The sequence below is a fragment of the Podarcis gaigeae genome (genome assembly GCF_964106915.1).
Source record: "Podarcis gaigeae genome assembly, chromosome: 8".
Taxonomy (NCBI): domain Eukaryota; kingdom Metazoa; phylum Chordata; class Lepidosauria; order Squamata; family Lacertidae; genus Podarcis; species Podarcis gaigeae.
Window position 1 is genome coordinate 32,415,693 of NC_139684.1, and position 144,179 is coordinate 32,559,871.

The 144,179-nt window shown below is 42.5% G+C and overlaps 2 protein-coding genes across 4 annotated transcripts in view; both read right to left on the reverse strand.

The window, feature by feature from the left end:
• Positions 1-24,421: 24,421 nt before the first annotated feature.
• NETO2 (neuropilin and tolloid like 2) lies at positions 24,422-62,990 on the reverse strand. 2 transcript variants are annotated; one of them, XM_083750514.1, is made up of 9 exons: positions 62,083-62,990; positions 42,903-42,959; positions 41,134-41,274; positions 34,465-34,713; positions 33,632-33,655; positions 33,389-33,516; positions 31,147-31,375; positions 29,828-29,941; positions 24,422-27,470 (listed from the first exon to the last, which is right to left on the reverse strand). In XM_083750514.1, the coding sequence occupies exons 1-9, from the start codon at positions 62,114-62,116 to the stop codon at positions 26,890-26,892; spliced, it is 1,557 nt and encodes a 518-aa protein (XP_083606640.1). In that variant the 5' UTR covers positions 62,117-62,990; the 3' UTR covers positions 24,422-26,889. The 2 variants fall into 2 exon arrangements, with proteins under 2 accessions (XP_083606640.1, XP_083606639.1); XM_083750513.1 differs by having other exon boundaries at positions 33,611-33,655; positions 62,083-62,988.
• A 9,634-nt stretch (positions 62,991-72,624) lies between these two features.
• ITFG1 (integrin alpha FG-GAP repeat containing 1) overlaps positions 72,625-144,179 on the reverse strand; it is a 114,894-nt gene continuing 43,339 nt past the window's right edge. Inside the window, exons 9-18 of one of the 2 annotated variants that reach the window (XR_014567093.1) lie at positions 140,756-140,850; positions 137,134-137,300; positions 116,972-117,122; positions 113,674-113,782; positions 107,642-107,685; positions 104,602-104,680; positions 85,886-86,010; positions 84,627-84,709; positions 76,742-77,589; positions 72,625-76,369 (exon numbers count right to left, since the gene is read on the reverse strand). Coding sequence is in view for 1 of the 2 variants with exons in the window: in XM_083750510.1 (XP_083606636.1) it covers positions 73,744-73,803; positions 77,472-77,589; positions 84,627-84,709; positions 85,886-86,010; positions 104,602-104,680; positions 107,642-107,685; positions 113,674-113,782; positions 116,972-117,122; positions 137,134-137,300; positions 140,756-140,850 (1,031 nt within the window). In the remaining variant the exon portion in view is untranslated. The remainder of the gene's footprint in view (positions 76,370-76,741; positions 77,590-84,626; positions 84,710-85,885; positions 86,011-104,601; positions 104,681-107,641; positions 107,686-113,673; positions 113,783-116,971; positions 117,123-137,133; positions 137,301-140,755; positions 140,851-144,179) is intronic. The other variant, XM_083750510.1, reaches the window with a different exon arrangement.

The following is a 144,179-nucleotide window of genomic DNA, read 5'->3' on the forward strand; positions in this document are numbered from 1 at the left end:
GCAGGTGAGGCCCCTTTAAGAGAAGAGATAGATCCAGTGGCAGATCAGGGTGAGGATTTCCCTGTGGTCGAGACTACTGTGTGACTCTCCAGCCTAAGCTTAACAGGGAGCTATCCAGGGTGCTACCCACCTGCACTTTGCTTTACTGGTTCCACAAACTTGTCCTCTCTCTCTTTTTGTTATTGTTGACATCTTCTCTTTGGAATCTCAACTCTTCCTTGTTTGACTCTACCTGCCTTCCTTTCCCAGAACCTGAACTCATGCCTGGTCTCTCTTCCTACCTCCATGCTTGTATCAAAGCAACGGACCATCTGCATTGGCCAAAAGTTCATTTGCGTTTTCCTTTCTTTGAACTGACTGACAATATGGACTTGATTGACATTTGGAGGACAAAGAACCCCCTAGGAAGAGAAGGAACATTCTTTTCTGAAGCCCAACTGACATGGACAAGAATCGACCAAATATGGATAACTAGAGGTCTGGCACCTAAGATAAGAAAAGCAGAAATCTGCCCAAAGAACTGTTCCAACCATAATGCCGTAAAGATGGATATGAGACTTACTCCAACCGGCTCCTTTAGATGGAAGATGAATGACAATTTGTTTAGAGATCAGGAGATTACCAAAAAGGCCCAAAAAGCTTTAAAGGACTATTTTGAGATAAATTTGAACACTACGGTGGAAAAAAGAGTTATCTGGGACGCAAGTAAAGCGGTTATGAGGGGGTTTCTGATACAACAGAACACTATAAAGAGCACAAAATGAGAAAAAAGACAAGATTTTGGAGAAAATTAAAGAATGTGAGAAGAAGTTAAGATCGAGACCGAAGTCACAGGAGATTTTGAGAGAAATTAAACTTTATCAAGCACAATAATCCAAATTGATAAATCAGGAAGTGGAGTGGAAAGTTAAGTTAATGAAACAAAGATCATTTGAATCGGCAAACAAATGTGGAAAACTGTTAGCATGGCAGTTTAAAAAGAGACAAAAATTAAATACAGTTACAAATCTAGAGATTGAAGGAAGAAATATTCAGAATCCTGTGGAGATCAGAAAGTGCTTCCAGAGATACTTCAAACAATTATATACCCAAGGGCCACAAAACGAGGTTGAGATAGAACAATTTTTGATAAGGAATGGATTACCAAAGTTGTCTCAATAAAATAGGACAATCCTGAATTATAAAATAACACAACAAGAGATTGAAGAAGCCATTCAGAATATGCAATTGGGCAAATCTCCAGGGCCAGATGGGCTTACCTCCAAATATTATAAGGCATTGAAAGATTATTTGATACATCCATTAATGGAGGTTTGCAATGAAATTATGGAGGGGAAGAAGGCACCGGAATCGTGGAAAGAAGCTTTCATCACATTGATACGTAAATTAGAAACTGAAAAGACACAACTTAAGAACTACCGTCCCATCTCCCTCCTAAATGTGGATTATAAAATATTTGCAGACATTTTAGCAAGTAGATTTTAAAAAGTTTTAAACGAAGTGATCCATAAGGATCAGGCAGGCTTTCTCCCAGGTAGACATTTGTTTGCTAACACAAGGAACATTATCGATATTTTGGAACTTTTGCAAACAAATATTAATACAAAAGCAGTGTTGATATTTGTAGATGCAGAGAAGGCCTTTGACAATATTTCATGGAAGTTCATGAAGAAAAACCTGGAAGGGATGGGAGTGGGACGGGGATTTTAAAATGGGATAGATGCAATCTACTCAGAACAAAAGGCTAAATTGATAGTTAACAATGTGGTGACGGAAGAGTTTAAAATTGAAAAAGGAACACGACAAGGTTGCCCTATCTCTCCTTTGTTATTCATTTCGGTCCTGGAGGTGCTCTTGAATATGATTAGAGGGGACCGGTTGGTGGAAGGAATTCAGGTCGGAGCGAAACAGTATAAACTTAAAGCTTTTGCAGATGACCTGGTTTTGACTTTACAGGAGCCAGAATCTAGTACGAAAAGGGTATTACAATTGATTCATGAGTTTGGTCGGGTGGCGGGATTTAAACTAAACCAGCAAAAAACTAAGGTATTGGAAAAAAATTTGACACCTTCAGAATCAGAAAGGTTTCAGAAAGAGACAGAGTTAAATGTGGTTAAAAAAGTAAGATACCTAGGGGTAAACATAACAGCCAAGAATCTGAGTTTATTTAAGGATAACTATGAAAAGTGTTGGTCAGAAATTAAAAGGGATTTAGAAGGTTGGTCAAGATTGAAACTTTCCTTGTTGGGCCGAATTGCTGCTATAAAGATGAATGTATTGCCAAAAATGCTGTTTCTGTTCCAGACTCTACAGATTGTGGATAAAGTGGAGTGTTTTGGGAGGTGGCAAAGAGATATTTCCAAATTTGTCTGGCAGGGCAAAAAGCCCAGAATTAAGTTTAAGATATTAACTGATGCTAAAGAAAGAGGGGGGTTTGCCCTGCCAGACTTAAGGTTGTATTATGAATCAGCAGCTTTTTGCTGGTTGAAAGATTGGCTGCTTCTTGAAAACACTGATGTTTTGGATCTGGAAGGTTTTAACAATGCTTATGGATGGCATGCATATTTGTGGTATGACAAGGTTAAAAGTCATAAGGCTTTCAAGAACCATATTGTTAGGAAAGCAGTGTTTAATGTCTGGACAAAATATAAAGACTTATTAGAAAACAAGACCCCAAGGTGGTTATCACCAATGGAAGCCAAGGCTCGGAAAAGACTCAATATGGAGGCCATATGGCCAAAATATTGGGAAATATTAGAAAAAGATGGAGATAATTGGAGGCTGCAGAGTTTGGAGAAATTAAAAGATAAAGTGCGAGATTGGCTACATTATGCTCAGATTAAAGAGGTTTTTAATTTGGATAAAAAGATAGGATTCCAGGTGGAAAAATCGAAGTTGGAAACAGAATTGTTAAAACCTAAGACTAAGGTACTCTCAAGGATGTACAACTTGCTGTTAAAATGGAATACACAAGATGAAACGGTTAAATCAGCTATGATAAAATGGGCACAGGACATTGGGTATAATATCATGTTTGCTGACTGGGAAAGGTTATGGACCACCGGTATGAAGTTCACGGCATGTAATGCCTTGAAAGAAAATATTATGAAAATGATATATAGGTGGTACATGACTCCAGTCAAGCTTGCAAAAATATATCATCTGTCTGACAATAAATGTTGGAAATGTAAAGAAACTGAAGGAACATTCTTTCACCTCTGGTGGACTTGCCCTAGGGTTAAGGCTTGAAAAAGGTATTTAAGTATACCTTCCCTAAGAAACCAGAGGCCTTCCTTTTGGGCATTGTTGGCCAGAGGGTGTTAAAGAAGGACCGAACATTCTTTATGTATGCAACAACAGCAGCAAGGATACTTGTCGCCAAACATTGGAAAACCCAAGACTTGCCCACACTGGAAGAATGGCAGATGCAACTGATAGACTATATGGAACTAGCAGAAATGACTGGCAGAATCCGAGACCTGGGAGAGGAAGCAGTGGAAGAGGATTGGAAGAAATTTAAGGACTATTTACAAAAATATTGCAAATTGTATGAGTGTTAAGAAGGATGCAAGATTGAAAATAACATGGCACCACTAAGCTAGTTGAAAAGAGTATGAGGACAAGTGAAATTTAAGAAAAGATAAATTTTAGATAAATTTTATGTCTAAATTAAGTATTTAAGTTTTAGATAAAAGTATCTAAAGTTAGGGACACAATATTGGAAAATTACAAAATAAGAATTGAAACAAGGTGATAAATTGCTGGTTAAAGTTTTATAAATCAGGAACGCAGGAACGAGAGATGTGAGGAAGTCCAAAAAGCGAAGAAAATATGGTTATTATCTAATTGATTCTGTTGTGGTATGCTTTTTGTATAAGGTGTAAGTGTTTTTTCTTTTTTCTTTTTTGTTCTTTTTTTTCTTTATTGTATTAATAAAATCTTTAATAAATATTTTTTTTTAAAAAAAGTTCATTTGCGTTTTCACCATCTTCAAAGGGGCATGGCTATAGGGCCCATCACAAAGAGCCCTTTTAGGAGATGCCACCACATCACAGCTCTGCAATGAACCATTGCTACAGTTTTTTTCTGCTCCATAAAAGGCAAAGAAATTAAAACGTTTCGGAACGACACCAGGTCCGTGACAGCTCGCCAGTGGCTCAGAACCGTCGTGGCTAATTTGTTTGAGAGCTGAGTCGTGATCCAAAATTGGCTTAATCAATATGGCAAACGGTGACCCCTCCCTCCCCCATCTTAATGCTTTGTAAAAAGGATTAGCAGTATCTCAAAGCTGAGACCGGGGCTCAGGGGACGGAAAATGATGATGCTCGGGTTGCAAATTAGTCAGCCTCTATCCTTTTATCACATCAGTTTGACATGCCCTCCACTTGTATTGACTACACAGCTACTACAATGCTGCTTCCCCTCACTGCCTGCCCCCCCCCCCAATATTTCAGTTGCTGAGAATACCAAAGCATAGCCTCCAAATGCATGTAGCCAGTTGCCTGAATACTTTTTGGATCCCACACCAGTTCTTCAAAACCTTGTTAAGTATACATTGAGCTCAGAATTAAGGGAAATTACAGTGGTACCTCAGGTTAAGTACTTAATTCATTCCGGAGGTCTGTTCTTAACCTGAAACTGTTCTTAACCTGAAGTACCACTTTAGCTAATGGGGCCTCCCACTGTCGCTGCACCGCCGGAGCCCAATTTCTGTTCTTATCCTGAAGCAAAGTTCTTAACCTGAAGCACTATTTTTGGGTTAGCGGAGTGTGTAACCTGAAGTGTATGTAACCTTTTTTTTATATACTATTTTTTATTAGTTTTATGAAATACAGAAAAAAGAATAAAGAGCATATTATAAAAGTAGAGAAAGAAAGTTACAAATTTTCTTGTTCTTTTTTCCAAATCTACTGGACTTCCCCGCGTCCTCCCAACCCTGCATTCTCTGTGATACATAACATCAGCAATTTGTTAACTTGTTTCAATACTTGTTGTATCTTTCATTTTATCATGTTACCCAATTTCAAATATATTATAACCCAAATCATGTACGTTTTCATTTTAACACAATAAAGTTGTTTCATTATTCTATCTCTGACTTCTTGTACCTTAATTTCCATTTCTTTAGTTTAACATTACTGAAGCCAGAATTTCCTAAAAGGTGCGTTTTTTAACATTCATACAACTTATAATGTTTTTCCAAATAGTCCTTAAATTTTTTCCAGTCCTCCTCGATTGTTTCTTCTCCCAAGTCTCGGATTCTGCCAGTCATTTCGGCCAGTTCCATGTAGTCCATCAACTGCATTTGCCATTCCTCCAGTGTGGGTAAATCTTGTGACTTTCAATATTTTGCAATCAAAATCCTTGCTGCTGTGGTGGCGTACATAAAAAAAGTTCTATCCTTCTTAAACACCCTCTGGTCCACCATGCCCAAGAGGAAGGCCTCTGGTTTCTTAGGTAAGGTAAATCTAAGTACCTTTTTTAGTTCATTATGAATCATTTCCCAAAAGGCCTTCACCTTCGGGCAGGTCCACCAGAGGTGAAAGAATGTCCCTTCCGCCTCCTTACATTTCCAACATTTATTATCAGACAGGTGATATATCTTAGCAAGCTTGACTGGGGTCATGTACCACCGGTATATCATTTTCATAATGTTTTCCTTCAAGGCACTACATGCCGTAAATTTCATTCCGGTGTTCCATAACCTTTCCCAGTCTTCAAACATAATGTTATGCCCCAAGTCCTGCGCCCACTTTATCATTGCGGATTTGACTGTCTCATCCTGAGTATTCCATTTAAGCAGCAGGTTATACATTCTCGAAAGTAGTTTACTTTTTGGTTCTAACAATTCTGTCTCTAGTTTCGATTTTTCCACCTGGAATCCAACCTTCTTATCTACTTTAAAGACCTCTTGAATTTGTGCATAATGCAACCAATCTCGCACCTTGTTTTTTAGTTTTTCCAAGCTCTGCAACCTCCAATTGTCTCCAATCTTTTCAATAATTTCCCCATATTTAGGCCAATTGGCTTCCATATTAGGTCTCTTACGTGCCTTGGCCTCCACCGGTGAGAGCCACCTCGGAGTCTTACTCTCCAATAAGTCTTTATATTTTGTCCAGACCATTAAAATTGCTCTCCTGACAATGTGGTTTTTAAACAGTTTGTGCACTTTAACCTTGTCATACCACAAATATGCATGCCACCCAAAAGCATTGTCAAACCCTTCCAGATCTAGGACATCAGTGTTTTCCAGTAAGATCCAATCTTTCAACCAGCAGAAGGCTGCGGATTCATAATATAACCTCAAGTCTGGCAGGGCAAATCCCCCTCTTTCTTTCGCATCAGTTAATATCTTAAACTTTATTCGGGGCTTTTTGCCCTGCCAAACAAACTTAGAGATATCCTTCTGCCACCTTCCAAAACATTCCACCTTGTCCACGATCTGTAGGGTCTGAAACAAAAATAACATTTTTGGCAATACGTTCATCTTTATAGCTGCTATTCGGCCCAACAAGGAAAGTTTCAATCTTGACCACGTTTCCAAATCTCTTTTGATTTCTGACCAACATTTCTCGTAGTTGTCTTTAAACAGATTCAAATTTTTGGAGGTCAGATACACCCCTAGGTATTTTACTTTTTTAACCACATTTAATTCTGTTTCTTTCACGAACTCATCTGTTTCTGTAGTTGTCAAATTTTTTGCTAAAACCTTAGTTTTTTGCTTGTTCAACTTAAATCCCGCCACCCGACCAAAATCCGAAATTAATTCTAACACTCTTTTAGTACTAGAGACAGGCTCCTGCAATGTTAGTACCAGGTCATCTGCAAATGCTTTCAATTTATATTGTTTCACTCCGACCTCAATTCCCTGTACCAACCGGTCCTTTCTAATCATATTCAATAGCACCTCCAGAACTGAAATAAACAATAGGGGGGATAGGGGGCACCCCTGCCGTGTCCCTTTTTCAATTTTAAACTCCTCTGTCACCACATTGTTTACTATCAATTTCGCTTTTTGTTCTGAATATATTGCTTCTATTCCATTTTCAAACCCCCGCCCCACTCCCATCCCTTCCAAATTTTTCTTCATAAACATCCAGGAAATGTTGTCAAAGGCTTTCTCCGCATCAATAAAGATTAGCACCGCTCTAGTGTTAAGCTTTGTTTGTAAAAGTTCCAAGATATCAATAATGTTTCTTGTGTTGCCAAACAAATGCCTACCAGGGAGAAAGCCAGCCTGGTCCTTATGGATCACTTCATTAAGCACTTTTTTAAACCTACTTGCCAAAATGTCTGCAAAAATTTTGTAATCCACATTTAGGAGTGAGATGGGGCGGTAGTTCTTAAGCTGGGTCTTTTCAGTTTCTAGTTTGGGTATCAATGTGATGAAGGCTTATTTCCACGTTTCCGGTGCCTTCCTCCCCTCCATAATCTGGTTACAAACCTCCAACAAAGGTTGTATCAAATAGTCCTTCAGAACCTTATAGTATTTGGAGGTAAGTCCATCAGGGCCTGGAGATTTGCCTAATTGGAGGTTCTGAATGGCGCTTTCAATTTCTTGCTGTGTGATATTACTATTCAGGATTGTTCTCATTTCCTGAGGTATTTTCTGTAATCCATTGGTTTTAAGAAATTGGTCCACCTCCGAATCTTTCTGTGGCCCTTGTGAATAAAGTTCTTTGAAATATCTCTGGAAGCACTTTCTAATTTCCTCGGGTTTCTGAACCATTCTCCCTTCAATCTCTAGATTTGTAACTGTATTAAGTTTTTGTCTCTTTTTCAACTGCCATGCTAGCAGTTTCCCACACTTATTTGCTGATTCAAAAGATCTTTGTTTCATTTGTTTAATTCTCCATTCCACCTCTTGATTTATCAATTTCAAATATTGTGCTTGGAAAAATTTCACTTCTCTCAGCACTTCCTTCGACTTGGGCCTAGATCTTAATTTTTTTTCTCCATCTCTTATTTTTTCCAATATCTTCTCCTTCTTTTCATTCCAGAGCTTTTTCTTGATTGTGTTTTGTTGTATTAGAAACCCTCTCATGACTGCTTTACTTGCGTCCCAGATTATTCTTTTTTCCACATTAGTATTTAAATTTATCTCAAAATAATCCTTTAAAGTTTTTTGGGCCTTCTTAACAATCTTCTCGTCCCTTAATAAGGTGTCATTCATTTTCCATCTGAAGGATCCGGTTGTATTTAGTCTCAATTCCATTTTCAAAGCATTATGGTCGGAGCAGGTTTTTGGGCAGATTTCCACCTTTCTAGTCTTGGGTGCCAGTCCTCTAGTTATCCATATTTGGTCGATTCGTGTCCATGTCAGATGAGCTTCAGAAAAGAAAGTCCCTTCTTTTTCTAGGGGGTTCTTAACCCTCCATATGTCAATTAAGTCCACATTGTCAGTCATTTCAAAAAAAGTTTTAGGTAGTCTGCCATCTTTCGTTATGTTAGCACTTTGCGACTTATCCATATTTACAGACACAACCCCATTCATATCACCCATCATGATGATGTTGTTGTAGTCTAGGTAATCCAGCATAATCTCATGCAGCTTCTTGAAAAATTCCGATTTTCCTTCATTTGGGGCGTATATTCCTAATATCAGAAATTTTTCTCCTTGTGTCTGAATTTCAATCGCCAAAATTCTGCCGTGTTCATCTTTAAATAAGAATTTCGGTGACAGGCTCTCCTTTGCATATATCACCACTCCTCTTTTCTTCACTTTGTCCGAAGAGATAAATTCTTGGCCTAGTCTTTTATTAATTAGCACTTTTCTGTGGAGCCTTGTCACATGCGTTTCTTGCAGGCAAATAATGTCCAATTGTTCTTTTTTCAAAATATGAAATACTTTTCTTCTTTTTTCCGGAGAGTTTCCGCCATTTATATTCCAACTAAGAAGCTGCAGCGACATCCTGGTCTAATTGGTGGGTCTACAGTGGGGTGTCTAGGTTTCCCTCCGATCCCGGAGGTGGTAATGCTGGTCCAGATCCAGACGGTGTAGGCTTTGGAGATGGTCCCGGTGATGGTGGAGGCCAAGAAGCTGCAGCTCCTTTCTGGAGGTCCTCCTCGTGGTCGTGTAGGAACTTCTGATGGTCCTCCGGTGTTTTAATTCTTACTTTCCTTCCTTTGTAGGTAAATGATAGTCCTTGCGGAAACTCCCACCTATAAGGGATTGTGTTGTATCTCAACAGTTTGGTCAAATCTGTATAAGTAGTCCTAAGATCCAAAAGGTGTTTAGGTATATCTCTGTAAATTTCAGCCTTTTTACCTTCTATCTCCAAAGATTTTTTGAAATGTAGGCCTAGTATCTTATCTCTTTCCTCTCTCGATCTCAGAATAACCAAACAGTCTCTGGACTTGTCCTTCTTTATCAGTTTTCCCAGTCTAAAGGCAGTCACAATTTTAAAGTCCTTATCTTCCTCAATCCCCCAGAATTTGGAGAACAAAAGTGTTAAAAATCCCTGTAGATTTCCTTCCTCCAGTTCTGGGATAGCCCTTAATCTGAGATTATTTTCCTTACTTTTCAATTCAACCAATGACAGGTAGGCTTGTTGTTCCCCTACCTGTCTTTTCAGAGGCCTTACTTCCCCCCTAATCTCATCAACCTTTTTGTTCGCCTGTTCTGCTTTTTGACTAGCTTCCACAGCAAGTTTATAATTTTCAGTCGTAGCCCCTTGCAATTTTTCAATTGCCTGAGTATGATGAGAAACTTGCTCAGATAATTTACTAATAGAGGATGTAGCTTGGTCAATTTTTGATGATAGATTGTCCACTTTTTGGTTTAAAATTGCCAGTTGTTCCAAGATTTGTTTCAGGACTATTTCAGATCCTCCAGTTGCCATATCTTCTGCAGCAGGCTCTTCAATTTCCACCTCCTGTGCTGTCAGCACAGTTGGGACGGATGATCTTCGTTGATGAGATAGGGTTGTTTGAACAAGTTGCCCTGGTTTCTTTTCTTTTTCTTTAGCTTTAGCTGCTCTTGTTCTCCCTGTGCCGCTCATTCCACACCTGCCTCTGTTCAAGGTCAAATTTTCTTTTGTTTCATAAGTTAGACAAGTCCAGAGTGTAAACAATTTAACCACAGAGAATCACAATAAAGTACAGTTCCCAGGCCTCTATGTCTCCACAATCCTCTAGGTGGGGGTATTTCAAAGTTTCAAGGAAGGAGAGAACTCTTGTCCGCCATTGAAGTTCTTATATTCCCTATGTTAAGTCTTTAGTAGTTCCAGAGCACAAAAGGAAGTTTCCCCAGGCTTTCTTTTTCTTGAAGAAAGGCCACAAGGTGTCAAGAAAGGTCCCAGCAACAATGTTTAAACGTTAGTGTCTCAGTCTATGTATCAGTTTAAACTCCAATAACAGTATAAGCAGTTTGACAGTTCTCTTTTGCACACTGACAGCCTGATAGCTGGGTTGTCCCTTTTAACTTCACATAGCTCAAAATTAGGAAGAAGGTCCCAAAAATAAGATCCACAAATTTTGCAAAGATTTCCTGCTTGTCTTTTCACTACAAAGTCTGTCAAATACACCCTCGTTTTACTTTTACAGTCCCTTTTAAGCGCTTCAGCGCTCTTCTGAGCAGTTGCTTTAATCTGGTTAGCAGGATCGGGAGACGGACTTCCTGTTACTCGCCTCCCGTTTTCAGCCGAATTTCAACCAAATTCCCACGTTTTTCTGATGTTTAACTCCCCTTACTCAAGGGTATGTAGCAGCCAATTTTGATGTTTTCAAGAAGAAAGGTCGGCGCTCATCAGCAGCAGCAGCGCGGTTTTGCGTCCACGAAAAGAGCGATGAACTCACAGCGCCGCTCCCCCTTTCGCGTTCCGGAGCCCCTTACGGAGCTCCTTCTTCGTTTCCGGGGGGGCTTTGGGCACCCGCCGAGTCCCACGGCCGCAGGCTCACTCTGCCTGCGGTTTTTCTTAATGGGTCTCCGCTTTGCCGTAGCGGACGACCCTTTTTCGCGGAGCCCCTCTTCACTGAGTAAAGAGGACCGCCATTGCTGTTTTGCGCCGCCTCCGGAAGCCCCCTGAAGTGTATGTAACCTGAAGCGTATGTAACCCAAGGTACCACTGTACAGCGGCTGGGAGACAGATAGGAAAGTACCTTCTACTGAGTCAGACCATTGGTCTATTTGGCTCAGCAATGTCTACACTGACTTGCAGTGACTTTCCAGGGTTTTAGACCAGGAGGTTCACCCAGCCCTTCTTGAAGATGCCAGGGATTGAATCTGGGACCTACTGCATACAAAGCAGGTGCTTCAGCCATGCGATGAAGCCTTCCAGTTGTGCTGCTGCAGATGCACAGTGGCGTTGCTTCTCTGCATTGGCAGCAGGACATCTGGATGCCTTCATCTGCCCCAGCTCCAACAATACATGTATCTACTGTCAGGAGCTCAGCCTACACTTGAGTAGGACCCTGACAGAGACACATGCCCAACTGGCATGTTCTCTCCCTCCTGGTCAATCGTTCGGGAGCTTCAAAAGCTTTCTTCAGCCCAAACATCACAGCAACCGATGCCAACCAACACTGGCACACTTAGAGATCCGCAGAGTTTGCACAGTTGCATAACAGACCTCAGCAACTCAGCATTTTGGCTAATCTACTTTATTGACATAAACACACACGGAGCACTGCAACATGGCTCCCTCTCTCTCTAGCATCAGACAGCAAAGAGAAAAAGAACAAAGGACAATAGCCCCACTTCACGGAACACAGTAACACTAGCATCCTGTCTTCATCACTTCCCACTTTGTGGAGTCAAAGTATATACCGTCATGTGATAGACAACAATCCCATGACTGCAGTCATGGAGCAGGAATTCTAACATCTACAGCCACAGCAGGCACCGCAACCTTCCTACTGCTTGACCTCGCCCCCAAAGGCACATCCCTCCATTGTCTCCTGAGAAAGACAGATGTCAACAACAATACCACCCTTCCCACCTAGATGCCCATCTGCTCAGCTACTAGTACATGTTCTCTGTGCGTTTTCCCCAACTCTTTGTGAGGCTGCCACAAAGCAGCAGCCACAGAATATCCCTCAAGGAGGAAGGACATAAGAACCTGAGAAGAGCTTGCTGGATCAGGCCAGCGGCCCATCTAGTCCAGCATCGTGTTCTCACAGTGGCCAGCCAGATGCCTGTGGGAAGTAGGCGAGCAAGACGTGAGTACCGCCCCCTCTTGCAATTTCCCACAACTGAGATTCAGAAGCATTACTGTGGAGGCAGAGCAAAGCCATCATGGTTAGCAGACATTGGTAGCCTTGTCCTCTGTGACTCTGTCTTTGAAAGCCATCTTCGTTTGGTGGCCATCACTGCCTCTTGAAGAAGTTCTTTCTTTTGTCTGTCCTTCCTGGGCTCCGATACTCACGCGCACCTCTCTCTCTCTCTCTCTCTCTCTCTCTCTCTCTCTCTCTCTCTCTGAGTGTATGCATACACACATGCACACACACAATCCCCACTAGCACAGTTAATAGCATTAGTGGCAATGGTGGCAATGGGAGCTTTCCCCCTCTAACACTAATTATTGCTGCCGCAGAAATCCTTGTGTTCATTCCACAAATGGGCTTCTGCTCATCCTGGGGTTGCCCACCTTTAAGCATTCAAACTGCAGCGGGATCAGTCATCAAAATCTGCCCTTTTAATTCAGCCGGCTGATCCACTTCCTAATGATTTCCCTGCAAGAAAGTTGGTTTCAATTACTCAAGAGCTATTTCCCCTTCGCCACGATTTTAATTTCCTTAATGTTCCCCGTAATCATATTATGGCTTACAAAGGTAATGGTATTAGACAGGCTGGTTTTGTGTGTGAATGTAACGATATAATTAAGACCGTATGTCCTTAATAATTGAATCTTTCGGGAAGGCAGACGTCTCAAACGTTTCCAATGGGCCGGCAAGTAGTGCCAGGCCTCTGTGACTTCTCCACCTAAGGATGTTGACTTCTAGAAGGGACATATGGAGGGGGATATTTATTTTTTATTTTTTAAAGCCATTTGCTACTTTCTTACTTTTTTGAATGCTTTTGAATTATGGTGCTGGGGGAGACTCTTGAGAGTCCCATGAACTGCAAGAAGATCAAACCTATCCATTCTTAAGGAAATCAGCCCTGAGTGCTCACTGGAAGGACAGATCCTGAAGCTGAGACTCCAATACTTTGGCCACCTCATGAGAAGAGAAGACTCCCTGGAAAAGACCCTGATGTTGGGAAAGATGGAGGGCACAAGGAGAAGGGGACGACAGAGGACGAGATGGTTGGACAGTGTTCTTGAAGCTACCAACATGAGTTTGACCAAACTGTGGTAGGCAGTGGAAGACAGGAGTGCCTGGCATGCTCTGGTCCATGGGGTCACGAAGAGTTGGACACGACTAAACGACTAAACAACAACACTTTCATTTATTATCTGTGAAATTTGTTTCACACTTTTTGAAGCATCTCTCAGCAGTCATAAAACATCGTTTGCTAAGGGTGCTGAGACCCCTATCCACTCACACAGAGTGGTTTAACTATGAATCCTGCTAAACAACAAATCCAAAAAATGGTAGCTCTGTGAAGGGAACAGGGTGCTGGTGAGGGTGTGTGTCCTATCAAGTCTTGGCACCTTTAACAAACTACAGTTCCCACGATGCTTTGGGGCGGAGTGTTCCAAACTTTCCATGTCGATGACACACCTTTTAGACATGCAACATGGTAATACAGTTTAATAGCAAACCGGAGGTTAAACAAACTCCTTTCCAGCCCTGGGAGGAGCACAGGGAGCGTTCACGTGACACACCTACACACCACAGCCAACACACTAATATGTCGTGACACACAGTTTGGAAATCTCTACTTCGGGGTGAAAGCTATGACTGTTAAAGTGGTATAATATGGTTTTAAATGTATGGTGCAGAGTGAGCCTTAATGCAGGTTTCTTTCTCTTCAAAGTCCTGGTGCCCAAATACTTAGAATCATAGAACTCTAGAGTTGGAAGGGACCCTGAGGGTCATCTAGTCCAACCCCCTGCAATGCAGGAATCTCAACTAAGTCATAAATGATAGATTGCCATCCAACCTTAACTCTGACTGAAGCACATTAGTCTGGCCAAATGTCTTATTATAGGATAGGTTTGCAAGGGCCCCCTCCCTCAGTCACAGACCTTCCGACCTGCTGCTCACTCTATGCCACTTCCAGAGTAAATATATTTTCCCATCCTGTCCACTGCTCATTCTGTCGCATCTCTGAGTTAAGAAGAAGAAGAGTTTGGATTTAATATCCCGCTTTATCACTACCTGAAGGAGTCTCAAAGCGGCCAACATTCTCCTTTCCCTTCCTCCCCCACAACAAACACTCTGTGAGGTGAGTGGGGCTGAGAGACTTCAAAGAAGTGTGACTGGCCCAAGGTCACCCAGCAGCTGCATGTGGAGGAGCGGGGAAGCGAACCTGGTTCACCAGATTACAAGTCCACTGCTCTTAACCACTACACCACACTACATCAACAATGCAGCCTGCGTCTCCATCTCTTCTGCCCTTCCTTCTTTTTCTCCTCTCCTTTCTATTCTTTTCCACCTATGAGAAAAAGGAAGTGAAATTGGTTTCCATTTCTCTAATTTTCTGCTGAAGTGTCCATCAAAGCAGGGCTTTCCTTTCAAAGTTTCAAAAGATCGCCTCGTGTCAGTTTCCTAAAAAATTGGACGAGGACATGATCCATAGGGAAGGGGTGTGGGTGGGTCACTTCCTTTGAGATGCGGGCTGTGTGTATTTGCCTTCAAATCCTCCAGTCCCTTTTCATATTGCTGTTCTTTGGCACTTAGAGCACTCTGGCACACTGCTCTTGTTGACGAGTAAACCCCATGTCTCCGATTCCCAAATTTTGAACCCGTACCCATGTAAGAAATCCATTTGAAAGCCTTCTAAAATCTTTATCCCACTTGCTATCTGTCTTTGATTTGAATTGATATCATGTATAATGTTGTTGTTTCAAACTGTTTTTAAATATTTGCCATTGCTTTTTTAAAAATGCAGATATGCAAATTGTTCTTATATATGTAACTGCTATATGTGCACGTGTGTTATAAAATTGTAAATCACTTCAAGGATTCACCTTGTGGGAAGTGATTCAAAAGAAAAAATCATAGTGCATTTGAGTGTACATGTTGAATTTTTGAAAATTCAATAAAATATAATTATACAGTATCTTAAAAAAGGAAATGTCTTCCCGCACAGGCGACTTCATAGCAGTGCTAAAGACCTCTTGCTTTCTGTAGCTTTGAAAGCAAACCAGTTGACTACCACCAGTTGACAACCAGGAAGCAATATACGTAGCAGAGAGGCAGAGCACACAAAAAAAGTCCCAAGTCTTTAACAGTTTGTGACCAGTTTATTTGCGAGATCGCCTTGCCCCATATTTGCATACTTGACTGCTCCAATCTGCAGAACTGACAGTGCTACATGTTGTTCCACAAAATACTTGTTTTGAATTTGAAAGAAATCTCATCTTTCGGTGCATCTTTGGAACTCCCCGCCTATTGACCTCAGGCAGACAGCTTCACTGTACTATTTTTGGTCTCTGCAAGTTGTGTAGAATGCTTCAATCTGTTTTTAGCTTATTGTTGATTTTAATTAATTTTTAAAGGTTTTAAACAATTGCTTTTAACAGACCATTGCATTGTTTTATTCTTTTTGTTAACTTTGTGGTTGGTTCTCCCCTCCTTAAAAAAAATAAAGTCAAGCAAGTGGTATATAAACTTTATGAAATAAATAAAAACAAAACAAATATATACAGCTCCGGTGATATATAGCTCTTTTGGGCTGAAACACAGGCCTGAGCAGTTCTGAAAATGAACTAACAGCGGTGAAGATATTCCAGGGGAACATTGCAGAGTTGAATAATTTTGGCACAAACAGCTCCACTGGATCCAGCCCTCTTGCACTGCATCCTGGGTAATTTCATGTCTGGGGCTGAGGCTGTGCAGAAACAGCAGCCCCTTAGGACTCTGTCTGTCTACAGCTGTTCAGGAAATGCAATAAATAGCCAGCCGAGCTGCCTGTATAGCATCCTGGCATCAAAATGAAACAACTCAGGATTTGCAGTGTGCCTCTTTTCACCCCTCCAGAGATCTTAGGGTTGGTGTCACTGCTTTTATCCCACATCACCACACTGCAACACTCTCTTTTGTAGATTTTGTTTGCTTTGATGAAATTCCCAACTGTCTGGAGCTTGTGCGTTGTTTGCTAATACTTAGGAACGGGCTGCCTTTGCTCCTTTATTCTTGCCGCAATCCATGCTGTTATACTGACATTTTCATCAAAGCCTCTCTGATTTTCTCCAAACCGGTGGCTGATGGTTCCACCCACCCAGAGACTCTGTATCTTTCTCATTTGGAAACAGATGATGCATGCTTACCTTTCCAGGATATACTGCTGCTGTTGTATTACATTACTGCCTTTTTAAAAGGACACAGGGATGCGGGTGGCGCTGTGGTCTAAACCAGTGTTTCCCAACCTTGTGCCTCCAGATGTTTTTGGCCTACAACTCCCATCATCCCTAGCTAGCAAGACCAGTGGTCAGGGATGATGGGAGTTGTAGGCCAAAAACATCTGGAGGCACAAGGTTGGGAAACACTAGGGCTTGCCGATCAGAAGGTCAGCGGTTCGAATCCCCATGATGGGGTGAGCTCACGTTGCTCGGTCCCAGCTCCTGTCAACCTAGCAGTTCGAATGCACGTCAAAGTGCAAGTGGCGGGAAGGTAAATGGAGTTTCTGTGCGCTGCTCTGGTTTTGCTAGAAGTGGCTTAGTCATGTTGGCCACATGAGCCGAAAGCTGTCTGCAGACAAACGTTGGCTCCCTCGGCCAGTAGAGCAAGATGAGCACCACAACCCCAGAGTCCTTTGCGACTGGACTTAACTGTCAGGGATCCCTTTACCTTTACCTTTTACCCCTCCCCTGCACCCAAGCCCATTTCATCAAACCGTTACAGAGGATATTGTCCCTTATATTACTCAAGGTCAGCTTTAGAAAAAAACCTCGGGGAAAATATTTGTTGGAATTTATCTGTGGGGAGAATTTTGCCACTCTCAGGGCACTACCTGCCCTATGCATTTAAAACTCTGTGATACAGCTTTAACACAGGAACTGCTTCCCCCAAAGAATCCTGGGAACTGTAGTTTGTTAAAGGTGCTGAGAGTTGCTAGGAGACACCAATCTCCCCTTCCCGAACTACAATTTTCCAGAGTGGTTTAACAAGCAATCCCTCCTCCCAGGGATCTCTGGGAACTGTAGCTCTGTGAGCAGTGCTTTTAAACCCAAATAAGGTTAAAAGTGTGGCACTTACTATAACAACTTCATGGTGAGTAAGGTAAAGGTAACCTTTAGGTGACCATTAGGTCCAGTCGCAGATGACTCTGGGGTTGTGGCGCTCATCTCGCTTTACTGGCCGAGGGAGCCAGTGTGCAGCTTCTGAATCATGTGGCCAGCATGACTAAGCCGCTTCTGGCGAACCAGAGCAGCACATGGAAATACGGTCGTGGGGATTCGAACCGCCAACCTTCTGATCAGCAAGCCCTTGACTCTGTGGTTTAGCCCACAGCGCCACCTGCGTCCCTTCATGGTGAGTACCAGCACCTTAAAAAAAGCAAAAAGCACTGTCTGTGAGGGGATTAGGGCTTCCCTAACAACTCCCAGCACACTTAACAAACTACAGTTCCCAGGATTCTTTGGGAGGGAAACCATGACTATTTAAAAACAGTGTGATATTATTTTAAATGTAGGGTGCGAATGGGTACCTAGTCGGTTAATGTGCTTTTTGCTTTTTGGTAAGGAAAACTATGTTATTTTGTGAGTTTCTTTCATTATACTGGCAGCCAGAAAATTTAAAGCTAAATTTACAGCTCGAGTCTGCATCTTCTTTCTTCTTTGTTATGGCTTACAGCTAAGGAAATAAAATTATTACCTACCTACTGTTGTATTATTTTGTTGTCTTTTTGAAAGCACACATTCCCATCCCCTGCTTTAACTCCAGGCTACCTTTTCTTTTCTTTTCTTTTTTACAGCATCTCTTAGGCTGTGAGCAAAGACACCAGCAGCTTCCCAGCCTTTTCCCCACCCTTCAGAAAACAGGTGAGGTAACATATTATATCTCTCTCTCACCCCCCCCCCCACTTCACTGCAGGTCTAACAGTAAGTTTGCGTGTGTCATCTGGCCTTATTTACATTACATCTGTTCCTTTACATTACATTTCTTTACATTTACACCTGTTACAGGTGCCACCTAAAACTCTTTCTGCATTTGCAAGAAATCCATAGTTTAGTGTGGCAGCCCCCACACTTTGGAACTCCCTGCCTATTGATATCAGGCAGGCAGCTTCCCAGCACTCTTTTCAGCACCTGCTAAAAACATGCTTTGTTTGTTTTGTCTACCTAGATGTGTATGAGAATGTTGAGATGTAGGCTTTCGGTTTAGCTTTGCTTTTAATTACTCTTCCAACTTTTTAAATGGCTTGTTTTTTATTGATAATTTTGCTGTTTTATTCTTTCTGTAAACTGCTTTGAGCATTCCCCCCCCCCATTAAAATGTATATAAATTTTATGAAATAATAAAAATAAAAAAGGCATTATATTAACACCTATCCTTTCCCCTAAGCCTTAAGGAGCTCAAGGTGGCAGAGAAGCGTGGGAGGCAGGAAGTGGCCCAAAGTCACCCAGTGAGCATCATTGCCAAGTCAGGATTTGAACCCTGGTCTCCCAGGTCCTAGTCCAACACTCCAGCCACTGCACCACACTGCCTGCCTTCTGCTCTAGATATTCAAGGCAGCTCTTATCAGCATCACAGCATAACAACAGTTCTCAGTGGCGTAGCGTGGGGGGTGCAGGGGGGGCCGGCCACACCGTGCTCAACATCTGGGGGTTAGGGTTAGGGGGCGCAAATCCACGGGTTAGGGGGCGCAAATCCATGAGTTAGGGGGCGCAAATTACTTGCCTTGCCCCGGGTGCTGACAACCCACGCTACGCCACTGGCAGTTCTTTTAGAACATACACTTTGGGCATGTCTGCTTTGGAATTATACTCCAGAGATGTCGAGTCAACATGCCTCTCTGCTGGGCTTGCAGAAAGTGTTTTGACACACATTTAATTTCCACAGGCTTCTGGTAGGGCTAGTTCAAACGTTGGATTATATCTGCTTTTGACAATGAGACTATTTATAGATCTGACAGTTCTTCCTTTTTCTTGTATGCATTTTTTTAAGAAAAACAAACACTTCCTTTTGAATATCTTCCTACACTACAGAGAAGCCTCTACAATACACTGATGCTTTTGAGCATGGCAGGAATAAAACATTCAAATAGATGCATTTATTTCTGGTAGCTCCTGTGATGTATGGGGAGGGCTGTTCAGTTAAGTTTGCAAAAAAAAAAAAATGCTCAGGATGGAAGAAGAGTTTGGATTTGTTATCTTGCTTTATCACTACCCGAAGGAGTCTCAAAACGGCTAATGTTCTCCTTTCCCTTCCTCCCCCACAACAAACACTCTGTGAGGTGAGTGAGGCTGAGAGACTTCAGAGAAGTGTGACTGGCCCAAGGTCACCCAGCAGCTGCATGTGGAGGAGCGGAGACGCGAACCCGGTTCCCCAGATTACGAGACTACCACTCTTAACCACTACACCACACTGGCTGGCAAAGATATTTGACATCAGCCACTAAAAGCAGCTTCAATGACTCACAGAGGGCTTCCTTGAGGAAATCAATGAATATGTCCAACCTCAGCGAGGTCGACTCGGTAATCAATGCACTTGCTGACCTTGGCATGGTGTTGTCCTTCAAGGGAAATGTGTTAGGTGGGTCTAATTGGTTTGGCAACCTTAGAGCATGGGCTGGCAAGAGACATTCTATATGACACAAGGAAGGATGTGCTACCCACCTCTCCAATCAGCCTAGGAAACAATGCTAAGACTTAGGGCTCGTCCAAACCTGCTGTTTACCACTGAATCAATTTTTTTCAGACTGTGGATTGAGGTTTGTTTTGATTCGGTGGCAAACAGCAGTTTTCCCAGGGGAAAGTGTTGGGGTGTGTGGGTGAGCCCTAAGGTAGACGGGGAAAGGAAACGTAAAAACGCTTCAAACTCGTATAAGAAAATAAGAGTGTTCAGGTTAAAAGTGGGGAGCTGAGTGTCAGAGATATAAGCTTTGGAAGGTGCCCATGAGTTGTAGTTGATGCAGCACAATTATCAGACTAATGCAGTTTCCTAACTGGTACAGATGATCCTAGCTCAACAGTCTCTATAACATTTCACTGGTACAGAATATTTGAACTGGGCTACCTGCAACAAAGGCTGAGCTTTTTAACGTCAGCACCCCACCAATTATTCTCAGAGCTGGCCTATATTCCCCTTGGAGGCTTCTAAAGGCAGTTCGCAGACAGAAAGGAAATAGCTAAAAATAGCCCTGGTGGGTTTTGATTTCTCCATTATGTACAAATAATGTCTCTTCTCTTTGTTCTATTGGATTTCTTGGCTTTTTCTGCCACAGCAGCAAAGGCACACACAGGATTATCAAATTCTGCAAGATTATTACAAAAAAAACCAACAACCCACCCCTGTGCGCAATTACTATAGCCTCATCTGCTATAAAGAAAAAAGAGGTGTAAGAGGCTAAGGCTGTGATCCTTTGCTCTTACCTGAGAGTTGGTCCTCTTAAGTGGGACTTACTTCTGAGTAAAAAATTATGGTCTTGTACTCTTTGAGATCTAGCAATGTTCTTTTCAGCTTTTGTATGTGTGATGTGCCAGAATATTTTAAGTAATTTTTAGTGCCCATCACAGTGTGTTGCTTTAATCACAATTGAATAAAGAAATTACCAGCTTCTAATAGTTTCAAAATGAGTGAAAACTGACCATAACTGGCTTTTTAATATCTGTTTGTGAAAGTGAAAAAAGAAAATTGAAGCTTTTTGCTTAAACCAGAACATGTTGATACATCAGACATCATAAACATGTCAGGTGTGATATGGCCATATCAAAAAGGATAGTTTCTGACTGCTATAATTTAGTCACAGCCTGTTTCACCATCTAAACTGGTATGAGCTCCAAATTGTGTTACTGTCAATCTCCGGAATATGGACCTTGTGACTGAAGTTTCAGAGTCAGCTGTAGCCATGAGCGCTGCATGATTCATGAACAAGGTGATTATTCAACATTTACAACACCAGGACTTTCAAAAATGGCAAATGCCTCAGCCCATGCGCTGATGTCTGGTCTCTGTGGGTGTGATTAGGGAGAAGTGTGTTCTATCTGCATGTTTTGTGCTGTATTGTGGACAAAGCATTTGCAGAGGCTTGCTTAGAAAGTTACAGAGCAAAGTAATTAGTGTTGCTCGCTTGGCCAAAACTCACAGACTCCGAATGAGGCAAATAAAAACTTGGATCAGATGGTGGATTGCAATGAGGCACAATTTAAGAGCAGATGACTTTCAGGAGATTGGAAAGAGCCATCGGGCAATAAGTATAAAGGAAAACTGTTCCTATTGAGGCACTCTTGAGAGAGAACTTAAATAGCTCAACATACATTTGAGTTCTCTTAATAAAATTAATTCTACAGCCAGGGATTGAGTTTCTGATGAATCTCTTTCCAAGGCAGAGCAATGGGGGGTGGGGAGTGTCCTGGAAACTAACCAAAGGGGATCCTTTCAAAATTTATACAAAATAGCTTCGGCTATTGCATATTGAGATGATTATTTCTATGCATTGTGAAACCAAAGCACAATCCTGACACCACTCATTGAGATGTCCAAAGAAACCAAGAACTCATATAAGCCGAGATAAGAGTTTTGCATTATGAGCACATAATACCAGGTAACTATACGAATAAAAAGAATAAAAAACAAGATAACGAACGTGGGGACGGTCTCCATCTCTTAATGACACGCATGTTGACATTCTGTTAGTGAATAGGGTAGACAGCCTTTCCTCTGGGAGCTAATCTGTTAGGGGCAGTAGTGGGAAGATTCGTGGATAAGGCTAGTACACACTATAGCTTTGCTCTACCTCCACTGTTGGAGAAAGTATACATCTGAATGCTGGTTGCTGGGACCACACATGCAGAGAGTCCTATCATGTTCATGTCTTGCTTTTGAGCATCCCATAGACATTTGGCTGGCCACTGTGAGATGAGAATGCTAGATGGTTAGCCATTGGCTTGATCCAGCAGGTGGGTCAAAGGAGAAAATGGGGAGGGGCCATAGCTCAGCAGCACACCATCTGCTTTGTGTGTAAAAGGTCCTGGCCTCTCCAGATAGGACTGGGAGAAAGCCCTGTAGGAAACCCCAGAGAGCTGCTGCCAGCCAGTGCAGACAGCACTGAGCTAGCTGAATCAATACAAAGCAGCTTACTATTCTGGATAACACTAGAGTGATAAATATTGCCCTCCTTCAGTTTTCACCACGGCTGCCTCAAATTCTAGGAAGATCTGCTCAGAAGTAAAATAAAGTAAAAGTTATTTCTGAGTAGTCCTACAGAAGACTGAGTACAAGACCAATACATTTGGGAAAGCAAATGGAAGTAATTATTTTAGGACTTTAGGTGACACACAGAGTGTGTGTGACAGAGAACTATCATCCCGCCCCCCTCAAGACAGCTAGGTTAAAAACTTATTTTCTCCTACCAGAAAACAACAACAAAGTATCACTTGTTTTTCTCAAATAAAACAGCACCTTCCAGTTATTCTGGAGCTGCGTAGGAAGAAGGAAACACACAGGAGGGAAGGAACTCTGATGGGATGGGAAAGGGGTGCAGCTTCAGGAGGCATCAGGCACCCCAGTTTCACACCTGTGCTATAGTGCTTAAAAATAATGCAGTTTGAGACAGCAACATTCTTTCTCTGAAATATCCAAACACCCCACATCCCTCTTATAGCTTAAAAGGACTCCTGAAAATGCCACACATTTAAATGAAAATGTGGCCAATATTTTCAGGTCTTTGCTTTCTCTCCTCATGGTCCAGTCTTGTGGAATCATAAAGGCTTGTGGCAATGAAGCCGTTACGTTCTGCATCCTGGACAACAGCTAAATGCTGGAAAAAGGAGAAGCTGGATTTCAAAATTTTCATGATTTTAATACCTGAAGTAAATGGAAAACAGATTTAGCTGATGCAGCATTTGTGATCAGCTGGGTCTGAACAGTGACTGCGTTAGGAAAATAATGGAGAAAAGGGAATTGTGACTACGTGGTTCATCCAACCAGACGAGATTAAAAAAAGAGAAGTAGTAATCCACTTTTGAATTGCTTGTCATACATTGGGATGATTCAACGTTTGCTTTCATTGTTCCGCAACATGACAAAACATTTCTGCATCTCTTGTACCAATAATGTGTGGGCACCAAGTGAAATATATTGCTTGAAGAGAACACAACACAGTTTCTCTTAAGACTGTTGGAGGTTCCTGGAGATTACATTTTATACCAACTGCTTCCACTCAGTTACCTAAGCTGCCCTCTTTTTGAATGTTTCCCTTTACTAACCATGCAAACTAAGTCAGCTAAGATGGATCTGCACTCTTCTAAATGGTCTTGTGGTTAGACTGAAAGCTTCAACTTGCTCACAGCAAGCAAGCAAACTTCCAGGGAACAGACAACTCTCCTTTCTATTAGGCGACTGAAATCCAGTTGTGGGTTGAGAGAACTACTGCAGAAACCAGGAAGACCTTTCACACAGGTAGGCCGAAATCACAGATTATAAGGTCAACGTGATTAATAAAATAGGCTTGGCACTTGATAAATTCAGCTTGGCCAACCCTATGTCACTGAGGAAGTATTTTACTCCTTGTAATGCTTGTTTTTTCTGATTGCAATCCTCTCACAAGCTGCTAAATAGTCCAGGAGTTGGAAAAAGACAAGGTTTTTTGGGGGGAGGTGCATCGGGAGAGGTAGGGCACACCTGCTTTTAAGAACAAGATTGTTGGGAGATTGTTTACAGATGACCATGGCATGTCTACTTTGGCTCAGTTGATTGCAAAAGTAGCACTATTTAAAAATCCCACTGTTTAAAAATCTTGTACCCAGCAAGATATCAGAGCCCGAAAGTTGAAGTCACTTTGGGATTATTTTGCACTAAAGAATATGACCGAAATAGTGTGTGCTTATTGCATTGAATGCTGAAGGTACTACCCTTGCTTGTGTGAAAAACCCTTGCTGTACATCTTTGTGCAATCGTTTTTGAATGATGCTATTTTTAGGACTGTATTGTTCCACACAGTAACCATGACCAAGTTTTTTCCTAGAAGAACAAAACTAATTATTTGGTCATTCTTGTTTTGGGGAAAACAGCAATAGCTGAATGCCCTAAACTAAAGACTTGAGTTGTTACGCTTTACCTTTACAAAATCCCAGTAGTCTTAAAACATAAGTACTTGAATTGCAAGTATCTTACAGTTACACAGCAGCCTGCAAGTGAGTACAACGAATAATTTGTAACTTTCCTTTATCATACATTTTTTTTAAAATACAGGGTATTGCCCATTGGCTCAGAGTTGCAAGGTCACATTTAGTGAAAAACAGATATGTAAACAAAGAAAGCTTAAGAAACCTGTGGATTTATAAAAGGCTAGATGGTAAAGAAACCAGGTGTTCTTCACAAGTAGCAACACTGCAGTTCATAGCTGTTAACATGCACACTGATAAACAGTTTGCTGTACAGGTGCTTGAGTGACAGACATAGGTCATACAGTGTCGAGTTATATCAAAGTCTAAGAAAAGTTGGAGAGTTCCATTTATAAACCATTTGATCATAAAAATATGGAAGCCATACCTGTAGAGTTAAGAATATATTACAAAAATGTGAAGTGATACTTCTTTCTTCAGCCTGACCTGCAAACAGACCTTGGCCTAAAGTCAAGGAGCACAACTTACAATATTCCATGACAGGACAAGGCAGGACAAAGACACTAGAGAAGTGGGATTTGTGGCTCCTAGTGCAGCCCCTGACCAAGCCACATTCTTCAAAGAACCTTCTTTCTAATGGATAGAGAGAACACCTTGTGTCTAGAGCAGCAGTAACAAACTTGTGGCCCTCCAGATGTTGTTGGACTAGAATGCCTATCTTCCCTGACCATCAACCGTGCTGGTTGGGGCTGATGGGAACTGAAGTCCAACATCATCTCAGGTTCTTTTCTGAGAGGCAACAAGTAGAGAGAACAGATGTTTTGCATTACAATTTCTATAGATTAGCATATGGCATAGGAGCCAACTCCTAGGGGCTGAGGTCCCTTTGGCCCGCCCAATAAAATATTTTTGGGGGGTCACCCCCCAAAAAAGTTGATGGGTGTTGCCATTCAAATGGTGTGCATGCACTGTATCATGTGATCATGTGGGGTTGGGCTTACCTGCTTCCCCCCCAATATTTTATTCATGTTGGCATCTGGGCTTTGATGGCTTGGGCTGACTAGTAACCAATGCTACTTGTGGGGAAAGAGCTCAATGAATGGTAACCAATTGCAGGTTAACACTTTTTGCCTTTGAAGATGGCCAGGGAAGCCTGAGTACTGTATTCTGGCACTGGAGAACCTTCCAACAACAAGGGTACCAAGATTCCTGCAGAGGAAAGCCTCATAAAGGCATTTGAATCTAACTTGTAAGTAGGCATTCCACACAATATGTAATGAATTTAAATAGTGTTCATGTAATACACACATCATAAAAAAGTTGGCCTAGGGCTTGGCTCAGCTCTGCCATACAGAGTAATCTCAATTCTTGCAACACGGGGGGGGGGGGGGGAGAATGTATTTCTCAACAACCTGCATCACCAAAAGAAAGCAAAAGCTGTTTATTCCACCAACGACATGTTTTAGGACACCAACATTGCTGCAAATCTTTTGAAAGACACGGGCCAATATTCTTTCACAGTTAAGTACCTGCAACAATAATGTTTGCACCATGTTAATATGGCAGAAATTGCCTTTCAGCAGTTTTCGAAATCCCTGATGTATTGCTGCAAGAAGATAATACAAGTCATGGTCTAAACGTTGTTAACACATTTTTTTGATAACCATCAAACAAGTGTTGTGGTGATGTCTTACCTGTGATTAGCACAAAGTGCTATCAGTGTATGATAGGATGTTAACACAACTAGAGATTTGGTGTGATGCTGAAATTACCAATGGATTTTGTCTGCCAAAGACAAAAAACTTGATTTTCCTAAAGGAACTGAGTTCAAAGATAAAATTAAAACGCTTTTAAAAGGCAAGAAACCCATTTCATTCATTTCCCCCACAGAACTTGGAGGTCCTGAATATTTGTGCTGGTATGCTGTCCTTAAAATCTTGTCCCATTGTCACCAGAAGCAGCCGCCAGTATACCATTTATTTGCTGGCATAGAAAGCCTTAGGACTGGGCTTTAAGGAGTCAGTAATTAAAAAGGCAGCGATATAAAAATTAGACAAGATGAACCAGATGGAATGCAGTGTAACTCATTTGAGTCTTAATTGGCACTTAACACAATAACTCTAGCTACAATTTGACAAATATGATAACTGCTTTTGATGTTAAGCTATATGGTGTTGTACCCACTTATTTTTTATTATTACTGGAGTAATTAAGCTTTTGACTTGAAGACCAAGAACCTGCAGGAATGAAGCAAGGGAGGGAGTATACACTGATTTATATCTTTGTGTTTGTGTGTGTGAAGCCTCATGCAAAACCTGTTATTCTGTTCTCCAAGCAGATGGGCAGTTCACAAGGAAAAAATGATTTATGAAGAGTTTTCTTTCAGGGGGAAAAAAAACAACAACCCTAAAATAAATGAGCTAAAAAAAAAGAAGGAAAAAAGAATGAATACACATGTCTCCATTGAATTCCATATGGTACATTTTTGTACATTCACATACATTATATTTATATAATATTTACACACACCCATTTCACCTTCAAAAGCAGATTAGAAGTCCATTGATAATGAGCCTTGTGCAGCGTCCTCTCGACCCCTCACGTAGATTTCGCAAGGGATCTCTTCCATCACCCTGTCCTCTATCACCTGCTCTGGACACTCGTGAGCCTGTTTGAAGGTATAGCTACTTTTTTTGAAAGTGCTATTGAAGGTCTTCATTGGCTGAGGTTGTGCAAAATCGTTGCGGAAAGGAAGTTCCATGGAACTGAGGTTGGTCCTGCTTTGCTTTACAGTTGCAGCTTGGGAGCCACAGTGGTGGTCATGGATGCACCTCGAAGCTGTTGAGGAGCGTCTCATTTTCTGGTAGTTCTCAAGTTCTTCAGACAGGTCGGCCAAGTCGGCGGAGATCTCTTTGTCTCTCAGGGAGAAGAGTTCGTAATGAGGTGGGTCAAAAACCTCCTGGAAACCAGTTTTGTTGAACGTGGTTTTGCATGCCATCACCTTCTTGCGGGGCTGCTTGACCTGCACCAGGATCGAGATGATGAGAAGGACCAAGACGATTCCTGAAGTAATACCAATTATTGTCCCATGGGTTTTGGTGATTTGCTCAAACAGCCCTGTTTTTTTCTTTTCTAAAAAAAAGAAAAGAAAAATGGAACGAAGCAGCAACAAGCAATATTAAGACTGTCATATGACAATATTAAGTCCGTCACCCAACAGAGAGGGAGAAAACCCTGCACTCTGCTTTTTTTTAAAAAAATATCCAGCTTTTGCTGCTGAACTGTTTTACATGTTTTATCTGCTATCTTTCCCCCTGTTTCCTCAAGGTTGAACCGGTGTGGAGCAGCGTAATCTTCACCCAGGAATTCTAAAACTTAAGTTCTTTGTGCAGTTTCTACCAGCTCCAACTTCTTCACTTCTTTTATTTACATAGGAGCTGCTTATGTGGGAGATTATGGTCGCAAGCAGGGCAACTAACTATGAGGGCAATGCTACATAAGAATACATGCAGGGCCTTCTGGATCAGGCCATGGGTCCATATTGGCCAGTATCCTGTTCTTGCAGTGGACAAGCAGGTGTCTGTGGGAATCCAACAAAAATGGTTGGAGTATGTCAGTTTGCATTTCTTGGTGCAGAAAGTATTGATCTGAGCTTTCCAATTATAATTAATTCAAGAGGGTTCTGGAAGCTTCTCTGTGTGAAAGAAACAAGCAGAAGGTTCATGATGTTTAGGTTATACCTTCCGAGAAGCTGAGTACAGCTGACTTAAACTGGTTCTGTTCTCTCTTTCAGGCAAGGTCATGCTGACTATAAAAGTAGGACCAGAAGGAGCCTGGGTTTCACTTTCTCTTTCTATCTCTTTTCCTTCTGGTGTGGTGTTCTGTATATAGTGTTAAGGTTTAGACTTATTGTAAGTTCTTGTAAGTGTAAGTTAAGTCTGCTGCAACTGGATTTCTTAAGGACGGTGCCAATCCTGATTGTATTGGATTTGCAACCATTATGCTCATTTGCCTTCAGTAGCAGTAAAGCTCTGCTGGATGAAATATTAATTGCCTCTGGTCTATTTTTTGGGGGGAATCCTGCAACGTGTTTAAGTTGTTATTCTGCTAACTATACATTGGAATCTACTCTGGATCAATATTGAGTAGAATTTCATGACAGAGTACAAGAGCACTCCCCCCCCCCCCATGATTTCCTGGCATTCAGAAACATTGCTGCCTTTAACCCTGGAAACAGAAAATAGCCATCATGGCTAGTAGCCACAGACAGCCCTCTCCTCCTTTTATCTTTGTTTTGATGACTGGAGGGTTGGGGGAAGAGACGGGCCACAACCTGAAGCGCTAAAAGTTAACATCACGTGACAAAAACCATAAAGTGATGTGAGCACTTCATATGAAAGCACACAAGATGGCACTAGCGGATTGCAGTAATTTTATATATCTAGCTACTTAAAGAGAGAAAGGGGTGGAAAAGCAAGCTTTAGAAGAAAAGGTCATTCTTCTGTATGGCGAGAGGCACGAGCATGAATAAAATAAGATATTCAGAAGGGGTATAGTGACATTATTATCTCTTGGGTATTAAAAAGAAAAGTCCATTCACATCTACAGACAAAATATGAATAGTAATTTATTTCAGCCCAGAGGATGGTGTTTGGCTCCAGCCACGCAACAAATGCTAGAACAGATTTCTGAACTGAAAGGACACAGGCAAGATATACAGAAGCATCATAATTGTTGCCTAGAGAATTGTTGGCAAAAAGGCCATCCCAACGAGGTTTGATTCATGCTAGCAAGCTGGAGGTTCGTTAGGAAAAAAGATTGTTGTAAATGATCCAGAGTTGGTCTGCGGCTGATTTATTTTTGTTAAGCTATAAAACAGGAAACCGAGTCACCGTGAGCAGAGAGATATAGTGTTGCACAGTAAGTGCATCTGTATGGTTTACTAACTCAAATGAAGGTGCTTCAAGGTGAAGAAACAAATCACAATTGATACCGAGCTAGAAAATGCAGCTTAATACATAAATAATCCAGGACTGCACTTCAAGTTTAATGTGCACTTTGCCTTATAAAGTTTAGGTAGGCAGATCTTCATTAGGGAGAATAATTCTATTAAATTTTAATTTTTTTGCTTATACAGTGGTACCTTGGTTTAAGAACAGCTTAGTTTATGAACAACTTGGATTAAGAACGCTGCAAACCCAGAAGTAGGTGTTTGTGAACTTTGCCTTGGAAGGAGAACCTGTTTTGCTTCCTGTTGAGTGTGTTCCACTTGTAAATTGAATCCCCCGCTGCTATGGGAAAGCACGCCTTGGTTTAAAAACACTTTGGTTTAAGAATGGACTTGCGGAACAGACTAAGTTCATAAGCCAAGGTACCACCGTAGTATTTTGGTCTCAGAACCTGACCGTGACTCATTTGAGAGATGGGGGGAATCAGAAGGCACAAGCCAGGCAGCAGCCCAGTTGCCCCTCATAGCAACACACACTCACCTTTGCAGTGGTTTTCATCCCATGGGTATGCACAGTTTTGAATGCCGTTGCAGACTAAAGAATTATTGATGCACATGTTGCTATGGCAAAAGTATGTGCTGCCTGAGCAGGGGGCTGTGAAGGAAGGGGGAAAGAGTTATGAGTTACCCAAAGTTCAGAGTGATAGATAGATAGTCACTTCCAGTGCTTTTCTTCTAGGAAAAATGTGCCAGTACTCTCCATGATCTTGTTACATTAAGTGCCACACTTTTAACCAGTGCGGGGGGGAAAAGGTACCCTTGAGTACCCCCAACCCCCCAACAAAATAAAACACTGGTAGCTTCATAACTGGACTTAGAATTTAAGGAAGAAAGAAGTCTTCTGCATGCTACAAAGTGGCACATTCATAACAATCCCACAGCTGTGACTACTAAAGTACAGCATCAATCATACACAAGCACACAGAGTATGTATTCAAAGCAGCATATCAGCGCTATTCTACCCTCTCACCCCGGCAATGACCTTTGGGTGGCATTTATTTTGAGGGTTATTTTGTTGCAAATACAAGTGTTCTAGCATTTTTCTTTACTGTGCTTTCCCCAGCCTAGTCAGTGGTTGAAAATGGCCCATGCTTTTAGTTATGAGTCATATTCTCTAAATTATAACACTTTTTGTCTTGTTGTTTATTGAGGCTTAAAGTGTAAAGCTGAATATTAAGGTCAACAACCAATTAGGTATCACATTAATGCAATTTAAAGTTAATTACACTTCTTGCTATTTCCAGCTGTTCTTAACTATGAGACTTAGTTTAAGGAAGGCAGTGACTCCAAAGTTTCCAGGAGACTGCACTGAAGACTAGATTTAGATCAAAGCGGTCAATGATTTCAGATAGACTTCCAGTTTCAAAATGCCCAATCTGTTAAAGAAGAAACCCTGTTTCCTTCTATACTCTAAAAGCCACATTAATTATTCATCCTGCAGTTCTGCCACAAATAAAGGAACAGGACTTTACCAAACAGAGAGGTCAACCGCCCCGCTCTAAAGGGAGAACACAACACTGTAGAAGTGTAGCTGTTCTATAGCAAGGCAAAGCTTGCAAACGACATCTGAATCTTGCAATCGCCTTCTCTTAAAAGATTCCAGCTGATGAGCCTTACATGATATTTTATATGGTTTGGAGTCACCCACTAATATATAGCAAAAGTAGTGTCCGTAAGCAGTCGTTGTCAATTCCGTACATTCATGGAGTAAATAGCAAACAGCTCTGAGTTTAAAGTTCTAAACAATATTTTGCCATAGTTCCTAAAAGGATGCATTACAGTGCAGGGGTCCAGACTTACGGTCCACGAATGATGTGAAGAGCATTCTGAACCTGCTCAATCTACTGCCTTCGTCGGCCCACATTCGTACCACCCCAATTCCGGTCTGCAGCATCACATCGTTAGCCACCGTGCTGCAAAACTTTGCTTTCAGGTTTTCAATAGAACTGCTCCCATCATACACAGCCACAAAGTTTCTTTTGCATTCATTTGAATGTTCCATCTGGTAGTCTAGAAACCTCAAATATATCTGTTGGGAAGGGGCAGGGGAAAGCTTTTAAAAGAAGTAATAATAATAATAAAAAAACTACAAGCCAAATATATAAACATTATTTTCGATTTTAAAAGTTTACACATTCCGTTTAGATGAAAAGCGCAAACAGCTTGTAAATATATTTTAGGCATATATAAATATAAACTTGCAATTTCCAGCTATACTCCTTACCCCGCCATTCTCATAATAAGCCTGATTTTATTAAAAAACAGTGACTAACAGCCATTCCGTGCTTAAATAAACGTGGTACTTTTGCAGACAAACAGAATAAATATATTTTCCTCAAACAATTCATGCCATTAGCTCACCTAGTCACATCTGCATTTACATGCATACCTGTCAATGGTACTGTCTGGTTATTAGATGGATATTTATTTCCAGATGGAATTTTAGCCGTAAAGTGCTAAAACACATGGTCCCAAACCTTAGCAAGATAAGCCCAGTAGCATTTTGAATCCTGACAAACTTAGAGCTTGATACACCATAAATAATCCAATCAAAGCACTGCGAGTTAGGAAGATAATTCAATTTAATAAGCGCAGAACTGAAGATATGCATTCCAGCAATATTCAACGAAATTTATAAATAAGCATCAGATATTTCAAATATAGATGAATTGGGAGGGATATAATTTGATTTCTTACTCTTGGAATACAAGCTGCGATGTCGTTATCTTACAGTGCTTTAAGATTCACAAATCAATGTGAACAGCAAGTATATTGTTTATATTCCCTTATGCACTACTCTTAAATAGTTTTTTTTTTTAAAAAAAAACAAAACAGAGCAAAACAAAAGCACCAGAGAACGTTTATGGATGTGTGTGTATGCTGTTGTCATGGTCCTACCTAGTTCTGGGTATCTAAATTGTGGGAAAACTTATGCACAGCATCAAGCCCTTTTCAAATTAATCTGCAAGTTTAACCACAGATTGGGTGGAGATGTTATTGAATGTTAACCAAGAAAATAATTTCCCATCATAGGCTTGTGTAGAGAAGATGCATTGTGGTGTCAAATAGAAAAGATGCCAAGAATTGAATAAGTATATTGAAGCTAGACTGGTTACAGTTTTCTTTAACCTGACATAACACAACAAAGCATGCAATTTGGTAAATGTGAAGACTATTTTGTTGCACCCTCAAATAGTCAACAATCTGCAGTATTAAAATATAGATCTGAATCAGAAAACAAATTAAAACTATAGCAGAACCACCCTGGCCCAACCAGATTCCATGAGATTTTGAGAGTTATGTAGTTTAGGAGCTACCTAGCAAAGCTTATTAAGTTTGGATAGAAATGTTCGGTTACGAAATGTAACAGTGGTGTCCATTAAAGCACTGATGAATAGTTTCCAATATGTTGCACAGCATAGTATTTTAAACTGAGTAAGTTGTCTTGTAAGCATGGCCCAGGGCTAGGCCCAGGGTGTTTTGCTGCCCTAGGCAAAACTGAAAATGCCCCCCATTGGCATGCATGGTAGCCTGGGGAGTAAAAAGAGGTAGGCAGCAGTGGTTGTGGGTAGATCTACCACCTGAGGTGACTGCCTCATCCCACCTTATGGGTCTGCTGGCCTTGGCCTGGCCCCATAGCAAAGGGATTTTTCTGATAAAAGAATAACGATTTCCATGCATTTGGACCAACACCTATGTTAAATATAAAGAATAGTAACGCCGAAGAGGAAAAATAAATCAGACATTGGAGCCGAGTTGGAAGAAACCATATTCAAATATTTATATCCATCTTTTGACCCCCACAACCAATAATGGCTGGTTTCTAAACAGCAGAACGGTGCAGATTGGGTCTGAAAAAGTAACACTTTTTTGTGCACCAGAAGCAGTCTGTGAAACCAACATCTGTCTTCGTTTCTCATTACCACCAACAGGTAATTAATTTAAATGAACGAGACGCAATATGCAAACCATTACTAATGGCCATTCCCAGTTACTAATGACCTGAGAGCTCATTACACAGTGAATGATTTGGAGGGCCCACCTTGGCATTTGGAGTGGCCTTGATGGTCCATATGCAGTCAACAGCCTGCCCAGGCTTTGTTTTCTCTTCTTGTTCCACCTGACTGGAGCGCACAATCCCATCAGCCCCCGAGAGCTCAAACTGGCAATCTAAAGCGAGGCAGACACAATGTGCTGTCAAATTAAAGGTAAGAGAAATTTAAAAATGTAATATGCAAAAGAGATTAGTACTGCAATACTAGACCTGGGATGGGATTTAAAATACCTCCTAGGTATGTGAAGTCAGGATCTGTAATGAAGAAGAAAAAACATGATGATTGGCCTGGGAGAGCTGAAGGTTTAAACAGAAAGAAGGACCTTCTAGATGCCAAAATAATAATAATAATAATAATAATAATAATAATAATAATAATAATAATAATATAGTACACTAGGATACTGAACTGAGGGGAGACAGGTTCCTTATCACTCAGTTACATATGTACCTTACATTTCAAGCTCTATAATATGACTCCAAACAGTCATGGCTTCCCCCAAAGCATTCTGGGAGCTGTCATTTGTAAAGGGTGCCGAGAGTTGTTAGGAGGCACCTATTCCCCTCCCAGACCTACAATTCACAGAGTGGTTTAACCACCAGTCCCTCTTCCCAGGGAACTCTGGGAATTGTAGCTTTGAAAGGAGAATGAACATGCACACAACTCTAATCATATCTGCATGGTGTGTGGATTTATATATAAAATGCCAGTTTCCACATGTGTATGTGGAGTGAGTGAATGAACAAGAGAGAGAAGCCAATTTCCCTATTTAAGGATGATTTTAAGTTTCAAGGCCTACAAGACACCCTGTCATTCACAATCTTGGTTTGAAATCTCTGCTTCTGACATTTGAAACTGGATAGCTGCGTTTACCCTCCTACAGTCATGAGCACAAGAACATTAAAGAGAAAGTTCTGTTCCATGATTTTTATATGCAGCCTTCAACAATAACCAATTCTGAGCAAAATATATTGGGTTAATATTGATTTACCCAACTAAATTCAACACCAGTTGGGCAGAATCTCTAACAGGCAAAGAAAGAAACAGCATATATTTTTTTTACCTGGTATAAACGAATATTTTGCTTTAAATCCCTGTCCTTCTAGTTCTTCATCTGAGGTAAACTTTATCCACATAAATCTCCCTGTTGACCTAATTAGAGTAGGGCTTTTTAGACCACAGTAGCGATCAATGAGTGGGGAGAAACCAAAAGGTCCATCTCGAACTTCGAGGTGATCAAATCGACATTCAAATGAAGGCTCTATGTAGTATGGTTCATCAAAGGTTAGCTCTATTCTTTGCCGTGGGGCAGCTGTGACAGAGTAAAAACAATCTAGATCAATATAACTTTCAGCAACAATGAATTAAAACAATTTCCAGAAAGACGTGAAGTTTTGTATTTCTCAGCATAGGTGTGGGGTTAATTGGTATTGCAGTCCTAGCATGAATATAAATATAGATCTTCACAAATAGAATTTAAGATGCCTACACATAAATTAAGTCTGACTGACTTCAATGGTTTTAGCTAGTTGGGCACAGGATTGCAGCCTAAACATTATCCAGAACATGCACACAAATGACACATGTGTTAGAGGCAAATGAGCGCCATGAGTTGGTTGCCTCTAGATTTGATGCTTTCGTTCTGGAATTTGTCCCATGCTGAAATTCTTAAAAAGAAAAAAACACAAAGCAACTTTCTGAAAAAACACCTCTTTGGACATTTTTAACCTATTTTACATGAATAATTCACAAGGCTGCAAAAAACACACACACCCAGAACAAAACCTCATCAGTTTATGTAACAAAGTAACTGAGCCAGCAATAAACAGAAATAAACCTAATAGCTAGGATATTACTCTGATTAAAGCACTTGGTTTATATTGCAGGTTCATGCCAGCCTGAAATTCAAGATTTCTTCCAAAATACTGACTCATTCAAGTGTCAGTTTCAATATGAGATTGCAATGTTCAGCAAGGTGGAGGATGTAAACATCTCCGGAAGAAAAAGCTGAATGCAAGAATGCACAGTTAGATAGGCTGTACCATTTCATTCGGTCGACTGGCATGCTATATTCATTACATACCTGTAAATACACCATCGTGGAACCCAGGGTGGTACATGCAGAGTTTTCCCAGACACTTTCCCATCTAGGGTCAGACCTGATTGACTTCTGCTTGGTGGTCTTTCACACTACCAGCTGGGTCTACTCTTGTATTTAGTATTATTAACAACTTGCCTTTGGGAAGGTCATCAGCAGATCATTAAAAGATTATACCCATTCCATGCTTTCTTTCCCACTTCAGAGGTATACTGTCTCTGAACATTTAGCAACTCCCCACTGCTGACAAGTGGGAAACCGCAACAAAATGTTACAGTGCATTTCCAATCCCTAACAAAACTATTCTTGTTTAGGGTTCCAACTGACTTAGAAAGGAAAGTTTGTAGTGCTTCCTGGAGCTGCTTACAGAAAGTATCCTCTTGGTACTTTCTCTTGCTGTACAATATATGCTTCCAGGCTTAAACCTGATCACTTTATTGCTGCATCTCATGGTGTATATGTGTGTTCCTGGTGCAGGACAAAATTGCCTTTTGCTTTTCCCCTCTAATAAAACTTCTTCATATTATAGAGCATGGGAGGTTGAGGTTGTAGAGGGAAGGCAGTTTTTCTAGCTCTGCAATACATGTTTCACTCCCCTCCTCCAATCCTGAAGTTATTAAGTTCTGAAACACTTCATTTCTGTGTTGTATGAAAGCTCAGAAAAGCGACACTACACGTTTTACTTTGGGAACATGACATTTAGCTCTCTATGGGAAACGAAGCCAGCCTGCCATTGTTCTTCTTCGGTTTGCCTGACGCAGCTTGGAAAAATCCTAACCAACCTCCTGGTATCCACCTTTGTATCTTCAAAGGAAGGCTCAGTTTGTGCATCACATTAAACCATAGTTAAAAATAAATGAGCACAGTGTGCTGGGGTATGCTGCTCATTAGTGCCCACTTCACTCCACCCCAGAAGTGGCTCGCTGGGTAGGGCACACGCTTCCTAGCATGTGGGTTGTTGTTGTCTATCAGAAAGGAAAGGGGAGAGGCAGTGGGGAGGTTCAGCATGGTGCAAACAAACCAGCATGAGCACTGGATTTGCTCTGCTGGTATGTTTGCACTTCACTGACCCCCTTGCTGCTTCATCTCTTCCCCTGCTGGTAAGCAACAGTAACCCATATGCCAGGAAGTTACTCTTGACAAGTCACTTCTGCTTCTCCCCCATTCTCCTTAGCCATACCATGTTGGAAACAAACCAGAAGCTGGCTTAGGGTTGTCTGCGAACCAGTGCTTGCAGGTTGTTTCTCTCCAAACATGAGGGGAAGCCAGGGTTTGTTTTTGGCTTACTGTTCAGAACTCACTTTTCACATTCTAACAGAAGTTCTCAAACAAACCACAAGTGCTGGTATGCACATACAGCTTTGGAGATAGATACTGTAAAAAGCAAAGTTTGCACTTTTTGTTTTGTTTTGTTACAATGTGGAAAGTGGGCTTTGTTTTCAGGTTTTCACTTATTTATTTAAAGGAACAACTCATTAACCAGAAAACCCATTATTCCACCGCAGGAAATAACATGGAAATGAATTACCAAATTCTATATAATTATAACATTAATTAATACATTAGTATGGCAACATAAGATTTATTTTTTCACAATGTTCCAGAAGTACCAAATTTATGCAGAATACATAGTAAACATTTTCAGATAAGGGGGACATGTGCAACTGATTCAATAAATTTGAGCATTGTATAACACATACAGTAGAAAGTCACGTAACAACTGTGTACTTTTTCATATGAGCACCAAAGTCACACTACATGGACCAATGCATCATGAGTATTATGGGGTATTGTGGTATTACACTTTTAAGCATGCACAGCCCATTGAGCATGGTATAACAGTATGAATGGTGTGACAGACATGCTTTTTCATTTAAATGCCAAATGTGCACTACTCCATTGTGATCATTTTGAGATATGGCTCAGTGTGGTGATGCACATGTGCCGCCAATTCAATATTTGAGCATGGTACAACACATAGTGAATGAAGGTTATATGAACACCGTTCTTGAAGTCCCAGTTAAGGAAGTAATTAAAAACACAAGGATAGCTTTGGAGAATCATATAGTTATAATTTTTAGACATTTTAGGCATAATAAGCATGCACAAAGTAATGTGTCTATTCGTTGCGTATCAGGGTCATAGAATCAAGCAGAAATTTGGGTAATATGCTGTGAAAAAGTGGTTTCGGTTTTTCATTTGTTAAAATTCAGTGCTGATCCAAGATTGTTTCAGATGATCAAACTGGAGCATTTCCCCTCACAAGAGCAGAGGGCAGTGCATAAGACCAGCCTTTTCCCACTTGTAGCTCTTCCCACCCCTTTTTATGCAGTCACAAGACAGTTCATAAGAAGTCAGGGAAGTTAAGGGATTATTGGCCAGAAAGGCTCAAATAGTCCAACATCCATCTGAATCCAGCCTAGCTTATAGGGGAAGCATGGGCAGGCCTTGAAAATTGTGCTTCGCCACTGATGCAACCATGATGGTGGACTTCCTTCTTTACATGCTACTCAAAAGAAGCTCACCCTAGTTCATACAAGGAGGGAAAGGTTGAAGCTCAGTGGCAGACCATCTGCTTTGCAGAAGATCCCAGGTAGGGCTGCGAGAGACCCTTGCCTGAAACCCTGGAAAGCCACTACCAGTCAGTGTGGACAATGCGAAGCTAGATGGACCAATAGTCTGATTTGGTATAAGGCAGCTTCTAATGTTTCCATTTTGCAAACATCTCCTTTCTTGTCTTGTCCAGATCAGTCCAGCTGCTTGTTCGGTTATAGACCTGTTTGATGAACCTCTCAAATGGTATGCATAGTTTCTTCTGGAATGTTAAATGGGGCCCGTACACCAGTCTTAGTGGTACATCAGCCATAGGTGACAGAACATTCCATCTGGACCAGGGTATCATCTTTGCATGCCCAGCAAATGATGATACAATGCTGCATCCTGTAAGTGCATGGGATATTGGTGTAGCATGTGATTTCCCAGGCTCAAGGCAGGTGCGATTTGTAAGGAGCAGCCAGGTAAACCATTCCATGGCTGCTAGAGATGCAATGAGAATCTTGATTTCTTCAGACATGAAAAATCAGGCATGGTCCTACTTTACCGTCTAATGAAGGAAGTCCTTCCATTTTCCTGGTTCAGGTAAAACCTCTACAACATTCAGTTGCATTTTTACTTTCTGGTCTTGCTCTGGTTGTACTTTGGCAGAAAAGGCTGCTCTAGAGAGGTCCTGTGCCACATCCTGGCATGATGCACTTCGTAGTTGCCCAGGTCATGTGGCATGTGCATACATGTGCAATACAACATGCCCCCATATCTGAAAATGACCACAATGCATTTAGTCCACATTTGGGTACAATTTTTGGTGCTTTCATGAAAGAAAAGGGAATGGTTGCTGTGGAAAGATGAGCTGTGCTGCCACACTTAATGCCAGAAATACATGGGATGCTGTAACTCAGTCTCTCCACATTATTTCCTGTAGTGGAAAGATAAGATTTTCTCTGGTCAAGACAATAATCCTTAAAAAACAACAACACACACAAACTTACTTTGCAACAAAAACTTTGTGCAAGCATCATTCCTAATGCCTTTTCTGGGATTTGACTCAGTGTAGTAAAGAGGAGTGGGAGAGGAACAGAGGAGACAGTAATGACCAGAACACACTGCTCATTTTCATGAAAACTATAACCATTGTGCACCTGTAACATTGAAACTGGATATCTTTATCTGCCTCAGCTGCAATAAAACATGTCTCTCCCGTATAGCCACAGCAGGCGCTGTAACCCTCCTATGGTCTGATTTTAGCCCTGATGGTGCATTCCTCTATTGTCTCTTGAGACAGACAGATGCCAACAACAACTGATTTAATGTGACTGGATATCTGGATATGGTTGTGTTTTCTTTATGGGGTCCATTGCGGTATGGGGGCTTCATGTGAATGAAGAGTATTTTCCTGTATCAGTGTTTGAAGTCGGTAGAGAATAATGTATGTATGTGTATCTCAGACAACATAGTAGCAATGATAAAAATACAAACGCTGCCCTTGCTTAGTTTAATGCTTTGTGGTATTTTCATTTAGAGTCCAAGTGATTTATTTACTCAATAGTTGCCTAGATACCTGGACTGTTGTTTCCCTGGTTTTCTTCCTAATGATATCAATATTTGTTGAAAGATATTTGAAACCTCTGAAACTCTAATCCCCACCTCCAGAATACTCACTATAATCTCCTTGGGGTATTAGAGAGAATAATTAACCCATCGTTCCATGAATTATTCTAGTCCTGTTTAGAAGTTTAACTCTCACCCTCCCTATCATAGTCTGGCTAGAACAGGTAGTATTGATATTTCAAGGGAACCCTTCACTGGCACCAATGGAAGCTCCCCCTGAAAGGCAAATGCTGCCCTCAGCTGCCCTCAGAGAAGCAATTTCTACTGGATGGTAGCAGGGAAAGAGAGAATGACAAAGTTCTGCAGTTGCTATTTATTTATTTAAACAAAATTGTATACTGCTTGTATGCAGTTAACAAAAATATGAAACAAAACATTAAAATTATTAATAAACAGTTATTTAAAAACATCCACAAGATACAGTGGTGCCTCGCAAGACGAAATTAATTCGTTCCGCAAGTCTTTTCGTCTTGCGAGTTTTTCGTCTTGCGAAGCACGGTTTCCCATAGGAATGCATTGAAAATCAACCAATGCGTTCCTATGAAAACCGCCTTCAGACCAGGTCCGGGGACAGTCTGTCCCCCGACCTCTTCTGAAGGCCGGCTGGGGGGGGGAGTCTTTGCTTCCCCCCGCCTGCCTTCCCGGGACAGCGGAGACTTCTCCGCTGTCCCGGGGCGATTTAAAAGCCCCCGGGAAGGCAGGCAGGGGGGACAAAGACTTTTGCCCCCCGCCCGCCTTCAGAAGAGGTCCAGAGGGCTCTCCAAGCTGTGGAAGCGCTGCGCACCTTCCCCTCTGTTCCCGGACCTGTCCTGAAGGCTTGCGGTGGGAGGAGGGCTTTCCTCCCCACCGCCAACATTCAGAATGCTGTTCTGAATGTTGGCGGTGGGGAGGAAAAACCCTCCTCCCACCGCAAGCCCCGGGAACAGAGGAGAAGCGCTGCGCACCTTCCCCTCTGTTCCCGGACCTCCCACCGCAAGCCTTAGGACAGGTCCGGGAACAGAGGAGAAGGCGCGCTGCGCTTCCCCGCTGTCTCCGGAGATTTCCCTATGGGCTTTCGTCTTGCGAAGCAAGCCCATAGGGAAATTCGTCTTGCGAAGCCGCTAAAAAATCGGAAAACCCTTTCGTCTTGCGGGTTTTTCGTTTAGCGAGGCATTCGTCTTGCAGGGCACCACTGTAATTAAAATCAACAATAGGTAAAAATAGGGCTGCCATATCTTGTAGAACAAAAAAGAGGACAGCCCGAGCCGCTGTCAGCCCAAGCCGGGGAAAGAGGCACATGAGGCCATGGCGGCAGCTACGTGCCTCTTTCCCAGCTTGGGCTGGCAGTGGCTCTGGTGTGTTGTCAGATACCTGCCAATGCTTTCTGGATTTTGTTTTATTTAGATGTCACTAAGTTGTGCTTAAGATGTTTTAAACATGCATACTTTCCATCAGTGGAGTACACAAAGATGTAAACAACAATGTCAATACCTTCTAAAATATAGACACACTCCTGGTTGGGTGGGTAGAAATTAGGGAAGTTTGGTGAAGCGAAGTGGCCTCCGTTGCTTGTCCGTACCCAGTCGCTACACTGGGTAGTTGCTAAGCGGTTACCTCCAATATTCTGCCCACCTTTTCAGAAGAAAACACAAGAAAACAATTCATAATAATTCCAGGATATGTCCACAAACAACAATCCCCCTCAGAAAGGCAAGCTCTGGGTACTGGTGCGAAGTCTGTGACATTTAGAGAAGAGTAAAATCTCGTTCGTAACCAAGTTCCAAAACCACCCATTAGTCTGAGACGTGAGGATAAGGTCAGTTTAAATCGGAATGAGCAAAGATCGAATTCCTCAAGGATCTCAAAACCACACTAAATGTGAGCATATCTCTAAAGGGAAAGTGCTTGTTTCTTAAAACTGTTTGATCTTCAAGGCCCAGGAGTCAGCAAGCTTTTTCAGCAGGGGGCTGGTCCACTGTCCCTCAAACCTTGTCGGGGGCTGGACAATATTTTTTTGGGGAAAATGATGCAAGAGCCCCAAGAGCCCCAGTGGCTGCTCACCTGTGTCTTGTGAGTGGCAGGGGCTGGAGGCAGCGGAGAAGGGACGATGAGCAGAGTGCAAACGGGCTCCGGAGAGGGGCTGCTTAAAATGGCGGCCGCTCGAGCGCTGCTGCTGCTGCTGCTGGCACCAACAAAGCCCAGCCCCCTTCCTCCTCTAGGCAGGGCGGAGAGAAGTCAGGAGGAGGGAGGGGGGGAGGAGGTGCCAGCGCCGAGGAAGGAAGAGGGAAAGAATGGCGATCCACACGGTGGTTCCCGGACCGTCCGCGGGTTGGATCCAGAAGGTAATTGGGCCTGATCCGGCCCATGGGCCTTAGTTTGCCTACCCATAGGCTAGACCGATCCCACAGAAAGGGCTCCAAGATTGCCAGAGCAAAGACTCCGCTCCATGCTGACGCTCAGAGGAAATACTGTTGCTCAGAGGTGGAAAGGCAGCATGCTGAAAAGAATGGGCAGTGTTGTAAGCAGTGCCCATAACTGAGACTTCTGTTCCCTAGACAATTCCTCAAAGATTTCTAGAATTTCAAAAAATGTATATGTTCCACGTTTGAATGCTCACACCTTTAGAAAAAAAAATTAACCCCATCCAAAAATTAAGAATTCAGCTAGTTGTTTCTTTTCTCTACAGGAAGGGACTGCAATCTGCTCTTCCTCCCCAAAGACAGTAGCTTTGAAGGCAAAGGTACATACAATGCATATAAACATCATGCAAAAAGGCTTAAATGTCAACTTATTTCCAAGAAAGCAAGCCAAGTGCTAATTACTCAGCAGTGACTTTCCCCCCACGAATGCTTCTTACTCGAATGCTTCTTACTCGGGGAGCAATTAACACACACAGCATTGCCTTGTGAAAAAAGTTAATTAGCATAAGCCTTTAACAACAATATGCATGTGAACGTGTGTTGAATTGAGAGTTCTTGTTCTTCAATCTCTATGGTCGTGCTTGTCACAAAACCACCCCAGATATGCACTGTGGCCACAAGCTCCCCACTCTTCTCATTGTGCACCAGCTTCAGTGCAGAGATCCTGGTTCACATTAAGCCAGAGTTCCCTGTAACATCCGAATTGGGTCCCTCCAGCTTAATGTCAGTTAGCTAACAAGGATAATAAGCTAGGAACAACATTTAAAATTGCATTTTTAAAAAAATCAAACTTTTTATGTACCGACATGTAATTACAGCAAGCGTTCTCCAGAGAAGTACCTTGAGTCTTTTGGGCCACAGCAATTCCTTCCACGACAAGTATAGTTATCAAGAACACTGGTGAGAAAAACAGAACATAGATCTATAAATATATCAGGAGGCACTGTATCTTAGCTTCACACCCATCCTGTGAGGCAAGTTTGGGTATCTCAGAGTAACTGGATCAATATATTTATTTAGAAGGGAACACAAAGTAAAATCCCTCAGCTACTTCATCACCGAAACAACTCCCTCCCCCCCACTACAACCTTAATTTTCATTAAGTGTTGAGTTTTTCTGAACCAGTAAAGGGACCAGTGCTGTAAAATTCCTCTGGCTATTATGCCAATACTTCAGTTAAGACCGCTTTCTGAGATTAATTCAGTGTGTGTGTTTTAAACAGCAAATTACATTGAATAACAATTTCTGTACAGAAATGGCCCTGTATAATCAGCATTGATAATAAAAAAGGATTAAAGACATTCATTATGGATGGCTGTGCCATCCAAGAGATTATTGATGGCTGTGCCATCCAGCTGATGACTGTACCATCCAAGAGAAATCTTACTGAGACAGTGGTGGCTGGTACCCATTGATTGGGACTGGTAGGGCAGAAGACAGGGAAAACCCACAATGGGCAGAACCAGAGCCAACGACAAGCAGAGCCAACCAACTCCAGTTTTGTCCTCCTCTTCCTCCCTGCTTCCAAAGCTCCAAAAAGATACATGCAATGGCTGGACAGATCAATGACTGGAAAAACACGCTAATAAAATTTTGCCATATAGCCAAATGGGCCCAACTATGTATTATTTTTTAGTCCACGGGTAATCTCTTGAGCTTCTGATCACTCAGTATTCATATTTAGTAAATTACGAACAGCAGGCAATATTTTGGAAGAGTAAGTTTTTCATAGTGTGAAAAACTCTGGTAAGAGCTCTTCTGTTATATAATGTGAGTTATTACTTTACAGTGCAGCCCTATGTGTGCCTACGCAGAAGGTAAGTACATATAGGCACAAGTAAACCATGGTCTCAGGTAAGTGCATATAGGACTGCAGCCTGCTTTTTATTTTAGTAATTACCTTTTCCCCACTGCCAGTTTCTATGAAAATAACTTTGTTACCCAACGATATCTAAGCAAGATTGCTTATGTTCTGCTTCCCAATTTCCTTGATAAGCTTTCCTTCTGTTATTACTCTCTCTTCATAAGGTGATATTTTCTAAGCCACTGTGTGCAGAAAGACTTTATTCAGATCCCAATGAGCCTGCAACAATATTGCCCTGGGAAAAGTTCTGGGTTTGCACCAAACCTTTGGAGGTCTTCATTTTGAAGAAGTAGTACATTGAAGCACTATGTGTTTCTCTTACTCCACCCCAGGCATTGCCCCTTCGTTGTTTCAGACACATGATCAGAAACAGAATCTCTGTTTTACTCATCATATGATCTGCCATTTTCTGTGAGGTCAAAATATTGTCTCTGCAAGAGTGCAAATAGTATGATATTGAACAAAATGTATATTCTTCTCTGACAGCTTGATTTCCCTCTCTCCAAATATCAATATTATTGTTCCTGAGGCTATTTTGTTAATAATCGAGGTGCTTCATCAGTGCCACACTTCACTTTCCCTAATATATGTACCAGCAGCCTTGTGGGACATCTTTGGGAGAAGAAAAGGCTAAGGAGTAAACCCTACACAAATCCAGAGTGGAGTCCCTAAGGCGGTTGGATGGTGTCTTGTACATCTCCTTCCAGCAACTCTTGCAGCCAAGCTGGTGCCAAATGTATTGCCTTGCTTTCCTTTGGACCACATCTGCAAGGCTAAGAGAGGGGTCTTGTTGTCTGGGCAACCCAGGACATCCATACACACTGCCCAGGCTTCGCACTTCAGTGCTGCTAATGCAGTGGATAGATTTCACCCCTGGAGGCACACTCTCTTGTCTCTCAACACAGATGGACGCTAACTCCATTTATATCTCTCTCCAATGATTAAAAATCTTTATCTTTTGAAGGGTTGCTGAAGTGGATTATTTAAAAAAAAAATCTCCACTTAGCACCCTTTTCATAAACAACTCTCAATCAAGTTGAAAAGCATTCAACTCTGAACTTGAAGCATGGGAAGTCCTTTTCAAAATGTATAATTTGGCAGAATATTCAGTTTATTTGATATGTACGGTATATGTATAATTTGGGATATTTAATGTGATTTGATTGGATTGTTAAAGTGGAAAAATTAATAAAAATGAATTTAAAAAGAAGAAGAAAAGCATTCCTTGCCAAAGAGAAGCCCTCCACCAGTCCAGAATTACCATGCCAATCGCACCATTTTATTGACACCTTGGTTGAGATTAAATATGCACCTAACCTACCTTGTTCATTGTTAACTGGTCATTAGTTGGGGGAAGGGTGTTTTTCAGTGACAGAGCATATGTTCTGCATCAAAAGGTCCTAGGTTCAATCCTTAGCATCTCTAAGTAGGACTGGGAAAGACCCATGATTTCAGTACAAAGCACCATCCTATGTTTCTCCCCAAACTTGGGAACTACAACTCTTCCAGCTTCCAACTGGGGCAAGGGATCTCCAAGGAATCTCCAAGGTGGGCTGCTGTGGAGATGGCAACAGCTCATGCTACTCTAGAAAGCTTTCTCACGTACTCTCCTCAGTCTCACACTATGGGAAATTCAGTTCATACCCATCCAGTCCATGTAATCCAGGCAGAAATGTAAACAAAGCTCACATTTTGTGATGGAGGCAGATAGGCACTGGATAGGCTTAGATTTGGATGGAGGGGAGGTTGTAGCCTCCACGGTAAAGGGTATCCTGTTAACAGGATCAAATGGGCATCCCTTGGGGGGCACCCCTATGTGATGTAAGTCATAGGGCGCCCCTCCTGGTTGGGTTTACCCTCAGCCCCACTTTCAGCAGGTGGGCTGGAGTGGATTAGTGGTGGCTTCACCTGATGCCTATTGTCAAACTTTCACATCTGTGACCAATAAAGTTGTGGCCTTAATTTATCCCATAAATCAATATACTGTGTTTTGTCTGGTTATTTCACCATGGGGACAGGGTGGTCTTTGGGCCTCGACATGCAATGGCTTTTTGACAAAACCAGTGTTCTGTCCACTATTAAGAAACATGCTGTGAGGCTGTTGATTGTATATTTGTGTGCTTTTGCTGAAAACTGATTACTAGGATACTCTCAAGTAACCAGCAGCTCTTGGGTTAAGGACTCCTGAAAACGGCAGCAGCATTTGCACTGAACCATCACTATCCAGAAGGCAGGTCCAGAGAAGCGATTCATCACAGATTTAGTACATGCATTAAAGTAGTATTAACTAGCATTATTCAATTAAGCCAATTTTTATATATATTTAAATGGATGTGCATTTGCATAATTATTATTCTTCAGGGGCAGAATTTCTCTTCCTCAGCATAAGTTTTTTCACTGGCTTGTCTCAATGTTCCTGCAACCATTCTGTGTTGGGACTGTGCCTCTTCAGTTTTAAGATTCAGCACATGGTTTGCACCAGATAGATGTAAAGTAGCAGTAAAACATTAGGCATCCCACCCTAGAGCACTTGAATAAGGCATCTTCAATGTTTGTTTTCGGAGATTCAGGAGAGCCTTGGACTGTTTCATGATTGCATGATTATAATCTTCCTTGAGAGTGAAATGGAAATGCATGTGAACATTATACCACTTCTCAGCAAGAAGCCCTACATAGACCTGGGGACTGAGGATAAGGCTTATCACATTGCCTGCAAAGCAGCAGGTATACCAGCATTGCTGCAGGTCTAACCCAGGACTGCAGTGGTGCAGAGTGAGCTGAGCCATCCAAGGATAGAAACTTAAATCTCAGCCAGTGCAGTTTCCTTAGGGAACTAGCAACAGTTCTTCAGCACTGCATGTAAATCTTAATCCCACCCCCACAATATTTTTTTGAGAACAATAAATAAAACTTTTCTACAGCAGAATTACTGTATAAACAGTTGTCTGCTGTGATTTGCATTATGCTTAGACTTGGGCTTCCTTCTACCTGGGTAGTACTGTAACTACTGAGCAAGGGATTTTATAGGACCCATGACTGAGAACACCAGGTGCAGTGTCATTGCTGAAATTAAGCAGGTGCTACCTTTATTATTTTACTGGATATGAAACCTCTGGGAACCCAATGTCAGAAGACATATATATATTTAAAACACAGTTTATTGCAGTAAGAAACAGAGACTGCCATGTGAATCTGAGTTTTTCCTTTTCCTTTTTAAAAAGTATATTGGATATGTGTAATGCATATATGCAAGATACATGTGTTTCTTAAAAATTAAAACACAGAGTAATTGATACTACCAGCACATGACTTCCTTGATATCTCACTGTGTTATGAATTTGTTTCCTGGGTTATCATCAGTCTTGCTTTTCTTTCAGCTTTTTGATGACCCACATTTTCTTTTTCTGAGCTTCCCCTCACACTCATGACTCCAAAGCTAAAATGGTTTGTGGTCCTCTATCCCTAAACAGTAGACATCAGGTAAGCCTGTTGTAACAAATTAATTCTCAAGGCCTCTAATATATGTACAATGTAGTCCAATATGTACAATTTGAATGACAGGATTATTTTGGTGTAATGCTTTCTTTTCTTTCTCCTAGCACAGCAATTCCCAACTGGGAAATCATCAAAGACTTGCAAGTAAAGTGTCAGGCTCAGCAGGAAGTGTTGCCTCTACCATGTACATTGGCAATTATTTGTCTATGTTAGAGGAATGGTGCAAGTTTTGGCTGTCTGACATGGTTGCATGTCATGGGCAGGTGCTCACAGAAACTTCTTTGAGGCAGGAATTTTTGAGGTGCACCTCTAATTTGTACAGGGATTCTTTAAAACCACTGATACAGCCAGCAAGGACTACTATAGTCCAGATCTTGTTGAACTACAACTCCCATGATCCCATGCCATTGGCCATGCTGGCTGGGGCTGACGGGTGTTGAGTCTGACAGCATTTGGAGAGCCACAGGTTCCTCATTCCTGTACTACAGCGATACTTTTATTCTGACAAATGCTAGACGACTGATAAGATATACTGCAACGTATGTAGAAGACAGCACACTCTGCAGACCACTTTCCTGCTAAGAACTGAAGTACGAATTGCATGTCTTTTATGGCCATGTTATACAATGGTCCTGGTGTACTTAGCTCCAGAAAGTACGTTCTGCAATCCTACACTCCCATAAAAACCAACACTTTGCATTTTGTACTCTGTGACACCAAGAACATGTGCTTTTTGAACTTTTCCTACAATATTTCCTAACCCTGGTCTTCAAATGCAATGCATTATAGATTTCAGACTGTGAAATGTGGGAGAGATCACATTTTTTAATACTGACCAGCAATTTATTTATTTTTTCAAAACAACCACCACTGCCATGTAAGTTGAAACCTGGTAGAGTAGGTAGGAAACAGGCTGGGCTTGAACCTTTCCTCCTGGTGCAGTAGTTAAACTGATAGTTTTGTACACAAGAACACAACTGCAGTTTGAAGTGGCACAGCCCACTCTACCGCCTCCATTTTGCGACCTGTATAAACCAGGCTTCAGTTTCAATTACAAAGTGAACATATAAGCATATCTGGGCCAAATTAGGAGCTGGGGAAATACAATCAGTCTCCTTAACAAAAAGTCTTGGGGCTGATGTGTATGTTTTGGACTGCTATGATAGATACAGATCCATGCTTTAGAATAATTATTCCATTTTCAACCCCTTCCCCAATGAACTTGTACCACGTAACTGCCTCTTCGTACAGACATCCATTTCCTTCCTGCAGCCAATGCACGTAGAAGCTCACAAAGTCTGTCAAACAATGCTAATGTTTCTTAAAAGACATTGCTCCCTCCCTCTGGTTTAAGCATCAGACAATGTTTGGTTCTGCTCTAGCCTTTCAAATTCCCATATGTGCTGGAAGTTCCATTAGTGTTAATCTATAGCAAAGTATGACTTCCCAACAGACGGTCTCCCATCTGCAACAGATGGTTAACTGCTTTCCTTCACTACTGACCTACTCTGGACATTGAACAAGCTCCATAAAGGAGAAAGTCGTATTTTCCATTATGGGTTTCCAGGGCATTGCTGAACAGCCAACTACTTACCACCAAGAAAAGAAAGGACAGAATTTCAACCAGTCTCTTGGTTTCTAGATGTTGCTGTTAACGGGTTCAGCTGTTTACTGAAGAACTCTGGAACTCTGCCAAGTGGGGCAGCCCTTCCATGAAGTGGGTAGAAGGTTGGCTGCTGCCCTCTCAGTGTGTCTTACCACTCCCAACTTGTGATACTGGGCTATGGAGACCTAGTAGAACATAGATTGTTCTGATGTAAGTGTAGGTGACACAATTTATGTATGGTGGCTTGTATTCAATATCAGACATCCTCAGAGAAGACCCGTTGTAATTAGTCAACCGAAGTTAATCATGCTAACTAACTTCAATAGGTCTACTCTGAGTAGGACTAACATTGAATGCAACCCAGTGCTTATAAGAGAGCCAGAGTGGGATAGTAGCAGCTAGAGTGTTAGACTAGGACCAGGAAGACCAGGAAGACACCTGGTCATGAAACCCACAGGGTAACCTTGGGACAGACTGTCTGTCTCTCTAACTAACCTACCTCACAGGGTTGTTGTGAGGATAAAATGGGGAGGGAGGATGTATTGCACTTGAGCTCCTTGGATGAAAGGTTTGATATAGGTGCAATGACGGTAATAATGATTATAATAATGAGAACCCGCCCTTCACCCAAGGGTGTGCTACATAAAAGTATTACAGAAAACAAATGAACAGCAGAACACCAAAACAGTAGAGGATTCACTAAAACTTCATCTTGCCCTACCCATCTCCAAATACCTGGAGGGGGAGGCATATATTCATCTGCCAACAAAAGCTCTACAACATCAGTGTAGGCCACACCTCACAAGAGAGAGCATTCCAAATAGTGATGGCATTGCCTGGATTGTCCCACAGAGCTTTGCCAATGGCTCCAATTTCTCTTGACAGCATGCTACTACCAAGGATAAACACACATCTGGAGGGACAGAAGCCTACAGGGGTGGACCTTTCTAACAATCTGGCAATGAAACAATGCAGAGAGTGTCTGGGAGGCTTTATGTAGTGCTGTGGGCATCGAGGAAAAATATGGTGCTTAATTATCTGTGATTGAAGATGGAATAGTACTGAGAAGTCTGTTGGATACAGGTGTGTGTGTGTGTGTGTGTGTGTGTGTGTGTGTGTGTTAATGCTAGGTTCTGTATTTTCTACAAAGCTTTGAGGATAAGGATCCATGTGAAGGAGAGAGTATTCTGTTCCATTATGCTCTAACAACTGCACAGGAGGCCTCTTCAATTAAGCGGGTAGGTCAGTGTGTTCTTCAGGGTTCTGAATTACTGCTAACAGACATCTGCATCGGATTCTGTAAAACTGCACTTTTGGTTTCAAACCATACCCTATGAATTCAGATGCTCTCTGTCTCTCTGCCTTGTGAAACTGTATCCTTCAAAGCTGCACTGCACACACAAAGAGTGGGCGGTGTACATGTGTCAGTTCCATGGATACTGCAAACAGATCTGGGACTGTTTAAATACCATTCTGTGTTTGGCTTGCACACTCCTGAAAGAACTGGAGCTTTATTATGTGCAGCTGAATAAAGAGTACTAGATTCTGATGCAAGGAGAAAGGAGATCTTTCTGACTGGGATGGTAAGTAGAGAAAGAATGGGTGATAAGCTCCCCTGACACAACACACTGCTACTTCGCAGAAGAAGGATGGGATGGTCCACCTAACCAGGACAAAATTATGCCCTTGTTCACACACATGACGCTAAGCCAAACCAAGGTATAGTGTGCATGAGCTTCTGGAGAGGAGACTGCGGCTGCTTTGCTCCCCACCCCCCAATCATTTTGCTGCTATGTTGGCTTACCATGCCATCTGAACCTAGGCTCATGGTTGAGCTCTCTCCAGACAAACCACAAGCTGCAAACCATAGCACAAACTCAGGTTTCTGTTCATGGTCTGTCTGTGAGAGCTGAACCATGAGCTCAGGTTTAGACAACATGCTAAACCAAACCATGGTTTAGCTCAGCACAGCACAGTGGCAAAACAACTAGAGACAGGGGTGCCAACTTGAATAAAATATTTTTGGGGTGGGTAAGCCCCGCCCCACTTCACTGATCACATGACGTGGTCACACACACCATGGCTAGGGAGGAGCAAAGTGGCCACAATCTCCTCTCCAGGAGCTTGCATGTTTGTTCAGTCACACTATGCCATGGTTTGGCTTAATGTTACATGCAAATTGGGCCACTGTATTGGCGGTATGGCTCTTCAGCTACAACATACACTGCTTTTACATCTAGCATGTGTAGGTGAGTTGATAGGACTGATACACAGCTGTCGTTTTACACAATGTGGGGGGGGGGGAATAATAAAACCCTGGAAGACAAGACAATACCCACAGAATCCCATACAAGAAATATGCAGGCTTCTTAACAATAATGCACATTTAACATTCCAGGCATCCGATCACTTTCAATTGACAGTGATAAGTCTATTTACTACTGCTGCCCCTTTATTGCACACTTATTTTAAGAGAAGGAAAAAGAAAATCAATGAACATCAATGCTTGTTTCTGTGGTACGAGCCTTTTTGGCATTCTGAATTAAGAGGGAAAACAAAGGACACCACAGGCTACATTTTTCAGTGCCACTATCCAGCAATTTCACTTCTTTCACTGCTGCAGCTACAGAAACAAACCTCCTGGAGGATTTATAAAATCTGATTGGTTTTCACTAAAGCTCATGTTGATTCTATAAATAGTTGGAGCGCTCTGTGTGTGTGTGTGTGTGTGTGTGTGTGTGTGTAGCAGAGAAGCGTACGCTACAGCATAGCTAAGTAGCAGATAAGCAGCCAATTACAGCAGATAAAGAGGCAAGACATTTGGGGTTTTTTCCAGACCAGACCCCATCCCATTCGCTTTTGTTCACACACCCTTTATATTTCCCTTGGCATCTCCCTTTTTGCACCCTTTCACTACTGGAAGCCCCCTTTCTTTTATTCTCTCTCTCTCTCTTTCTGCCATGCTTCTGGAGATTGTGAAAACATCCCCGCTCAGTCCCTCCGACTTTGGGCAATAATATAACAAAAAGAAAGCAGTGCTGCAGACACAAACTTCAAGGAAATAATTTTCTATTATGGTTCCTCTCTGCAGTGCTAGAGAAACAAAAAAATAAAAATAAAAATGATGACCTAGCAGCCAAGTCCTAACAGAATGGTTAGTGCAGGCACTGTGGTCTAAACCACTGAGCGTCTTGGGCTTCCCAATCAGAAGGTCAACAGTTTGAATGCTCACGACAGGGTGAACTCCTGTTGCTCTGTCCCTGCTCCTGCCAATCTAGCAGTTTGAAAGCATGCCTGTGCAAGTAGATAAATAGTACCACTGTGGCGGGAAGGTAAACGGCATTTCCGTGCACTCTGGTTTCTTTCACGGTGTTCTGTTGTGCCAGAAGCGGTTAAGACATGCTGGCCACATGACCCGGAAAGCTGCCACATGGACTGAAAACGAGATGAGCACCGCAACCCCACAGTCGCTTTTGACTGGACTTAACTATCCAGGGGTCCTTTACCTTTTACCTTTTTTTTTACAGTGCATCAGATCAAATGTCATGTTTGCCAACCCCTAAATTAAGCCCGGGGGGGGGGGGGCGGTCTGGTATCTTAAAATGTGGCACAAGCAAAGATAAACAGGCTTTGGGGGTGGGGTGGTTCAATCCTATTCTTCAGTTTTGTCTGTTACACTAAATAAGTGCAGGGGGTACAGTACGGGCAAAGAAAGTGGACCATAGGGAGGACTTTTGTCAGTTTTTCAATAGTCACAAGATGCAGACTCCCCTCCCCCCCCCAAAAAAAACCCTTGCTAGTTTAGAACAAAACTGCTGTGAAGAGTCACGGGGTTTAGCTTAAAAGTTTTTTTAGGTTAAACGGAACTTGGCTGCGATATTACGTTTCTCTCTCTCTCTCTCTCTCTCTCTCTCACACACACACACACACACAGGCTGCTTCATTTGGACATCAGGGTTCCCTACAAGCCATAAAACGGAAGCTAAACGATGAAAATTCACTACAGTATACATGATGCAATTATCACTTGCTTTATAAATCACATTAACCTTTCTTTCCGGGGGGGGGGGGGCTGCAGACACAAGGACTGGAAAGTGGAACTGATAGCAATCTATAAAGTGGTTATTGCCCCTGCCTCGATGGTATCATATCAGTGCTCAGGATCACCCTCGCAAGGTTCAGGTTGGGAGTAGTGAAATTAGGACAGCTGTAAGCACCCCTGACATGCTCCCTTCCTTTGCAGGTCCCATTCCTTGGTGCAGTAAACATATAGGTTTTTCATATATCTATAACATGCTTCGGCAAACTAAGGCCTGGAGGCTGGATCCGGCCCAATTGCCTTCTAAATCTGGCCCACGGACGGTCCGGGATTCAGCGTGTTTTTACATGAGTAGAATGTGTCCTTTTATTTAAAATGCATCTCTGGGTTATTTGTGGGGCATAGGAATTCGTTCATCCCCCCAAAAAAATATAGTCTGGCCCCCCCACAAGGTCTGAGGGACAGTGGACTGGCCCCCTGCTGAAAAAGTTTGCTGACCCCTGATCTATAACTATCCATGAACACACACACACACACAATTTCACAGCAACATAGAATTGTAGAGTTTGAAGGGACACTTCTCCGCACTTCCATTTAATCCTCACAACAACTGTGTGAGGCAAGTTAGGCTGAAAGGCAGTCATTGGCCCAAGGTTACCCAGTAGGCTTCATGGCTGCATGGAGATTTGAACCCTGGTCTCCCAGGTCCTAGTTTGACGCTCTAACAACTACACCACACTGTCTGTCATATTGGTTATGCTAGGCTTCCCCAATCTGGTGCCCTTCAGCTCTTCTGGGATGCAACTCCCATCAGCCCCAGAATCATAGGGCCATGCTGCCTGCAGTGGAAGGACGTCCAGTGTTCTTAAAGCAACCTCTACCAACCTAGTGCCCCCAGTTTGTTTTGAACTACAACTTGCAGTCAGCCCCAGCCAGCAGCTGTGCTTCAGGGCACCAGTTTAGGTAAGGATGAGCTATGCAGTTACAGTTGCTACAGTAGCGAGCATCTATTGCCAGTACAAACTTCTGCCTGAGAGAGAAAGGAAGAGAAGCAAGTGTTTTGCAGTAACAGGAGGATTCATTGGGGATAGCAATTCAACAGTGGTAGCAATCAGTCCTTGAAGAATGTGTTTCTCCTCTCTGTCAAGTCCAATGTAAAGCCTGTTTAATCTCAAACAGTTATAAGGCATCACTCTTCAAAACTTGGCATTGTAGCCACAGGGGCTAAGAATTTAGCTTTAACATTCCGAATTTTATTCTTATTATTTAAAAAGTGGTGGCAGTAGTAGATTCGTAACTGGCATCAAACTAGCATTTCTGGCCAATGATCTTGAGTCATTCTTCCTTTCATTTTTAGAGAATTCTGACAATACCATCACTAGACTTTCACAACCATACCGAACGCTATATACCACCCCTCTTCCCAGTTGCTGGGAAGAGATCACAGGTTTACAAGCCATCTAGCAGAAAAGGGAAGGGAAATCTCCAGCAGAAAACCTCAGTTGCAGTCAGGCAAGTAAAAGATACACAAATAGCATCCTATTACAGTGATGAGGTGTGCTATGACTATTTTAAAAGGGGGTGCAGTATGGACAACAATATTTCACCGTGTTGTCCCCAAAGTACTGATGCCTCAATTTCACCAACCCTGTACACAACTGGGGGAAAGGCACAGCACATCTGCTGTACAATTCTATATTCCCTTTCCCCAACAGAACAGTTTGTGTGTGACTAGAGTGCAATCTCTTTGTGCGAGAAACTGGAAAGGTAGACAACAAATTATACTGATGGGTTGTAGTCACCTAAGTTTTACTTAGAGTAGATCCAACTAAATTAATAAATGAAAGTCATGTTCATTCATTTCAACAAGTCTACTCCAAGTAAAACTTAGCTGAATGCCACCCAATATTAATTAAGATGTGTGTGTGTGTGTGTGTGTGTGTGTGTAGAAAAATAGCACAGATCTTAATTGGCTACCTCCTCTCCCATCATCTACTTCCCATACACTTGATGAACTCTTGTGAACACTATCCCTGATCATTTTCCTATTCTCTCAACTGATTTTAAAGTTTTTATCTTAGAGAGTTAAAACCCCATCCAATTCTGCTCCTAAAACTATATATAAAATTGGTTCTGCAGAAACTGAAGTCTTGGATAGAACTTACTCATTCTCACAACCAGAGTTTATAGGTTTTATAGTAGGGATTGTATGAAAAAGCTTCCTAGTTTTCCCACTTCTCTTCCCCTTCCCAATATCTTTTCCTTCTTTTTTTCCTTCAAGTTGCACGTTCCATAGGAACTGGTGACTGGGACTGAGTGGGGAGAGGAAATGAGGTTCCTCTTGTAGGATTTTGGGTTGGGTTGGCGATGCATGGGGCTGTATTGTGAAGAGAATGAGGTTCATTAGATGACTGCTTTAGTAAACTGTTTCTATATCAATAAATGGAAATAAGAACCACTGTTCTTTCTTTTAAGCCGCCAGCACATTATCTCAGCTAACAGTGGAATCACTGCCATATCAATCTCACCTTTATATACAATGGGGCTTTGCAATGGTTACTAAAAGGTAAAGGTAAAGGTACCCCTGCCCGTATGGGCCAGTCTTGACAGACTCTGGGGTTGTGCGCCCATCTCACTCAAGAGGCCAGGGGCCAGCGCTGTCCGGAGACACTTCCGGGTCACGTGGCCAGCGTGACATCGCTGCTCTGGCGAGCCAGAGCCGCACACGGAAATGCCGTTTACCTTCCCGCTGGTAAGCGGTCCCTATTTATCTACTTGCACCCGGAGGTGCTTTCGAACTGCTAGGTTGGCAGGCGCTGGGACCGAGCAGCGGGAGCGCACCCCGCCGCAGGGATTCGAACCGCCGACCTTTCGATCGGCAAGTCCTAGGCGCTGAGGCTTTAACCCACAGCGCCACCTGCGTCCCATTGCAATGGTTACTAGAGACCTATTATAGTTTGTTTCAGCACCGAGGCAGATGCTCTCTGCTTGCATGCTCTCCTCAGAACCCAGCAGGCCTTTAGTGAGTGGAAAATCTGGGATATTAATTCCACTTGAAGCAGCATTAGCTTCCATTCCGTGATCTCTCTGTGTGTGTCTCAAAGGAAGCTGTACAGTGAACCAAAGGCAGCTCACTTCCCAGAAATTCAGGCATTCCCGTTCTGTTTGTGCACATAATATTTAGATCATAAGCTGGAGACGTGTTCAGGAGTCTTCAGATCAATGTCTATTCTATACTGGTGTTTTGCCTCTCCAGCTGAAACAATTCAATATGCTTTCTCTTCGGTAAAGGTCAATGGGTTCTTTGCTGCTATCATGCAAGACATTTCAGAAGGTAATTTAAAATACACATAAAAAAACGAGTATTGGATATGAAGCCACAACAAGTGATATCCAGCTAAGTCTTAGTAGGCCCAAGTTACTTATGTTCATTGATTTCAATGGGTCTACTCTCAAGTATGAGGAACATTGGCTATCACCCTATAACTCTGTACAAATGACTGATGTTTCTGGGTTTTCATAAAAAGAGAAAATGAAACACACACACACACACGACTCAAAACAATAACAAGTGGTGGGATTCAGCTAAGATCTACTAAAAGAAGACCCGCTGAAATTAATGGACTTCAGTTTGTTACATCTAATGGTTTTAATTGGTCTGCTCTGAGTAGAATTACTGCTGGGTATGTCTGAGTTTCTTACATGTTTAATTCAACATCTTGCTCATAGTCATTCTTTTTTCAATGCTGCCCCAGGGTGATGTTAATCAAGTTCACAAGGAGGTTCTGAAGTTGGGTCTGCCTTCCTCATCCCTAGAAACAAGAAGCTTAACACCTGGACAACATTACTCTCCATAACTCCTGGACAAGGATGGGTAGGATAAAGTACAATTACCAAAACGAGAAGTTTAATATTGTTGCAGAAGAACAATATGAAAAGCACCCTCAAGAAGCAAATTGCAGTGAAGGCTTCGCTTCTCCCAAACCAAAGGTTCCGTTTTGAAAATGAACAAGGAGCTTTCTTTAGCAAATGGAATGCAGCAGTTAACAAACCCTGAAGTGACTCAGAAATGTAGGCTTCTGCTGAATGCAGATTGAACTCTACTTATAATCATAAAGGGACTGGAATGTTAAATCTTCAGAATGAAATGTCATTAAGTGGCAGTTCTCTCTATCGTTGGAAAACATCCATTAGATTCACAGGAGAGTAGTTTTTACACACTGCTTGAAGTTTCATTGTTACAGGACCAAATAGGAGTACCCGAATTTACAGAGGCTTTAGTTCATTCCAGAATTTGATACATTTCAAAGGAATGCTATTACACAGCCAGAGAAGAGCAACAATGTGTTCCTATATAGCTGGTTTTGCAATCGGCAAGTTAGGTTTTATGTCTTAATATTGGGAGGTTTTATGCCTTAATACTGCGTGACAGTTAGAATCAAGGCATTTACATTGCTAATGTTCAGTTCTGGAGGAAGGAGGAGGGTGGAAACGCCACTGAGAAATGTTTCCTCACAGTCTTAACACACTTAATTGAACAGTGGTGGCTGGCACCCAGTAAGACTGGTGGGAGGCCAAGAGCTGGAGGAGTCGGAGCCAACAAATTCTTAGTTTTGTCCTCACCCTCCTCCCTTCTACAACAGCAATACTGAGAGCAGATCCACACTATGCACTGAAAGCACATTCAACACACCTTTAAAAGCACATGACTTTCCCCAAAGAATACTGGGAACTGTAGTTTTCTCTTTACATAGCTCTTGTTTCCAGCAGCCTCAAGAAACTACAGTTTCTAGTTCTTTTGAGGAAGTCATGTGCTTCAAATGCATCACGTAGATCTGCCCACACCAGACTAAGGAGGAGGAAGTGAACAGGCATTGCCACACCCTGGGCAGGTTATAAATAAGACGGGAGGCTGGCTGAGGGCAGACTGAGATTGCTGGGGCAAAGCCCCAAATGCCCTAACAGACCAGCATCCCCCCTGTAGTGGAAAGTTAGGTTACCACTGGTCAGGCAGGACTTGTTCAGCAAATTCTGTCAGATACCACAACCTCAGGATTGTCCTTTCTCCAAAACTTGTTGAAATTGTCTACTGTAACATCTTTGCCACATAAGAACTTTAAGGAACTTACTTTTATACCAAGTAAACTAGATATAATTAATCCAAGTATACAACTTACTTCAAAGCCTAGCTTTGGGGTCAGCAAAATGGCGAAAGAAGCTACATTTATCATGTTGGATCCAATTATGTTTTCAGCTGTGAAACAGCTAAACCACCCAGAGCAATCCTCCAAAAATGTAACTGCGTTACACAAGTTATGTAATATACAGAACTGCTATCATAGTGAATTCAGCACCAAGTTAAAAACTAGTGGGATGACATACTCTTGATTCTCTATTAAGTGTCTAAAAATGGAATTTCAGAGGGATTACAATCTTCAGAAAGACTGAGAACTATTCATAGCAGTTTCTTTTTAGATCATCAGATGGAGACACCTTCTGGATTACGACTAAGAAATTATCTTATAGAAATCTCCTTTTAAATTCATGCAATAACCTGGTTATACAGGAACCTAGCAGACAGGATAAAGTAATCATAGGTTCTTTGCAAAGTCAGTGTCAAGTTATTTGAAGTATGCTATGCAACACAAACTCAAGTGTCACAAACGAACAGCGAGATGAATTGCAGGCGCTTTGATTTATAACCACAATATCCTATTACTGTTGGTGTTGCTACCAGCATGCATCCTACCCCAAATATGCCACCCCAAAGTGTTGGGCTTCTCATCCAAGGATCAGGAGGGAAGACCTGAGCTTCAAAACCTTGCTGATCTGCGGATGGCCCTTGGTAACTATTTAAATGCTAAATCTTGCTTCTCACCTTCTATAGCAAAGTATCAGAATTAGGTAGCATACAAACTTATTTTGAATATTAGCAGCATCAATGAAACAAGCTGGATTAAGGCGTAGGAGCACTAAAAGATGTAGATGAACTGTTGCCTGCTTATAGCTCACTTACACTTTGCATGTGCAATTAACCTTCCAATGATGAGCTCATGATACACAGGCTTTATACTACGGATCTTACTACACCATTGTTAATGGAATGTTTCAATATCTATATAGATGTGCTGTTAATAGCTCTCTGTTTTCCTAGCCAAAACTGAAGAATCACTGAAGCACAGCAATTAACTCACGTACAAGGTATTCATTGAGGCAAACATCGTGTTACAGAGTAATATTCCTGGACCTAAAATGTCAGTTTTCCTTTTCGTCATTATCTGTCCAAACTATTCTGTGTCATACAAAATGTATGAATACATGACAGGATGAAGATAAACTTTGCCACCTCAACACCATAAGAGGTCAGCCTAGCACAGGAGGCAAACATCATTCTATTTGCAGTATTTATCAGCTTGCTCCTTAAATTAGGAAAGCAAACATTCCATACAACTCTATTTCCTGATAGAATATTTTAGCAGAATGTCCTGATTGCTATGCCATGTCCAGAGTAATTAAAATATATGAAAGTTGCAAAACATCTGGTGCGCCTCGTTTTCATATAAATGGTTCTCTTTCTACAGTTTTGCTGCAGAAATATGGAAGACGAATACTATATTGTATAAACCAAGGAAGTTTCAGGTAACAAGGATTTTAAAAAACCAAACAGCAACATCATCAACAACAAATAACCGACACACTGTTTGAACTTTGCTCAGTAAAATCAAAAATTAAAAAGATTCAGGAGCGGAACCTATGGTGCAGCTTCCTCTTGTTTCAAAAAAGTATTTTAAACATGCTTCCACTTATGAATGGTAATAAAGCTGCACACTTTGGAAGGTTCAATTCTCAATACCATCACCTGTGCTACCATTTCCAAAGACAAACTGGGAGCCTTGGATTTCCTCCAGGTTTCTTTGGCTTTCAACACACTCGCTATTCCTGGCTAGAAACCTGGCTGGGAATCTGTTATTTCTCTCCTTATGCAGCTCAACAGTTCTAAAATAAGGGCTGTCTCCTGCTACCTGCAGCTCTGTGACAGTCAGCAACAAGACACAACAAAACGAACACCTGGCAGTCCTTAAAGTTGTATGTACTCATAGGGACACTCCACAATCACCTGGACTACCTTTGTCGGAGGCAGAACCAGAATTCCACCGACCCACTGAAAACCTAGTGGGTGGGATTTTCCTTGGGATTTCCTAACTCTCAGTTGCTACTCAGTCATCCCCACCAACCCCAGAGAAACAAACTTCCCCAGCTTTGTAGTTGGACAGAAGCATACTCAGATGAGCCCAAGGAATCAACTATGGATGTTCTCAGGTGGCCGGTCTCCATGCAGTATGGAAAAATAAACCAGTGCGTGTATATAAAACCCAGGAATTTTGGGGGTGGGTGGAAGGGAATTGGGAAAGTGCCAACTATAACTAGCTACAGAGCTGCAGTTGTTTCTAGAGAGCCTATAGCTGCAGATCCTATTGGAACAAAAAAACACCTGGGCAGTTTCTTCCACCCTTTATGGGATTTGTCACCACTGAATGCAACACATACTTTTAATAAAAGTTTAATGGTACGTTGTAAATATGCTACGGATTAGCTGGTGGGACCCCAGGCAGACAGGCACCGTGCCAGCCACAGCCATGCTGAGCACTGCTGACATTTCCTTTGATAGGTAAAGGGCACCTTGCCAGAAGTGTCTTGACCCAGACTCTGATTAGTAGATCTAGGCCATTAAACTTTCACAAAGAGCAAGTGATACAGATCTGGGCCAAACCTTAATCTTAGGAAGGATGGGGAGGAGAGAGGAAGAGAGCTACTTGCCTAATGCCAGCAACCCTGGGCTTGGAAGATATTGCTGTGGGTCACAGCTTTTCCAAGAAAAAGTCACAGCACACCTACCACACTGAGGTGGAGAACACTGGGCTCTGTTTCCTGGGCGTGCAGGTGGGGTGGGGATAGAAAGAGGAAGGAGGGGAGTCGTGTGCCAGTCAGGAAATGCCAGGTCTATATGTAGAGGGCAGAGGGTGTCTCAATGCCTTTGGGGTATACTTGGATGTCCAGATTACTACCCAATGTGCTGGCAGCATCATGTACCTGCAGAGATGCCAAATCACAGGACATATGGGTGGGGTGGGAGGTTGGTTAAAAATGGGTCCAGCTCTTCACTCTCTACCTCCCAAGAAGCTTAAAAACCGTGAGGCCGGAGCAGTATTTACCAAACAGGGTTACAACCTGAATGGAGGCGAACCCCACCCAACCCCATCTCTCCCATAACATTGCAGCATTCTCAGATCACAGAAATTTGGGGGTGGCGGCGGGGCAGGGGAATGAAGAGCTGAATGCTCCACACATCTTTGAAAAGTCAAAACATGGCTGAAACTGGAGCAGAAGAACAGCGGAATCACACACACACTGAGCAGAAAACCTCAACACACCCACATCCTTGTCAAATAGGGAAAAAAAGGCAGCCCTGGAGATGTCCTGGGGCACACCTCCACCTGCCCACTCCCCCTAGCCCTTTCGTGGCTTGAAGATTGCAGCAACCCTTATCTGTGCTCCAGCATCTGGCTGTTCTCCTAGATGTCAGGGATTAACCCCACTTAACCCCCTAGGGTGGATGTGAGGGAGGGAGGAGAGAGAGAGAGAAGCAGCTGGCTGGCCACTTTGGGGAGCTGAGAGAGGCAGAGATGGTCCCCGTTGAGCTGATCAGAGGAAAGAAAGGGAATAATTCTCCTTCTCTCTCTCTCTCTCTCTCTCTCTCTCTCTCTCTCCCCCCCCCCCGTCCTTAAAGAGACTTTCTTCTCCATGCTTCCTGCCATTCTCAAGTCTTGGGTATCCAGATTTTTCAGGGAGATGAGCAGCAAAGGAGGCTCCCCTGTTAAGGAGAATAATGGCAATAACGGCAGTGGTGACTAGGAAATTAAACGATGGCAACAGCAAAAAACGATGATCGAGATGAATGGTGATGATGTCTGAAATCCTGGGCGCTCTCCAACCCCTTCTCCAGTTTTCCTCCTACCTTCCAGCACCGAGTAGACCTTGACCAGAGCCATCTTCCCTCCTCCTCCGCGGTCTCTCCGCGCACCTGTGGCCGGGGAGGGGCGAAGGGGGTCGGGGGCGAGAGAGGTGAGAAGCGCCGCGCTCCCTCCCTCTCTCTCAGCGTGAGGGGCTCCTCGTCTCCTCACCCGCCGCCGCCGCCGCCACCATCATCGCCCCCCGCACCTCCGCCAGCGGCGACGACGACCCCCGCCGGTCAGACTCGCTTCGCCCTTCGCCGGCACGACGCCCTCGAGTCCCGCCGCCTCTGGCCGCGGCTCCAGCCCGGCCGCCCCTTCATGCCCACCAGGGCGCGCCTGCTGGCGGGAAACTTCCTCGGAGGAGAGGAGCGGGAGGAAGAAGAAGAAGAAGATACGGGCAGCGGCGGCGCCGCTCCCGCCTCAGCCGAGTCCCATGGAGCGCGTGGAGCCCGCGCGCAAAGAAAGAAGCAGGACGGAGCGAGGCTGCGGGTCCCTCCCCTCGGCGTTCACAAGTCCTCCGGCGGCGGCGGCGGCAAGCGGAGGAAAGCCACGCCGCTCCGCATCCCCTCAGCTCGCTCTCTGGAAACGGCTTCCCCCCTCACGCCGCCTCCGCCCCCCGCCCCTCGAGCAGCAGCTCCGACGACGAAGCGCCCGCGCCGCCCAGGCAGCCTGAGAGTGTGTGAGAGGCAGGCAGGGAGGAGGGGAGAGTCCGCCCGAGAGGAGCCGCTTTCTACGCATGTGCCCCGTCGGCCCGTCTGTCTGTCCGCCCGCCCGCCCGCCCACCGCCCCTCGCGCGCCGCCTCAGAGGCAAGGGGCACCTCCGGGGTCTTTCCCGCCCCTCCGTCCCGCCTGCCCTCTTCCTCGCCGCCGCAGCCGTCTTGCCTCGAGGCACCGGCGAGGGGGCGGGTGTGTGGGGTGACGCAGCTTCGTCCTCCGCCCCCCCATATGCCCTCACCCCTCATAACCCCACTTTTCTTTTTAAGGTGAGGGGGATACGACAGGGCTGAATCCACTCATTTTACACATACGAGGCCGAAGGGAAAGAGTCAAAAAGTAGCCTCGGCTGAGGGTTTCTTCCAGCGCGATCCTATACGGTTGGGTGCGTAGGTTCGTTCGCGCAGCCTGAAAAAGCCCGAGGCGAGGAGCTCATTTCATTTTGCTGCGAGTCATTTTAGGTGGGTGCCCGAGGAGCACCCACAAAATTCCCCATGAGGGGACCGGGCACCCACAAATTTCGGCGCCGGGCCCATGTGCGCTGCATGCCACCCACGGGCACCCATGCTTTTTGCACCCGGCTTTTCTTCCCAGGAGCTGAGGGGTCATTCCCCATGAAGGGACCCGGCAGGGTCGTCGTCCCCGCGCGCCCTTTACGGGACGAAGGAGAGCCACTGACTGGCTGGCTTCATGTCGCCCAGTTGGCTTGAGTCAGAGGGCGCGTTTGAAAGCAGGGGGTCGCCAGACCGAGGGAGGGGCCTGGAGGTGCTTTTCAGACGGAGATGAATCCGCCACTCTTAATAACGACATCGCCGCCTCGGCCGCGTTTAATTGCCACCACCTCTTACTCCCGATGTAAGGCGAGGAGTGTCGTTGCCTGTGTAGCCAAAACGCCACCATCCGCGCGCAAAAAAATCGGGGAAATCCCAAGATCTATGCCCCCAACTGGAATAAAATATTGTGTGTGGGGGGGTGTCAGCCTGGTAAACCCTGCCCCATATAATCTATCTATCTATATATCTATCCATCCCAACGCAGTGTGACGTAGTGGTTGGAGCGTTGGACTAGGACCTGGGAGATCTGGGTTCGAATCCCTGCTCAGCCTGAAGCTCACTGAGTGACCTGGACCTGTCACGCTGCCTCGGCCTAACGTCCTTGACAGGGTTGTTGTGAGGATAACACGAGGAAGCGGGAAGAGGCGTCTCTGTTTCCACCTTGAGCTCCCTGGAGCAAAGGTGGGACACTATTGTAAAAATCAATGGAGAAAAGGCTGCGACTGATTGGAGAGGGGGAATTTTGGGTGAAGTGAAAAGAAAAAAGGGGTAACAACTGAAAGGGCTAGGGAGAAATAGGAAAAGGGGCGATTTCTTCTTTTTTTCTGAGATAGGAAATGAAAAGGGGGTTGGCGGTCCTTATTTTTGCGTATAGCAATAGGAAGGAGAATGGACGAGGTTAATTTAAATCAGGACTGCCCAAGAGAGGGTTGGCCTCAGAAACCAATGCCAGGCCTCCCATGAAGCCACACTAAAGGCGAGAGCGTTTCTGAGCATACACAAAATGCCTTTGCCTCTGCTGTCAGCTGGAGGAGCTGGAGTTGGGGACCAAGAGAGCGCCATCTGTAGACTCGCTTGAGTCCTGGCAACACACGGTTGCCTTCCCTTAATCATCACATCAACCCTGCGAGGTGGGCTCCGAGACCCGGCTGTCCGGGGATGAGAAGCTCTGGGCTCCCCAGTCGAAGCGCAAAATCCTCGGTGTTCTTTCACGATTTCACGCGTTTCTCTCCGTGTTTCGAGAGCTCACAGGGCGCGGCAGTGTCCCTCCCGGCGTCTCCCTTTCCAAAAGCGCGCGTCTCTCTCCCCAATTGCCGCCGATACAAGTTCCTGACTCGGTGGGAGACGCTGGGTGGATCCCAGGAGGGATCGGCTGGTCCAACCCCCAAGCGCGCGGTTTGAATGGGGAGCAGCAGACAGACCTCACGTTAAAAGTCCCATTTCTTCCCCATTACAGGGCCAAGCAGAGAAATCGGTGGATGAATTTGCGGTGGTGGCGCCGGTGACACGGCTGGAGACTCCGGCGAAGTGCAAATCCCCGCCGATCGCACCTCCGCCTTGACTGCGTTTTGCTCATCGCGCTTGCCCGAGAGAAACCCAGTGAGTTAAGATGATGGCACTTTTTATCGCATTAACTTCTGTCCCATCTTCTGCGACTGGAGGGGCCGAAGCAAACAAACAGCGATACACACACCCTCCCATACACCCGCGACCGAACGGATCCATCTCGATCTGGACGGTCGTTCAGATAAGGTCCTTCCTACTGGACATGCTCTGCGTGGACGGCAAAAATGCGCAAGCAGTGGCTGCTTTGGAAACATTGAGGAAGAAGCATCCTTGATCGGTTGGCTGATGGATGCCTGCTGCAGCTGCTGGTCTTGACCGGGGGCAGCCAGCGCTGCGTGGCCCTCCAGATGTTGTGGACTACGACTCCCAACATCCCTGGCCATGGGCCATGTTGGCCGGGGCTGATGGGAATTGTATCCCGCAGCACCTGGAGGGCACCACGTGGGCTAGCACCCCTGTTCTAAACCGTGCTCAGCTCCTAAAGGAAGGGCACTCCCGAAGATCAAAGTCTGCCTGGAAACAATGCCCTCTCATGTGGCTGCAGTCCACCCACTCTGTTGCTGATGTAGAGACACTGGGGCATGGCTGATGTGGAAAGGCAGGATACAAACCTAATAAGTAGTTCCTGAGGGGTGAGGCAAATGCACTCTGCATCTGTTCAGAGCTGCTGCTGCTGCCACCTACTCTTAACCAGAGAAGTTTCAGGGTTGTGTCCCAACATTGAAAATGCACACCAGGACTGAGCCTTTGCTGCTATCAAAGTCTTGGTTCCAGAGAACTGTAACTATTTCCTGCCAGTAATTGAAGAGCACACACATTCCATCTAGGAGATGCCTGCACCACTCCAGAGGGAAGAACTGGATTGTTTTGTGTCCTTTCTTCATCCTTCTCCATTCCTGGTCCAGCAGCAATATTTGGCTCATCATGCTGCTTCTCTCCCACAACGAGCCACAATCTCTTCTCAACAGCTTTTCCTTTTTTCTTTTTTTTTTTGGTTGCAGCAAAGTGGTGGAAGAAAGCTAAAATCTAGTTAGATAATGTTAGTCTTTGGACTTTGAACCTCTTCGCTAGATGCCAATGTGTAATGACTTCACTTATTTAAAAATGTGATAAGTCATTCCTGCTGTGTGTGTGGCTTCTGCTCATTCCACTCTTTGTGGACCTTAACTTCTGCCCCCAAGTCCTGCTCTGTTGTTGCCACTCTAAGCTTAAGTTGATTCTAATGATTTCAAGAAAATGTTCCCAACCAGTTTTCCAGTGGAAACATCTGAGACATTTGGAAAATGAAGGTGTGGGAATAGCTGCTGAGAACACATAATTCAGAATTCACTATAGGGCTGTTTGCCATTATCACTGAAACTGTCTTCAGAAAGCTTGCAGCTTTGGTCCTCTCCCTCATTTTCTGGGTGTATGATAATCCCACTTTTGCAAGCCTATCATCACTTCTGCCCTTCTTGCTACCTCAACCTTTGAGGCAAGGTTTAACAGCAGAGCTTTCCCTGCAAACTTGCTCCTAAACAATATTGAAAAGGGTGATGATACTTATGAATGGCCTCAAAGTTCTAGGTGCTTTACAAAAACTGTGAGTTAAAGACAAGCCCCGGTCTTAGGCTTTCAATGTAGTAAGGTTATACGAGTTCATGTGTGCATCACACAAACTCCTATGATTATTAAATCTGACAAGTCAATTACTTGAGAATAATGCATATTCTCAATAGCATGCACAGGAATGGGCACACCTGCCAATACAAACTTTAGTGATCAATATTGTTTTGCAGTTGGTATCCTGATGGCAGTATTTCACTTGTCAGGGTCTCAGTACTTAAGGAAGCAATTTGCAACTGAATCCAAAGAGCTAGTAAATCCAATAAACTGCCTGTAAATTAGATGGACACTTATAAAGGTTGCCTTTTGATATCTGTTTTAATGGCTGAGCTTACTCACTAGAGCTTGAACAACAATAGATTCCATCTCTTATGAATTCTGGTGTTGTCCTAATGTGTTTTAGCCACTTTGATTTTTTTGTATTACTATTATTATTATTGTGTTGGTAGCTTAGTCATCCTTACCCAAACCGAACAAAAGTAATTTGCTAGCTTTTGTATATCTTTTTTTTCCAGACGTGCAAGGTCTAATGGTGACAAAATTGTGCACACTTTCGATTTGCACAGCATTTTAGAGGAGCCTATGAATCTCGTATGAAGTTAAATAGGGGGATGGGCTGGAAACGAGCTAGCAACACAGGAAATAGAGGTATCAAATGTGTATTTTTGGTGCAGCAGATGGCGCCATTTCATCTAATAGCCCCTCTCTGGCAGAATAGGATCCTGGGCATTGAAGATGCTGCATCAGTGCTGTAGAAGTCAGGGTCATAAGCTTGGTGCTAATTTGCATTTCTCTTTGTAATTCTCCCCCCTCCCCTGCAGTTTCTTCATAGGGTAAGCACAGCCACAGGATTTTCAGACATCTGAGTGACATGCTGTACTGTATAACTATTGTGCTATTTCCCTCTTAGGTATCCTGAACCTCTTTATGTATATACACCTAGTTGGAGATGCAGTTGCTGTTAGCCTGTGAAACTTAAATGAATGAAACAAACTATATAGATATAAAGTCAGGCCTTTTTTCAGCTGGAACTCACCGGAACTCAGCTCTGGCATCTTTCAGGTGGGTACCATTGCCATTATAAGAGAACAAGGGAGGCGTTCATGGTGAGTTCTGGCACCTCTTTTTCAAGAAAAATAGCACTGTATAAAGGCCATGTTATTCAGCAAAGCTGGAATGCTAGTGTTAAAAGTCACCTTGAGTGACAGAAATGCAACTTGTTAAGAATTCTGCTTGCACTCGGACAAAGGCAGCTGCTTCCAGCTCAAAACTTGTGCTACCTCCCTGTGTAGGTGTAACTGGGACGGCTGTTGAGGGTGTTGCTATTCTCCATACTGCCCTCAGTATACATAGGGTGGTCCAATGGTTGCAGTTTTGGACTAGGACCTGGGAGAGACCAGGGTTCAAATTCTCACTCAGCACAGAAGCTGGCTGGGTGACCTTTGGCCAGTCACTGCTAACCTGTTGCACTCACCACATGGGAACTTTCCCTGCTAATTGATCACACCCCCATCAATAGGCTGAGAAGGCTGGAGGGAGGGTGGCAGGTCTCCTATTTTCCAGAGGAGAGTCCTCTGTTGCAAGGTGTCCGCTGATGTTGTTTAAATAAATAAAAAGTATCTTGTAGTGTTGTATGCTTTGTTTTAATTTTAAGTTGCCTACAGCCATCATGTGTTAGGCAACACACACACTTATTCTCTCTCTCTCTCTTAATAATAATAATAAACATTTTACTTTGAAGGGCTTTTAAGATAAACAACCATGTGAAGTGGCAGCAGAATCATAGAAGACTTGAAGCAGCCCATCAACAGCTAGTACCTGGCTCACCTGCTCACACCCATTCAGGAGAGGTGTACTGTATTGCAATTTGCATTAATTATTTCCAAATTAGCATCTATACATATCAATCAGTATAGATGTCTTCCTCTTCTTAGCTGATTAATTTCTTCTAGCTGGAGGGGATAGTGAAAGGAAGTTTCTACTCCCCTTATCTACCCATCTCCCGCTCAGTGGATAATTATCCCTAGAAGTGTGTGTGGAAGGATAAGGGAAAATTAACCACTAAGGAGAGAGAGAGAGAGAGAGAGAGAGAGAGAGAGAGAGAGAGAAGAATAGATCAATAAGAGAAACAGAGGGGGCCTGTGGCTCTTTTTTCAGCCCCCCCCCATTTTTCCTCACTGGTGTTTTGTTTTTTGCAGAATTCTCAATATACAGCAGTCTTAAGTGATCAAGTAGAACATATAACCATGCAGGTTCAGCTTTGGGGGTAATACCAGCATGCAGAAATAAATCTCAACTGGCTGTGAGCCATGGCACTTCTTATGTCAGATTCTAGGGTAGGTTTCCATATAGGAATAAAAATAAAATGCACAACTAGTTATGCAAACTGGAAACAAACTGTTCTGAAAGTGGAACCCCCACACTGGTGTACTGAAATAGTGGCTGTTAACATATGTGTGATCCAGGAAGAATGGTCTCCAATATGGCCAGGTCACTCTAAACCTAGGTGGCTCTGTTTTGGCACTACAGAGATAAGCACCTGTGAAATAATTTATACAAGCTGGCTAAAACTTGTGACTGCCAGTCAGTGAGGATTAAGAAGCACAGTGTCTCTCCAGTGTAATTGTACCATCATTATTCACAGCAAAACATGAGATTCCCTAAGCCTATAATATGCAGGTGAGAGACATTTATACACGTGCAAATTATAGACCCTTATCCCACAAATGCTCAGTCGTGTATATGCTTAGTTTGGCCCAAATCTGCGGTGGCTCCTCATGCTTCAGAAGTCAAGGATGCATCTCTGCCTTGAAAACATAGCTTATTTATAATAAGCCGCCCGCCTCACAAACAATACGCAAACAATACGCAGAGTACATTACAGATTCAAGGTACATCTAGGAACACACAAATCTGCCGTGTGCCAGGTCAGACTATTTGTCCATCTAGCTCAGCACTGTCTACTCTGATTGGCAGCTGCTGACCAGAATCTCAGGCAGAGGTCTCTGCCATCGCCTGGTATCTGACCCAATTAATTGGATATGCTGGGTACAGAACTTGTGGGATTCTGCATGCAAAGGATTGCTCTACCATGGAGTGATGCTGCCTCTGAAAGACTGACCTTGCTTCTACCAATCTCCTGCTGAGACTTGAGCTTGCCTTACCTGTTTTTCCCTGCATTTTGGAGCTCTGCACTAAGAGCCCAATGCAGGTGGCTCAGAAGTGGTGCATTTCCAATGCGAATCCAATGCGACCTCTGTTAGCTGCTCTGTGGAAGAAAAGATACGGTCCCTCCCCCACATTCACATGGTTAGTGTGCATTCCCCAAAGGCGTCTGCATGAAGCTTCTGTGCAGAGGCATCCTTAGGCAGGTGAATCTTCTCTTGGCACATTGTGATCTGATTTACATAAATAAATTGGGGTGTGTGTGTTGGGGGAAAGGAGAATTATTCCTCACAGCAGTTGGTTGAATTCAGTGACATATTTGTCCCTGCAAACTTTGGCTCCATAGGATTCCGTCTTTAGAGTTTCCAAACCAAAGCAAGACTAGGAGAGAAAAATGCCCAAATGGAGTCTTTACAGCTAGGAACACTACACATGATCAGTACACATGAATAGTAAACAGCTGACAAAGGCACCTCCAGGCTCATCTAGACTAACCATCTGAACTGCAATGTAACACGCTATACTTAAAAAAACCCCTGCATCTGCTAGACAGTTGTCTGGAGCGCTTTAAAAACTCCAAGCAGCTGTTTTGCAGAGTACAAAATTTTTACACTGAAGTCAAAGCTATTTAGGAATTTAAACATAAGATTGTATCCAAAAATTTACATGTGAGATTGCTCACTTTTTGCTGGAAGCTAAAGATGTCTTCCAACACTGCTCACCAGCAGAATGATTCATAGTTAGCTTATTTGGATTTGCCATAATTTTTTTTTTAACTATACTTGAGCAATCAGTTTTGAACTTGAGCAGTGCTACTATTGTTTGCAGTGGAGCTTATGGATGTTACTGCTAAGAGTTGGAACATCGCAAAGAGGCAACACATGTTTTCTTACCATTAAAATGGGGTAAGCAACCGAAGTAACGCTAGAATGGTTTTTTCCCTATCTACTAATCTGTCAGTTTTATAATTACATTGTGCTCTTCCTGCTATAAAGAACACTGTCCAGGCATAGCTTTATAAAAGTGGTGAACCTCAAATTGTTCTGATGATACAAGCTCCATTCATTTTAGCAGAGACTCAGGTGGTACAACACTCAAGAGGTTGTGCATCCCATGGACCTAACAAACGATTCGGTAAAAATCTAAAAGGTGATGAACAGTATTTTTTTAATTTTTTGTTTAATTGCATTTATTATAAATTTTATTCATTGGGGTTTTTTTTAATACTGCCCTTCACCCTAAGATCACAGGGCAGTTTACAATATAAAAACACAAAAATACATAGCATAATAACAAACAAAACCAGTAACACCTTCTCTTGCATCACTGTTTTAAAGAAAGACGGGCATGGTTCTCAAGCAGTGAACACATTATTAGAATAGAGAGAAGAAAACAACTTCCACACTAGTGGCTTCTTGGAATAAGAACAGCCTATTGGATCAGACCAAATGGCTCAACTAGTCCAGCATCCTGTTCTCACAGAGACCAACCAGATGGCTATTGGAAGCCCACAAGCAGGACTCGAATTCAAGAGCACTCTCTTCTCCTGTTGTTTCCAGCAACTGATATTCGGAAGCATTGCTGCCTCCAGCTGTGGAGGCAGAGCATAGCCATCATGGCTAGTAGCCATAGATAGCTTTCTCCTCCATGAATTTGTCCGATCCTCTCAAAGCCATCTAAGCTGGTGGCCATCACTGCCTCCTGTGGGAGCAACTTCCATAGTTCTAACTATGTGCTGCATGAAAAAGAACTTTTATCTGTCCTGGATTTTTCCAACATTCAGTTTCATGTCTTGGTGTACACTTTGAGATCCGTTTTTGAAACCTTACCTATCACATTTGGGAAATCTGGGGCCACAAGACATAGGAATAGTCAGTTTATAGACTACCCCGAATGTGCACCCTTGTCCTTTCCCCTCAAAAGTTAAACATCTCAGTGTGAGATGAGATATTTCAGGCATTTCTTATGAGTTGTAGGCCAAAAACATATGGAGGGCTGAGGTTAAGGAAGCCTGGGTTAGAGTGTTATACTTGGACCTGGGAAACTCATGGTTCAAATCCCCACTCAGGCATGAAGCTCACGGCCTCTCAGCCTAACCTACCTCACAGGGCCATTGCAGGGATTAAATGAGTAGGGGGAGAACCATGTATGCCGCTTTGAGCTCCTTAGGGGGAAAATGTGGATTTTAAGCACAGCAAATAAATAAGAATCTTTATAGAAATCTCATTGACTTTTGCATGGCTTGGATGTGTCCTACTGAATGAAGGTTGTCACATGCTTTTCTCCACCTACTTTTGTCTCTGTTCCCACTGGCGTGTGGCACTTGGAAGGTTCCTCGCAAGGGAAAGTGGCTCCTAGGCTGAAAATGGTTCCCTACCCCTGTTCTAGATCAGTTAATAGCAGTCATACAACATGTGGGCAAAAGACTCCATGAAGCTTTCTCTAACAAGCAAGGCCTGTGGCAACTAGATAGAAAACGAGTTTCAAAACCAGGACAAATTTGCACTTCTCTCTTGCTACTGTCGCAGGAAGTGCCAAGACTGGGAAGAAGTAAAGCAAATGCAGTCATGACTGGGGATGATTTTGCATACAGTTTGCTCTACATATAGATGATCCCAGGTTCAGTTTCTGGCCTCTTCGTGTGAAACAAATTCAAGCCATAAGCTTAGGAAAGACTACTGGTGTGTGAGACCTAGGAGAGTTGCTGTCAGAGTAGACCAACGGCCTGAGTAACTCAGCATAAGACAGCTTCACATGTTCATGTGTTTCCCGTTTCTCCGACTCATTTTTTCCCCTTTTGTTTTTCCTTTACAGGTCAATGCCAAAATGACAAGATTGATTCAATGGTTGATTCAAGGGGCCACACAGAGAACACAGATGTTGTATTGAAAAGAAGCAACATTTAGATTCACCATCCATAAACTAAGCCAACATGCATGATTTAACTTAATAGATGCCATTTATTAGGAATGCAGGACAACAGTTTTCAAATCATGGTCAATTATAAATAAATCTCTAAGAATAAAGGAACAACCATATTATACAAAGAATGTTCTCAACAAAATCTGTTTAATAAAAAAGCCCATACCTCCTTTTTGGAAAATGATTCTTAAACTTAGCTGGAATTCTCTTTGTTCTTATTCATGCCAAATGCAGAAAAATTAAAAAATTGGTTTGGTATGATTATATGAAAATACAGCACAGTCCAGCCCTTGATTATAAGTGAATTTGGAAAGATCATACAACATAGTTTTCCATGGTGGATTCTCTCCCTATTCCTTTCCCAATAACTTCACCTTATTGGTCAACTTTTATCATGATTAATCTTTAGTGCAATTACATGATAACCGTGAGTAAGCCATGCAAAATTATTCCACTTTAGGAAGGCATAATTTAAAATAGAAGTTGAATTATATACTTCCATCTTAAAAATATTAATATATCAATAAACATTGTGACCAGTTTCTTTTTCTTATTAGGGTGTTTGTGTCTTCCAATTTACAGCCTTTCCTCTCACTTGATTGGCTGCGTAGATTCATACAAAGCTGAGTAACCGAAAGAACTACAGATCAAACACCCTGGAGGACAGTCAGAATAGCATGAGATATCTTCACTCATCTGACAATTATAAAAATGCAATTCACATTTGTGGAATGTGTAAGTGACAAGTCTTACTCAAGTAGCACTAATGGGGAATTTGCTGACTGAAACTCACTTCTAAAATTTACATACGACTTCCTTTTCGTGAGTCGTTGTACAGAAGACAGTGAGGATATGCAAACAATTGAACACATGCAGTATGATCCATTATTAAAGCAGATTTTACAGCTTTTTTAAAAAGAAAGAGAAAACGTTTTTCAGTATATATACAACCAATTATTGGAGGGCCAAGTTGAAACAGGCTTGATTTTAACACTTTACAAATAAATTAAAACCAATGCAACATTTACAAATAGCACAGGAACAATACCCTCCCCCCCCTGGCCCTCGCAGGCCCGAATACAGTATCTGAGACCAAGCAAATGTGTAGTACGTCCTCCATCAACATATTAAGGCGCATCACATAGCATCAAAATGGAATCGATGGGCTTCTTGCCTTTTCTCTCTGTCATCTGCTTTCTGGGGGGGGGGGGAGGGATGAAAGAGAATATTTTGGTAAATGCATCTTGCATTTTGACTTCCGGAGTTACTGAATTGCATGGAGTAGCTGCTTTATCATGTGAAGAGGTAATGGAAAGCTCACTAAAAGCCTTAACGGTTAGTACTTAAATAGGTGTCATTTTAGAGGAGAAGAGAAATGGCCACTGCAGTCAGTGATCAACTCTCTTTTGTGTTAATGGCCCAGTGCTTTGGGCTGGTTCATTAAATGCTTTTCTTTAAGAGCGATAATTGTCAAAGTAGAAATGAGTCTTGGTGCACAAGGATTTCCTGTTGTCTGGACTGTGCTTATATGCTGAGACGTGAGGGGAAGCTCTAAAATGACTAACATCTGGTGGGCTTGCTCCAGTTGTGTTTTAAAAAAGCATTCGCCTTCAACCACTATTCGAAATGCAAACTTATAAGCCACAATGTTTGGCTCAAATAATCATTACAGGTACAGTGGTACCTTGGGTTAAGTACTTAATTTGTTCTGGAGGTCCGTTCTTAACCTGAAACTGTTCTTAACCTGAAGCACCACTTTAGCTAATGGGGCCTCCTGCTGCCACTGCGCCGCCGGAGCACGATTTCTGTTCTTATTCTGAAGCAAAGTCCTTAACCTGAAGCACTATTTCTGGGTTAGCGGAGTGTGTAACCTGAAGCGTATGTAACCTGAAGAGTATGTAACCTGAGGTACCACTGTACTGCAATGCAGGAAAAGGAAATATTTGTAAGCATTGCACATGATGATTGACATGCCCGTTCTCTAAACAAAGGAAGGGGTATATATAACCTATGTTGGTCCAGGTATGTCTTCTGCAGTTTGCAATCTTCCATATGCCCTGGGCAACCTGTCCAGTAAAAACTGCCCATAAACCTGCCTTTCTACTGTTTAGTGGACTAAGCACAAACATCCACCTGTAATTGAGGAGAGGCCTGGTGCAGAAAGGGAAATGGTTGTTACATCTTAAGGTGGCTTGTGAAAAGTTTGCCCTCACCTACCTCATCCTTATCTGACAAGCTGTGCTTGCTCTCTAAGGGCACTCTGGGACTTCATGTTGAACTGACAGTACCCTTCTGGATTTTGCTGTCAGGCCTTTTATCTTTCAGGAAAAGAACTCCGGTTTTAAGGCGTTATCACTTCGGGCTTCTTGGCAGTGACATGCTCATGCCACTAAGGCTCTGACACATCTCAAATGTATAAAAGAAGCCTGCAACATGTTCCCTTCTATCCCACTCCCAGTCTTGGCAAATTCACAGAGCATAATGTGCTGGCTCCTCTCCTCTCCCATTCCTGCCGTTGCTCCCTTCAAACAGTAATTCCAAGCCAGCTGTATCCTCTTTCTCTCTCCCTTCCATGGCATTTTGAAAAGGTTACCTGTAAGACTCATTTAACACAAAAGTCTAAAAAAACCACCCCTCGGATACATTGTGGTTTATACAGAGCTATTTCTCTGCTATATGCCAGTTCTCGCACACAGAATTAAAAGATGCATCTTGAACTGTGGGATTTAGATTTGAATGGTTTTTATTTATTTATTGCAAAAATAGTTGGTTTTTAAAAAGATTAGTAGAATTATAAAAAGTGAGGGGGCACCTTCGGATCCCAACCGGCTTGTCAACTTCCCCAAATAGCTGTTCTTCAGAATATGCATTCCCCCCCCCTGTAATAGTGCAATGCCCTTCACGGTCTTCCTCCCAATTTCAGCTAATGCCCCTGATAAAGCTGGAGGTGTGTGAGGAGTCAGCCAGCATTTCATACTTTAGAGGTGAGAGATATCCCTGCTCAGTAAAAGCACAGTTGTTGCTAACTTGGTTCTGTTTGCTGAGTTGAGTGCCACCCCGAATATCTAACTTCATGGTTGTTTCTGTACTTCCTGCCTTTGGCATTTCGTGTTAACGCTTTGGAAGGGTTTATGACAATAGGCTTACTAATTTCCAGGCGCCGTGCAAAACCTTTCTAAACATTTAGCTCTTGCTCTTTTGTTTCATGAATGCCAATGACAAGGCGCCGTGAGTCTAAAATGCGGTAATTTTGACAGTTATGATTACAGCTTGGCTAGGCGGCAGCACTTATTGGCTACCCTGCTGGCTCAACTGTTTGCTGTGAATGGAGAGCTATATGGGAAATTGGGACACAGTTTCCTTTTGTAGTATGAAAAGAAGCCTCCCAAATGGCTTCTCCAGATCAATGCATTTCTATAGAGAAAAACAGTCAGTTTTGCTCATGGTAAAATATCACGGTTTGAAGCATGTCAATAAAAAGTCAGCAAGGGTTTTTTAAACACAAGAGGGAAGAAATCCCTTTGTATTACAGCCTGACTGAAAATAATGAAAGCATGGGTTAAATTTCATTCATTGACAGAGTCACAACGTGCCTCAAGTATCTTTCAGTTAAACTACAGGCAGAGCAAGACATCCAAAGCCACAGCCACAGAAACAAAGCTTAACGAACGAAGGCACTTTTTGACTTGTGTACTGAGGCCACATATAGCAAAATGTGATGGGAGGAAGGGATAGTACCTCTTCAGAATGCAGAGGGCAGATACTTATGGAAAGTAAGGTAAGGGTAAAGGGACCCCTGACCATTAGGTCCAATCGTGACCGACTCTGGGGTTGTGGCGCTCATCTCGCTTTATTGGCCGAGGGAGCCGGTGTACAGCTTCTGGGTCATGTGGCCAGCATGACAAAGCCGCTTCTGGCGAACCAGAGCAGCACACGGAAACGCCGTTTACCTTCCCGCTGGAGCGGTACCTATTTATCTACTTGCACTTTGATGTGCTTTCGAACTGCTAGGTTGGCAGGAGCAGGGACTGAACAATGGGAGCTCACCCCGTTGTGGGGATTCGAACCGCCGACCTTCTGATCTGCAAGTCCTAGGCTCTGTGGTTTAACCCACAGTGCTACCCGTGTCCCTTACTTATGGAAAGTAACTCCACTTTAAAAAAAACACCTAGCTCATTGGGGAGTTTCTAGTCCAGCTGTGCTAGTTTTCTACATACAGGGTTGTTTTTAATATTGATGAGAATTCAAAAATGTGACTCCCACCTGCAATTTCAAGTGACATATTGTATTGCAGAAAGAAAGAAAGAAAGAAAGAAAGAAAGAAAGAAAGAAAGAAAGAAAGAAAAAGAAAGAAAGAAAGAGGAAGACACGAATGCACGGGAATAAGTAGGCCACAACTTTATTAAAGGAACATGGCATTCATCCACCAGCTAAGGCCAGTATGGAGGGGCAGATCTAATCCTCCCCATATGACTTGCTCAGAAAGACTGGGATGGATAGCTAGCTGCAATACCTGCCCCCATCCCATCATTAAGGCCAAGCTTGATTTGGGGCCGGGGGTAACCCACTATCCATTCTGACTAGCAATGGCTTCTCAAGGTCTCAAGCAGACATTTTTCTCAATCTTGTTACTCAATATATTTTTAATAGGAGTCTAATTCTGGGACCTTCTGCATACTTTAACATGCATTATTTCCCCCGTTGTTTATTGAAGAAATGACTCAAAATCATCATGCTGAAAATGGCAACTTTTCCCAAAGTGAAAGGCTTAATTAAAAAAAGGATGATGCGGAGTTTGGTTTGCAATGTTGTATTGTCTGAACCTGATGCGAGGAAGACAAACACTCATAACAAATTAAGCTTACCTTCTCTTGCCAGTGAAGTATGCCGATTATTGCCAGGATGAAGACACAGACCCCAATTAGGGCAATAGCCGTCAGCAATACGATGTTACTTGGGGTTAGGTACAGCTTGGCACTCCAGCTGTGGGTATAAAGGAGAATCCAAGAAAACATCAGTTTACTTTCAGGACTGATGGCAAGATGTTCCACAGAGATTATGGAAAGCAGAATGATAAAAAGCTGCCTGACTTTGGGCCTATTTGATTTGGAGCTCTATGGGATGTAAAGCAATGAGTTAAGATCATCTCCCTGCTCCCCAGCCAGGGCACGTTTGTCGTGTCAGAGTAACATTTTGACTTGTCGTTTGATGTGTTGACTCACTGCAAAGTTGATGTTCGCTTTTGGAAGCAGAGACAATGCGCAGAGAAAAGGAAGGATTTAGGAAGCAGGAGGCAGCAGCAGTGAGAAGATAATCTACTGCATATTAGTCTCTGAGTATGAAAGGCCACATGTTTCAGGAAGGAACTACACCCATGATATGAGGCAGTACAAATTGGGAAAAACTGGTAGGTGTATTTCTCCAGCTCCTGTTTTTAACGGGGTTCTATTAAATACAGGAAACTACACTGCAATAAAGCTTCCTTCAAAGGCTTTAGCAGAGAAGAATTATCGGCAAAATATACCAAAACAGAGCAAAGGCAACCCTTTCCATCATCTTTACCAAAGTCACTTTTCAGATGATATTGCTATGTTCTGAGTTTATAAGCTTACAAATGCATCACACTCAAAGTATGCTAACATCAAAAGGTTTTCCTTTCTCAGCTAGCACTAAAACGGCGTATGGAGTTTGGAAATAATATACATAAGAATTCTTAAATTATCTTTGGGGTACCGAAACACAAAAGAACTTCAAGTGTTCTTGTGGCGTGCTTTGCAAATGGCTCCATTGATTATTGGAAGTTCATAAACAGGATGTCAATTCAAAGCCACAAGGCGGCATTTAGCCCATGATGTGTCATTTTGCTCTTTTCTCACAGCCCAGGCAACGGTTTCATATCGATCTGAGTTAATGTGTTTCAGCAAAATGAACTCTTAACTGTCCCATTTGTGGAGTGTGGTTCCAACTCAGGCATGCAGAAAACAACACAATCATAATATACCCGTCAGGAGATCATTTAAAATACATTCTCCAACCCCTGCTCCCGTTTTTGTAATTGATCCCTCTCTTGTTTTTGGATGGTGGGGGGTGCAAACTATGTGCTTCTGTAATCCTTAGGTCTGCTTGAAGAAAAGAAGTATTAGGATTGAAAAAAGTATGGCTCCAGAGTTAATTGCCAGCATACTCTTTAGGATAAGGTGAAACACTCCCCAGGGGTCCAAGCACAAGGCTTCTTCTAAAGCATTTTGCAAAATCGTGCATTCCATTCAATTTCATTCTAGGGGCTTATTTTATGGAAGGTATTTACTAGGGGTTTGTGCCAGCCAAAATATTTAACTTGTATCTTTGGCCAAGGGAAGCCAACTCACCTGTTTTGAATCCGCTCTATGGCTTGCATCTACTGTTAGTTCTATGCAGAACAGACCCACTGAAATTAATTGGCATGACATAACTGAAGTCTACTAATACCCACGGGTCTCCTCTGAGGAGATTTTAATGGGCTACAACCCCATGTGTTTCTGGGTCAACCTGTTATTCGGGTCTGAAACACTGTTCCCTCCCCCTCACTGATTACAATGGGAAATCTAAAAATGGCTGCATTTCCCCCCTTTTTTCCCCGGAAGTGGACAAAATTTGCAGATAAAGGCACTCCTCCAGGGTGGATTAAGCCTGCCAAATTGCAGACAGTTTCACTGAAGGATTTTGTGCAGCAAGCTTTTAAGGTGTTTTTTTTAAAAAAAAGCAAAAAAGTCTTAGAATTCAGTATAATGGTTCTCCCTTCTCAGGGGATGAATACTTTCAGAATAATAGGTGCAATGGTTTTCCCACAACGACAACTTTTTTTTAAAAAAAAATCAGTGATCACTTTTTTTAAAAAAAGGCAAAATGCAGCATTTTTGGGAGGATGCCTGTGTTTACAGAATGACTTGGGGGCTTCCTTGATCTAACTTCAGATGCCTTGTAAATGGCGTAATCTGACTAATCTCCCTTGATGCATTCCTGTTTCCTCCTACTTTGGGCTGAACACAGAGTCAATGCACACTGAGCCACCAACGTTTCAGTATCCACGACACCACATAATATGCATGGGGTGAACAACCTGAAGTGCCTAGTAAGGATGCAGTGTAGTTCCAAGAAAAACTGGAGGACAATGACCCCCTCTGCACTCTCATTTGTGGGTTCACAGGGCAAAGTCTCACTATACACTTCTATTCCTCAGACAAAACTATATTCTAAGGGTAAAATTCTGCTTTGGGATGCAAATTAACTCAACTACTATATAAAAATCCTACTGGGGCACAATGAATACTATGGTCTAAATCCAATATTTTACTACATCTGTTAGACTGGTGAAAATCAAAACAACAACAAAAACCCAACTGTCACAACTGAAAAAAAATAAAAACAAGAATACAACAACAACAACAACAACAACAAAGCAAAGGCAAATTAGAATAACAAACCATTTTACTAAAATGGAAGATTTACAGAAGCTTTTCTAGACAAGCCATACAAAAAGGTCACAAGCTTGTCAAGTATAAATTATGATAGGAGATGGTTACATTAATTAAATCTAGCTTGAAAATGACTTTCCGGATCCCTTAGTACTGCATTTCAATGCTCACTGTTTTTTAAAACAACATATAATGAACTTTTCCCACAAAAATATTTTCTGATCTCTCCTCCCAAAGGCACACAGGCCATTTCAAAAACTAGAACACGAAGCTGAACCACATATCTGCGGAAAGATCGATTAGATTGCTTTGGAGCAAGCAGGTGGCAGAATACATTCTCCTTTGTTTAATATCTCTCAACTACCATGTGATTACATTAGTATAAAGCAAAACTGCATTCTCTTTTCACTTTTTCAAGTGCTACTGCTTTATTTCAAAGATTAATAAAGCTGTGATCTCTCTAACAAACAAGCATAGTTTTGTTTTAGGATTACAATAAAGATTTATTGGCCACTGAGGTCAGCCACTGCAATCAATAAATCTTGAAACTGACTGAAAACTAAAATCAATGTGCATTTTATAAGAGGCATAAATTTGAGAGAGCAATTCTTTCAGAAAACACAAGGAGCAAAATGAGAGATAAATGACTAAAAACACATTTGTAGGAAGAAGTAGTACTACACCAACAGCTCCTAAAATATTAGCACCAGAATTTACTCGATGCTGGTTAAAAGGAGCAATAGCACAGCCCACTGTGTTGCTTTGACTAAATGAGACATTATTGTAACAGTCGCTCTTGTGACATTTATTGCATCTGGATTCAATGGAGCTTGAACTGGATTACAGAGTTAACTGAACGCTTCGGGGTACTTCACATGGTGATCAATAGCATGATATCTATAATATTTCAACATATTTGGTAAGCATTTTCGGAAGTGTATCTGAATATGTCAGTCTTCCTACCTACAGTATGTTGGTTGTAGGAGTAATTTGCTTTTCTTCCCCCTGCAGTACATGACAAGGTGTTGACTGGGTGGAGAATGAACATTAAAATCTGCTCCAACCTTTCCTTCCATCTTTTCGTAGTGATTGGTTACTGATGGAATCTAGCAGGGTTTGGGAACCTCAGGCCTGTGGGCCAAATGTGGCCATCCTGGTCTCTCTATCTGGCCCTTTGGGCTCTTCCCAGGACACACCAGACCTGCTTTGCAAGTGTCTTTTCTTGACCTGATTGTATCACTGAATTTGATAATCCTTCTTGCTTGCCTAGGTAGAAGGTGCATGGCAGGGGCTGGGACTAAATGACCCTTTGGGTTCCTTCCAACTCTGCAGTTCTATGATTTTATCTACAGAGTGTGTCTACAGTGAGCTTACTGTACACCAAGACAGTCTCAACCCCCCCTAATCTGCACAGAAAGATAATTAAAGATCCAGTTCACAACTCCAGAGAAATCTGGTTGCCTGAACATCAGTGAAATGGCCATCACGCTTGACATGCAAATTAGGGGTAGGATATATCTCCATGAGGGGCAATCATTTCATTCTGCCTTCTTACAAGTGTGATGGCTGGTCAGTTTGTCTCGATCACCTGTACATCTGATGGCAGGAAGAATTTGTTCTATTAGGTAAGTTTCTTCCATCTTAGTGGGCACTGGGAAGCGGAAGGAATCAGTGCTGCCAACAGGGCAATGAGTTAATATTTGCCAATGGATTTCAAGGCAAACACCTTTGGAAAAAACAATAACTGAACCAACACCCTGGTTTAGTTTTAGTAGTTTTCCGACTTTTTTCAAAGTAGAGGTAGTTGGAAAGATTGGGGGAGGGGGGAACAGAGGGAGGTTGCCTATGTATGGAAGAGCGTAATAAGTGATTTCCTCTCCAGAAATCCCTAGGGGGAAAGGGTGGCGGTTCCTTGTTTTATGCAAGCTGCTTCTGATTGCTTTTAATAGCACAATGTAGTCTCTTTTTATCTCAAATGGCCTGTGATGTCAAATGTGGATATATGGAATGGTATCCAGTGCTGCACAAGCAAGTTCCCCTTTCTTCTCTCATCTCTCCATCCCTCAGCCACCCCAAATCTGATCAAGAGTCCTCCCCCAACACTTTGGAGTAGATATGGGGGGAACATGGGGGGCTGAAGGGGGAAGAGATTTTTGCAAAAGCAAAAATATGCTGTAGTGGACAGGCACATTTGCATATCACCCACGAGATTTAGAGAAAGTTTACAAACAGAGAAGATAATCACAAAATGTGATCAATTATTAAGGCAAGGGTAGGTCTCTATAGCTTTTAGTTTTAAAATGGTCCTATTCTCATATAGTTTTTCTCTGGGTCCCTGGATATATGAACCAATGGTATAAGTATATACATATATCACCATCATAAGAGAAGTAAAAAGAGTGTAGTAATTCAAGTGATTTTGCTTTTCTGAAAGGGAGAGATGGACACCAATTTATCAGCCTAGAAATTCAAGTTTATCAGCCTGTAAATAAGTGCCACAAGAGTTACTGACTTGTAAAATCTTTTGCTTGCCCTCCTGTCCCATATTTATCCATGCTGCCCAAGTGTGGATTAAAAGGAAATGGTCTTTTCCTGGGCATCTGGAAGCAATGAGTTGCTGTTTACAGCCTGTTCGATACCTCAGGTTACAACCAATTGTTTGTGGTTAAAGAAAAATAGTTTCTATCCAAGCGTGGAGCTTTAATATCAACATAATTACACAAATATATTGCATACATTCAATGAGATGTATTCTGCATATAAATTGCAATGGTTGGTGACTGATGCAAAAAATAAAATAAAAAATTCTTTCTTTTATTTTAAGTAAAACTGAAATTTCCTTGCACTGGTCATCACAATAAGAGCACAACTACAGAGATAAAATCACCAAATTATAAACCATACACATCTATCTATGTAGCTTTTAGTTATTTTATTGATTTGTTGATTGTAGTTTTATTTTTATTTTTGTTTTTTTGTTTTTCTGTGCAACTGTGGGAAGCCATGAGGAACACATTGGAAAAGCAGTGCATAAGTAAATAAATAAGTAAATAAACACTACCTACGGCACATTTTTAACTTTACTATATGTCAAGGGGGTTCCTAGTAGGCCAAATATAAGGGCAGCTGGGAAGGAAAGCCAATTACTTTCATACAAATGGGACTTTATTTCAAGGGGATTTCATTGTGGAAATCCTCTGCTAAGCAAGTTTCGTGCCCCTAATTACAACAGAATTCAAAGAGCCATGGCAACACGCAGCATGTGCTGGAAATCTGAATAGAAATCTTTTTGCACTTCACTGGACACAGAGAATGTATATTTGATTAGAACCAAACTTCTCAGGAAGCCATTGTCTCCACAATTACATTTGCTACTTGGCAAAGAAAACCAAAACCCCCAGACAGAACACATTTTATGAAGACACGTTTTAAGGAATTATACATCTATGGTCAATTCTTTGGAATCTTTCTTTCTTTTTTAAAAAACCCTGCCAGTTAACACAACCCACAGGGAACATCTTCTGAGAGGTTGCAATTGCACAGCTTCCATCCAATAAGGCTTGCCTAAGTTTCCAGAAACCTGCAGTCAGCCAGTATGTGAAAGTGAGTACCTCATGTCCATAGCTCCTGATCACATGCCCACTTTCAGCTTTGCTCATTCTTTGGACAGGAATTATTTCTCTCTGTTGTCTTTGTCACCCATTTTCGCCCCTACAGCTTCAACCTGCCGATTCTCTATGCCAGTTTTGCTTCTCTGCATAATCCCCTCAGACTCGCTCCATAAACCTTCTGCTCTTTCCCTCATTTCTCAGGACCTTTCCCACACCAAACCTAATTTCCCAATAGCCGGGGGGGGGGGGGACTTTATTAGCCTGTCATTGCCTAAATCTCTTAAGAGTCCCAATCCCATGCTCATCGCTCTGTTCTTTCATTTCTAAGCAGCTCGAGCCAATGGCAACAACTCAGCCAATCACAGCCAGAGGCTTCACCATCATCACTACCAACACTCTTATTAAATTGCTCTAAAGACTTTGTCTCATTTTAGTCCAAGCGATATGGCCCTATGCTTATAGAATTATACTCTGCTTCTGGGGCACAGCCAAAGCTTGGTATATTCTCTCTGCAACTCAGGACATAAGAGGCACCTGCAGGATCAGGCCCATCTGGTCCAGCATCCTGTTCTCATGGTGTCTGTGCAGATGTCTGCGGGAAGCCTGCAAGCCGTACACAAGTACAACATTTGCCTGCTTGCAGATTGCAGAAACTGGCATTCAGATGTATGATGCCTCTGAGAGTGCAGGTAGGACATAGTCTTTGTCGCTAGGAGCCACCGATAGCCTCTGGCCCCCCCCCCCCAATTTGGTGGCCATCACTGTCTCCTGTGTGAGTGAGTTCTATAGTTTAGCTATGTGCTGTGTGAACGAGGAAAGTAGTTAGATTTTTGAGTATACCAGGATTTCTGTGAGAAAAGGAAACGGTCTGGCTCCAAGCACAGCATAGGCTCAATATCCTTAAAATCAACAGCCATTGCAACTCATATGACAGGATTTAAATCAGTGGCATTACCTTCGAGGGGAGTAGTGAGGATATGGAATGACGATCAGCTGGGAGTTTGGGATGATGGCTGTCCATTCCTGTTTCCTTATAGACTGGAAGAGGGAAAAAATGAAAGCACTCAGTAAATGTCTTGCGAGCTCATTTCATTCTTAATTCTACTGTGCAGTCAAAGCAAAATCTCAACGTTCTCATTATCTTAGAAAACTGGCTGGAATGACATTTCCAAAAGACTGTTTGGCTCCTTCCCACTTTCAAAGACAAAACAATTTTGACCTGATACATTTTCAAAACTTAAGAGTAAATAAGTTTACAAAACTTAAGAGTAAATAAGTGCCATTTCAGTATGTATGTATGTATGTATGTATGTATGTATGTGTATGTATGTATCAAGGGATAATAATGCTAGAGGGAACCCTGCCTTTTGCTATCATAAAAAAAATTAAGTAAACAGTGGATCAGGTTCGTAAAATGGCAGCCTGGGATAGACCCTCTCTGATCAGGATTCACAACTGTATGAATGTCCTGTGGGTGGAGGCCAAAATAGATGTAAACCCACGCCCTTTGGGTCCCAATCAGGCTTAAGGTAAAGGTAAAGTTACCCCTGCCCGTATGGGCCAGTCTTGCCAGACTCTGGGGTTGTGCGCCCATCTCACTTAAGAGGCCAGGGGCCAGCGCTGTCCGGAGACACTTCCGGGTCACGTGGCCAGCGTGAGATCGCTGCTCTGGCGAGCCAGAACTGCACACGGAAACGCCGTTTACCTTCCCGCTAGAAAGCAGTCCCTATTTATCTACTTGCACCCGAGGGTGCTTTCGAACTGCTAGGTTGGCAGGCGCTGGGACCGAGCAACGGGAGCGCACCCCGCCGTGGGGATTCGAACCGCCGACCTTTTGATCGGCAAGCCCTAGGCGCTGAGGCTTTTACCCACAGCGCCACCCGCGTCCCTGATCCAATCAGGCTTAGGTACAACCATAATGTTAAAGGTATTCCAGGTTGAGAATGCCTTTCCAAGGTCTCAAAGGACTTTAAACAACAAAAATGCCCATGCTGCAGGGAAAAGGTCAACTGGGATTCCACTGGGCCTGTTTACCTGGTCATTTTAACCTGTAGGTCAGCCATGGAAACCACAATTCTCTGGCTGAAGCCCACATCAACACATTCTCACCATCCCACCCTTTTAAGAAGAAGCCAACGTGATATTGAGCAAGGTATGAAACCAAATGCACGTTGATATCAATACAATTATATGTGAACTGGGGTCCCAACATACCTTTTCACCTAATGGGCGAGGAATGCCCACATACAAGTGATCAAGAAAATTAGCGCTGCGTCCCAGGCCTAGCACATTATATGGGAGCTGGAGGGCAAAATGTGCTGATTGACTCAGTTGTCCCGCTGGAATGCAATTGAAAAGATGACACAATGAATACATTGCTTAAGGCCTTCTAAGCAAAACATTTTTGGTTTAGAGTCATAGGATTAGGTGCTCTTTTGAGCCCATATTTGAGCCCTAAAACCCATTAATACCTTTTAACAGCAGAAACATTTAGCATTGATATAATACTTTGGAGAGTTCCAAGCACCTCACATACATTACCTTGCAGATAGGTCTGGGAATCAGGAAGCTGCCTGTTGCTGAGTCAGACCATTGGTCTGTATGGCTCACTACTGTGAACAGTGACTAGCAGTGTAATGACAGATTGAGAGTATATGGGTAAAATTGTAGGAGAGGGAAACAACATTGACCATACTGTGTGTGTCTGCTATAGATCTCCAAATCAGATGACTTGGATGATGCCTTCCTAGAGCAGAAAGCAAACCTTATGAGGAAGGGTTGATGGAACTGGGTATATCTAGCCTGGTAAAGAGGAGACTGAGTGGAGATATCTTAAAATATCTAAAGAGCTGTCACATGGAGGATGGAGCAAGCTTGTTTCTTCCTGCTTCAAAGGCTAGGACTCAAATTAATGGATTCAAGGGAGATGAAGTAGCAGGAAGAATGTCCTGATGGCAAGAGCTGTTTGAAAGTGGACACCGAGAAGAGATGGTAGACTCTCCTTCCTTGTATGTTTTTTAAACAGAGGTTGAATGGCAATCTGTCATGTATGATCTAGTTGAGAATCCTTCATTGCAGAAGGTTGGACTAGATGACCCTCAGCCCTTCCAACTCTACCATTTTATGATTCTAGGGTCTCTGAAGGACTGTATTCTTCTGTACAAACCTACCTGGGCTCTGAGATCTTCAGGGGAGGAGACCCTTCTCTCAGTCCCACCACACTCAGACATGCTTGGTGGGAATGCGGAAGAGGGACTTCTTGGTGGCTGCCCCCAGACTTTGGAACTCCCTTCCTAGAAGGGCTAGACTGGCTCTCCCCTTTTGTCCTTCCACTGGCAGGTGAAGATCTTTTTTATTCCAGCAGGATTTGGAAACTGGCCGCTTTTAAGGAAAGGGCTTTTAATAGTGTGCTGCACTTTTTTCCATTCTTTTTACTCTAGATGTTGTTGTTTTTTTTACATAGTTTGAACTCCATAGATAGTTTAATTACTTTTTAACCATAACTTTTTATATGTTTTTAGCTATGTTTGTTCTATTGGTATTTGTTTTAATTTTTGTGAGCCCATTTGAGTCTTGGCTCTGGCTAAAAGGTGGGATATAAATAACAGTAACTGCCATCAACCAATGACCACCTGGGGTTGAAGTCCAACAAAATCAGGAGAGCTACAGATTACCCACTGCACCCACCTCTGGCGCTTAGTCCTTAACTTTGTTTATAAAATAAATCTGGAGGTATGTTTGTGATGAATATACCACCTTGACCCATCATTTCATTTTGCTATAGTTATAATGATGGCATTCTTTCTATGTTTTGTGTGCTCCAAGACGTGCTCCAGCATTTAAATCAAGGGCCTTAAATGAAGCAGTAAGATACAGGAGATGTAAATTACAATACAATAAATCACTCAGCTTTTGTGATAGATGGGAGCTTGAAGGCAGAGTTTTGTCACTGCAATTAGGCATGACTTATCACACCTTAATGCACCCTCTGAACTCCTTTCCTTAGTCAAAACCATCTTTGTATTCCTGTGAGGCAAGATACACTTTTGGACAGATAAGGTGGGAGCGCATGTAACGGTAAAGTGGAATTGTCAGAACTTTTCACACATCTAATGGTTGACTTTTTGATCTTCCGGTGCTTAAAAGCTGCTGAGAATTTCCACTTTATTTTCAGGATGAACTAGAATAATGGTTCTCCTCTTCATCTTGGTCTGCAGCAGCAAACTTACTCAGCACAAAATTGTACACGTAACATGTTTGTATCCAATATTAGTCCTATTCAGAGCAGATCTATTTGAAAATGATGGCTGTGACTAATTAATTTCAGTGTGCCTACCCTGAGTTGATCTTAGCTGGATACAACCCCAAGTAATTCAGTACTATTACTGCACTCGGTGACACTATTCACATGAATGAAACCATGTGGTTGTTCCTTGGTAATAATAATAATAATAATAATAATAATAATAATAATAATAATAATAATAATAATTTATTTGTACCCTGCCCATCTGTCTGGGCTTCCCCAGCCACTCTGGGTGGCTTCCAACAAAGATTAAAAATACATTAAAATGTCACACATTAAAAACTTCCCTGAACAGGGCTGTTTTTAATTAAAAACTTCCCCGAACTGGGCTGATGGTTTAACTTAAAAGGGTAAGTTTATTTCCACATAGGACAGGCTTATATACAATAGCAGCCACTATAATTTCTATATGATGGTTCTAAAGAGTGTCACTGACAAACCAAAAATTGCATGCATAACAATCCCTGTGTTGGCTCTACAACTTCCCCAAGCGATTATGGAGAGACCACCTCTGCATCATGCCAGCAGCGTTTTCACTTTCCATTGCCTCTAGGCCATTTATATTTAAATGGAACTCACACTGTAATATCTAAATATTCAACTCTCATATGCAGAACTATGTAAACATATTTCTTGAGAATAGAGTCAGCAGTAGTGAGCTGCCTGTTTGGAATGTATGTCTTCCTTCACTGTGTTGATCTGGGGATTAGGACTGATTGACAGAGTTGACAATTTATGCAAGTGTCAAAAGGAACAAGGGGCAATGAAGTTTGCCATCTTTAATTCATATTCTGAGACTTTGTTTCGTATCCTAGCATGGCCGTGTGCCCAGTTTTATTGACTTCAGATACTTGTGCCAGGTGAAGATTGCAATTATACCCACCACACTGACAATGAAACATTACTTCAACAAAAGAGAACAGTGTTACCAAGTGCTTGAAGAGGGAGTCTTATTGTAGCAGCAGCAGCAACAGCAGCAGCAACAAAAACAACAGTTTAAGCCTCAATCGCTGATGAAAGTGTTACAGAAAGAACTGGGAAATGTAAAACACTCACAGATCCAAGGAATCAGTCTCACTTAAACTCGTATGGTTTGAGCACAGTGCACAGGAGCAGCAGAGATCATGTCACTTGTCATGACTTCTCAGGGGAACATAGAATTTTCTGCCTTATGCCAGGTCAAATTATCTGTCCATGCAATGGTGGCTGGTGCCCATTGGGGCTGGTAGGGTGAAAGGCAGGGAGCCTAAATTGTAAGTGGAGCCAGATCCAATGACAGGCAGAGCCAACTGACTCTAGTTTTGCCCCCACCTTGCTCCCCACTGCCAAGCTCTACAAGGGCAACACTAAGACTAAGAAGAAGGAAGCTGACGGGCAGTGACACCCTCTCGACAGGATGTAAGTAAGAGGGCAGGCCAAGGCTGATAGGGCTGTGCCCCATATGCCCTATTGGACCAGCCTCCCCTGCATACAAATTGTCCACATAAGCAACAGTTCGGGGATGGAGACCTTTCCTATCTGTTACTTTTTCCTTTTAATGGGAGATGCCGGACATGGGAATTGGGACCTTTGACCAAGCGATGGTCAGTCCACAAGGGCTTTTCCCACCACTTGCTATTCCACGTTCACTGGTACAACAGCTCATTCTTAACTCCTCAAAGAAGCAGTACAATGTTCAGCTAGGGAAGATGGAGGAATCTCAGCAATAATAGGAATTTCAATCAAAAGCATTCAGTGCACAATAGACGCATCAAACAATGCCGAAATATCTGAAATCGCCACCAGAACATGAGCAGTGAATCTTGGGTATAGGCAGCAGAATAAAGGCATTCCACGGAGTCATTCCGGTTTTTTAATATGATTTTCTGACATTCAGAGTGATTAGGCAAGCAGTGGCAGAACAAAATCAATAATATTGACCACAGTAGTAGGAGGTAAACGTTAGGACAAAAATGTGAATTTTAAAGTTACAGATAGGTAGCCGTGTTGGTCTGCCATAGTCAAAACAAAAAAAAATTCCTTCCAGTAGCACCTTAAAGACCAACTAAATCAGTTCTTGGTATGAGCTTTCGTGTGCATGCACACTTCTTCAGATACAGAGCTGGGGTCGGGGGACAAATAATTCCCCCCCCCTTTATTCTCCCCCCAAAAAACTAGGTGCGCCTTATGGGGAAAATACGGTAGGTATGTTGCGTGAACGCTCTCCATGCTTCTGCCAGGGCAGGAAAGGGGTTGGTTTCAACCTCTGGTTTGCTATTAAAACTGAATTACTGTGTTGTAAAATGATGCATGGCTTAAAAGTGTGTCACCAACATGGAAAGTTTGGAAAGCCCTGCACTAGAGTATCTTCTTTTTTTTGCGGGGGAGGGGGGGCGGAGATATACAACCAGAAACAGTATCCACACCTTATCTGAAGAAGTGTGCATGCACACGAAAGCTCATACCAAGAACTGATTTAGTTGGTCTTTAAGGTGCTACTGGAAGGAATTTTTGTTGTTGTGAATTTTAAAGACACTGGAGTGCATTTTAACTGGGATGTTTCCCTCTTGGATCTGCACTATGGGGAAAGCAAGAGCCACAGACTTTAGGGTATGATAAATAATTTGGAAGGCTCAGGATCCTGTATCGGGGAAGGTAAGGCAGGCCACCTGGTCTCCAACTGGATCTCCATCTTTCCCCTTAAGATTTCTACAGCTCACCCAAACTGTGGAGCAGGACTCATGTGTGCAGGTTTGGGGGATGCAGGTTAGACTAGGTTATTCATCGTGGGGTAAATAAACCCAAACATGAATGGGAGAAGGTGGACACAGAAAAATGGCCTGGTACTAGGGTGCCACCTGTGCAAGAAAGGCTCCTAATTTACATTTCTATTAGAGGATTCAAATTCAGGTGTTAGAAGAAACTCTAGTTTCAATTTACAGCCCACCACACATTTCGTACCTTTAGATTAGGAAAGAATCAGTTGTTCCTTGCTCTATTTAATATGTGAACTTCTTGGGTTTTAGTGGCTGGAAATAGGAGTAATTTGTTTAGGATGACAAGCCTCTGTCACTGAAAAATATGCATGCAGGAACAGCCAGCAACTGAGGCAAAATCTAAAAAATAAACAAATGGAGCAACTCAAGGAAAGCACTAATGTACTGAGCGCTTATCGATTTCTTTGTACTGCCAAGTCATTCATAGTTTGCTTGTCAAAAAGCTGAAGGATAATTAATAAATGGCAGAGTTCTAATTAGATTCAAAACCTAAACTAAGATCATGTTCAATTCTCCACTGGACACTACTTCTGCAGGCCTCCATCTTGTTTACAGAAATCCATCCCCTCATTTTCAAGCGTTGCACACTGTGGCATCAAATGCAGCAACAATTCATAGTAAATACTAGCAATTCACAGGCAGGATAATAGCCAGCTCTTAGAACCATTTTGTTCCTTTCTTTTCTCTGTTCTAGAAGCCCCAAGTTGCAGGTGGCTCAAGCCCCACACAGACTGCACGGCCGACATGCCTAATTCACCTCAGTGCTTTTGTTGACTTGATGATGAACCTGACAGGTGACACAAATGGGGAATTTCCACACTATATTTTAAACTGATTTTTAAATACGGCGGCTTGACTTCATACTGTCATTATGAAACAAGCTGAGTTACTTGACCAGACAAACTGCTCATTTACCAGAGTTCTTTCCGACAAACACCCAATTCTTTCACAGGGGAGTTCCTTCACTCATACATGCCCCACCATGCATAAGTGATGCAGAAAGGTTGCTACATACAATTTAAGCGAAGAATGACAGAAAAACAAACAAACATGGCTGGACATGCAAACGGTGGTGTTATTGTTTGGAAAGAGGTGCGGATGAAGAATCAGGAAACGGTAATGCTTGACAAAACCAATACATAAAAACCCAAGAAGAAACTGCTGGATCAGGCCAATGTCCCATCTAGTCCAGCAGCCTGTTTTCACAGTGGCCAACCAGATGCCCGTAGGAAGCCCTCAAGGAGAATCTGAGCACAAGAGCCCTCTCTCCTTCTGTGGTTCCCAGCAACTGGTATTCAGAAGCATTGCTGCCTCCAACTGTGGAGGAGGATCATAGATAATATGATAGCCCACTCCAGCCAATGAGAAATCATTTGCAACTTCTCTCCTTCACTTTGCTGTTATCACCTTCTCCAAATATCCAAAAACCTGACTGGTCTAAAATAAAAGAGCAAGTTGCACAGAGGTTGGAACACACTGAACAGCCACCCTTGTGGCTCAGCCAAGGGAAAGAAAATGCCTCTCATCTCCCGAGCACATTCAAATGAGCTCTTCCACCATGTTCTGTGATTTGCTTCTGCTCCACCACCTCCCACAGAGGTCACTGGAGTGGGCTGCCAAATATGCCAGGCTGGCTCTCATTGTTATGCAGATCGGAACGGCTGTGATTATGAAAAGGAAAACAGCTGTGCAAATTTTCACTTCCCCCTTTCAAGTCCCACAGTTCTGGCACTGTTGATCAAAGTGAAGTCACAGATGTAAAAATTGTCTAATTTATTGAGAAAACTGCAAACAAAAACAAGAGAGACCCTGGTTTGTTTTATTTTAAAAGAAAAGAGCAGGTTCAGGCATACTAAGGAAAGAAAGCTAAGCGTGACTCAGTACCTTTGCAAAGATACCTGGAAAGGTGATTCCCTCTGACAAGGGCGCAGGACCTGGGGCCACTGTGGTAATTACTTAAACTTACAAAGCCAAAGGCAAATGGAAGCAAGTGAGTTTGTGAGATGGGCTGACTGGAAGAGGAAACAAGAGGAAGGTGTCAGGAAGAAGAAGAGTTTCCATCTGCACAATCTCATTTGTGCAGATGTTTTGCAAATTGGACCTTTAAGCTTGAACGTTGTATACTGTGGCTGAACCAGCTTTCTTCTGCATCCCTTTTAGAGGAATGATTTTTTTATTAGAAGAAAAAAATGGAAGAGAGAAACCAGTCACACACACCCCTCTTTTTTTGTACCCCCATCTTCTGATGGTAGTACAAGGCTCCATTTTTCTTCTACAGAGGCACTCCTCCTTGAAAGGGGATGCAACTTGTTTCTTTTTTCAGTCATGAGTCTGCAGACTCATCATGTTATGCTTTCTTCACTCCCCCTCACGTTGGCCTTGCAACCTTCATCCTACTCTCTTTTCCGATTTACGAACATTCGCTGCTTTCCCAGTCAAGTATCCCTCCCTCCCCTGGCTGACAGTTGTCACTCCCCCCCCCCCAATCTCTCTAACTTCGCCTTCCAGTATTAGCCTGTTATCCCTTCCACCCACCTACTATTCTCAAAACTCCATCACTATTCGCTTCCTAGAACTCCTCACACTTGGCAGCAGTTCGTAATAGAGATGCCATATTAATTCAAGCAAAAGTGCACATGGTTAAGATTATGCCTTTTATTTAATCAAGGGATGCTGGCACAACTACAAGCTTTTTATGTTGGAAAGTATTATTCTTGCCTGAAAAATGTATTCCAGAAGTAGGAAACCTCAGGCCAAGAGGCCAAAAGCACCCCGCCAGGCCTTTCTCTGTGGTCCTTTCTCAAGGCCACACAGACTCCCCAAGCTTGCTTCACACCCTTGTTGAGAGTTTTTGGGAGGCTGTAATGCAGGGGTAGGCAACCTAAGGCCAGGGGGCCAGAAGCGGCCCAATAGCCTTCTGAATCCGGCCCATGCACGGTCTGGGAATCAGCGTGTTTTTACATGAGTAGAATGTGTCCTTTTATTTAAAATGCATCTCTGGGTTAATTGTGGGGCCTGTCTAGTGTTTTTACATGAGTAGAATATGTGCTTTTATTTAAAATGAATCTCTGGGTTATTTGTGAGGCATAGGAATTCGGTCATCCCCCCCCCCCCCAAAAAAAATATAGTCCGGCCTACCACATGGTCTGAGGGACAGTGGACCGGCCCACGGCTGAAAAAGGTTGCTGACCCCTGCAGTGTAATGTGTCCTTGAAGTCAGTTAATGACTCTTGCTTTCCTGGATAGAAGAGAGACAGGGAGAAGTGCGTGAGAGAGTGTGTGTGCAGAAGTCAGCCAGAGTGGTGTAGCAGTGGTTCTCAAAGTTTGTGGTATGCCACACTGGTGTGGGGGGCAGGATGGCGAACGTGCCAGGAAGATTCAAGGACAATCAAAGAAATATTTAAACATTTCAGCTCAGCTCAGCACAGCAGAGCTTTCCAAATTGTGTTGTCATGACACATTAGTGTGTCAGCTGCTGTATGCACCGTATTTTTTGCCCTATAGGACGCACTTTCCCCCCTCCAAAAATGAAGGGGAAATGTGTGTGCATCCTATGGGGTGAATGCAGGCTTTCGCTGAAGCCTGGAGAGCGAGAGGGGTCGGTGCGCACCGACACCTCTCGCTCTCCAGGCTTCGCGCAGCTCTCCGCAAGCCACGGGAGCCCAGCGCTGGGATCCCGCGGCTTGCGGAGAGTTGCCTGCATGCTGAAGCCTGCGCGTGCTGAGCTCAGCGCATCTAGGCTTCGCGCACCTCTCAGCAAGCAGCGGGAGCCGGCGCTGGGCTCCCACGGCTTGCAGAGAGCTGCCTGTTTGGGAGCTGGGGTCGGGGGACAAATAATTCCCCCCCCCTTTATTCTCCCCCCAAAAAACTAGGTGCGCCTTATGGGGAAAATACGGTAGGTATGTTGCGTGAATGCTCTCCATGCTTTTGCCAGGGCAGGAAAGGGGTTGGTTTCAACCTCTGGTTTGCTATTAAAACTGAATTACTGTGTTGTAAAATGATGCATGGCTTAAAAGTGTGTCACCAACATGGAAAGTTTGGAAAGCCCTGCACTAGAGTATCTTCTTTTTTTTGCGGGGGAGGGGGGGCGGAGATATACAACCAGAAACAGTATCCACACCTCTCTTCAAGAGAACTGGCTATTCTTCTACAGTTCTTTATGGCATATTGTTGTGAACAGAGATTTTCAACGCTGAGAAATATGAAAGATCAGAAAAGAGAAAGTCTTCTTTGCGATGATGGAAAGATTAGAGTTTGTTTGTCTCTAATTATACCTAGTAAAAATGAGATTATCTTGTAAAAGCAACCTCACACCTCTCATGGAGTTTGCAGTTAAGGTACATATGTAAGAGGCTTGTTTATAATTATATTTTGGGAATGATTCAAGCTCCTATGGAGCTGCATTGTTTTATATTTTCTGGATGTCCCATGATCGTATGATAAAATACTTGTGTTCTATGTTACAAATCAACCACTGCTAGGAGTAGTTTCCCAACATATTTCTTACCAATATAAAATTTGGTCTGGTGCAAGCAAAATTTTATTCTGATAGTGTGACCCAGAGAAAAAATGGTTTGAGGACCACTGGGTCCTCACTGGGTCCACTGGGACCACTGGGTGTTGGACTAGGACCTGGGAGACCAAAGTTCAAATCCCCACACAGCCATGAAACGTTCTGGGTGACCATGGGCCACTCACATTCTCCCAACCTAACCTACACCACTGGGTTGCTGTGAGGACAAAATGGGGAGGAAGAGAACCATGTACACCACCTTGGCCTCCTTGGAGAAAAAAGGTGGGATATAAACACAAGAAATAAATAATAGCAAAAACTAGCCTACCGTACAAAGGTAAAATTTGCATTCAGTGCTCCACTCACTTTTTCCTCTGGTCATGCTCACCCCCCTCCCAGGAATGTGTGACTTTGGGCTGAAAAAGGTATCCACCCCTGATGCATTCTACGCAACTATTTTGGATCCTGTCTGAAACTGGATCCCTGTTCCTAGGGAATGTTCTCCCTTCCCTTTTCTAGGGAACATTCTGCCTCCTGTAAGCATTCCTTTCAAGAGCTGCTTCTCAAGTACAAAAGAGAGGGGACTCCCTAATGAGGATTAGCCTTCTGCTCCATGAAATGATTATATCTTACATGCTGCTGAAAACGTATTTATCATAACTATATTGGTAAAATTGCTGCAAACAACTTATACGCAGCTCGCACTATTACTGCAGATCGTAAGTTCAAGGACCTAGAACGGCGCTAAATAATCATGGCATTACTAAACTGTGTAAGCCCAGAAGGGCTAACGAAGATGCTGGCTCAGCAGAAGGTGAAAGGCCAGACTGCCAAGGAAGGTTAAAAATTGCCAGCAAAGAACAAAAACTCCGTGATAAGGCATTGGTTGTGGAATCTAGTTTGAATCTGGACATAAAAAGCAATGAATCAAGAAGAAAAATGATCCCAGAGCTAAGGACAGAGATATGCTCTTGCAGCCCTTTCATGCTTGTCGGACAGAGCCACGGGGTTAATATGTTACAGAATTTAACAGTGATTAGTCATGTCTCTCTGAAACATTATAGACACAGCTTCCTAACTAGTTAGGGAAAGAAATTCTGAAGAGAATTCTCCTAATAGTACAGGAAAACTGCAGCCAAAAATATAGTTTAGGAAACCTAATAATAATAATAATAATAATAATAATAATAGTAATAATTCAAATCTTTTTCAGGTTTCTTTGCTGGTCCCCTGCTATTCAAGCACCAATGGGAGAATTCTAGCAATACTGTAGAGGAGAATGACAGATGCTTATAGAAGCTGCTCATTGTAGTCTTCTGTAATCTGAATTAAGCAGCACACTCCTTGGGGTGGTGGAATTTTATTCGACAGCAATTCGTTCTGCAAAGCGCTTTGAATGCAGTGATAGCACAGTATAGGCCGGAGGTCTAAAAGCTTGAATGGCAGCCCTGATGCCACAATAACACAGTGAAGGTGCCACAGGGCTCGTTTGTTGTTCTGCCTGTTGTTGTTTAAACTAGCAGTGTTACGTTTACTTTGGAATTTGTCCTGGATGATGGTATGCCTTCCTTGCTCAGGGGAACATCTGAATGAATCTCGGTTCTGCAAATAATTGATTTCCCTCAAATATTTAGTTTGACACTTAGGAAGTCTTTCCCAAACTGCAAGAAGCTCTGCCTAATCCCCCTTCACTTCAGAAAATAAATCAAGTTTCAGCTGGGTGATCGATACTTGAATGTGATAATTTCTAGCCAAACAGACCCAAAACAAAAGTGAGCGCTGATCTTCAGAGAGAGGGCTTAAACTACAAAAACTTTAAAAAGGAAACTGTCAAGCAAGTTCTTTAATCTGCACTAAAATGCACAGGGGTTCTATCTGAATAAGACATACTCAGAGTAGACCTATTTAAATCAAGGGACTCTAACTTGAGTCCCTTGATCTAGAAGAGTCTGCTCAGTGGGACTTAGTTGGACACAAGCCATCAGCATACCTATGTCCTGTGCTTAAATTAGAAAAAAATGCATTATTAGTATAACAAAATGCACAATGCATTGGGAATGAAAGAAAACCCCCAGTTCATTTGCTACCAATTCAGCAGGCGGCCTCAGGACAGCCCACCTTTTATGAGGCTCAGCTTCACACCTACAAAACAGGGATGAAAATACAGACATGCCTCACAGGGCTGTTGAAAGGATTATGGGAACAACATATGCGAAACACTTTGAACACCCTGAATGCTAGATATAAATGTCAGGAATTATTTTAATTATAATTTATTAATGGATAGCTTGGGGTAAAATGATGAACTAAATTCATATCTGTGTTTGTTTCGAAACAAAATTTCCTTTCCTTGTAAGCCATAGGAAAGGAATAGTCTATTACCCTAGGTTTTATTGCTCAGTGCTTAGTAAATGCTAGGCGCTAATAAGTTAATCATCATCTGTTTGATGGCAAGGTTGAAGAGCGACATCGAAGCCTGACACTCAAGAAGCTGACTATAATATTGCTTGCAAACAACGGGCCATTAATATTTAAAAACTAATCTCACAAATTCATCAATATTTATACATCATAAGGCTTTAATTCTGGGCTGAGCTCTATTGCAACTTGAAGTTATCACTCCTCCACCTACATACCTTTGCAATTCACACACTATTAACTCCCCCAGCTCCTGAGAAGATCTGCTTCACAAAGCATAACAACTTTAGATACTAGAAGACACTGCAGTGGGGTCAAGCTAGCTATGACCGTAAGCCAGTGGTAGCGAATCTATGGCATGTGTGCCAGAGAGGGCACTCAGAGCCCTCTCTGTGGGCATGCACATAGTCACCAAAACAGGACTGTTGCTGGGTGGCTTCTCTCCCCCCCATGCCATTATGGGTGGGAAACGCTCCGTAGAGCATGGAAGGGGGGGATTGGAGCATGGAAGCAACAGGTCTATGGGCAAGAGAGCGAGAGAGAGTGCACACACAAAGGGACTAGGCCAGGGGTCAGCAAACTTTTTCAGCAGGGGGCCGGTCCACTGTCCCTCAGACCTTGTGGGGGGGCCAGACTATATTTTTTGGGGGGAAATAAACGAATTCCTATTCCCCACAAATAACTCAGAGACGCATTTTAAATAAAAGCATACATTCTACTCATGTAAAAACAAGCTGATTCCCAAACCGTCTGCAGGCCGGATTTAGAAGGCGATTTGGCCGGATCCGGCCCCCGGGCCTTAGTTTGCCTACCCATGGACTAGGCGGATGGTCTCTCTGGCTCCTCTGGGCTCCTGAAGGACACAAGCAGGAGATTCCCTGCGTCGCTAGTGCGTGTGATTGGTGGCTGTGTCAAGTGCTGTTTTCGACTTGCTGCCGTTGTGGTGGAGACAACTGGTGTAAGTCTGTGATGGTGTTGAACGATTTTATGGAATCCTCCCCCCCCCCAAGCTCAACTCAGGACATTTCCCCCCTTCCCCCCAAGAAGCTCTTAGTGGCTCTTAGTGGCTCTTAGTACAAGCCCTCCAGTGCACCTTCTGGAAAAAGTGTATTTCCAAGGTTTGATGGCTCATAATTCTACTTTTCTTGGGACTAATACCAGTGCTTTTTTTCTGTGAGGACACAGGGGGATGCAAACCCCTAAACATTTTGTGAATTTAATGGGAGAAGAAATTCACTGTATTTAATTTCCCCAATTAGAACTGTATTTATTTCCTCCGATGGTGATTTTCTTGAGTCAAAATGAGAGTATCCCTAAACATTTTAAATAGAAAAAAGCACTGAGTTATACCATAAAATTATATATCAATGGAAAGGGTTACATTAACCCTAATGTATGAGTTGTTTTTTTCTAAACTAAAACCTCAGTATTCAGGTTAAATTGCCGTGTTGGCACTTTGTGATAAATAAGTGGGTTTTAGGTTGCAGTTTGGGCACTCGGTCTCTAAAAGGTTTGCCACCACTGCCCTAAGCCATCAAGAGCACAGGGTTCATCTGGTTGGGCTGGACTCCATCTCTCATCAGCATCGCCCGGCATGGCCAATGGTTAGGGATGATGGGAGCCATAGTCCAACAATGGCTACAGGTTCTCAGGGTTGGGGCAAGCAGTTCCTCTGGTTCCTTATGCTAACCACAGTAATATATCTACAAATATTTATCTAGGCAGCCATCACAGCAACATCAGAATAATACGAAGCGGCACTAGTTTTTCTAAAGGTGGCTGTGACTATGAATAGTCATATGCCATGGGGCTAATTTTTGAATTCCTGTGCTTCTGGGATTGCTGGTTGGAGGTAGGTCAAACATCTATCGCCACACAACTTAACAAGTCCACCATTATCCCCAACTACTGTCTTTTGCTGTCCGACAAGGAAAATTGTGTTACCTTCCTTATTTCTCTATTTGTGTTGGCAACCAGGAAATTAGGAGTCAAATTTGTGGCTCAGCTCTGAGTATCTTTTATCTTTGTTATGGCTTATAGTCAAACATATAAAACTGTTACTATTCTATTCTGTAAAATAGTTCTGAAAGGACTCCACAGCTGCACCTTTCAAGTCTAACAAGACATTATTTTTTTAATGGAAAGGACAGAAAATTTTGAAGGTAATTATACATGACTGTGTAAAAGAGGGCTGCAAAAGATTGACCTCCTGCAATCTTTAAAAAACAAAGTTAATTATACTATGAACCGTATACTGGAAAATTTAGGATACACAATATTAATTATTTTTCTTTTATAACGTAAGAAACCACAAGGCTTTCTATTTAGGCCCTGATATGAAAAATGTCACTTTTTTGCACCTGGTGCTTCACATCTCTATAGGAACTGATCTCCTAGAGGATGGGCTTTCTTGGTGTCTTTGGTGAAGTGCCCAAGGAGGTTAACAGCATTAAAAATGTGTTTGAGATGAATGTCTCCGCAGTGTAGGTTGACAGAAATTGAGAAGGCATAACTAAGCTACAGCAAAAAGTTCACTTTTCCCCCTAGACTATGCTGTATGGAAGATGTTGGTCACAGACTGAGTCTTTAATATGCTTAACATATAGAACACAAACATCATTTTATTGACAAACATACAACAAAAAAATGCTCTGACCAGACATACATTTTGCAAGCAAGTTGGTAGCATTTCTTTTCTGAAATGACAGACCATCGTACAAGAAAACTATTATACCAGAACCCTGTTCGTCGAGCCCTTTTCCACAAAGAAATATTTTTTTGTTATCTACGGCTACAATTTTTGGTTCAAATGAAAGTTCATCGTTCATGAACATTTCATGTTAGCGAGCAGCATTCTGGCTGCAAAAGACCTCAATAATAACTTTCACAGACCTCTTCTCCTCCAAGTTAATATAGTTGCCAAACCAGCTCCTAACAATTATTGCTTAAGGATAATGACTTTCCTTGCACTGACAGCAGGCTAGCTGCAGTGCTAGACTAACATCCCACATTACTTTATTGGCATCTAGGTCACCAGCTTCTCTTTCTTGAGAATTCACTACATTACACATGGTATCTGGAATTATATATATATCTGACATGTTTGTATCATGTATTAAAAGGCCTCAGATGGTTTGAAGCTACATAGTGCCTTGCTAGTGTCATTTGCTAATTGCAATTAGACCCGCTCCAAAACAAATAATTCCTTATTTTAAGAGTTTCTTTGTAGAAGGGCTCCTTTGACTCTCAGGTCAGAGTTAAGAACTGCTCAGCCAGCTTTGAATTAAGTTGTTTCTGAACCACCTGTGATTTGGGAAAAAGCCTAGTAAAGTTTAACTGTTAACAGGTTATCTGTTAAGGAGCATTTTAAATACCTAGAATTCTCAGTACGTGCTCCAAACCAGCAGTGATGAACCTTTGACCTGTGAGTCTAATTAGGCCCAGCAGTTAGGCCCACGTGGCTGTTTCCTTCTAAGGCAGACCCACCTCTGACATCATATACAATAGTGTTTTCCAAACTTTTCATGTTGGTGACACGCTTTTTAGACATGCATCGTTTCGCAACACAGTAATTCAGTTTTACTAGCAAATCGAACGTTAAACTAACCCTTTTCCAGCCCTGGGAGGAGTGTGGGGAGTGACACACAGATTGAAAAGCTCTTATATACAACATTAGGTGTATTGTAGATAAAGATATGACTGCAAGCGAACAATTGGGAGCCTGAAAATATGATCCTGATTGCTCTTTGGCAAGTGGGGCTTGTGTTTATTGTTCCTAAAATTTGGTGCTAAACGCAATCCCTGCTGGGACTGGTCCCAAGTGGAGTTTGGGAAAGTGGAGAAGGAAGTCAGTATTCATCAGCGGTGACTTCAAGTCCTATGTGGACTGGCTGGGAATTTCCTTTGCAGTGCACAAGCCACATCACAAAGGAAAAAGTGGGCCACATTGATGACATGAGACTGACAGGTGACCGAAGTGACCTCCTGCGAGTGGGGGGGTGAAGGATCTGTCTCGCCAGGTTTAAAAGGTTCCTCACCTCCACTGCAATCATTAGTTAAACATTCATATTCTGCTCTGACGAATTAAGTGTCAACTACTTTCAAAACAGACAGAATATAGATTAGAACCTGGGTTTCTGCTAACACTGAGGAAGCAGGGGATAGATTTATAAGATGTATGGATTTTTAAACTACCAAGATGGCAACATTTTACCGTTTTCACTATGGAAAGAAATGATGTATGATTCATCACCTCACCCATACTAACACTCGCTGTCTGGGGTTTGATCCATTTGAATAAACCATGCTTCTTTGCCATCTAAGCTGTGCTGGAGTCATCGTATCTCTTATCATGAGGCTTGAGCCCTTTAGCAGCCAGCCACAAGCCTTCCCTTCTAGATGTGACAGTGCCATTTCAGACGGCACTGACCCCAGAAGGCAGCAGCTGTGAATGGTCATTAGCTGTTGGTATTTCAGAAGCACAAACGGCTCGTACTTGTGATTTCATCCTGAAATCCTGAAGGAAATTGGAGTGAGAGAGATTCTGGATGACCCCTGGGCAAAATCCACAAGTCACATGTCTGATGGCATGTCACAAGCTGCACAGGCCTTTGAAATAACTGGAACTAATGAACATCCAAATTGGATCCATGTAAAAAGGCTGGGTCCTCAAAAGATCCCTGTTATTGATCATTGTGGCCTGCCCTACTTAGTCTATGTATGTCAGTCTGCTGGAAGTTTAGACAAGCTTGGCTCCCAGGGAGCTGAATTCTCTGCTGGTACAACCTCCAGGCTGGTTTTCTACCTCTCCCTCTGTCCTCATATCAGAGGGACAGGTTTTCCTTACCATCTGTGTGCTAAAAATGTTTTCATTTATTAAAAGCCAACATGGTTATAAAACCACCCAGACTGACAGTTTTCATGCAGAGATCCGGTCTGCTGCCAGTTCTGAATAGTTAAAATATGACCACCCTGTCTGTATATGAGATGCTTATTATAATCTGCTTAATTATATGAGTACCTGCAGCCAGCTGTTCCACAACCCTGTGTGTGTTTACAAGGCATAAGCTCCCTTGAAATATTGAGGATTGCAAGCCTGAGATTGCACCGACCCCATTATCATTCATGACCAGCAGAGTGAAAAAGTAAACAGAAAAAGAAGTCATGACTGCATAAACAGACCCAATGAGTGCAATTAAGAGTAAATAAAGGTCATGATACATCCATTCAAAGCTGCATTAACTGTGCACATCCTTGCCCTAATAATGAGGTTAACAGCATTTTTAATATAGAAAAAAACTTCATCCATTCTCCTATTCCTAAAAAAAAGGGCACATAACTTTTCTGACGAGAAAAGGGGACCCATTTGCCTAAAGTCACAACTCTTGGAGAATACAATTATAGCACAGTCATGTATATTCATGTGTCATCATTACCTTTGGCTCTTAGTAAAGAAGTGGGCTCCTATCAGCAAATTAACTATCAAGGGGACTCTAGTCTGAAACAAGCAGGCAGAGCTGTGTAAAAGACAGGACAGGGCCTTTAAACAACAACATACCCCCTAGGAAAACAAATGTAGATAAAAATTGAAAATGATTTAGAAATTGATAGTGTTAACCCCGGGGTAACATCTTTCAAAGTAATTTGCTAAAAACATGCCCAAAGCTATTGATGTTAGATTGTTACATTTCTATCTCTTCCATCATTCAATGCTCTCCCTTGACAACAACCATCACAATAACTCTGCTAGGCAGTCAAAGCTGTTTTCCTCTACACCCAGGACCATTTTTCTAGCCATGGCGGCTCTCCAAGCAAAAACTCACAACTCTGGGAGACACTTCAATGTGTTTCCACACTAACACTCTAGCTAGCTACAAGTCTAGCTAGCTATAAGTGTGTGTGTCTGTGGGGCAGGGGGCAGGATAACAGCAAATATGACATTTTATTTTTTACTCTCTTTTTTTCTATAGAAATTTGGCTACTATTTGTTCCTTACACTGGCAACAACAAAAGCACGGCACCCACAACAGAAAAACTGAAAGATGCCTATTTGTTATAAATCCATCTTTTGTCACTGTTTTCTCGTTTAACGATTTAGGTTCTTAAAATATGTTTGCTGAATACGATGCTGATGGGACAAAACTTAAGAGAAGTACAAATTGTGGGTAACTAAGTTAACTGAATTTGAGCCCACTGAAATTAGTGAGACACACTTAAGTTCTGACTTGCGTGCCCCACTGATTTCAATGGAATCTAAGTTCAAGTATCTTAGTTTTGATCCATAATAGGTCTTAAGCCAAGATTATTTTGTTGTTTTTTTCCTTTGCTGTCTAATATCTGAACCACTATTTTAAGAATGCCAGCTCTCTCAAGAACACATCAAATTTGCATAGACAGGATATCCTGTCCATATTCTCTTGCCTGCAGAGCCAGCAGCCCCTCACCCCTTTTTGAGCACCCTCCCTTGCGGAGTGTTCCTTCAGCCTCCTTCCTCTCCCCTCTCCTAGTGAGTCCTCTGAGCAGCCACCGCCACTGCTGCCCTTGGTCCTCATGCCACCCCCCAGAGGCCCGATGGAAACTGGCCAAAGGTGAACATGAGGTAAATAGTCACACAAGCCTTTGGAAGGCAGACATGTGAGAGGGCATCAGAGGAAGAAAGGAAGGAAAGAGGGACAGAGGCCAGTGTTGCCCTTGGCACCCCTGACTCTCATTCAAGGCACCCCAGGGTGCTATGGCACACTGGTCGAAAACCACTGGTTTATGGGATTATCATTGCCTGTCATGCTCTTGTGTTTCCATGGAGGGTTTGGTGAATCCAGGCAATTGCCACTTTCTTCAACTGGTTCCTTTTCTCTGGAGACATCCCCCCACAACCAATGCTGGTGTGCCCCACATTGGGAAACTCACATTGAAAGCAGTCAACAGAAAGAAGTCTTACCTGAACCGTTTTTCAAGTATCCATTGGCATCCACTGTGGTATACATAATGTAAGGTCCAGGCTGATTCACACCGAAGGGCTGGAATGAAAGATAATGACTTGGATTATTTCCCCTTTTCTTTTCAAAGCTTAAAAATCAGCAAAGAAAAAAAACACACCCCACCATGAAATGACTGCAGACTCATTTTGATGTGTGCAATATTGGGAACTCTACAATGATTTATTGTTGATATTCTGAGACTAGAATACAATTTTGTTTTCATGTGGCAAATAACCACGAGGGGTGCCTACCCTTCCCTACCCAACTAACAATACGGCTGTCAATTTGCTCCTATACGTGCTCTTCTGAATGTACTGTGATTGCAAAGGGAAGACAGCAGTTCCAAAGCAACCCAGCACTAACCTAGTCATTGTGTTCTGATGTTGATTTGAACGAGCATAACAGCATTTAAAGTTGCAAGTCCAATCTGGCGTGGGAAAAGGAATGATTGGAGTTCTTTTTAGCCAATGATGCAGAAAACAGCAAATGTTTCCAGGGAAGATACTTATTCTCATCAGCTAATGCAAGTCTAAAAGATGAGTGACTGCAGGCTGACAGTTGATAAGAAGAGCAGATGCCAGGAAAAGGGCTTATGCAAGTTGAAAAACACAATGGTTGTGCAACCATTTCCCAGGATTTTTATTAGTGGGCCTCTCTCTTTTAGCACTGGAAGGGGTACCATTCAAGTCTGCCACTCCATTCGTCTTCTGAGCATCACTTTGGTTACACAATTTCACCTTGTTGTGACTTGCTCAATCATGTTCAGCTCAAGCTTCTCCTACATATCTTTTAAATGTGTCCATTTCTCTCACTCCTTTCTGTCTGTTTTATCTTCTTTCACCTTTTTGGTCTTCTCAGTCTTTCTACCTGGCCACCACCTATCTTGTCCAGAATTTCAATCACTGTCATCTCCCGGGACATATATTTCATAGCTGCCCCTTGCCAGAGAAATACTCTCTAGCTCAGGTGTAGGGAACCTGTGGCCCCTTCAGTTGCTGCTGGGCTGCCATCATCCCTGACCATTGGCTATGCAAGGTGGGAATAATGGGGCCTGGAATCTAGTAGCATCTGGAGGGCCACAGTTTTCCTACCCCTGCACTGCCTGATAACACCTGCTTTGCTCCATCCACAACCATCCTTAAATACTGTTCTTGGCCCAGGCCTTCCTTCCCATGATTTGCTTCATTTACCTCTTCCCTTTCCTACCTCCTTTCTTTATATAGATAATATCTTTTCTTTAAACTGCAAACCTGTGGACAAGAAGTTGCCCATATTAAGATGCCAAATCTGTCTTTGGTGTGCTTAACAATATGCAGTATTAGATGGTATCTGTCTGTGGGTCTGATATTTTAGTTCCCCAGGTGGAACTTTGCAGTCTACATATGACCATGCAGTACACACCAATTTATTGAATATCAATACAGCTCTAATGCTCCAAATGATCTGTTTACAGGGTGAACAGTTCTAGGGCTTGCCGTCCCACCTCCCCCAACCCAAGAGCTTTGTAGGCATGGGGATTCTGGTGCATTTATCATATTCACTTAAGGCAGCGTTGCTTGGTACTATAAATAAATTATTCTGAAGTCAAAATCATTATGAACTTCACATATGCTTCCTAGGGAGATTAATACAAACGTGGATACAAGTCAGAAGGACAAAGCATATGGGAAAGAGAACATTGCTCATTCCCCCCCCGCCCCAAGTGTCAAGATTTGGTACCTTTGGGAAGGGAGAATAAAGAACAAGGCAAACCGTTCAAGAAGATTTGGATCCTCAAACAAAGTCCAAAGGAGATAAGTGAGAGGCAAATGTTTCAACTACAGCGTGCCTTGGGGAACCCAGCTGTCAAGCGAGTCAGTCTGAAAGGAGCGCTCACAAATTGGGCCTTGCTGACATGCCTTTCAAAATTATTGCTTTAAAATTTTTGCTCAAGGCTTATTATTCAGAGGCTTCATTGCACACGATAGAACATGGTCAATGAAAAAGGCAGAGCAAACTTTGCAAAGTTTCATGCTGGATAACCAGTGCTGTGATTTAGCAAACACTTTTACATGTGCATAGGTGCTCAGTGGAGCCGGCATGTGCACTGGGGCTTTCTCTCTATCTCCCATGCTGGAAAAGGCAGCCCACTCACTGCCCACCTTGCACTGTGGGCTGCTTTTAAAATCTGGGTGCCTTTTAAGTGTCATTGTGTGACAAAGTGAGCAGGGGGGAAAAAATAGGATGCTGAAGGGGAGCGGGGAGTTCAGACTGCATAAGGAAACAAAGGACCAAGAAAGCAAAGCATAACTTTACGAAAACCAAGCCTTATGAGGAAAGGTTGAGGGAGCTGGGTATGTTTAGCCTGGAGAAGAGAAGACTTTGAGGTGGTATGATCGCCTTCTTCAAATATCTGAAGGGCTGTAATGTGGAAGATGGGAGCAATCTTGTTTTCTGCTGCTCCAAAGGACAGGACCTAAACCAATGGATTTGAATGACAAGAAAGGAGATTCCAACTAAAGATTAGGAAGAGCTTTCTGAGGGTAAGAGCTGTCTGACGGTTAACTACCTTGGAAGTTGGTGGACTCTCATTTGTTGAGCGTTATTAAACAGAGGTTGGGCGGCTTTATTGGTCAGGGATTTTTTAGCTGTGATTCCTAAACTGCTAGGGTTGGACTAGATGACCCTCATGGTCCCTTCTAACTCTATCATTCTATTAACATTTTGGAGCCTTGCTTCTAATCTCTTGGCAGAAGTCTTGAAGCCTTCCTTCACTTTTTCCATATGGGCAAGATCTTGCAGACTGCCTGAGGAATGGAGATAGTGGACTCTGAACTCTACATACAACTGAATTAAAAGTTAAGCTTCTCTCATCCAGGAAGAAACGCACTGGGTTATCATAATTGCACTTAGCATGCAAGATATGGGGGTTAAACTATCCTCCCCTATCTCTGTCCGTTGCCTTTTAGATTAAGGACACCAAATCATTTCAGTAACAACAACCTTTAGCAGCATACTTACCGTTATCTTTCGCGGACAGTCATTGGAACAAAGACCGCTGAGCACTGTGGATAAACAATGGGGAGGAGTCCAATGGTTATCTATGCTGTTAACAGGCTTGTTCTGTACACATCTCCCCGCAATCTTATAATTGTCACTGCTTCATGCTCAATTTGCACATCCAAGTCAAGTTGCCTTTTCTTTATAAAGGCTCCTAAAAATTTTAATTACTGTTGTTTATCTCACAGTAACGTTTTTTTAAAAAAAACATTATTGATTTGTCCAAATTATGCTGCTTCACATAATGAAGGCATTAATTAGGTAATCACTGTTCTATCACACCTATTTCTTGTCTGGGTGACGTGATGCCAAATATAGACTCAATATTCATGTAAGAACGAAAACAAATTAAAATGCATGCTAAAAATAGAGGTTCCTCAGGCTTATTTTTTTCAACTCTTGATTCAATATTCCATTTATTGTTTCTCATCGTTTAGCCAGCCTTCCACCAAACAGCTCAAAGAGTGACATACAAGGAAATCTCCTGTTTTATTTTCACAACCATCCTGCATGGCTGTGGGTTGTAAAAAAGGCGATTCATTAATTTAAGAGAACTATCATCAATTCTTGGATAGGTCAAGGATTTATTTTAACTTCATTCTTATCTTAAATAAGAAGTATATTTGCTCATGTTTAATGTAACATTAACAGCCATTTTATATGTATTATTTGCAATGGCCTATGAGCATGAAAAAATACTATCCTACATTATCCTTACAACCACTCTGCAAAGCAGAGTAGGCTGAGAGATAGACGGAGACAGAGACACACAGTCACTATTCCAAGGTCATCCACTGAGCTTTGTGCCTAAGTGAAAATTTGAACCCAGGTTTCTTCTGATCAAAGCCCAACAACCTGCAATACAGCAATATTATGTTAAAACACTGGAACACATCAGTGTTTTTGTGCCACACAGCAACATTTTATATATGGGTTTGTGTGCTTCATCATTTGGAAGGAAAAGCCCCAACTAAAAAGAAAAAACTGAGCAAACTTATGGAGAAACGAAGCAGCCTCTGTTTAAGAAGCCTATCTATGCATCCAGGAAGCAGGTCACGGGAGACTGAGTAGAAAATGCTGCTGGAAAAATGCTTGGAAGATCTGGGTTAAATACTGGCTCAACCACAGACTGCCTCTCTGATTTAGCCTCACCACCTGTAATATGAAAAGGTGTCCATTTACTTTTGAAGAGCGCAGTGAAAGGATGAGCATGGTGCTGACTTTATCATATAGACCACAAAGCACTTAAAAATAAAGCTTTATAAAAGCGTATTTGTCTCCTGCTTCCAAGCTTGTAATAGACACAACCTTAGGTCTCATCTGCAATAGATGAGTGCCATCTTATCACTCCTAAACACAGATGTTAAAAAATTCTATCAGTTTGGGGGCGGGGAAGAGCAGAGAGGTAATGAATGCCTGAGAAAACAGCTTACTGATCATGGAAAATGAAGAAAGGGCTTGTTGTCAGCAGGCTACCAACTCACATCTCTTTCACTTTTTCCTTCCTTCCCTGCCCCTTAATACCTCCAAAAACATCTGCTCCTGAAAGCACTTCATCCTTCTGCCAAGATTTAAAGCTAGTTCAACCATGTAGCACGCTGTGATTAAGCAGCCAATTCCTTAATAACTTAGTGCCAAAGCTGGGCATTTCTGGAAGAAAAAAGTTTGCCCTCTACAAAACTGTTCTTTTAAAAGTAATTGGTGGGTTTGCAATTTTAGTTGCAAAAATACCCACAAAAAACCATGAACACCGCTTCAGAGGGAAACAATGGAAAATAGAAACGGAAACCAGCAAGTGCATACACCATTATTCTGGACTTTTTATAATTTCCAACTTTGCACAGCATCTTAAATAGGATATTTAGGTCACATTTTTTTTGCTCAGCAGGTACCCAGAAGAAGAGAAAGCTGTATTTAGCTGAACAATTTCATTACATACTCTGCTGAATTAAGCAATCTTGCATACATAGAACCATGTGAATTCTTTTGCTTTCCCTGTTAAGTGATGTAAGCTAAAGTGATGGCAAAATGGGCTCTTGTGAATGAGGCAAGGAGCTCTCACCATTGTATGCACTGATAAAGTTGAGCAGGTGCTTAGCCTGGATGGGAGACTTCTGAGGGCTCCATGTAAGCCATGCAGCAGCATATAAATGAAGAGCCCAGGACTGATTTAGCTATTTAGCTATTTAACCTATTTGTGTATCACTTGTCACACAATTTGATTCTGGGGTGGTTTTTTTTTTTTTTTTTTACAAAAAACCAAAACAAAATGCAGTACACAAAACAATGCAATAAAAATAAGCTAGCAAAGCAAAGCAGGAAGTGAAATGCTAATAAATTCAAATGCCTAGGTCAGGCATGTCCAACTCCCAAGAGACTGCGATCTACTCCCAGTATAAAAAAACTGGCAGTGATCTACCCATTGTCATTGGAGGGAGGAGGGGTGTGTGTGTGGGAGTGGTGGATTGCCCAGAGTAGTTGAGTTTTTTAAAGGAGGGAAGTGCCCAGAGGAGTTGAGCTTTTTTTGGGGGGGGGGGAGGACTGCACAGAGTTTTTAAGCTTCCCCCCGTAACTTTTTGTACACGATAAGGATCCCGTGATCTACCAGGATCAGCTGGGGATCTACTGGTAGATCGCGATCTACTGGTTGGACACCCCAGGCCTAGGTGAATAAGGTAGTATTTAAAGGTAAAGGGACCCCTGACCATTAGGTCCAGTCGTGGCAGACTCTGGGGTTGCGGCACTCATCTCGCTTTATTGGCCGAGGGAGCCGGCGTACAGCTTCCGGGTCATGTGGCCAGCATGACTAAGCCGCTTCTGGCGAACCAGAGCAGTGCACAGAAACACCGTTTACCTTCCCGACGGAGCAGTACCTATTTATCTACTTGCACTTTTGACGTGCTTTCGAACTGCTAGGTTAGCAGGAGCAGGGACCGAGCAATGGGAGCTCACCTCGTCGCGGGCATTCAAACTACCAACCTTCTGAGCGGCAAGTCCTAGGCTCTGTGGGTTAACCCTAAGGTAGTATTTACCTAGCACCTAAAAAAGCAATGCTGGTGCCAGGCAGGTATAATGGGAGATGGCATTCTATAACTGGGGTGCTGCTGCTGAAAAAGCCCTCAGCCTTCAGAATGTCACTTGCCTCACTTCTGATAGTGAAGGTACACAAAGACAGGAATCAACACAGTAGTCAACATAGTGCCTTGAAGTCCTTGTTGGACTCCAACTTCCCAGCCAGGGGTCAGGAATGACGGCAGCTGAAGTCCAACAACATTTGGAGGACACCACATTGGCTACCCTGACCGGAGAGCATGGGCAGGTGGATAGCATGCACTCCTGTAGGTACGCCAGTTCCAATCTGTTTAGGACTTAAAAGCATTAGAACATTTGTTGGGTTTGGAAGTAGAGAGGAAGCCACTAAAGCTCTTAAAAGACCACCAAGATATCATCGGAACGAGCTGTTCCCATTCAAATTTCAGCAGTTGTATTCTAGACTAGCGTGCAATTTCTGAACAATCTTCAAAGGCAGCTCCATGTAAAACACACTGCAGTCATCTAATTGGGAGGTTACCAATGCATAGGTAACTGCGGCCTGGGTCCCTTTATCTAGAAGGGGTTGAGGCTGGCAATCCAGCTGTACTTGGCAAATGGCACCCTGGGCAATTGAAGTTACTTGACAAGCTGGATCTAAGAGAAATGTGTGTGAGTAACATATAGGGAATATCCTCCCCCATATGAACCGCCCCATCTTTTTTGCTTCAGGTGATGGTATACAATCAAAATACATCCGATTTCATCTGCGAAAAACTGAAGGGTAAACTTCTGAAATGTCCCAATGTTTTTTGTTTAATACAATGTTCCTAATGCTTTGGGCTTATCATCTGCTTAAAAATGTTAACTTTATGTCAGTTTAACCTTTAAGTAGCCTAAACGCACCATGAATTATGTTCTCCAGAGGCTGAGGATCAATAGTCCTCATCAGAGTGCCTGGTGATCCAGAGTGTGCCTCTTATTTTATTGAACCAGCTGTGTACTGGAATCACTGCTGCCTACGTACTCTGAAGCAGCAAGCGGTAGATTGTATTGAAATTAATTCTCCGTAGCCCAGATTAAAAGCAACCCAACTCCTGGGCTTTGGACAAAAGCTGCTGAAAGCAGTATTTTACTTTCGTTTACCTTGCATATTTTCCCTTTCTGATTAAAAAGTTTCTGGTGCTCATTAAAAAAAAAAGACCCTCTAAACTTTTGGCATAGCTCAGTACCTTTTAAAATGCAGAATGAAATGAAATGAGAGTGCACACACACACACACACACACACACACACACACACACACACACACACAAATGTAATGAAGGCTAAATGGCCTCATTTTTACATACAGCCTGACCACTTGCAAGAGAGCTGGTTTATGCTGCTGTGAACACTTCTGGTCCCATATTTTGAAAACAGAGTGGTCTTCATTAATATAGACATTTTGTTTCCTCTCCTTCCCTCTTGTGCAAGGCTGACTGTGAACCAGTAGCTTCAGGGTTTAAAACCAAATCCTTGAGTCACATAATAATAATAATAATAATAATTTATACCCCGCCCATCTGGCTGGGTTTCCCCAGCCACTCTGGGCGGCTTCCAACAAAACACTAAAATACAATAACTTAAGAATTATTACTCAGAAGTATAGGTTACAGAGATCTCAAATAAGCCGTGAAGCCTGATAAAAGAAACAAAGGGACAGGTTCACAGCACGATGCAAAGCCACAGCCAGTTTTTAAACAAATTGTGGGTTTTTAAACAAACCGTGGATTACAAAGCTTGGTCATTTAACTGGTTTATTTGAAACAACCATCTTTGGTTTATATGTGGCAAGAAGCCATGATTTTGTAGAAAGGGAAACTAAAGTTTGTTGAAGTCCTCCTCCAAGAGGCTGGTCCACCAAGCGCACTCTGTGCTCAGCTAGTCCTCATCTGCCTGCCTCCCTTCTTACAAGCCTGGAGGGGGAAGTTGGCTGCCAGCTTCCTCCTCCTCTTCCTTAGCCTAAGTGTTGTCTTTTATAGAACTCAACAGGGAGCAGGATGCAGGTAGAACAAGAATTTGTTGGCTCTGCCTAATATGGACTCTGCTTGTCCTGGGCTCTGGCTCCATCCACTATCAGCCTCCTTGCCTTCCACCTTAACAGTTCCAATGGACATCAGCCTTCACTGTCCTCCTCCCAGAAGGGCAGGAAGAGGCAAGGGGAGACAGAAAATCGAAGGCTTGTGGAGGTTCCTTCCTGCTCAAGTACAAATCAAGTCCAATAACATTTAAGGGCAAGAGCAAGCATAATGAAGGAGCCTTCTTAACCATGCTTAGGAGATTGGGAGGGTGTAGCAGGCTTCCTCAGCCTGGTGTCTTCCATATGCTTTGGACTACAACTCCCATCAACCCCAGGCTTTGTTGGCTGGGGATGATGGGAGCTGTAGTTCAAAAATAGCTGGACAGCTGCACGTTGGGAAAGACTGGCTGATGGGATCACTAATCTCAATCCCCCCCCTTCTCCCCTTAATCACAATGAATAAGCATCACCCTTTAACCAGTGCTGAAATCCAGGACGATGTGGTGTTTTATTGCATACAAAGTATATCACCTTGATACTTTACATTAGTTGGTGGTATACAAACTTTCAAAAAGAATTAAAACAAATAAATTTTAAATATTGTATAAATGGAAACACATAACAGAACAAGCATGAGCAAGTTCTGTACTGGAGTAATACACTACAGAGATCTAAATATACAAAACTGGCTAACATAGTGGGAGCACTAAAATAAGCAAATAACTTGAATCATATGTAATCAATTAGGTTTTCTTTAACCCAGTTCTCCCACACATAGCATTTCCCTTCTTACACTATTACTATAATACAATCATTTTTCTATTGTTCTTGGTGGGCAACGAGAAACAGAATCAAATTTCCCCTCTAACAGCATTTTGATGTTTTCGTAGCAATCCACTTACCAATGACTTTAACAAAATAGGCATCAGCTTCAAAGTTATTTTTTAATGTGTGGATGGCAAGCTCTGTCTTTGTGCTATCCTTGCTGAGGACAATAATATCCAAGATTCCCTAAAGAAACAACAAAATATCAGTATTCTTTTTTTAAAAAAGAGCAGAAACCTGAACATCACTAAAATGCAGTCAATACAATGAAGCAAAAAAAAATACAATAACTGCTGGCAAAAACCATGAGATCACAAAATTAGTTTTCGCTTGAAACAGAGCTTCCAGAATCAGAGCTGTGGGTCAGATCACAGTTGCGAAGAGTTTAATCTATCTATCAAAACACCCACTGAAAATGGTAAATCAGGCTGCAATAAAAGCTTAGCAACAATTTCACTTGTAAAGAATAGAAAATTGTTTTCAGGCGTTCGGGGAAAGAGATATTTTTCATTTTAACATTGAATTTCTCTTTTGGTTTTGAGTACATTGCCCTGGCCGAAGTCACACACGTTTTCTCCATACCTTTAAGACAGAGCCTCACAACCTGCAAGGAAGTTGCTTTATGCAGCTGTGCAACTTTCTGGCTCCTGGGCTGTATTTTGAGAATGAGTGGCCATCACCAATATAGTAGCTAGAGCCACACCAGTTCTGAATTATGAGAATTGCATGTAATAAAGGAAACTTATTTCAAAAAACTCTGAATATTTCCATTTAGTGAAATGGGATGGGAAACAATTATTTTATAGTTTTACAGATATACAATGTTGATCTCTTTAAATTCACCAAAATGTTGGGCTTAGGCTAGGGAAGGCAAAAGGGTCCACATACTCCTGCTTTTGGTCAGGGAGAAAAATGAAATAAAAACTGGGTCCCTTTCACCTCTGTCAATGGCACACTATCCAAAAGACACAGGATAGCACACTCTTGAGTGAAAAACAACAGCGCAGTTCTATGGGATGCATGTCTTCCAAATCCAAGGACCTGACTAAAGCTATAAACATATGCCAATTTCAGGCCGGTTTAAAGGGGATGTTGGAACTTCCATTAAACAACTTCAAGTCTCGGGTAATACACAATGAAGCATGTCACACTGGTGTTATGGGCACCATAGGGTTGAGATGTCCATCCTCATTCTAAAAGCTAAAGGGAAATATAGGAGACACATGGCCAAATGATAAGTTTCCTCTGTGTGTGTTCCTTTTCTGCTCAGTTTTGCACAGATCTAGGCTGCAAGCACCTGCTTTAAGCACAACTTGGTGCATTCCAGGCAATGGCATTCCATCCTTCATTATGTTTAACGGGAAACATGTCAGTTTTATGACTTCTCCACAACAGGAAACACTGCTGTGCTAAGCAGATATCAGGCCTGCATTTAACAATGTTTCAAAAGTGTCAAGCCTCACCTCCAGATATTAAGGAACATGAAAATGTTTTGAATGACTTATTTGGCAGAAATATGCAGGGAAAATGTGGAGATGTACTTTTCACCCTTGGAGTTTTCAAAGAAACCTGTGGCCTGGGGGGGGGGGGGGAAGGAATAAGAAATTGTATCTAAAAGAAGGGACTCAGAGTGCCTTTGCGATTTGGAGTGAATGGATGTACAGAGGTGGACAAAAGTTTAAAAGTGAGAAATAAAGCTGAGGCCAGGAGAAATTTGGCACTGAATGCAGGGAGCCAGATGCAGTGTCTGTTCATGTACTGTGCAGAAATAAATTATTGTGAATATTTGGCAGTCAGTAGGGGAGAAACTAAGCTGGAACCTTATGATTTATGTTAGCTTAGCTTAGTATACAAATGTCCCCAAATTGCATGGGAGGGTCAAGTCGCTAGGGTTTGAGCAGATCAGCTGTGGTGTGTCCAGCTTAATAGTGCAGTAAACACCCCTACCTTAACAACTTGGGAATATCAGTTTGCAATATTTAAAGGCAGCATGGTTTCTGGACTAGAAAAATGGACTTGGTCTAGGAAGTAAGAATGCAAGAGCAGCCCTGCTGGATCAAGACCAAAAGACCATCTAGTTCAGAAATGTAAAACCTCTGGATGTTGTTTGACCCCAATTTCCATCAGCCTTAACCAGCATGACCAATGGGCAGGCTTAATGTGAATTGCCTTCCAATGATGTCTGGAGGGCCATAGGATCCCCATCCATGAAGCAGGTAATTAGCTGGTTTCCAACAGTAGCCAATCATAGGCATTTAGGAAGGTAACACACAAGGCATGAAGGCAACAATGCCTCTTCCTTTCCCGTGTTGTTTGTTCTGGTATTCATCATATGCTCTGGGCAACTTGTCTTTTTTGAGCCTGAGATTCTCACCAATAGAGGAACGGGCTACTAGCTGGGAGGAAAGACACAAGGATTGTGAAAAAGCAAACCCCTTGTATTTGCTGCATACACACATATGCAGTTCTGGAAGTATATTTTAATGCCACTTTGGCCTGTAAGTAAAAACTGGACATGAAGAGGCTTTTAGAGAGCAACCACTTGTTTTTATTTATATTAACTTCCCGAATTCCTGTTTTTAGGAGCACAGGAAACCGCGTTCCACTTAGTCAGACCATTCCTCTATCTAGCTCAGCTTGGTTTACACTGGCAGAGGCTTTCCAGGATTTGGGCAGAGGACATTCCCAGACGTTCCCGGAGAGGGAGTTGCTAGGGCAGGAACAATACTCAGTGGTAGTGGCTCTCCATAGTTTCAGGACAGGTAGTCTCGCCCTGCCTGGAGATTCTGAAGCTCAAACCTGGGACCTTCTGCATGCAAAGCAGATGCTCTTCTACTTAGCTTTGGTCCTTCCCCAATATTAGTTTGCATATGCTTTCACATGCCTGAATACTACTCTTTTACTGTTTTTACCCTGTATTTTTGTTTTGATGATGTTGCTTACTGGGTTTTCTTTAAAGACTAAGTTTATAAATTGTTTTAAATAAACAAAATAAAGCAATGCATAAAAATAAGCCTGAGAACTTCATCTAAACAGATTTTAGCAGATACAAGTGATGGTATACACTGGTGCCTTAGGAAAGTGCCACTCCCTTCCTTTAAAAATAAATAAAAATCAAATGTAAAAAGTGAAGCCCATTACTAACAAAGATCTATTCAAAAGAGCTGAAATGAAGGGTGACTGTTCATATAATCTCAGCGGCTCTCTCTTCAGCTTTAAATGACTTCTCTTCAAACAACTCGTTTGTTTTCATTATGTGCCGTGGATTTGCCCAGTCAAAATATTCCAAGATGCCAGTTTGAAACGAAAGCTCAAATAAGAACGGGCAGATGGCAATTAAGCAGGCAGGAAAACAAGGAAGAGTGCTCAACTCACGTCTTCATAAATGTCAAAGAAGGTTGCCACCACAGCGTCTTTGATCTGATTCAGATCCGAGAGCTCCCAGTAGACCTTAAACATACGCCGTGCACTCGCGCAGCTTGCCTCATTGCACTCAACATTCTCCAGCAGGAAAGCTTGCTGGTTGCTGCAAAGGAAGGAGAGAAACATGGGGTGGGTGCAGTTTTGTTTTCCTGCCTTTACTCTTGCAAAGCTGACCGTGAGCTGGGCCCCTTTAGGGCTTAAATAATAATTTTTATTATTTATATCCTGCCCATCTGGCTGGGTTTCTCCAACCGCTCTCGGCAGCTTACAGCATATAGAAAAACATAATATACAAACTCCTGCAACCCTAACACTACATATCTGGGAGTAAGACCCAGTGAATTCAATAGGGACTAGTTGTGAATAGACATAATTAGGATTGTGCTACTAGTCAGTTAATTATTTTTACTCAGAAGGGAAAGAGCTATTTAGTTCCTCTATCTTCCCTTTGGGAAGTGCAAAGTGGGAGTGAGTAACCTTCCATTTTTCTTCAAAAAACCTAGAACTCCAGGGAGCCTTATTCATAATCAACATTAAATTGTAAGCAACTTGAAGCAGGGACTAGTCTCCATCCTCCTCACTTGATTATCTTATTCTGTAAAGCAGTATATTTATTTATTTGATTTGTCTTTTTATGAGTTTGGGTGGTCAATCTGGATGACATCCTGGGTCCCTTCAAAACCTGTATCTGTGGGGAGAAGAAGCCTGCCAAACCAGGGGGTTGTTTTTTGCTTTCGCTGGCTTGTTAAGTACCACACAGTTTAACATAACCAAAGAAATCACTCTGCTGCTATAGACAATTGGGTACATCATTTACCGTACTTACTTGCTTGCTTACCACCCTTCATCTAGAGATCACAGGGAAGTTAAAATTAAATGTTTCCATTGTCCTCTTATTTCCAAGAGGTGTCTGTTGGTTGGGGAGCAGGGGAAGAATCTGATTGGAGCAGGCCATGATCTTGTATTTGCCTCCCTGCCTCCCATGCTTCTTTCTTTTGATAAATGCATTATATTTTGAACTTGACTGCAAGCCACCTAGAGACTATCCTGATTCATTTAATATTGAGGCTTTTGCTGTTCTGCTGATGATTGCTCTCTTTTCACCACATTTCTGGCACGGGACCCACCATACGGCTGTCAGACATGACAATCTACACACACTTAACATTTTTTACATGGAAGAGAAAAAAGAGCTCAGTTTGCAGTAAAGTCACCCTTTTGCCCCTAAATCAAAGGAATGGAGCGACAGGTTAAGCAGATTCCCACTTTTACTTTTAGATTCCGAAGCAAAAGGCACTAGAGGGTGCTGGGAAAGAGATCCTTTGGGCAGAACTAGACATTCCTGAATTCTGTGTTGCTGCCAGAAATAGTACCCACCAGTCTGTAGACCTATGCCAGGGTTGGCTAACATGTGGCTTTCTAGCTATTGCTGGACTACACATCAACCCTGACCATTAGTAGCTGGGGCAGATGGGACTTGGAATTAGTAATATATGGAGGGTCACAGATTCCTCATCCCCAACCTATGTCCTGTAATGTGAAACTCACCACACAATATTATGTCATCACACAATGACTTTCCCCTTTCCCCACTCTAAGGATGGATTGCTCCTGGGGTAGAGATCTTAATGAGGTCATCATGTTGATTCACAACTTGACCTAGACACAGAGATACTGTTTTGGGCAGCATGGCCTCACTGTTCATAGAATCATTGACTTTTAGAGTTCGAAGAGACCCTGAGGCTCATCTAGCCCCAATCCTCTGCAATGCAGGACTCTCCCCGCCCCCAATGTAACACTTAGTTCCCTCTTAAAGTCGATTTTACTAGAGCTTATAAAAATTCTGTCAAGTCTCTGGGAAACACATAAATCTCAATGCTATTTTGTCAACATTTCTTGGGTATCTCCCTATGAGTATGTGTTGACAAAGTTTTTTGAAAAGGGAAAACTTAACACACACACATAGGATGATTTCATCAGCCAAGTCATTTATTCTGTACTGTTAAGCTTTGCTTCCTTACTGTGCAAAGTCTTCAAAATGCATGAATCAGACTTCCCCACCCCCACAACTCAATGTTCTAATGAAGCTTTTCATTACCACAGCAATTTTATTCTCAACACCTTTCATGAATATTTACATATTTACTTCCAGTATGAGTCACAACTATCATTACATTGCATCTCAATTATTTCCCTTTGTGTCTCAGCCAAATATCAAAACACACCATTATACAATTTACAAGGTTATTTCAATTTCTTCATTACATATCCTATAAATGTTCCCATTCAGGTGTGACAAAAGGGGACATGCTGTGTGTTGATTTTTTAAAAAATCCTTTTGATGTATTCCTGGTTGAAAATTTGCAGATTAAAATGACTGAAAATGCTTTTCTTATCCATTTGGTATGGCACTACATGCCCCCTTAACACCAGGGTATAAATTATTAATGTTTCTGGAGCCGTGTAAAATGTTCAACTGTAAATTGTAGGAAAGGCAAACTTGTATGTATCAAACACAAACCTATACGACAAATTCTGAAGATGTATTTGTGTTAAAGCACTTCTTCATTACAGCATAGTTAAATTATGGAACTTGCACTCAGAGGAGGCAGTGAAGACCAGCAAGCTGGGTGGCTTTAAAAGAGGATTAGACAAATTCATGGGGGATAGGGCTATCAAAGACTACTAGCCATGGTGGCTAGGCTCTGCCTCTATACGAGGAGGCAATAACACTTCTGAATACCATTAGGTATAAACCGCAGAAGGAGATAGTACTCTTATGCTTCTAATCCTACTTGGAGGTCTCCTACAGGCATCTGGATGGCCAATGTGAGAACAGGACGCTGGGCCTGATGGGCCATCGGCCTGATCCAGCAATGCTCTTCTTATGTGCTTACATTCTTAATCTGTCGCAGTAAAAAAATGAGTCTTAAGCTCACTTAAAAGAATAAACACTTTCATTGTAACAAGCTTTCATGGATGCCTTATGAAGCACACAGTGTGTTACTTAGCAGTTATGTAGATATATGAGAGTTCAGAGCAGAGGAAAACAGGCAAACGATGGGATCAGGCAACACACACACAAAAAGGTTCTCCAGGCCTACTGTATTTGTATAGCATTGCACTGATATTGTACTCAGACGCAAGTGCCTGCATAACTGTATCTCTCAACCAACTGAACGTTAAGATTTCATGCATCGTGAAGTAGGCCTACAAAAACCTGGACCTCAATACAGTGGTACCTTGGGTTACAAACGCTTCAGGTTACAGATTCCGCTAACCCGGAAGTAGTACCTCGGGTTAAGAACTTTACTTCAGGATGAGAACAGAAATCGCGTGGCAGTGGTGCGGCAGCAGCGGGAGGCCCCATTAGCTAAAATGGTACCTCAGGTTAAGAACAGTTTCAGGTTAAGAATGGACCTCTGGAACGAATTAAGTTCTTAACCAGGTATCACTGTAAACACATTAGACTTTAGAGCACTGGAAGAATCCTTGGTTGTATTTCCTGTAAAGCAGATTGCCCAGAGAGCCCGTGATTGGCCCAAGATCACACAATAATCTTAACAGATGAGAAGTGATTTGAACGCATGATATTCCTTTCACCAAGGCTCAAACACACCTTTCCCACTATTCCTCAGTGCATGTCAATTTTGAAAAAGGCAGTCACTCAGTGGCAGAGCTAGCTTGCCCATAAAGCTGGGTCTCCTCCTTCTTTGGTGATCACTCGTAGCCAAGTAAAATTGCCTTCCATAAACACGGTTTTAACAATGAGTCCATAGGTGACTGTGGAGGCCAATTCTGGACCCACACGTGAGGTGGCCACCTCAAGCGTCACCCGTTTTGCCGCCCAACTTTGCTGCTGGTCTCCCTGGCCTCTAAGGGCAGAGAGGGACTAGGCACCAACACCCAGCTTTCCCACAGCAGGGGGGAGGGATCTCCCACCCCCACCTGGTGGTGTGTGGGGGGGCCTTTGCACTGGCTTCTCTCCTTACAGAGTTTGCGCCCCCATCACAAGTTCAGCAGCTGAGTGTTTCACCTCAGGTGATGAAATGCCTTGGGCCGCACCTGGTAATGGTACAGGGAAAATAACCATTCCATTGCAGAACAATGAAAATAGGTAAAATAAGATATTCCGCCCGCTAGAAAGGAAAGAGTGCTTCAAAGGTCAGTTGCCCTGGGGCTGCCAATGTTTGTATTATTCCAATCTGTTGTAAATTGCCTTGAGGGTCACACGTTTGAATGTGGAGGATAAAATATTCCAAAATTGATGCATATTGCAACTAATGCAATCTCCATTTGTCAGCCCATTACCCCTATAGCTTTGCATGCTATTGTCCACAATTTATGGGGACATAGGTATGAAAACCATGCATTTATTACTCTGTTAGAAAGATTGTGTGATTGTTTTATTGGTCTCAGAATTAATCTTGGGATATTTGCATTCCCCTTCCTTCCATCTCATAAACAGCCCAGTAAAACCTATACAATTATGCATCCAAGCACTTTTGTTTGTGGGGAGACCAAAACGAGACACTCAGGTTGAATTCAAATATTACAGCTCCCACAGGAAGACTGATGAAAAGTGCTTCTGGATGTGGCTGTAACATTTGAAAAGCAGCTCTCAATACAGTAGTCTGTTGGCATATTTCGGGGGTGGGGGTGGGGGAATAACGTTCCATGGGACCATTTGTGGTACAAACATGGGAGTGGTATCAGTCTTTTTCATTAGATCATGCAGATTACATTTTTTTCTGATGGGAGACTTGGCTCTTTGGGAAGCACGAGTTACAAAATGATGAAAAGTTTTTTCTCTTTTACTGTTGACAGACGAGATCACGCTTTTCATTCTGTTCTTTATATAAATGTTTGATTAATTTTAATTATTACTTAATGTTAAAGTGGCGGAGACAATGATTTCTGAGACAACTTAAAACATTCAGATGCAGATTCAAATTACCTGGATTCTGATATTAGTGATGGCATGGACGCAGCATAAGCTACATTGCCATCTCATGTTCAACTGCAGTATTTACTGTTTATGCACTGCATTTATAGCATAAATACTATGCACTTGATAGATTTTTCACAATTATTGGCTCAAAAATAATTTCTGATACAACACTACTTTTTAGCAGAAGAACCCATCATTTCAGATTTTAGTAAAATAAAATATGACCCTTAGTTTTATCAGGAGCAACATGTCACTCCAGAGGACAGTGGGAAATTAAAATGGCAGCTCCTAGTGGGGACCTGGGAACTGGTGTTTTAATTTCCCACAATGCCCCACATTGTTCTGTGGCATTGTGGGAAATAAACATGGCAGCTCCCAGACTCTTTCTGGGAGTTGTCTGTCTGCTGGGTAGGCACTGATGATGATGATGATGATGGGAGGAGCCAATTTGTCAGAGACCCACCTCAAAGCTGGACCTGGACCTGAAGGGTCATAATTAATTGTAGGAACCTCCATCAGAGAGGAAATTCTGAACAGCATCCCATAATACAGACATTATTTCAAAATAGTGGGCTTGAGTCTTCAAGCGAGCCATAAGAACCCTACTGGAAAGGCTGAGTAAAGCAAGTCTGTCATGAACGGGTGACTGCTGGGTGACAAACTCAGACCTGCAGATGGGTCTGGAAGACAGGCAAGATTCGAGCTGTGAATCTCTTTAGGAAACAGTTTGGGAATTACTGTTTGAAAAGAGTAGTGCTCATCTGCCACTCTTTTAAAATATAGGATGTTGGACAAATATAGAATGTCTACTTCTGCAAAAAGAAAAAGTACATCCACACATATAATAGCAAGATGCAGGAATAAATCCAAGACCAGTGTCAAGCCTGAAAAGCACACTACCATGATAAAATGCTGAGTTATGCTAATGTTTTCAGTCAATTTCTAAACAATTAACATGAAATACTGAGATACAGTTGAGCAAGAGTGAAGGTGTTTTGATTTAAGGCTGATGGGGAGCCCCCTTCCCTCCCCCTTCCCTTTCTCTTCTGAGCTTCTTGGGAAAAGGAAGGAACAAACAGCAACCTCACTGGCACATTTCTGCCTGTCCTTTCCAGGCAAGAAGCAGCAGCAGTAAAAACAACACAACGCAGGAACTGCCAGAGAGGGAGAGAGACAGAAGGAGCAGGCACAAGAGAGATCTTTATTTCTTTGGACCAATCCAGTGGGACACAGGAGGAGACTCCAAATTTCACTGCATACTACTCTAGCCTTCTTGCTGTAGGAACATGGGGCGTTGCCTTACAATGAGTCAGACCACAGGCCCATCTAGCTCTGTGACTGGTAGGCATTCAGAAAGGAAACGTTCCCAGCCCTACCTGGAGCTGCCCAGAGACTGAATTTCTGCATGCAAGGTGCTTGCTCTGCCACTGAGCTACAGCTCCTCCCTATAAACTATACCAGATTCTTGGTCTACGCTTGCAGAAGATGCTAGAATGGAGTGTACCATTTCATGCTGCAGGGTGGAGTGTACCATTTCATGGGGGAGGCTGAGCATTTCTCAATGCTTCCTTGTGTTAAAAGAAAATCAGCACAGCGGGCTCAGCTAAGCCTTTCTTCCTGATGTACCAGTTTTCCATGTAGTGTGTGTGTGTGTGTGTGTGTGTGTGTGTGTGTGTGTATTCCTACCTGCAGTCTGTGGTACAGTCCATTCTACCACTTAATCCTACTTCAGGTGTTGACCCATCCTAAGGCTCAGCAGTAGCTCCCTAGTTAACTGGACTGCATCAAATCAAATGTGGTTAGTAAAATATATGCTTCTTTGAATTTCTCATGAGTTTCAAATAAAGGTATAACCTGCCCTCCAACACTGAATTTAAATAGATTTTTCCTTTAAGAAAAGCCTCAAAGCAAACTCATCAAAAGCCCTTCATAAAATCACTTAAGTTCTCTGTTTGGGATATTCAGAGAATAAATTCTAAAACTCAGGTTTGATGTGATCACAACTATGGCCAACATTTGGAAATATGCACTCTGCCCCCTCTCACACTTTCCCTCTATGGTGTGTCTATCCCCTTCTTTTCTCTGCTTGGTGCTAACCACAGTTTTGCAATACATAAGCACGAACTGCAAACCATCATTAACACGAAACAGTTTCCAATGTAACCTTGGCCTGAAAACCTACTTCAAACTCTGATTTACCAGGAAACCATAGGCTGTGCTTAATTCTGGAAAGGGGATAAGAGACGGGAAATTGCTAAAGAGATGGGAGTGGGGGGACACACTCTGAGCTTGGCTCTCAGTCTGCAAACTATGGTTTGCAGAGAGCCAGCATTAAATCTGCATGGACCTAAACAACCGTATTCCAGCCACTTACTGGATTCTCCCTGCCCCCTTATTAGCTCACCTAGGAAATATATCCAAATCACCCCAACATTCTTGTACTGTATTATAAGCACCCTCCCACACATTGCCAGAGCTTTCTCTTTGAGAGCGAGAAACACCACCAAACTATTTTGAATCCATTTTTGAGAATGATGGTAAGAGCATATAATTAAGTCACTTCTGTGTCATGAGGCCATTATATACATCAGTGTGGCCTTGGATGAATAAAAAGAGGCATGGCCCCTTTTAATTTTACTTTGCTACAGATCCTAGCAATTAAGAACAAGGCTTCCTGGACTAGGAGCACAGCCTCAAGCCAAAGGTTTGCAAAAAAAAAAAGCTCTTATCACTTAATCACAGTAATCAATCATCAAAATTAGATCCATGGTTACTAGTATTAAAAGCTGGAAGGGAAAGAATTAAAAGGTTTGCTTCAATTCATGATGTATCCTTAGCAACTAGCTTAAGATTTCTCTCTCTCGGTCTCTCTCCCTCTCCACCCCTTAACTTAATTGTTGAGATTTCTTGGTGAGTCACCTAATACGGCTCATGGAAGTGAATCTTGTGCACAATCTGAAATAAAGGGGGAATTTGTTTCAGTATACTGAATGTTCCTTGTAATGTTAAGAGAAAAGAAAATCTTTTTTAAAAGCTACGCTCCTGTATGTTCTTCTCCATCCCTTAGATGAGCAGCAGATGCACCGCTCTGCATTTTCTCCTTCATTCAAGGGAGGTTTGGCAAGGACACAGGGCAGAAGCTCTCTCACTTTGTTGCAGTTTAATCGGCTCTTTTGACTTCTTAGGGTTACTTGTTGACTTTAATGTTTTATTAATTGTGTAGCATTGTTTGCTATACATTTTTAAACTGTACATTAGATTGAGTGTCACCTGGAAGCCAAAGCTGGCTTATAAATGTTTGCACTCAATATTTATTTTATTACCAGGACATCCATACAGTTTGAAAAGAAAAACACATTGAAAAATGTGGTTTCTTTGAGGAAACATGATGTTTTATCAGTTATCAGTTCAATTTTTGCAGCTCTCTCTCAGACACAAAGATGACATGTGTTACCGTCAGGGACTGGGCAGAGGAGGAATGGTGGAGACCGCCTCCCCACCCTGACCCTTCCAGGGAGGAGGAAGAGGAAGGCAGTATAGATTTACAATAGTGGTTTGAGGGAGGTGACAGCTCAGAGCAGATGAGGGGAAAAGTTGGGAAATAATGGCGGCGGAGGAGGAGGAAACAGAACCGGAGCAGCAGCTGGCTGACACAGTGTCATTAGAAAGCATCCCAGACGCTCCATCTCCCAGAACCCAGCAAGCCTTGAAAGTAGGAGAGCAAAGAGCTCAAAGACAGAAGGCATGTGGCAGTGCCCACAGAAGTGACAAATGAGGATGTGGGAGAGACAGGGGGTGGAGATTCACTCGGGACAACATCATTATCCAAGAGGCTGGGTAGACTCTGTAAATATTGAAATGAAAAAGGACGGTAAGAAACTTTTCTTTTTCTTTATACTTTCCTCGGCAACCAGCCAGGAGTCACTAACAGCATCCTGACAGTTACATTATTATTATGTCTCCTCCTCCTAGTGAACTCAGGGGGTAAGTACCAACAGGACTGTAACCAAAACAGAGCACCTGAAAACCAGCATGCCCGAAGTTTGCAGCAGTACAACATATCTTCAGGAAAAGAACCACAAGAATTTGAGGAGGACATGGCTGGCTATGAAAAACCCCATTTGAAACTTCTGCTGCAACATTGCTGCAGATTCTACTCATGATTTATTCTAGATCGCTTGATCCTTTGAGAACCTACAAAGTTTGCAGGATCTGACTTAATGGTCTTCTTGAGTGTGTGGTGATTGGACCTAGCCATGCTTAGCAAACAGAACTAAGAACTTGTGACTAAGATACTGTGCACACTCCACTAGCTCTCTGCTTTTTCTTTTATTTTCTGACCTAACCCACATTCAGCATTGCACCAGGTGTTTTTGCTAGCCATGATTAGCTTGAGCCAGTTTGCAAACCAACTCCTCAAAATCATGGTGGAAAACATTGGTTTCAACCTTGCCATGTTAGTAGATTTGGCGATGTGAAATACAAACCGTAGTTCACTCCCAAAATAACACAACTTAAAGGGGGGGGGATTCACACACAACAAGGAGAAGAGATGTCATCAGGATACTCCCAGTCTTCTAACCATGGTTAGATAATTATGCAAAATTATATCTGCACCAGTATGGTGATGCCTGTGTCTGGAAGCAGGAAATGGCAGGGTGGAAAAGAATCATTTGTGGGCAGAGTAGCAGGCTATTACATTGGTATTTTGCCGCCAACGTCAAAATCGCCCATTTGGGGATTATCAACTTGGAGTCAACAAATAAGCCAGCTGGCTGCTGCTGAAAATTTAAGACCAAAATACAGGTCAGGCTGCTGCAAACAAGAATGAAGGGAAAGCTCAGCTGAGCAGAATAGCAATGTCTAACCTCACAGGACCATCTGTTTGATCTCAAGGCTGAGTATTTGACTCGTATGATGAGACAACCTCAACTAATTGTACCATTGCAGTTCTTTTATAGTAACACTTACTGGGCAAAGGATCTTGTTTCCCAAGTCCACTAATGTATCGGATGGATGCTGCCTTGCCATCTGCCAAACCACCAAATGGTTTTCTTCTTCCCGATACATCCCTCCCTCTTTTAAAAACAAAAAACTGCTACTGTGAACAAATTATGTCTTTTGTAACTAGTTCAGTAACTTCACAACATTTTTAATAGCAAGAGCAAGGAATTGTTTGAGTCCCTAGATAGTACTACACACATCAGAACTAAAGTGAATCCTTAGAATATATCAAAATGATGTTCCAAATGTGCCTCCAAAAGGTTCATACATATATTTAAAGGACACTTGGCGCTGAAAACTTTAAAAATTCAGAGATAACTCGCTTTCCTTGTGCATAAGCACTTGGGTTCTGGAAGACATGAAAATGATCTAATCAATTGTTAATCCAATCTAGGCCACCTGTATGAAGACCAGTTCCACGAGAACCACAATAACCTTGGTTTTATATTGCAGCTGTTAACTACTGTCAATATATTTCCTCTCCAAAATGGCATGCTAAGTGTTTCATGTTAAGAGTCTCCCCTGCCAATTATCAGCTCAGATTTTACAAGAATTTATAAATATTTATAACCACCTTTGGCAGTTCATTTGCCATTGGGGAAAATCTGATTTTATTTTTAAACAACCAGTTTTTTCTTTTCTTTTTTTGAAAGAAGCATATATCCTTACAGTTCTTTACTCCAGTAGAAGAAGCGTGGGTAAATGTATTAAAATTCAAGTTCTAATCAATTAATTTATAGGCCGTAACAATATATTAAACTGTTTAAACATAAAGGGGGAAGAAGAACCATGGCAGAATGCTGGAACAGAGGAGACTCCTCCTGTTTGAACGCCTGCCAGTTTGAACCAGATGTGCGCTGTCTCAATCTGGGGGAATAAAAACATTTGCCAGCATACATTAAATGGGTATTTCTCAGGCATTACTCATATAATTATTTCTTTTGCTTCACTGCCTCGTTCTTTCTTTTCTTTTTAAAGCTGTTTTGTTTTCCATCCCACCCACCCCCGCCCCGCAAACACACCAAGGAACACATCTTCATTCTATACCCTTCCTGTTATCTTTCTTCTGCTCTTCCTGCATTTGAAAATGGGCTGACATCTCAGCGAAATTATCTTCAATTAAGCAGCTGTGTACAATTACTCCTTAAAAGTCAGGACGATTTGTCTCCTTGAAAAATCACTTGCTTTCTTAAAAGCTTTTAACTGGAACTGAAAGTGGGGCATTCATTAATAAGCGGTTCTTAACTGAACCTTGAAATGGTCCAGAATTAAGGGGGGAAATGCCCCTTGTTTCACCGTCACATGCTGTGGAAACGCTTCTTTATTTTAGGAAGTATGTCTTCCCCCTCAATGACAGCAATCAGCAACTGCTTTCATCACTTGCTTTCGAAACAGAAAAGGGATGGTATTATAGATGCAACACTAACGCACGCATCACACAGTGTATTTGAGAAGCCCTCAGTTGTGAGACACAGTTATAAATGTTATGCACATTCACACATCTAGGCTCTGGCATGAAAGGTTGCTCATCAAAGGCTGCTAATCAAAGCCCAACATCTTTGCATCACAAACCATGTTTTTGGCCTTTGGACAGGATGCACAAGCTCATTTTGCTCCTGTTTCAGAAGCATAAGCCTGCAGTTGGGCAGTGTGCGAGAGCTGAACTGCATTTTGGGGAACATGTTCCACACATTTTTATTTTGTAGCATTAAGAACATACATCCACTAGGAGCACATGCCAAACATCAGTCACATGTCGTCCATATCGCACCACCTGTATGTAGCCACTATAGGTCACTGTGTCTTCCCTAGCCCTTTGCCTAAATGGTAAGGGACCATCCTTCATCCAGTAAGATGGCAACCCTCTTACTAGATTTCTCCCCTCCTGTGGTTTACAGTAACTGGAATTACTGGCTCTGACCCTAGAGGCAAAGCATAGTCATTGTGGCTTGCCAAGGTGGGGGCCTGGGTGGGAAAAGAGTGTGTGTGTGTCATCTTATGAGCGCACCTAAGTATCTTCTTTGGATCACTCCTTACTACTCTTCTCCAAAGGTTTTCTACAGCACCTAAGACCCAGAATCTGTGTGACTGCTGATAACAGATGTATTATGAATTCTTCCTACAAAGCTTTACTTAATCAGAGCCTTGGCATGTAGAAATTTTAATACTACTATGAAAATCACCTTTTGACACTGTCAGCAAGATTTTCTTTGCATTTTATACAGCAATTCCATACATCAGGCTGAAAACGGTTCTTCGGATTCGGTTTTCATTTTCTAAAATGCTTTAGGTGACCATTAGCTCCAAACACTTTTTTTAAAAAAGGAAAAGGAAAAGGAACTCAAAAAACTGAAAAGGACTCACTTGAAGCATATCTAGAGTTATGAACAAGAGCTTATGTTTATACTTCGAATAGGTCAAGAAGTTCCACTGCTGAGCAATTTCTTATCTAGCATTCTGTGCTTGCTGAAGTAAATCGTGGCCGAGGCAGCAAGGTAAATATAATATGCTTTATAGATGTATGGCACGAAGTCAAGAATTTGTAACAGAAGGACATTATTCTCAGTCCCATTGTAAAAGAACATTATGCTTGGTCTTTTGTATTTCACCTACAGAATATGGTTCCTTTCTGAGAAGATGCTGTAACCTGCACTTGGAGCTATGCAGTATGAATGCTTTGATTTATGTAATTGGTAGATTAATCAACTTAGATTAAGGAGTAAAGGGCTAAGTCAGCTATGAAGGCAGATGGTTCCCTCCTACTCATGCGAAACCTGATGGAAAAGAAACAAGCCCCTTCCGCTTTGCAACCAAAGCTAGTAGGTATTTTTCACTTCAAAACAAAACCCACAAGGATCAAGGATTTAAAACCACAAACAACTTAAGCCGGAAATGTTCAAGTGCAATCTTTCTCCATGAAGGTTTTAAACTTGAATCTTCTGTAGCACTGATCAGATTTGAGCTTCTTCATTTTTAGAGGCATTTTGACTAATACAGTGCGCAAGAAGGAACAGGAGAAAAACGGCCAATTTTGGTTTCCGGGAGAGATATTTTTCCAAAGGGTGTTTGGCCGTATCTGGAATTCCTCGAAGATTAACACATTAATAAATAGTTGTTTGAACCCCTTCCTCCCACAACACAATTTTTCATATTAGTGCCATTTTATGATGCATGGGTGAAAGTAATACAAATAACTACTACAACATAGAACAGATTCCACTACCAATTTCCCTCCAATTTCTGTATAAGAGATCCTCCAACACATTATTAGAAATAATGAGATGACATTTACTTATACGAAGTCTAACTGAGACTGACCCTTTCCTTACATAGTAACAGGTCATAGCTAAGAGCTGAGCACAGATAAATTAAATCACTTTCAATAGCAGCCTTCTAATCAGCAAGACATATTCCTTCCAATAACTACTTACAAAGACAACAAGGAGAGTCAAGAAAGTCCACCAATTTATTGCGGGGTGTGTGTGTCTGCTGAAACAGCTTCAGTGAATTAAAAGCTGGCTGAATGAATCAACAATTAGAACAGCAAAAGACATCATACTTGCTGCTGCAAAGCGGCTGCCCCTGTTATTAGTGTAGTACAGTGAGCCTTGAAAAATTAACATTCAAAGAAAATTCTACCTACCGTATTTTTCGCCCTATAGGATGCACAGTCCCATAAGGTGCACCTAGTTTTTTGGGGGGGAAATAAAGGGGGAAAAATTATTTGCCCCCCCCCCAGGCATAGGGCTGGGGTGGGGGAAGCCCGGGCTTCCCCCGACCCCAGCCCCCAGAACAGGCAACTCCCCGCAAGCAGCGGGAGCCCAGCGCAGGGCTCCCGCGCCTTGCGGAGAGCTGCGCAAAGCCTGTAGAGTGAGGGGGGTCGGTGCGCACTAACGCCTCTCGCTCTCCAGGCTTCAGCGAAAGCCTGCATTCGCCCCATAGGATGCACACACATTTCCCCTTCATTTTTGGAGGGGAAAAAGTGTGTCCTATGGGGCGAAAAATACGGTATTTTGTAGGCACTGGGCCTTCCTGGATTCTGTAACGCTGCCTTTGCAACATAAAAATTCACAATCCTGAAACACTGTAGAACGGGTTTGGGGATTTAGGATTACAGAGGGCGGCAAGGATTAAATCATGCAAGTTGGGGGGGGGCGTTAAAAGGCTGGGAGGGGGAACAACTGAGGCATGGGGTATGTGTGCAATTGCTTCCTTGCAGAAACCACACCTCTGGAGTAGCAACTCTGGTATGGGAGAATGATGGCAGATATAGCTGGAAGTGCTGGCAAAATCCATCCTCACCTAAACGGACGACTTTTCCTACTTTGCCCGAGCTCCCAAATATATTAAGTTTCACCAGTAGCACAAGAAGAGGATGCCTACCTGTTCTGTTCAATTATGAAATACAGGAAAGAGAGCATAAGAAGCTGGGAAGTCCACTGGGCCAACACTGTTTCTCTTGAATTATTGTGTTACAGTAATCTCATAATATATATCTAATAACATGCTAAATCCTGGGTATCACGAAAGGACTGATTTCTCCCATATGAACCTGTCTGCCTGTTAAGGTCTGTCTCAGATTGCCTACTCCAGGGGCCCACAGCTCAGATCTTCACTGCTCCTAGAGGTGACCAGGCCCCATGGCAATATGAAACACTCAGTTAGCACTATAGTTTTGAAAATGGTAAAACACCACAACCACGGCAGGGAAGCTTCTTCCCCACGATGCAGCCCTACCATTTGAGGAACCTTTCATTAACACCTTGATTTTTTTCTCCTTGCTGGCTTGAAGCTTCCAGCAGGGCAAGCCAGAAATTCTCCTTACTCCCAATTTTAAGAAGAGAGAGAGAGAGGGAAAAAAAACAGTTTAAGTAGTAGGGCTATTTTCCCTGCAGTGAAGTTACTTCAGTCCAACCCATTATGAGCGTACAGGATATATCACATTTACTGGCTCCTGGGTGCTATATTTGAGCTAGCTCAGAAAAACTGTTTTTTTGTTTTGGTTTGTTTTTAAAACATTCTAGAAAAACTGCACTGATATAAACTAATGGATCTGACTTAAAAAACACACGAATAATGTTTTGAGCTTATTCATAATATATCTGTTGGTCTCATTCTCAACTCCAGAATTTATGCTGTCCTTTATTAATTTTTAAATAAAAGTATTTATATATTGCTGTCTCACAAAATATCTGGGTAGTGCACAGCAACATGGAAACATAAAAAAATCCATTAAAAGCAGTACAGTTTGCTTATTAATCAACTGCATTTATATTTTGCTTTCTTCTGCAAGGAGGCAACCATGTTTAGGGAAGTTTTTAATGTTTGATGTTTTATCGTGCTTTTAATATTCTGTTGGGAACCGCCCAGAGTAGCTGGGGAAACCCAGTCAGATGGGTGGGGTATAAATAATAAATAATACTAATAGTAATTTGTTGTTGTTGTTGTTGAGTACATGGTTCTCCAACTCCTCATTTAATCCCTACAATAACCCTGTGAGGGAGGTTAGGCTCAGGGGCAGGGACTGGCACGAGGTCAGTGGGTATTTGAACCCTGGTCTCTCAGGTCCTAGTCTGACACTAACTACTACAGCACACTGGATTTCACTGGCATTAGCAGTGCTCCCAACACTGTTTGAATCCATGTTAGTTATCAGCTCCTATGTGGACACTATACCACTAGCTGGGAATCAATAATCAATTGTTCCTTAGATTAGGGAAAATTGGAAGACTGCTACTAATGACCCAGCAGTAACAATGTGGTTGGCATCTGGCTAAGAGATACCTAGCAGACCTGCTGAAATCAACAGACCAGCTTGTCCACCTTTGGCCTTAGTCAGATACCACCTTGCAATTAGATACTCAGTACAGTATTTAGAAATTAAAAATATTAACTTGCTGAATTATAGAAATATACAGATGGAAGGGACCCTGAGGGTCATCTAGTCCAATCCCTTGCAATGCAGGAATCTCAACTAAAGCATCAATGGCAGATGGTCATACAACCTCTGCTTAAAAGCCTCCAAATTAAGGAGAGTCCACCACCTTCCAAGGGAGTTCACTACACTGTCAAAACAGAAAGTTCTTCCTGGTGTTTACTCAAAATTTTCTTTAATCTATTTGCTTTGGGTCTTACCCTCTGGAGCAGGAGAAAACAAGCTTGTCCCATCTTCCATGTGACAGCACTTTAGATATCTGAAGGCAGCTATCAAATAGATTCCTTGATGAGCATCAAATAAATGCTTCCTCGGATTTGATACCTTTACTCTCAGTCTATCCTTGAGCCTTTGCAACACCGTTTGCTCCTTCTAGAATTTGGATTAGGTCATCCATTACCAGGAACCAAAAATGACTATCAGAAATACCTCCACTTAGCCCTAATATATTGTACCACTTTTGAGGGTTTTAATTATAAGCTGCTTGGAAGATGATATTGGCTGAAAACACAGGGCACAAATAAAATAAATTTAAAAATTAACTTAAGAAAGTGAATTGGTTCCTTGGAGGTTGCCCATATTAAAGCATCTCCTTCTGTCATTGTTTTTTAATGCTCAGCGCAGAAACTGTTAGCTGTTAGACGTCACTAAAACCTTAAAGTGACTGAACAAGAGTCTTTGCTCAAAACACACACATTTTAAATTCCCCCTTTATTATGGATTACATTTCATGTCTGCTGCTGTAATCTGCATTTATACAGCTCTTAAAATGGGGATTTTAAAGGATTTCCAAAGTATTAACAAGGTCTTTGAGGATTCCCCACCCCGCTCCAAACTAAACAGCAGTGTGATGTTAGAGTGCTAGTTTGGCTGGCCACTGAAATATGACAAAAGCTGTTTGGGGGGAAAAAGAAGATTTTGTCTTGATGAGCTATGAAGCCCTGGATTATTGGGAGGGATTGAAAAAGCAGATGGGCGATATATGTGCAGGAACTGCACCCTGCTACTTGAACTGTGTGTACTTGATTTAAATAGCTAAAGGGAATATGCTTGTGCTCAGCATCAAGTTACAGTGTGCTTTTGGGGCATAGATAGTCAAGATGTTAAGCTGAATCCATCAAGCTCTGCAGATTCTTGGGATATGGCTATTTGAAAAGACTCATCATACCATAATAATTAGGTGATTAGAAAGGCTCTGCAAGGGACTAATGCTTTTGCATATGATCTCAAGGAAGTTTGTACATGCCCTGCACCCCAAGCCTGCACTCAAGCAATATTACAGATCTGGGGCTACGCAATGATATAAATACAATCATAGAATCAACACAGAATCACAGAATAGGAAGTAACCATGTGGGTCATCTGGTCCAGGTCCCCTGCAAGGCAGGGATCTTTCACCCAACATATATTATGTTGTTTTAAAGTGTTGAATCCCAACTTGGGGAAAAAGCAGGATGTAAATACAATAATAAATAAATAAAACACAGGTTCATTCAGCTCAGAGGTACTGGTAAACTGTTGCGCTTCTGCATATGCACTCTCGCGGAGGAATGGAAGTGCCCTGTTATGGCCTGGTTTCGATATTATGTTAAAACTTTTTAAAAACCAACCGACCGACCAACCAACCATGGTTTAAAGGTGACAGACCAGTGCACTGGTGGCATATGCTGCTCATAAGTCCCTGCCTCGCTCTTCCTCTTGCCACACGAGGAAAGAATCAAACCAGGGGCTTATGTTATGGTCCATATGAACCGGTGGATGTGGTTTACATCTCTTCAAACAAGCCATGAATGGAAGCCAAGCTTTGTTCTTGGCTTACTGCTTGCTGTTTGCTTGGAGGGAAACAAACTGTGAATGCCGGTTTGCATCTAATGCAATGCCAGCCTCTGGTCTGTTTCCTGCTTGGGAACAAAGCGGGCAGTAAAGAGCAGCACACACCAGCATGATGCCTGTGCCCAATAAACCATACATTATTCTTAAACATTGGTTTAACATGATGTCTTTACTTGAAAGAATCCTGGGAGCTCCTAGGAGAACTGGTGGACTGCAATCTACTGCCTGCCCACCCGATTCAGGAATCAGTCTAACCTTCCCTTATCCCTTATTCTTGTTAAAAATCAACTTTGTATTTTAATCGTATTTTTTGATTCTGTACAAGAGCAATGTAAATTTATACACTGCTATCAGCTCTCCTACTTTAAACCTTTGTCTTAAGCTAGCTTTCAAGAACAGGGTTAAGATCACCAACTCTGATTTAAACACCTGGCGATAAATGAAATATGTACCCTGCAAATATTTTGCAGGCATTCATAGAAATGTTCCCATTTCCAACATGCATCCTTGGTATTGCACAGCAGCTCCAGGCAATGCATTACCACAACGTAATTCATCCAGACGTTTGCACATGACAATGTAAAGGGGCAGAGGTAGGAAGCAGTTGAGGGTCATGACAGTGGCGGTCTTCCAGTGGTGGGAGAGCTGGTGACTGAGCAAAAGCGTGTATGACAGCTACCAGAAAATGCATCTGCAGTGTATCCATCAAAATAAAATGGGTCAACAACTGCTTGAGGGAAGAGAAGCTGCCTCAGGCAAAAATGGAACTGACAATGCACAGTCGCAACCACGGCCATGAACCAAGATCCTCCAGGGTATAAAGACTGCCTCCATTTGCCAGCCATTATGTCAAAATAAAAGGAGACAATGCCCTAGAAGCAGAACCAAAATTCTTCCTATCTAGCCGGCCAAGAGGAAGGGTTGGAAGGGGGAGGGGAGGAATAGCATCTTTGAAAAATCAGCAGAAATGTCTTTAGAGAAGCTTCAGCTGGTGTGAATTATTATTGAAGGGACTTGATGCTGATGAAGGGACTGAGATGTTGACGCTTGCTTTAACAGGAAAATGGCATCTCTGGGTATGCACGCACGGTTGGAGCCTGTTGGCTATGCCTCTCGTCAGGCAGCGAGTGATGAATCTGCTGTTATGTCACAAAGTGGCTGGGCATCAGAACATAAGAAGAGCCTACTGGATTAGCCCCAGCATCCTGTTCTCACAGTGGGTCTATAAGAAGGCCATAAGCGGGAGCTGAGTGCAACAGCACTCTTTCCTCCTCTGGACTCCAGCAATGGCTTGTGCATGACCAGTTGCCTTTCCAACTTTAGCTCCCATTCAACAGCAGAGCTGTTCATGACCTATCACAGACTGCCTTTGAAAGTCCTGTTGCAAACGTGAAGGAGGGAATCAGCACATGTCAGGGAAGGAGGGATTGGTGGGAAGAGAGCATGTGAGCCCACAGCATGTTCCTAATCATAGAACCATAGAATTGTGGAGGAGGAACGGACTGCAAGAGTCATCTAGTCGAACCCCCAGCAATACAGGCATCCTGCCCATACGATTCCCTCGGTGGGCTCAAGGATGAAGTTCTCCTGCCTCCTTCAAATGAGTGGGAGGATGACAATCCCACATACTGGTGTCCTGGTGTCCACTTGAGTGTAGTGATCAGATGGAGGCCTCAGAATGCAACATTTGAGGACATCTGGAGGACAGTACTTTAGGGAAGGCTGCTCCAAGTCAGCGTAGAAATTTAGGAATTACACATCTTTAAGTACAATTTCTGAAGACTTCTGCTACAGAAATATTTACAGAATCTACACAACAGCTTTCAAACAAACAAAACTACACAATAAAAACAGTTCAATGAAACAAAGTTAAAATACCAATCACAACAAAATAACATTAAAATATCAGTCATGGTAAACAGGAATGATGGGTCAAGAAAATGCCTGGGTAGGTAAGTTTTCAACTGCTGGCAGGAATAACCACAGCTGGAGCTTGCTTGATCTCCATGGGGAGATCATTCCCAAGGAGCCATGATGAGTATGTGCTTTCCAGACAATTGGAACTTAATAAGGGGGGGGGGGGGAGAGCTCCCCCTGCTCCTTCCACACATTTTTCCAATGGGAAAGGGTGAAACAGGCAGCATTTCTTCACAATGCACTCTTCTTCCTAGATGGCATTTGTAACATCCTGCTAAGCAGCAGAAAAGAATAAAAGGGCTGCTTGATGCAGATAAATAGATCCATTCTCATACCATTCAGGCACTTCTTTTTTAGAAGAAGCGATTCAGCTTCTCCATGGGCCTACGGTATTTGAAGGTGAGAATAATTTCATGCACCATTATGCCAAGTAGAAGAAACACTTGAAAACACTATTTACTGAATATACTGTACCTTCCTGATGTATTCTTCAGTATGGCAAGTGCGTCTGGATAGCCATCCATGTTATAATCTCCAATGTGAAGGGTGATTGGGAAGGGAAAGTTGGTTTGAGCGGAATCATACGGAACAAAGCCCCAGAGGGTGCCTTTGTATGTGAAGTTTTGCAACACTGGAAACCACTGAGAACCAGAAAACAACAACACAAATTGTCAGGATTTATTGAACACATATTGCTTTATTTTCCTTAGATTAAACCCCACCTTTCTTCCATCATGGAACCCTAGACTGCATACATGAGATTCCTGGGTGGTCACCCATCAAGGCACTGACCTGACCCACACATACATTGTACTGGTGGCAGTGTAGCTTCTGATGTGACAGTAAGGATTTTTCACAAGCCCTCCAATTGTGCAGGGGAGAATGCTGTCTGCCCAGCTTCTATGTGGGTAGATTGTCAGAAGTGGCTACTGAGAGGGAGACTCTGAAGAAATTTCGTAGTGCTTAGAGTCAGAAGGGTATGTGTGTAGGTGGGGGAGGAAAGGCAGGAGTATTAGAGAGACTGACCAAGAGGCGGGGGGGCCTAAGGAAATTGGGCAAAGTAGGCTGTGTGCTGTAAAACAGTGGCTGGAGGAGCCAGTAGATGGCAGAAAAAATGAGCGGATGAAGAAAGGAGCCAAGTATTTAGCTGCAGGCATCTGGTAGATAGTGTTCCTTTTCTTAAAAGGGAGAGATGGTTAATCTCTTTTTAAAGAACACCTCTCTCCTGAAATTATCTTATATGGATTACAACTAACCAATAACTTGATTATAAAATCAGTACATAAGCCAAATACTAATGACTGCACATACTTTTTCAGAGCAGAGATTAAATCACTGCAATATCTGATTCAGAAGGAAGGGAGAGAAAGGCCTTGGTGAACAGGAATCTCCTTAACCAACCAGGTGCATATGGAGAGCCCATTGAAGACTTCCACCCTGGTGACCCCAAGGCTGCTCAATCTCTCTCTCTCTCCCCCTCTGATTTTCTGTTCTGGAGTGCTCTAAATCCTATAGGACTGTTCCATCCATGAAACTGAGCTGCATATTAAAGAATTAAAAAGCAACAGGAATAAGACAGTATCTCTCTGTTTCTGACACACATATACACCATTCCTGCTATTCCTGGCTTTTGTAAACTTTGTGCGTTATGCATCTGGGTGTTTTAGTGGGCTGCCAGGTTTTTGAAAAGTCTATGGCAAGATGCGAAAGAGAGACAGTTGTCTTTGGGGAACTGTGCAAAACAAAGCAATGATAGATTCGTTAACGCTGGTTTTTGCTCAACAGAAAACAGTCAAACGCTCTTGTTGCCTGAGACAAATCATTTGTACAATCCCTCCCACTGGTTTAAGACAGAACAATCAAGTTCAAATAGCAGTTTTACTTCACTCAGAAGAAGAATTTACACTACAAAAAACCCATTACTAGAAACAAAAGAGAATCAGAAATGGGGAGATCATTCATACACCATTCCTAAATATCTTCTAGATGGAGCAATAAACACTAAAAATAGGGGTTCAGTTGTATCCACTACAATACTAAAGGCATAAAGGAGCTGCTTGATAGAAATCTACTGGGTTTTCACTCCCCCCCCACCCCATTCCTCAGGAAGATTAGTTTGTAAACAGAAGCCTCAAATACAGCTTGTGCTGATACTTGGAATACAAATAAGATTCCAACAATGGCTGAACAGAATGAGGATTTCTCAGGCTTTCAAAGAGAATGTCGTGATCTGGAGATACATGAGCTTTACTGTTCTGGGTATATACAGCTGTTGGAAGTGTTTCGGCAACAACCCTGCTTAAGTAGGGTTGTAACATTTTGTCGATTACCCAGGTTGATTGATTAACACAATTTTGAGTGATTCAAGAAGGTGCCCCTATTAATTTCCATAGATGCCCAGGGCAGCCTTGTTCCACTGCTGAACTGCTCTTGCGGTTAGAAATGTGTTCCGAAAGTTGCCTCTCCTGAGCTTGAAGCCATTGCCTCTTTCTAGTCTATGGGAGACAATCTGAATTATAAAGTTGTCACATGTGACAAGGAGTGCTTGGGTGTTCGCCTGTAGTAAAGTACACAAGGGGTTAAAGGGAGAAACAAGCCTGTAAACATTTAGGGCAGGTATCTTCAGCCTTCTCAGCAGCAAAGCTTTTAACCCAAACATGCATTTATTAATCTTTTATCATATATTTGCTCCTGTTGTGACCCACCTTGGATCTAGCCATGACCCACTTGTGGGTTTCGACCGTCCGGCTAAAGAACTAATGAATGATTTAGGGAGCTGGCTCACATCTCTCTAATGAGCATCTGACACATCTCCAAATATACAGATGTTAATGTAAAAAGTTTGAGGGGCTTAATTAAGCTTATGTCAAAGACTATCAGACTATCCAGGGGTTAGAATCTAAGGAAGCGTAGTGTGTATTCTAAGCATCAGTGATTAGCTTAGCATGTAAAAGCTAATTAGGTTAGGCACATTTCCTGGGTTGTGCATTGGACATGGTAATCCTAGCCAAATCAGCAAGTGTTAATTGAAGTCAGGCAAACTTCTTTGTGAGGTGACTGTCTGGGGGGGATAAAGAGTTCAAAGCATAAAAAGAAAAAGGTGTTAGAATGCAAATTAATGGAGACCTTCCTCCCTCTGTCAATAAACAGGGCTTAGTTTAGGGAGGGTGGAGTGCCATAATCAGGTAGCAGAGAGAAGCAATTAAGCTGGGCTGTGCCCTGCAGAACAAGAGAGGCTGCAGAGAAAGAATGTTGATGCTGTTACTATGGAGGAAGTTGGCATGTTTGGGGCTGCTGCTGCTGTGAGCCCCTCCACTGAAGGCTTCAGGTTGTATATAGGTGTAAAGAAACCTATAGACACCACAGTCTCCACCAGGCATAGGCAAACTCCAGCCCTCCAGATGTATGGGACTACAATTCTCATCATCCCTGACCACTGGTCCTGTTAGTTAGGGATGATGGGAACTGTAGTCCCAAACATACGGAGGGCCGGAGTTTGCCTGGTCTCCACTGTGTCTCATTTTCCAAAGAAAACACAAATCCTAGGTGAGTGCATGGAAAACCTCCAAGTCTCACACGCCGCTCAGCGGAGATCGGGGTGGAATGCAACAATAACAGCAATAATAAAGCATTAGTTGTAATTTGTATCCCATCTTTTTCTCCAAGGAGCTCTAGGTGGTGTATGTGGCTCTCTTCCTCCTCACTGAATGTCCACAACAACCCTGTGAAATAGGTTAGGATGCACATTCCTCATTTGCACATTTATGGTTTTATTTCTTATTATTCATGTATTTCAAAAAATTCATACACTGCCTGACTGCCCAAAACCTCAAAGTGGTTTACAAAGAACATAAAACAATAAAATGATCATTAAGAAAAACAACGGAAGATGCACAAATGTTAAAATAACAATAGACTAAAAACAAATTAAAACTCACACCAACTTTCTACTGCAGCATATGTGGCTGCTGCTGACATCTGGCATGGCCCTAATTGTTGTCCCTTTGGGGCTAGATTTGGATCTTTGTCATTTCATCTGATGTACAAAATATAAACACGGTTTAATTTAATCTGCGCAAACAGAAGCTCAACATACCGAATCCAATCCTGGTTTAGATAGGTAGATGACACTCTTCTGACAAGCTGAATCAGCACAGGCTGGCAGCAAATGCTCCGTCTGTCCGTCACCATCTGGCAAAAGAAGAGGGAGATAAAAATAATTCAGCAAAGGAGAATAAAAAAGGTGTTCTTTTTATTGTCAGGGAAGAACAGCGCACTCACACAGGAAGACAATGTATTTTGATAACATGTAAACAATAGAGGCGTCAAGATAATTAACCAGATAGCTGTAATGCTAAACTCTGTCAGCCTGTTATCTAGTCTTTCCGTTAATCTCGAAACGCACAAGATTCTCCCTTGTCAAATGCTGAAGCTGATTTATATTACTAATATGACACTGACTTGCAACCCAAGAGGAGTGAGGTGAGCCTGACTGCTCCATTTCATTCCCAGGGTAGTACAGAATATTTAATCACTTTATGACTGAAAAAATGCAACACATGGGCCTTGGATACAGGGACCATTCTTGAGATCCAAACTCTGGTTAGGATTTAACACCAATGCAAACTGAATACTGCACCACAGCTACTCCTGAAAAGGGCAAAGCAACGGGGGGGGGGGGGCACATCCTGCAATCTAAATAAGCTCCTAGGCTTATAAAGTTTGGGACAGCAGATCTACATTTGGTCTTAGGCCTATGCACAAAATTTTATTGATGATGTGATAATTTCATTCACGCCTCCTTTTCTTCATTGAGAAGTTGGGTAATAATACCCCTAAGAAAAAGGAAAATACATAACCCAGCACGATCGCCATGGCCTTATTCTCACAAAGAGCCTTTGACAAGATTAAGGCCAAACCATTTCAATCTACCAAGGTGGGAGACGCACATTACTACAGACTTTTTGTTTGTAAAAACAAAAATCGAAGGTTTGTGATTACGTGTGTGTATGTGGTGGTGGTGGGGACTTGCTACACACAGCAAATTAGATGTCAGGGAAAAGGCTTGCAGTTTGGGCTCTTTGCCAGCATAAACAGTGGGCCGGGTGAAACTGCTTCTATATTCCTGCTATTAAGATAACCTTTAATTAAATGGAAACTGCCAGGAACTTATAAACACCCCAAAGTATACATTTCCTTTACTACGTGATAAACTGATTCCATTATGAGTAGTTATGAGAATTATTCATCTATCGGAGAGACTTTTAATACAGCAATTAAAGCCTCCCCCCAATACTACAGATGCCTCATTACCTGTAAATGCACACTAAAATGGTGTTTTGAGCCTGCACTTTTGTTACATAAGTGTTATGAGTTTGTGGGTGCAATACTCCTCTAATTCCTGGATCCAGCAAGTGTTTAAAAGCTAGGCTAGTTTCCTCATCAGGTGATCACCCAGGGGATGGGCCATTAAGAGAACATAGGGTTAGAAGCTTGGTGCAATACGGCACATGGATAGGGCTCCCTCCCTCAAAGCCAGAGTTTATTGTAGGGCGGTGTGTGATGTCACCAAGAAGGAAAGCAGCAAGGAGCACAGTTTGCTGTCATGTGATCTAGAAGCTTGAGAAAAAGCTGCAGACTGGATAGGCAGAGAGAGTGCCATGGCCAATTTCTGCTGTCAATCCAAGGCTGTGGCTATGGGAGAAACAAGACCCTTTTGGGGCATGGGTGTTGTGAACCCCTCCTTCGTAGGCTCAGGTTATATATACAGTGGTACCTCAGGTTAAGAACTTAATTCGTTCTGGAGGTCTGTTCTTAACCTGAGGTACCACTTTAGCTAATGGGGCCTCCCACTGCCACCGCGTGATTTCTGTTCTCATCCTGAAGCAAAGTTCTTAACCCGAGGTACTATTTCTGGGTTAGCAGAGTCTGTAACCTGAAGCGTCTGTAACCCGAGGTACCACTGTATGTTTAAATAAACCATATGCCATAAAGTCACCACAGTCTCTGTTGTGCCTCATTTCCAGGAGAAAACACGAACCCTGGGCAAGTGCCTGGAACCTCTGGAATCTCACACTGCTTGGAGACTGGGGTGGCGTGCAGAAATAATTTGAGAGTCAACTTCACAAGGAGGTCAGTAGTGTGCTCTCAAAACAGGCAAAACGTGTGTTGTGTGCATTAGCCAGCATTCTGTTTCTGTTCCGCCACCCACTGAGATAACTTTTGTGTCACTGTTCAGATTAATTTTCAATTTAAATAAAACCCTCCCAAGGCTTTGTCCTTTTTAATTAGGGATGTAAATACCTCAGCAGGAGGTGACAGGGATGGGAAAGGAATTACAGTAACACAATCTCTCCACCTTGGCCAACTTATTAAAATAGGACGAGGCAGCCCCTGCCGAGCTTCCTAATGAAAATATTACTTTAGCAGATGCTAAAACAATTTAAAGATTTGGCCAGCTAAAAGATGCGATAACCACAAATAATTTTAGGAGAAAAATTTGAGGCAGAGAGTCCAGGGTGTCTACTGACATATTGCCAAAAATGAGGAAATACAAGAAAAGGACACCAATTTACATAAAATGTATATAAGTTTTATGTGCACATTTCAAAATATGATTATTTAAGTAGAAATACATCTTGTCATAGTGATGAAGACTATGGCTGGGTCAATGTTTTTCTTGGCTTTCCAGCTAGGCACAGTGGCGTAGCGTGGGTTTTCAGCACCCGGGGCAAGGCAAGTAATTTGCGCCCCCTAACCTGTGGATTTGCGCCCCCTAACCCGTGGATTTGCGCCCCCTAACCCGTGGATTTGCGCCCCCTAACCCTAACCCCCAGATGTTGGTCCGGTGCGGCCGGCACCCCCTGCACCCCCCAACGCTACGCCACTGGCTAGGCAGTTGTACACATGAACCTCACAATAAGTCTAAGTAAGGTGGTACCTCGGTTTTTGAACATCTCCGTTGATGAACATTTCGGTTTTCAAACGCCGTAAACCTGGAAGTAAATGCTTCAGTTTTTGAACACACCTCAGAAGTTCGAACATGTCACACAGCTTCCGGTGAGTGCAAGATCCTGAGGCCTAGCTGTTGGCTATTGAGTTTTCAGTTTTCGAACGTTTCAGAACTCAAATGGTCTTCCAGAATGGATCACGTTCAAAAACCAAGGTACCACTTTATATTTTACATCCTGCAGAAAGCATTTCTAAATTATATAGCCTTAAACTCTGACTCATGTAAACATTCTGGGCATTCTTAAAATGGTGTTTCATATACTTGCTTCCACTTTTAAAACAATGATTTAAATCAAATTATGCAGAATAAAAGCATATTAAAAGCCAACTGTGCCTTTCTGACAGACTTAAATGTTACCTTGAATATTCAAAAGGAGAGTTACATTTTCTGCTTTTATTCATGAATCAAGAAAAAACACCGGCATCATGCACCCACTCCAGCTATTTGTAACCTCGACTAGATGTTTCAGTGTTTTTCCCTGCAGGAAACCTATGGAGCAGATCCTGGT

Excerpts from the sequence above, each read along its gene's own strand:
- NETO2 (XM_083750513.1), bottom strand. The coding sequence starts at position 62,116 with ATGGCTCTGGTCAAGGTCTACTCGGTGCTGGAAG. Across the intron at positions 33,517-33,610 it reads TATTTTAAATCCCATCCCAG|ATTGCCAGTTTGAGCTCTCG; the intron begins GTCTAGTATTGC and ends GCCTCGCTTTAG. Across the intron at positions 29,942-31,146 it reads CTTCACATCATTCGTGGACC|CCCCCTGCTCAGGCAGCACA; the intron begins GTAAGTCTGGAC and ends CTTCCTTCACAG.